The sequence below is a fragment of the Amblyomma maculatum genome, chromosome 1 (assembly GCF_055883805.1).
Source record: "Amblyomma maculatum isolate TAMU_Amacu chromosome 1, ASM5588380v1, whole genome shotgun sequence".
In the NCBI taxonomy this organism is placed as follows: Eukaryota; Metazoa; Arthropoda; class Arachnida; order Ixodida; family Ixodidae; genus Amblyomma; species Amblyomma maculatum.
The window spans coordinates 394,281,444-394,425,622 of NC_139344.1; the positions used below are offsets into that span (position 1 = coordinate 394,281,444).

General features: G+C 44.6%; 4 protein-coding genes, 2 long non-coding RNA genes and 1 other non-coding gene across 8 annotated transcripts; 4 read left to right on the top strand and 3 right to left on the bottom strand.

Annotated features, from left to right (window-relative positions):
- Positions 1–13,520: 13,520 nt before the first annotated feature.
- LOC146208603 (uncharacterized) lies at positions 13,521–37,569 on the top strand. 2 transcript variants are annotated; one of them, XM_084595295.1, is made up of 6 exons: positions 13,521–13,671; positions 25,667–27,924; positions 29,993–30,088; positions 33,244–33,348; positions 35,587–35,721; positions 36,893–37,543. In XM_084595295.1, the coding sequence occupies exons 2-5, from the start codon at positions 26,084–26,086 to the stop codon at positions 35,717–35,719; spliced, it is 2,175 nt and encodes a 724-aa protein (XP_084451421.1). In that variant the 5' UTR covers positions 13,521–13,671; positions 25,667–26,083; the 3' UTR covers positions 35,720–35,721; positions 36,893–37,543. The 2 variants fall into 2 exon arrangements, with proteins under 2 accessions (XP_084451421.1, XP_084451412.1); XM_084595286.1 differs by having other exon boundaries at positions 35,587–37,569.
- A 1,445-nt stretch (positions 37,570–39,014) lies between these two features.
- LOC146208604 (testis-expressed protein 264-like) lies at positions 39,015–49,416 on the top strand. The gene is made up of 3 exons (XM_084595304.1): positions 39,015–39,544; positions 42,954–43,178; positions 44,879–49,416. Exons 1-3 carry the CDS (start codon positions 39,284–39,286, stop codon positions 45,236–45,238), a joined length of 846 nt encoding a protein of 281 aa, XP_084451430.1. The 5' UTR covers positions 39,015–39,283; the 3' UTR covers positions 45,239–49,416.
- A 3,496-nt stretch (positions 49,417–52,912) lies between these two features.
- On the bottom strand, positions 52,913–72,770 carry LOC146208605 (uncharacterized). The gene is made up of 8 exons (XM_084595314.1): positions 72,330–72,770; positions 66,744–66,867; positions 64,145–64,204; positions 63,290–63,349; positions 62,767–62,835; positions 60,234–60,326; positions 57,786–57,860; positions 52,913–54,083 (listed from the first exon to the last, which is right to left on the bottom strand). Exons 1-8 carry the CDS (start codon positions 72,469–72,471, stop codon positions 53,915–53,917), a joined length of 792 nt encoding a protein of 263 aa, XP_084451440.1. The 5' UTR covers positions 72,472–72,770; the 3' UTR covers positions 52,913–53,914.
- A 6,058-nt stretch (positions 72,771–78,828) lies between these two features.
- On the top strand, positions 78,829–88,695 carry LOC146208606 (uncharacterized). Its single transcript, XR_014705149.1, has 3 exons — positions 78,829–78,931; positions 79,660–79,767; positions 88,510–88,695. It is a non-coding gene; the product is annotated as an uncharacterized LOC146208606 (long non-coding RNA).
- Positions 88,696–97,846: 9,151 nt separating this feature from the next.
- On the bottom strand, positions 97,847–104,156 carry LOC146208607 (uncharacterized). The gene is made up of 2 exons (XR_014705151.1): positions 103,626–104,156; positions 97,847–98,184 (listed from the first exon to the last, which is right to left on the bottom strand). It is a non-coding gene; the product is annotated as an uncharacterized LOC146208607 (long non-coding RNA).
- Positions 104,157–115,273: 11,117 nt separating this feature from the next.
- On the bottom strand, positions 115,274–115,345 carry TRNAE-CUC (transfer RNA glutamic acid (anticodon CUC)). The gene has a single exon. It is a non-coding gene; the product is annotated as a tRNA-Glu (tRNA).
- Positions 115,346–115,490: 145 nt separating this feature from the next.
- LOC146208609 (uncharacterized) lies at positions 115,491–131,425 on the top strand. Its single transcript, XM_084587302.1, has 4 exons — positions 115,491–115,740; positions 130,664–130,731; positions 130,952–131,128; positions 131,272–131,425. The coding sequence occupies exons 1-3, from the start codon at positions 115,492–115,494 to the stop codon at positions 130,998–131,000; spliced, it is 366 nt and encodes a 121-aa protein (XP_084443428.1). The 5' UTR covers position 115,491; the 3' UTR covers positions 131,001–131,128; positions 131,272–131,425.
- Positions 131,426–144,179: the final 12,754 nt, after the last annotated feature.

The window sequence follows — 144,179 nt, forward strand, 5'->3', positions numbered from 1 at the left end:
CTGCCGTAGCGCGCTTTTGTAGGGCCTCGGCTAGCTCTGCTGATTATTGTATGCTTATAATATTCTGGGTGCATGTTTTTTGGGGGGATTGGGGGGATTTTAGCCTTTTCCTGATGCCCATCGGCATGTCTGTTTTCGTGCCACTTTGACCCTCATAGGATATATTGAGGCTCTTTAGTATGTTTCTCCCTGTTTGTGTTCTCGTGAGTTTTTCGTGTTGAGAGATCCTGCTGGCTTTAGTTATTTCATCAAGGGCGTTTGATACGCCGAGCTTCATGAGTCATTCTGTGGGTGTGCAGTGGGGAAGTCCCAGAGCCACCTTGATACTTTCGCTAACGATTCCCTCTATTTTCTATTTTCCGCATTTAGTGAGACGCAGATATTGAGTCGCGTATGCTATTCCGCTTATCACGAAAGCCTGCACCAGGCTTGATAAGTTAGCCTCTTTCGTTAATGTTTTCCGGTTGGCGATGCGTCTAATTAGTCTTATATTTTACTGCGTGCTGTTTTCGAGTCTGCTGATGGCTTTACTATATGGTGTCCATTGCTTTGGAGTCATATGCCATGGTACTCTTATTTTATTTCTACTCTCGGTATATGGGTGTCCTTATAGTTCTTGCTTCTATTTGGGGTCGATCTTTTTGCATTATACTCCAAGGTGGTTAGTAAATGAAGAGTTCCCAGTCACGAAAGAGAGAACAAAAATTATGTACGACGCGATAGTGTAGGCTACCAGCCCACATATAAAGCTCGGTCTGAACAAACCGTATGAACGTGCCTGATAGGCCTAGGGGTGAAGTGAATGCTACGATCCTGGCAGGTTGATTCTGGTCCAGGGCCGGATTATCCAGGGTTCAAAGGGTTCAAATGAACTGGGCCCACCGTGCTCACGGGCCCCCAGAGCTGAAAAAAAAAATGGTGGGCCGCGATGTTTGCTTCAAAACTTAGTCAAATTATCATATTCCTGATTTCTCATGGTAAAACTTTAGAGCTTAGGTATTGCAACGTCGAATGCTTCAAAAGCTGTCCGTTGGATCGTAAGCTTAATTGCAAAGCCAGCCTCATATTTCGCCAGGGAAAATTCAAAACTTTGTCCTCGTCCAAATTGATTAAAAATACAAAATGGTGTTAAGTTTCAAACCCCTCGAGTAACGAGACGGTGGTGTCGAAATGGGCGTCCGTTGCTCCAAGACTTTACGCGACCACCTCGGAGTTCGCGGCACCAGGACGCAGCGGCGTGGTGTCGCATGTCGGTAGCAAAGGCAGCAGCTGCTTCAGTTTGTGTCCGGGGGCACTGTGCACAGAGGCGCTAACGAATTCGCCGAAGACCGCACGCGCCTGTGTTTGGAAACAGAGCGTCGCGGCGCCTGCGGGTTAGCACCGAGGAGAGAGGGGGTCATCTCGCCCCGTGAAGAAGAGCGGTCTCCGCATTCCTTTCCCGCGGTGTGCTCCCGCACTAACCGCGTCCGCGAGAGTAGCGCACGGTTCCGCCCTTGGGCAGCAGAGAGCCTCCTTTACGGACCCCCATGCCTATCATACCTGGCGGAGTCGCCATCGTGCCGCAAGAGTAAAAAGGGTGCTCTGAAAGGACGTCTCTGGTGGGCGGTTCCCCGAATGTGTGCGTGCGATTGGACTTTAAAAAATGAACTAAATTGTCTAACTATAGGTACGCGGGGAGAAGAAAGTTGTTAAAAACTAGAGCCCGAGTGCTCTCTTGTGTACACCCTCTCAGATGTTCACCATGTAAATAAACCTTCGTTAAGTTCTCTAACTCTTGACCTGCCTCTCCTTGGGTCACCGCCCAATGTTCAAATGCCTGCAGCCCGACGTCTGACTCGGCTATTCGCTACCCGTTGGTCCGCTACCGTAGCATGTCTCAACGCAACGATAGTCTTGGCTGGTTCTATTTTCAGATGGTTTCAGCTCACCCCAACTGGTACTCAACTCGCATTACCTGGTTGTCTGCAACCAGGTAATGCTGGTATAGACCTTTTTAGTTTCGATGCCTGGGTGCAGCTATCTTAGTTTGATGGTGGCGCCCCGTATGAGCCAAACTGAGAAAGTCCGCTCCTGCTCATCCTGACGCCATCTTGGGGTGTGCTGTTCGTGTCGATGCTGCGGTGCGGTAGTGTAAAAGTGCTGTTTCGCGGTGCTCGTGAAAGCTATCTGACACCTTGGTGCTATTTGTGATTTGTTTGAGCGCGCCAGCAAACAGTATACCATCCGTTTGGCATGGCGGCAGCTGTTGGAAACAGCACTAGCGGCCGGAGTGACTGCGAAGGACTGCGCTTGACTTCCGCAGTGAGGGTGTATCCGTTGTATCTTTCACGATACATGTTTTTTACATTATATTTTATAATCGTAATGGTAACTGTACATACAAACACGCAGCGAATGAACCGTACGGGCAGCTACCGAACGCGGAATGCAGATATTACGAAAGACGCCTTCCAGTTATCGCCGCATTAATTTAATGTGAAGTGCGACCCATTTCGATATACGATCGAGCTGTCGTGCTTCAACAATGTATACTTTCAAGTTAAACCACGGTTCGAGACCAGCACATAAAAGAAGTATATGTCCAAAGTACCATCCATCGACGTTTTTATGCAGCCTTATTGTTCGTCCTGCAGAGCAACAACATCGTATACCCCCGTCCCGTACGTCGTAGCAGCATCGTTCGCACGACGTATTGTTGAGCAAAACGTTGAAAAACTTGCACTCTCAGCTGCACCATGAACAAAGACGACAAATTCGCAGCACATACAGCTGCGCTTACGAAAGCGGCGCCGCCCGTTGGCGCGGCGGACTACGGCACTCTCGTCAAGCGCTACTCTCTATAGGGGAGAAAACCTGGGCCAGGGGGCGCTGCGCCGCTCTGTGCGTCAGCGCCCTCCATGAAGACCCCATCAAAACCTCCGCGCAGTGCGGCCGCATCGTTTGCTCCTCGCCTCATAGAAAAGCATGCTGTCGTCTGGTTGGGTTGGGTGGTTCACAGGAAGGGAAAGGCGCAGTATCTGTCGCACTTGGTCTGTGGACACCTGAACCGCACCGTAAGGAAGGGATGAAGGTGGGAATGAAAGTGGATGGAGAGAAAGGGGAGCCGTAGTGGAGGGCTACGGAGTAATTTCGACCACCTGGGGATATTTAACGTGCGCTGGCATCGCACAGCACACGGACGCCACTTCGTTTCGCCTCCATCGAAACGCAGCCGCCGTGGTCGGGTTCGAACCCGGGAACTCCGGACAGTAATCGGGCGTCTTACCACTGCAACACCCCGGCGGGGCTCTCGCACCTCTGTTTGTAACTGGCGGTGCCGCAGCAGCCATCGCGGAACCAAGTCGGCCTCAAGAAACAGATATATGTCATTAATGGCATCACTCGGCGCTTATAAAGGGAAAACACATACGTTAATCGTTCTATCCCCATACGCGATCCTGCTTCGGGAGCTCAAAACTGCGCATTCGCTAGAGGAGATAACTAACTAGGGATTGCGCAGCGTAGCTGTGGAATTAAGAAGACAAAGGTTTACTTGGAGAGATGTCCCCACCTGCATGAAAAGTCTTCAGGCATTTCCTCGCTCTTCGTCTCGCGGAGAGAGGAAACCGAAAAAATGGCATGCCTCTCATCGTTAAAGGTAGATAAGTCATTGATTTCGGATGGCAGCGCCACAGCCGCGAACTCCCCCTGACCGCTGTCATCAGGAACCAAAGGGTAAGGCGGCATGCTTTGTGCCTTTGTAGGGAACGCGTCCTAAACGCGCCGAAAGCAGGCACCACGGCGCCGGCAGCATCGCCTAAAACGTCTGTCCCCAAAGAGTTGAATAGGCCCCTTTCAAGTGAGCAGTCACAAATGGAAAGGAAGCTCCCCAACCAGCGCCCAGAGCACTCGTCGCTGTGTACACGCGTATCAATTCTCAACGAGAAGGCTGGACCCTTTATTCTCTGAACAACATGGAAGAGACATCAAGAGGTGCCGCCTCAAGTCCTTCAAAATACCTGTCGCTTGCCTCTGCCTTCGAGTACCGAATTCGCGTTCATGTTCTTTTTTTTTTTTTTTTTTTTTTTTTTTTTTGTCTGAGCCTGCCAACAAGCGCTCTTTGAAAACAATGTCCGCGGCGATCAATTAATCATAATTTCTCACTTTCGAAAGCACCGATAAAAAGCGTGCCTCCCGCCAGCCTCTATGTCAGCCGGGGCACAGAAAAAAGCAAAAATAAGAAACACCACTGGCAAAGCGCGCCGGCTTTGCGCGCACAGACGCACGACCATCCCCCCTCGTCCTCACTCTCCCGCTCCGCGTGCACGTGCGGCTGCCTGGAGCACGCGCTCCCGAGCGAGCGGGCTGCGCAGACTCCGCAGACAGCCGCGCGCAGCGCGGGCGGGTGCGGATGCGCGTAGGCACGGCCGGTCTCGAGGGAGAGCGCGTGAGCGCGCGCTCTCTCCCTCGAGACCGGCCGTGGCGTAGGTTTTGTAGTTCCTCTCCGCTCCGCTGGAAACCAAGCGCTGGCGTCGCGGAGCAAACTCCAGCTTTGGTTCCCTATCGTCGCTAGGCCTAAATTGTTCCGCATCGAAGGCACATCCGACGGCGCTTTGTAATTGCTCAGCGCTATAGTAAATGGTCGCTCATGGAACTGCCTTACTGCCGATCTCATAGTATCAGTAAAAGTAAGATGTAAATTTCGGTGACGCCTTAGCAGCGGAGCCAGTGTGCAGACGACCCGCGCGCTGCACTGCACCAGCGGCAATGTGTTGCGTAATTTATTTGTATTGCAATTATCAGTAACACGGTATGATGAGTCAGAAATCTGCATCAAAGTTTTTTTTTTTTTGCTGTTGGATTATTATTTAAGTGAAGAACGGATTTTAGCACGCTCTTCTTGCGCTGGCGGAAGAGATCCACCGTATCGTTGGCGCGGGGGGCTTGGGGGAGGCACGGCCTGCCCGGCGTGAGTGCTTACTACGGCGTAGGAAGTGAAATGGGCATCATATTCGTGAGTCCGTCATTGGTACCAAGTCTATCTGGCTGACATAAAATGTTCATAGGCGAAATTAATCAGGATAGACTGGAAAGCGGTGAAGCAGAAACGTATCACAGCTGAACTCGGACTGTCGATGCGTGCTTCCCGCATACGCTCTCGGCAATCATCTTGCGATTTTTTTCATTGTTTGTGCATTCTAGGATCACGCATTGCTGCCCTGATGCCATTAAAACTAAAATGGGCGCTATTAAAGCCATTTAAGTATCTCAAACGACAATATACCGAGATGCAAGGCCGCTCTGCTATGCATGAAGCGTGCGATTGCACAGCCCACTCGGTACTGGCAACAATGGGCCGGCGCAAGGAATCTGTTTAGAGAGTATTTTCCTCCTCCCCTGCTTGCTCTCGGTAAAACCAAAAACGGTCCATAGGCTTGTTCTGCGCCTACCAGCTGAATGCCATCTGGTCCCACATGGTGGTCAAGTGGAATCAACAGGTTTTCAGTTGGGAGTTAGCACATACCAGCTGGTAAAACAACTGACCTCTGTCATTACTGCTGTTGAGGTCAGTTGTGAGTTTTATTAATTTGAGCATAAGCAGTAGACTTTGTGACGAAATCAATAAACTATTTGTTAGGGTTTACGACTGCTCTTAGCTGACAGCGGCCTCAGTAATTTTTAGCTGCTGTGAGCAGAGGCACGAGATTCTCGGGCGGCTGAACGTTGAAGATCTCATCAAGAAACTCTCCCAGCAAAAGGCTCGAAAACCTCTGTAAAAACGTAAATACATTTATTCACTTGCTTAAATTTGGAATAAAAAATCAGACATGTTTTTCTAATACACACCAATTTTAAAAGATGAATTCTTGTGAAATATATATATTTCCATATTGAGTAAGTATGTAATGTGTCTGTAAAAAAAATAGAAGGACGCTTAAGCTCTCTTCTAGGCGTGATAGTAAGGCCTAATTTTTTTTTTGCCACATTTTAAAGGAAGATACATTTACGCGAAGGAGGATCGACATGGGAGGCGGCAAAGAGGTACCATTAACGCTGTCCCATGATACATTTAAAGGAGTGGTTTGGGCGTCCGTCTCGACTGCGGGAGGTGGTTCGTTCGAAACCCGCCGCCAAACCCCCCCACCGATAAAAATGGGTACAAGCGTCCTCCGGCCTGGCGCCCGGCTCTCACAGGGGTGTGCGCTTGGAAGAGGCGCCGCAAACCCCGCTGCGCTCCTTCTGGGGCAAAATAGTTTCGAACACTTCAGCCTGCAAAGGTGGTTCGAGTTACCGTGTTTCACGGGGTTCAAAACTGAAAACGAGTCGTGTCCTGCACACGCGAAAACTCAGAAAAGCCTTGAAGTTTCAAGTGCGAAACGCTCTAAGCCAGCGTGTCGAAAGACGTAAAGGTTCACTATCACTGATGAAGTTCACTTCTCAGAGATCACTGCAGTCCTGGATAAGTCAGGATTTCCGGCTGTCTGACTTTGCGACCGTCTCGTCCACTATATTTTCAGTGCACATCGTATTGTTTCGACCGCCGTCTATATATGGCGGCGGCGGCCTGTCGGTGGAACTAGCTGCATACAAGGTCAATGTACAACTGGTCGCGCAACTTGGAAGAAAACGCGTGTAGCTGCCTACTGCCAGCGGCATCAACTCGATGATGAGGGCTCCTGCGAACTGTGAGGCAAATTACTAGCGCACAGAAAATAAGATCTGCCAGAACTCCAAAGAACTAGAAAGTGAACATAATATTCGCGCTCAGGAATGAATGCAGTTTTTGTTTCTTGCGTAAGAAAAAAACGTGTCACATTTTTAATAATATTTTAACTTGTTTCTAACGGCCTCTCTCGGCCACTTATTATCCGCTGCGTAGTTGCCCAAAGCTCAGATATGGCTCAGACCAAAGCTTTTTTCATCCGCGGGATGGGTGCGTCGTCGGCCCCGGTTCAACGTTCATCGTTGCGTGCTGCGTACAGACTGGGTTATCTGTAACAAACAGTCAGTATTTCATTCTGCTGGTTGTGGTAGAGCTTTACAGCAAGGCGAAGACTGTCTGTGCTCGATGAGAAACTGATTGCCGCTGCATGTGCGCATTTCCGGACGATGGGACAATGCTGCGTCACAGCTCGGCGACTCGGCTCGGCCTCCCAGGCACGTCGCAAAAGTGGTGGCTTGTTTTACGGATACACATCTGCATGAGCGGCGTATCGCTGCATGTTTTAATTGAGTGGTGAAGGTGAGATTTTATTGCCCCCAAGACGCGTGTCGCATTGCTCAGAGCCTTCCGTTCCGCTCCCTTTGCTGCGTGTTTTGCTTACTGCGTCGTATTACCGCACCAACGTTCGCTGAACGTGCTTTAGCTGTTATTACAGTGATGTTCCTATTGTCAATGGGATCTTTCTCATGAACATGTTAAATGCTTAAGTTGTAAATTTGTAACCTCACATTGGCTCCTTTCAGTGGCAAATAAAGCGCAAGTAAAATATGGGAATCATGAACATGGCGAGATTAATTGGAGCGAAGCTATATCGTAGATACTTTCACTTCTCAGACGCATTAACTTTTAAATACTAGCAATCCCAATTTGAATTGCTTACCTAAGCTTTTACAGGTTGGCGTTCTAGCGCTAGCGTTAGTTATTCCGTTCGTTTGTTTTTGTTGTTCTTTGACGCTGATATGTACTTTGTTAGCAAGATCTTTCACCCTTTTATAATCTCACCGCATCTCGTTTGGAGACCTACGCTCAGGAAATTTTGTTATCACGAGGATTTCATGAAGACCATGACGAATTAGCGGTGGTCGCTCTCCTACACTTAGATTTCATTGTCGTGAAGCGTCTATGTAAGTAATCGTGAATTAATAAAGCCTGGCTTTCTATGCAGCACAGCTTCACTCATTTATGCCCTTAGTGAAATGCCTCAGGCCATGTGGTTCTATCCATGTGCTTGCCGAATTCACTTGAAGGCCCTTGTTCACAAACGTGCCCGAAGAAATAAGCCCCAGAATGCGTTTACATGACGCGCGACGAAAGACTAGGCTAACGACGACGGAGGCAGAACGATGCTATGATAAGGTGGTTAAAGATGCCGTAACATTTCAGTTAACGTAAAACTTGACAGTAGAAATCCATGTCAAGTAAAGTTGGCTGAACAGTTACGATGTCCATTTTTCTGCCTTATCCGAGCATCGTTCTGCCTCCGTCGTTGTTGGCCTTGTTTTTCGTTCAGATTGTAGGCACTATAGTTCAGACAATCAAATTCCCCGCAAAAAGTACGTTACTGTGACGTCACAAGCAACGTCACGTGTTTGATGTGCCTCACAGTTCGCAGGGGTATAGTGCTCTAGAATATTGGGCAGTGTGACGACCGGCGCCGGAGAGCGGGCCGCTTTTGCGATGACAAGAACCGACTCCCGCGAGAGGGCGCGACGTGCAACAGGGGTGCCACGTTCGCCGCTCGGCGTGTAGCGGCCGCGGGATAGCGGGGGTACATAGGAGGGGTGCGGTTCTCTTTGGAGCGATTTTCAGACGCTACGCAATTAGTGTGATAATTAATAAAGAGGCTGCTTAGTCCAGGTGCTTAAACTGATCCCTGCCCTTCTTTTACGTCTATCTGGAGACATCGTGCACGCTTGGGTAGTCCTTCGGAGCAGCGCGCGATGTTTCAATCGCTATCTGAAACTCTCAAGATTTCTTCCTGCGGACAGTTACAAATCGTACAGATGAGCAATTTGTACTTAATGTTTGCAACGAAGCGTGGTGTTTTGGAAGGTGAAAAACAGTGTACATGCGAATCAAAGCTTGTGCTTCGTAAGGCCTTTTTAGGAACAATTATTTTTTACAAACTTTATTTACGAACACCTGCTTACATTTTGCAGCTTGCGCTTATTAATACATAACAACGTTTATCTTAAATCGTCAGTAATCTGTGATATATCTCTTAAATCGGTGTTCCTAATTTGTGTGCCCTAATCCCCGCTTATAGGAATTACAAATACAGTGTGCGAGCAAAGCACATTTATTCACTACCGTACTAATTTAAAGCACTGTGGTATTTACCGGCAAAAAAAAAAAAATAAACAAGGTATACGCGACTCAAGCATTTATTCTTTATTCGTGATTAACATATACGTATAACGCGGACATTTGTTTGCGTCATCATCATCATCATCATCAGCCTGATTATACCCACTGCAGGGCGAAGGCCTCTCCCATATTTCTCCACTTAACCCGGTTCTGTGCTAGCTGCATCCACGTGACCCCTGCGAACTTCTTAATCTCATCCGCCCACCTAACTTTCTGCCGCCCCCTGCTACGCTTTCCTTGCCTTGGAATCCAGTTTGTTACCCTCAGCGACCGTCGGTTATCCTCTCTTCGCACTACATATCCTGCCCATGTCCATTTCTTCTTCTTAATTTCTACTAGAATGTCGGTAACTTGAGTTATTTCTCTGACCCACTCTGCACGCTTTCTATCTCTTAATGTTACCCCTACCATTTTTCGTTCCATAGCCCTCTGGGTTGTCCTCAACTTAAGTAGAACTCTCTTGGTTGGCCTCCACGTTTCAGCCCCATAGGTGAGTACAGGCAAGATGCAACTGTTGTACACTTTCCTTTTGAGCGATACCGGTAAGCTGCTAGTCATAATCTGCGAGTGCTTGCCAAATGCGCTCCATCCCAATCTTATTCTTCTTGTTATTTCCTTTTCATGGTGCGGATCTGCGGTTACTACCTGTCCTAAGTACACACATTCGCCTACTACTTCCAGTATTTCGCTACCTAATGTAAACTGCTGTTCCTTCCCGAGGCTGTTGAACATGACCTTAGTCTTCTGCATATTGATTTTCAAGCCTACCTTTCTACTTTTCCTGTCTAGGTCATCAATAATTATTTGCAGTTCATTCCCCGAGCTGCTTAGCAAGGCAATGTCATCAGCAAATCGCAGATTACTGAGGTATTCTCCATCTACCCTTATCCCTAACTGCTCCCATTCCAAGTCTCTGAATACCTCCTCTAAGCAAGCTGTGAATAGTACTGGGGAGATTGTGTCTCCTTGCCTAACACCTTTCTTTATGGGAATTTTGTTACTTTCTTTATGCAGAACTATGGTTGCTGTGCAGCCACTATATTTGTTTGTGTGCCACTAACCAAAGCAATAAAGTCTTGTACTCAATAAAGTCTTGTACTACTACTAACCAAAGGGTGAACCAGCTATTTAGATGAAAAAAAAAAAAAAAGTCTAGTAAAGTTAGGGCATTACTTCAAATAAAATGTGACAAATTAAACCTGTCACATACGTAATACGTTCATAGTAGGCACTACAGTGCGGACGCTTTACTGACATCAAATGGTACAGAGCAAACAAATAAAAGCACTGATAATTGCGCGTCGAATTGGCAGGTATAATGCAGTTCTTGGCGCGCACCGAGAGAAAGCGGAAAAATGCTAAAAAGATGACGAGCACCTAATACGCAAGCAATTAATATAATGCCAAAATCAAATGCGGACATAATGCGTTTTTATTCTTTGAGTGTGTGGTATGAAGAGGGGGGGGGGGGGGGGGGGTTAAGTAATCGACTGGATATACTTGCAACTACTACTGCTTACCGGACTATATATAATCGGGCTACTTGCCGCGGGTGCTCTTTGCAGTACTAACCAGACTATAATTGTTAACAAGGTTGATATTACACGTGAAATACTTCCAAGAGAATTTAATTATTTTCCTTTTGGGAACTCTTGTCGTGATTCGCTTACTTCGCAAAGAGCGAAGCCGCAAAAACACATTAAATTTCATTGCTTCAAGTGGGAGCTTTTCTGGTGCTCCAAGGCGGTAAACTTTTTGAACCTTCAAATTTTACAGGAAGTTTGCAAAATCTGAAGTGCAAAGCAGTCGGAAAGGACCGTGCATCCGAGCCAAATTTTTGAGTAAATTGCGACCTAGCTTCGAACCTATGACGTTATTTTTGTTCGTGGTGAGAAACCGTGCCGGCCTCACAACCTCTCTTTCGCAGAAGGATGATCTAGCGGAAGCGAATTAAGCGTACCCTATAGCCTCTGCGTCCTCTATTTTCCATCGTTATTTCTTTTTCAAAGCTATTATTATTTTTTTTTATGAACATAAAATAGGACTAGAGCGATCTTCTGGAGGCAATGACTTGCATATTACCGGTGGCTTGCGCTCCCTAGAATGGAAACATTTTCTGGAACAATTAGGTCATTGTTAAACTATAACGCATTGAGATTAAATCTTAAGTATAGCGCACATCTCTGGGTATTTATAAAGCTACCCGTTGCAACAATGTTTCAGCTTATGGAGAGAAAAGAAAATAGTGTGTTCTTAGATTAGTGTACAGTTTCACAAATTGTCTCTTAAATTTCGACGCTTCTATCTTTATACGCGTTCGATTGCAGCCTGTTTGTGCGCTGCTTTCCTCTTCCAGGGCCTTCATTTGGTTCTTATGCTGGGTTGTTTCCTCCTTTTTTATTGTTTTAATATATCTCCATTTTTCTTCGTCTTTATATGCCTGCATTCTTTGTCGTGCGTTTGCCGTGCCGCACGAAACTTCTGAACCTTTGTTCACATTCGCTCTTTTCACGACGCTGCGTGCCTTCCACCAACCCCTTTCTCCCTCCCTGGTATCCGACACGTTTCTTTTTATTTTCCTGTGCAACCTTTACCTCCCACTTCTTCCACCTTTCCTGACCCACTGTGTTCCGTTATTCAGTAGCCAGTTGGCGTGGTGTCGTTCGTTTTTCATGTCCTTACCTTACTATATCTCTACGTACTTCATGCGGGGTAGTCCACATTCAATTCATTCCAACTGAATGCCGACTTCTCTTGTGGCTTCAGTGACGTACTGTAGTCGGCATAGTTGGCGTGGGAAACAACGGATTATACCATTTTGGACTGTTTTGATAATGGGGGTTACTGTGACCAGTTTTAGTCAGCGCTGGAACGCACGTGTTGTATGTTTCACTTCTTCATACATCCTGCCTCCACACCGTCCTCGTTTCAAAACTACTACATTTCTGGACATGAATTAGGTGCTTTAGGAATGCTAAAGCAAGCTGTACGGCGAGTGAAGCGTGCTGTGCGAGTCGTACACCGGCCTTCTCCAAGCTGTTTTCTTGGGAGCCAACTCCTGTCATGTTACTTCCCCGAGGTGTTGCAGACGGCCTAAATGGAAAATAAATTAGGTTATTGCTAACAGCACTGAGCACCGTTAACCGGCATATTTGTAAAATCTTGTCGCGAACACCTCGAGACGACGCACAAGCAAACAAGAACGTACAGTAAGCGCGGTATCCGCCCCGCCGCATAGCGCGCATACGCGGGCGCCCAGACGGCTGACACACCAGTTGCTGGTGGCGCCCTCTGCGCTGCGGCGCCTCCGTCATCGCAAAAGCGGCCCCTCGCTCCCATGCATTTCGCGTCGCGGTCGACACACTGCCCAATCTTCTACAGGGTTTTGAATATTTGGGGGCTGGGATTTAAAACATTCCTATGCAAAATCTACTACACCATTCGAGCTGAAATAACGTTCACAAAGTAGCAAAATATCGTCTACGTTATCTGATAAGTGATTCAACATCGGTACTTGCCTAGATTTTCCGAAATCGAGAAAAAACTGCTCTCGGCGGCGTGCACAATTTTCGCAGAAGAGAGTCGAAAAGCTATTTTGACATGAGACGTCATCTGTCGACCAGTGAGACAAGCTCCATCCCGGCCGTTGGCGCGCTTGCCTTGCTGCCCGACAGATGACGCATCATGTCAAAGTAGCTTTTCGACTCTCTTCTGCGAAAATTGTGCACGCCGCCGAGAGCAGTTTTTTCTCGATTTCGGAAAATCTAGGCAAGTACCGATGTTGAATCACTTATGAGATAACATAGACGATATTTTGCTACTTTGTGAACGTTATTTTAGCTCGAATGGGGCAGTAGATTTTGCATAGGAATTTTTTAAATCCCAGCCCCCAAATATTCAAGACCCTATAGAGCACTATAGCAGGGGGCACTGAGAAACTAAAGCCTCTAGGGTGCCTCGATACCAGCGCCGCCGGCGCGCTACATCGAGGCACCCTAAAAGCCTCGCTCAGAGTCGACACGCAGGGGAGTTACGCTACCATTTGTTCTTCTACCATGCTGCATACGCTAGTAAAATGTGAATTTATTCCGCAAATTGAAAGCAAGAATGGTACTTGATAGATGCAAAAGTGATTCCTTCTGTTTTAAAAGTGGACGTTATGTGCAGAACATATATACACTTGCTTTGTAAATTATATTAATGTATATATGCTGTAGCCACGCTTGACAGCTGTTCGAAGCGATGTTCCGAAATCGAAACTATTAAAAAAAATTTATTTTGACTACTTATAAAAAACAAAAAAAAAACAAATTTATTTTACGCTAATTATTACCGACTTAGAAGCATTTATAAATAAGGTTTACACCTTTAGGGTGTTTTATTTTAACCTTTGGGCTAGTGTTAGCGGCTGCATTAAAGGCCAACGGCAACAATGAAACAGTTGTTCTTTTGTTTTTGCGTTTTTGCCATATTTCCAAATTTGTTGCCGTGTCGGTGGCGCGCGCCTTACAAGAAGGCGCTTTGCGATAGGTTTCGGTCTGTTTGTTTACTGTGTGTTTGCAGCCTTGTTATTCTTCTGGGATTCTCTCCAACTGTGTAAGGTGAGCCCAGTCAGGCCCGCTTCACAGCAAAAACTTTCGATATTTGGCTTTCGAAGCGTCGCTCTTAACCCTTAACCCTATGGTTTGTCTGCAATGCTCGGTAGTTCAGTTATTCTGGAGAGCAAAGGAAAAAAGAAAGATCGCACTGCTAGTCATGCTGTAATCCGAAAGTGCTGAAGCAGCTGCAGGTAATGCAGCTATTAGTGTACTAAGCTTAACCGAGAAATCTTTGGGGATTACCATACAGTAGTGTAGTCTGCTAGCTTTCGATAGCATCACGTCATCCGAGTAGCCAGCCGCATTCTTTCGATGGGACGGAATGGGGAGCAGCAGGCATAAAATATGAAACGTCCATTAGATTCGGTAGACTTTAAGATATGTATGTCCATTGCAAGTTGTCTGTGTAGGGCTGACTGCACTGCTGTCATTTTATGCAGCAAGCGAGAAGGATCTGCTGCTGTCACTGACCTCGTTTCAATTATTTCATTATTTCTTTTTGCGAACTAACATTGTGGGTAGCATACCGCAGTACTCGTTCGATTGCATAATAGGGGATCATTTTCAAGAAGGCTCCGGATATTAATATTATGCATTTTAGTTGGCATTGGTAGTATAGTACAGAAAGCCTGCGGAAACCACAATGCCATGCATAGCAGTCTCGTTTCGCCGACTAATCCCGGCACCGCGGCCAGTTATGCTCTTGATCAAGACCACCAAATGTGTTAGGTCACTGAAATGGCAGGTGTTGTGAAGTAAACATCTAGACAGTCTTTCTGGTTGAGTAACATTCTTGTTGGTCACCGGCTGCACCTACAGTACACACAGCATACAGCGCTGTCTGTAATTATATTTCTTGCACCAGTTTGTCGCTGTGACCACAAGAACTAAAGCTTCTGATAGCCCACTATGTGCGGTTTTAAATGTTTGCGGTTGGCTTAGAATACATGAAGAATGGGCTCAAAGCAGGGGAATGGTCGAAAAGTATTGCTGCTTAGCATGTAACTTTGTTAAAACAGTAAATGCATTAGAATGGCGCGTTGACGGCTTTGGCCATACTGTAGAGTGAGAGAGAAGGAGAGGCATTGCAATGAATGTAGGAGATGTTTGCCTGGTAGTGAGTCTGGCATGCTACTCCTGATGGGGGTGCAAACGAAATGAAGAAAAGAAAAGATGAAACAGAAGTCAGTTGTACTGCCTCTGCCCCCACATACAGACACACACACGCACAGATGAATTTCAAGGATGTATATCAGCCCAATGTCCTTGAGCTAAATAAAGCTTTGTGTCTCATGAAGTTAAAGTTCTGTTACAATAGAGACTGAGGATATGCTCAAGACTCGGAGCTCCGTCCTGAAATAATCCTAAATTAGTTTTTTGTGTCTTGTGATGTGCATTTACCTTTTGAAAACAGCAGATAAAGTCTTCAAGGCCGTCACACACATCATATGTGGAAGTGAAAGAGTAAAACTGCGCGATAAAGATGGGACTGTCTTTTTTTTTTTTATTATTATTATGCAATCTTGCTATAAGGCATATTATAATAACCCATGTAAATTATTTTCCATAAGGAACCGGAGAAGGCTTCTGCTCTTATCGTTGTCGATGAGCCATTTGGAGAAGTCTTCTTCCTTTGTTGTGGTTAGTTCCACTTCCTGCAGAATCTGTCCTTGTCCCTGCACAAGTCCACAGCAGGTGGTGAACATCCACTTCTGCAGCTGGTATGGAACACTTCAGGCATGTGGTGGCTCCGATGTCTTCTTGAGATTCCTATAGGCGTGCTGCCAACGGGGTAAGGGCTGCCCCAACTCTTATCCTTCTAAGGGAAACCTCCTTCAGTCTTGTTAAGTTATGAGGGAGGGGAATGTACACGGGGAATGAGGGCACGTGTACTTTTCCTTATAGAGGATGCTAAGATGGGAACAGCAGAGCGGGAATCAAAAGGGAGCCTGGTGAGGGGTGCATTAGTGTTTAGAACTTCGTGTGTGAGGAGGTCAACTTTTCTCTGCTCAGCGCTCTCAGCATTGTCTTGTGTTCAATGTATCTGGATGCGTATCTTTGTTTTTGTATTGAGTGCGGGGATTTCCTGGGTTACACATAGTGTCTTTGTCACTTTCTTCAGTTTTATGGCAGCTGAGGAGTCTGTATACATGTGGGCTTCTGTTATGGAATCTATTTTATTTATAACCTCCATAGTATCGCGGATTGCATAGATTTCCATCACAAGTGGGTCCGGGTTTTTGGAAACATATTCATTATGTACCTTTAGTTGACTGTGTGTTGGGCTAGTAGCTGCTGTTCTACTGCCATTTTCTATAATTGATGCGTCTGTATATGTAATACAGGTACCTGGAAATACACCAACCAGAGGTCGAGATGCCGGCTTTTCTTTTGTATCCGGCGCCTTCGCCGACAGTGGATGTGGTTGATAAAACAGGAATAACATCACCATTTTTCAAATTGGAGTTATTGGCTGCTGTAGAAAAAGCAAATGGTAAAACTGCATCTGGACATGACGATGTTTTTTATGAAGTCTTAAAGAATTTAAAAGAACCACAGTTGGCAGCTTGTTGGATGTGGTAAATGAGGTATGGCAAGGAGATTCCACTTGGCTGGACACATTCGGTGGTGGTCCCAATACCAAAGGCTGGGAAACCTCCCACAAGCCTAGAATCTTTGTGGCCTATCTTGCTAACATCCACAATTTGCAAGATTTATGAAAAGATGATAGCCACCCACCTGCCATGGTGGTTGGAAAGTAATAAAAAATACCATACTCGACAAATTAGGTTCCAAACAAACCTTGGCAGAAAATGGACTGGCTATGTTAGCTGAAGAGGTCATATACGAGTCTCCTTATAGCCACCTTGTGCGCACTGTAGTGGCTACCGACGTGGCAAAAGCATACGACGTGTTACATGCTAAGATTCTTAGCACCATGGGATGTATGGGCATTTCCTTGCAGGTCATAAAAGCAGTACACAATCTTCTTAAGGACAGGACGTTTTTCTGTCCGGATAAACTGAAAATAAATTGGGAATTACACCTCGAACAGAGGCGTGCCACAACGGTCAGTATTAGCATCTTTGCTATTTAATATCGCACTGATCCCATTGGTGTGGAAATTAGCTGAAATACCAGAAATGCGGTTCATGATATGCGCATATGATGTCACGATTTGATCTGCTCATAAAAAACTTGACAGAATAAGTATCTGCATGAGGCTTTATATACCATAGATGAATACATCCATGATGCAGGTCTGGAATTGTCACCTCAAAATTCCAGCTACATTCATGTTGCAAACGAGAATGGAAGAAAACAATTGGCAACGCAAAGAGTCACCCTAAAGATTGGAAATCAGGCATTGCAAGAGGTGGACGAGTTGAGAGTTCTTGGCCTAGAAGTTCACAAATCCGACAAAGGAACACAATGGCTTCATAAGGTGAAAAAAGTAGCTGCAACTTCCTTAAACTTGATAAAACGCGTTTCGTCTAGGGGAGGAGAAGCTCAAGCGGATATGACAAGACGTCTTATACAATCGGTGTTACAGCTGAGGATACTATACCAGGCCCGATTCCAAAGACTCACGAGGCGGCAGTGGGCGGAATCGGAAACAATAAATAGAAATCCAATGCGCACAATCACGGCCTTACCAAAACTTACCCCTATTCCTATTCTCCGATAATTTGCACAGCTGAACACGTCGACACAAATAATTGAACGAGAGGCAACAAGGAATATGAAGCGAAAGTATGTTATGCCCATAGCATCCTTGTATAACGAAGTGACAGTGCAAACACCATTAATGGCTGACCCCTCTCCGTGGGAATTCACGACTATTACGACTGTCTTTCAGTGCCGTCTTTTTCGTGCAGTTTTACTCTTTTGCTTCAAATGTACCAACTAGCCCATCAGAGCATCTTACTTCATATGTTGAGCACAGGGGGCTGCTAAGTATACCAACTTTATGGAGAAATTATTTTGTGTTTGATGCGTGCAGGCAATTATGGCAAATTGTGAGACACTAGAAAGTTATCAGGGGGATAATTCAGCCTAAAGGTCTGTTTCTATGCTCCAGATCATACCATAGAGAACACTGTGACCGTCAGGATTCAGCAGCCTAAGTCTGGTTGCATCTCTTCGCGAAAATGGAATGGGAATCTGCATTTATGCATCAGCGTGCATAGTTTTTGCTGCGTGGTCATCGTTGTTGCCGCCTGTGACGCATAGTGAGCGGGTAACCACTGTAGCACAACGCAGAGACTTAGCTCACAGGCCTCTGTTTGTTTTTTTATTATTATTGCATGGTTACTTTTTTTATTCCATGGTGCAGCATGACACTCAGTGGAGATAACCCATGCTGCACTGCTGCAGGGGGTTGTTTCAGAATATGTGCAGTAGCTGCTCGCAGGTGAGGCTGAGTGTAGCCAAGATTGTGGTGTGCGTTGATGATATCCAGATGCCAATATCTGGCGAGCAACGCATGAAAGAGCCATAAACCTATTATATGACAGCACATACTGTAGCATTCACGGATGTGCTCAAAGGATAAGTACTGTGGTTTCTTTGTGGGCATAGGCCATCAACCACCGCGGGTTCGAGCGTCGCGCGAGCCGAAGCCCCGATCAGCCGTCACCACGCGCACACTGAGCGCGCGAGGAGCAAGGCTCCCCTGCTGCACGAAGTGACACGGAATGCGCACCGCAAGCACGCAAGGGCGTGCTGTGATCTCTCTCTCGCAGTTACCAAAGGGTTCCTTTGAGAGAGAGTGGGCGACCACCGCAAGGTACGCCTGTTGCGGATCGTTGGATCACGATCGACAGGCTCGAGCTGTGCTCTCAGGTACGACCTGGAGCGGACGAACTCGAGTACACACTGGTCTGCGCGGACAAAGGCCGGCAGACAAGAACAGTAGCGTACGCACCTTGCGATGTCTCGGAGGAGTCTCCCTCTAAGCTCCGCTCAGACGGTCGCGCGAGCGCGACCGTCGAAGCGGTGCCGGGTTCTCGCCAAAAGGCGCCAATGAGAACAGCCACTGGGACGCCAGGACGGAGCTGTGGCCGAGCGACAGTGACAAGTCGTCCGGACATCTCTCCGCCGCCTCAGGCGGGAGAAAGGGAAAGAGGAGAACGAACAACAGGGAAGCGGGAGGCTGCCGCGCAAAGGGCAGCTGCAGCAATTCCGAATCCCACAGTACTTAAGTGCAAGTCCAGGGCTATGGGCTTCATTCCTGGCTTGCCATGAAGCAGACCTCCGGGGTGGTAAAGACTATGTGACTGCGCACTGGTATTGTGATGGGAAGAGATTGAAGACAGTGATCATACTACTGAATGCTGCACGTGGGTGGCTAGGTTCACACGTCACAATCCACACCTGGACACGCAGCATCTCTTCTGGTAACAGCACTGGTAAAGCTGGGTGTCTGCTCTCTATCAGAGTGCCCACTGTGAAGGTGTTTTTCAGAAGGCCGAGGAAGGCTCTCAAGGCTTTAGCTCGCATGGCTTCAAGCAGCCTTATGTTTGCTAGCAAAAGTCCATGAAAAACAGGGAAACTGTACGCCCCGTGCACTGCCTATAGGGGTGCCACTGAAAGCTGCCCAGCGTTCGTTTTCAAAGATCCTTCCGGGATATGAGTTGTGGCTGCTCATATTGCCGATGTTTGCGGCGCAGATATTTCTTTTTCAGCTCCTGCCAATTTTTTCTATGGTGGCATGAAGCATAATGTTAAGGTTGGCCTTTGTGTAGAAGCAAAAACGTGGGTGATGCTGCAGCCATCCGGGAGAAAGTAATGCGTGCATGCACCAGGTGCCTCCTACAACAAGCGCTAAATGAATAGCTGAGTTATTGAGCCCTGCTTTACTGTGGGTATGCTGCATTGACTGCTCAATTATTTGAACAGAATGATCGCTGTTTTTTTTATTTATGCTGCATTTGCTTTGCAAGTTCTTTTAATATGTGTTCATGGTGACATGCCTTGATGCAATATATTAGACATTCTGCCCCACTCGATGTTACATCATACCAGCACCGCTGTCTTATAGGCATATCGCTTCATCAGCCGAATTCACAAGACTAATGCGATGTCGCTAAGGGTCCCTTGTTTCAGAAAATTCAGCATTATCATCATTGCCGTTGCTCATGAACGAAAAACCTTGTGGGAAAATTTAGGAGCAGTTTGAAATGTTTATATGAAAGCTAAATTTCTCAAGGGAGTTGCATAACTAAAGGAAGGTAATTGAACGGAAATGAAAACTGGGTCAGCTTTCAGTAGGGGTGGAAGTCAAACCCAGGACTTTCGTATTGCATGACTAGCACACGCTCATAGGTCGCGAAGGCTCGCCGGTTCAAGCTGAATAAAAGTAGGCCTACCGAATTCGCTATCGGAGGGTGGTCCGATAACGCAATCGCATCCTAATCTTAATAGATGATGCTTTAAGGCCCCGATATTTAAAGCATCCTCCGCGGGCTTAGCCATAACAAAGCACTGAATCGTGGCGATGAACGTTTCATAGCATATACAGTTGGAAATAGGTGAAACTCGTATAAAGTGAGCGCTTATAATCTTCACTTCCTAAAGCTTATGCACTTAGTTCAAGGGACAAAATATTTAGAGATGCGACTTTTAACAACCACCGCTTATAGGCCATTAAATGCATGTACCATGCGCTTGGAACGCAGTATTTAATTCATTAAATTTCATACGGGATGCTCATCTTATCCGTCTTTACTTCGCACTCAGTACCAGTACTTCAAAAATTAAGCGGCACAAAAATATGCAGCACTGCACCTAAGTAAATTAACTATTGCAGGTTTATGCAGTAACCAACATTTTTTTTTCTCCTGTACCTAAATGTGAATGGTAGTGATCAGAAAATTCACGATGATGTGCCAATATTGTTTGATGTGCTTTCGTATCGAAATATAAGACAGGAATGACAAGCGCCTTGTTAACGCGAAGTGAACTTAAACAGTACGCTCTCGGTTGTATTGCTTGCCGAGCTGGAACGGGTAAATACAAAATCCAGTGCATTTTTCATAGCTTTTGAACATTTACCTGAGGAAAAACTATTGCTGGAGATACCCCGTAGTTTGTGCCACAGTGCATTGTCAACAGATGCTGTTTATGCCATGATGTAAACGCTGCAGGAAAGTGAATTGATGATGTGAGAACTGCATAAAAACGCATGGCTTGCAGACGATGCAGCTGGCTCCACTCCCGGATTTACTTTCAACTCTGCCACCAGCGGCATGGTCGTCGCTTTGCACGGGACGTATAGTGTAGAATTCCTTCACAAAGCTCTTTTATAATTGCAAAGATTCTCTAGAACACTCTCTTCTGGCAATCTAGAGCATACGAAAGGTAGAAGCATATGTGGACAGTTTTATTTTAGACTGCTGAGCATGGGTGGTGACCATGAGAGGGTCTGGTGAAAGGTCACACCTAGAAATTTTGGCTGGTAGCGTATGGTATTGAGGTTTCAGCAGCTTTCAGCGAGTGACAGGAAAGATCACACCATGAAAATAAAATTGCTGCACACTTCTTCGGAGATATTATGAGACTGCGCTTAATTAAAATAATGCAAAATATGCTGTTGTTCTCTGTAGTCATTCATACACATTGTGCGTTTCGCCCAAAGCACCACGAGCAAATGGTTATTTGCCTAGAGAGAGATTTCAGCAGTAGGTGGCAAGCATTTGTCCAAACCAACAAGAGAGATGTTGAACAGGCTAGGACCTAAAATCCCCCTTCCTTAAAGATGCCTCTAGATACATGATGCAAAGATCTGTCACGTTCAGTTGTTGACATGTAAATCGACTTCACATGGAGATAATCACAGAGCCAGTTGTACATTCGTCCACCAGTGCTATTTTATTGTAAGTCTGAATGAGTCGCTTCATTTATGACATTATCGAAAGCACTATTTACATCAAGAAAAACAGCAATGCTTGCCGACCGCCTACTTTTGATGCTCTTGACACAGTTGGCAAGCTACGGCCTTTTCGGAAACTAGACATCGTCGAGGAGTAAATTCACCTGCTTTTGAGGTCCCAGATAAGATACAAATGGACCATTTTCTCCTTGAGTCTTTCGTCATAACTTGGGTGTGCAATGGCACAGTAGATGTGAAGCTAGTTGATGGTTTGGCAGGTTTAAGTTAAGGTCAGGTATAACAACACCACTGTAGATATGCATGTAACCAAAGTGAAGCTACAGTTATTTGGTGGTCTGTCCAGTGGCCACAACCCCATGGCATAAGGAAGGTGGCTGAGTCCACATAGGTTCTGCAGAGAGTTTTACTATTTGGTATCGATTGTGGCATAAGGCCGCTTACATATTGTCAGCATTTGCATACTGAAAGTCCACAGAAGCTCCAAAAACAATTGCATCCCGGTTTCACATAAAACCTGCTCTGGACATTGTGAGCGGAAGTTTGTGTAGATGGACAGTGGAATGAGGGTATGCATGAGGATGAGAAAGAAATAGATAGATGCTTAAGTGCCACCTTTGAAATGCAGTGTTCGCATGTCCCATTACGCATTATTTAGTGCACTAACACTAGAGCCCCCCCATTTACCGATTTTGCCAGTGTTTGCCTGAGGCCAGGCCAACTTGGGCAGCACTTTTGAGATAGGAGTCAAGCCTGCGAACAGTGTCCCTTCTGGTGGTCTGTCTGACTGTGTAAAGCCGTTGGTAGCAGCTGCCAACTTGAGCAGCAGTTCTGAGATGGAATTTGAACCCACTGCGACCCTCGGATCTAGGATCACTCTACTCATGGGAGTGGAATTGACAGGTTTGGGCCCTAATTTAATGCGATAGCCTTTAATGGCTCATGCTAGCGGATCGTGTCCGTCCGTCCGTTCATCCGTAATGCTTTCGTTGCTTGGGAGGTGGTAGCTGGCAGCTGACATGGCTGAGCACTAATTGGAGCACTAATGTTTGGCTGGAGTTGCCAACTCCGCCCTCTCCTTTCATATGGGAGGATTATCTAAACATCGGCCTGCCAAGACGCATTCACTTTATCCCTAGGCCACGCAGGCATGTTCATACGACTCTGTTAAAGCGGGGTTTTATATGGTGGCTGGTAGCTTATGCTATCGCGTCATCGCGAAGGTGGGAGTGAAAACACAGAGAAGGAGGTGCCCTAGCGGAGGGCTTCAGATCACTCATCGCAGTTTTGTGGTCCAAAGTGCCCCCTGGAATTTTTATGGCCCGAAGACCTCCTCATCACTGCCACTATCACTGCCACTATCACTGCCACTGGCAGGTGCTATTAGAAGGTGATGGGGCCGGGCACTAAGTGGTGGGCAGTTTGCGTGACGTTATGAAACCACATGTTAACTTAGGCAGCACTTTTGAGATAGGAATTGAACACATCGGGACTTTTAGATCTTGAGTCACACGCCACTCCTAGGCCATGCAGGCACATTAGTGCGGTTTATTTATAGCGGCGCTTTGTATGTATGTTGGGTGGTTTTTCACATGCTGTGGTAGTTTACAACTGTATACTAATGAACATGTGTGACCCAAAAGAGAACGGTTAGCACACATAATTCGCATTTGGCCTACCACTTAAAATTGGCACTGTTTTTTTTGTATTCGTTTAATCAGTGTCTTCAAACTCTTCCTTCTAAAAGGGAAACAAATTCTGTTGATTTTTGTGCGATTTCAATTTTGAATTCTTTGTTTCTCGATGACTGCCCTGTTTTTAAGCCACCAGTATTTTCATAGCCTTTTTCCTGTCTTCCATAGATGCATTCACATTACGTTAGTTATCTCTAACCAAAGGACCTTAGGGAGGGGGGAGTTATTGTGCAATGTGCCACCATAGGATCGTCAGTTGCATTAACATTGCACAGCACATGGGGCTTTTTTGTGTTCGCCTCAATCAGTCGTGGAAACCGCGTTTGGATGAAAGTAGAATTCAAAGCCACTCATGTACTGGGCAATGTCGGTGGTGTTAAATATACCCAGTGGCAGAAAGAAATTGAGAGGAGATGCACAGCAGTAATGCCATAACCAAAGCGTACTGTGGGTGGATCAAACGAGAAAGAGGAATAGCTCCCTTTTTGGGGGTGCAAACAACTTGCTCTCGCAGCAGAACGAGCCGACTATTAGAAACTGAAAGGAAGAGGCACACAGTAGCACTTTTAGAAGTGTGCAATATCATAGGCTCATGTTAAAAGTGAACTTGAAAAAGACTAAAATTATAATTCTATGCCTAATGCAGAAATGCTGCACTACATTCACGTTCACCCATAATTTTTTCTTTGTCTGCATGCGTACTGCTGCTTAACCCTTGTAAATATGTAAGAAAGCAGCTACACACCGTGCACTGGCTTCTACATGAGTCTTACATGAGTCTTGCATACTTTTGATATGTTCAGTCACCACTGCCTTCCCGTTGAAATGTTTTGTGTGAATCTGAGAAGGCCGCATAAAGAAACAGGCCACAAAAAGTAGCTTTCGGCCATCATATATTAACTTCTTGTTTCTCATTTTCTGGTTACTTTTGCAAGAATAGGAAGGATTTTTTTTTTTTTTTTTTTTTCGCACACACAGAACAAAGTCTGCTGTCCAGGCATATTTGCGATGGTTCCAGGCCCACACCACTCCGTCTGCTACAAAATGGGACCAATTGTTTCAATTTCCCATCATGCTAGTTTAAACTGTATTGATGCTACTAAATTTTTGTACAAAATTTTTAATACAGTAACACCGGTTTAACATAATTTGGAGGTAATTTTAGTGTGCTACTTCTACAGTCCCTCACTTGCCGATTTTGCTGGTGTGCATGTCTCATGTCTCTCAGACCCTGGCTGGTGGAAGTTGGCAGGTGACATGGGTGTACACTGATTGGTCGGCAGTTTGTGTGACGTCACGAGACTACATGTCATGGTTAAATGTGCAGGCGCTGCCAACTTAGGCAGCACTTTTGAGATTAGAATCGAACCCTCCTGGATCCCGAGTCAGACATGCTACTCCTAAGCCATGCAGGCACATTTATATGGCTTTATTAAAGCGGAGCTTATCGACTTGGTGTAATCCTTGTCTTTGCGACAGTATCTATGTCTGGTGGCTTTTTGCATAATGTGGCAGAATAAGGCTGTGTGCTAATGAAGTATGTGTTACCCAAGACTGGAACCAGTGTGCTAGAGCACCTAATTTGCATTTTACTTAACCACACAAAATCGGCCATCATTTCTCTTCTTTTTGGTTTTGTTATTTGGTTGCCAAATGGTTAAGCAGGGCAATGGTACTCAAGACTGGGTGCATCGAACCTCAGATATACAATCACTCAGATATAATATGAACTCTCAAATTTTCACTAGCAAATCCTGTATGAAAGAGTAGGAAACCATTTAGTATATTGAGCTTCAATTTCACTGGTTGATCAATATATCAAATTGCACACCGTGGCTCTGCAAGCGGCACTTCCCGTAATAGCATTCAGAAACTGCTCAGCTGTGTTAGCTTTGGGCACCGGTTAGCAGCTCTGATTCTATGAAACATGCGATGTGGTTATTGCAGGGAGTGCTGGAGAGTGGCATTTGGTCCCATTATTTCCATGACACATTGTGTTGAGCAGTATAGCCAGCCTAACTGCAGTGAAGCCTCGCCACAGCCCTCGTGTGGCAGGCTTCTCTATAGCTTCACTGCTGAAGGCATTGTGGAAAACAAACTGTGCCATAATAGTAATGAGCTTATTCCGTTTACAGTAAACAGGTAACAGGATGCGACGTTACGATAGGCAATGGCGGTTCCGAAGCACTGTCCACTGCAACCTCAGTGAGAAAGAGCTGAAAATGTGCCGCTACCATTATAGCAGGAAGCACGTCTCTGACATGAGAGCAGTGTATTCTCGCTTCTAAGTTGTGGACGAGCTTATCTACCACCTTTTTTTATATACTGAACTATTTATCAGTTCTCTTTTAGGTTACCATATCCAGGCTAAAATGTAAAAATGACTAAACACATTTTTTTGTTCTTCTTGCAGGTTGTCGGCGTGACAAGTGTTGCAGGTGGCCAGCATGATTAGTTGGGCACCACTCAGCTCGTGTCTACTGCTGAGGTTTGATTGGAACTAAGCACTCATCTTCACTTGGCTCTGTTTCCTGCTTCCAAAGTGCGTTAGAGGTTTTTTTTATCCATCAGCAAAGCATCAGCCACTACACTGGTGCCATTATTTCATAGACGCAAAACTGACTTGGGAAGAGCTATATTTTTCTGAAGAAAAAGCAGTGAGCGACCCTTGTGATGAAAGCATATCACTTTTTCTGTGCACCCTTCAGTAAACTTGAGCTACATGCCAGCAGCAACAGGCAGTTGATCTGCTTCACCATTGCCAATGGCACTTCCTCATGTGGCTTGGTGCATTGCAACTAAGGGAGCAACTTGAGCCAGTTCTGGTTAAATGCACCGTACAGCATTCTGTTGGGTAAACGAAACTGCACTATATTTTATTCACAATATAGCCATGTCCTCGCGCTTTAGAAAGAAGGCCAGGGAGGTTGGCAAAGCAGAGGAGCCACCAGCGTCTCCTATGCCTCCACCTCCAAAACTTTCTGTCCATGCTGAACGTCTCAGGGTTATTCCCCTTCGACTTTCACCACCTTCTACCAGGTCGCGATCAGGCAGTAAAGCAAACTCAGTCCCTGGCCGCAGGAAGGTAACCAAGTCTACGTATGCGTTGGGGGAAGAAGAGCATCTTAGAATAGGCGATCAACCTGCGCAGTTGGCACAGACTGAAACGCAGACTGAAGCACAGACTGAAGCACAGACTGAAACACAGACTGAAGCACAGACTGAAGCGCAGACACGGACTCAAGCAGCGACTCAAGTGCAGACTAAAGCACCGACTCCTGAAGAACACACTGAAAAGCAAGCATGTGACCCTGTGGCTCCAAAGCCGCCTCTAGCTGCGAAACAGAATAAAAGAAAAAAGGCTCGGAAAGTGGCTCGTGCATACAAACGTCCTGGGGCAAATGTTTTCGTTAAAACGCCTGCTGCCAGAAAGAAAGATGAAAAGGCGCATACTTCAAGTCAGGTTCCTCCTGCACTTGCAAGTCAGTCGGGGGCAGGTACAACAGGTGCAGTTCAGTATCAAGGAATGCAGGTTCACACAACTTCGGGTTCTGAAATTAGGCCAGTTGATGGTAAACCCACCGCAGTGACACACTTGCGGTCCGTGAAAGAGCAGGGTGTGAAAAGTACCATACATGAGGAACCTCAACAGGATAAGCCAAGCAACAGCCCTGCTTCTAAACAGCAACGCCTGTCGGATGACTCGCCCGCTAAAAGTGCAAAGTCTAGACGCAAGCTACAGATAATAGATGTGGAGGCAGGAGAACCTGTCCTTGAAAGTGACAGAGGTGAAAAGGCAGCTACACAAAAGCAACTATCTGTGGTCACCGTTGTGGCGACAGAGAAATTCGAAAGCAGTTTACCCACGACAGGGTCAAGAAAAACTACTCCAAGGCGCGCTGTGGGTCAACAGCATAGTTCAAAAGACGGTAGGGTTGCTGGCGATTTTGAGGCTAAACGGCGTGTGACGGTGCCATTAAACATAGAGGGAGTGAGCCCTTTGCACCTGCCTGTCTTCGAGCTTAGTAGACTCACCAGGGCATCAAAAGCACTCTCGTCCCAGCAATCACCCCAGCTGATGACAACTTTGGCAAATGTGGAGGACACCAGTTCGCCACCTGCACTTATCCTCGAAAGCACCCGTATCAGTCAGGTGTGTGCAGGACGGTCACCTTGCGATCAGGCAGAAAAGAAGGAAAGAAATTCCAAATCTTTCCATCATCGTAAGCGGCCGTGGCCTGCACCTTGGGATGAATTGCTTGTCCTAGGCACTGCCTGCGAAAGAGAAAAGGAATCTTCTCATAGTATTAGGCCACCTAGTCTTGATCGGCAGAAAGGCCTTTCTACAGGACCTGCTGGGCCTGAGGGTTCAGATGACAGTGTAGCAGAAGGAGGAAACAAGGTCGATGATTCGGTCACACCTTGGTATGAGAATATGTTTGGCAAGTGTGGTGCCCCTGGCGAAGAGTCTGGCGAAGGTGACGACATTGAATCTCTGCACTGGAAATTGGATTATGAGGAACCTTCCTGTCACTCCAGTGACAGTTCACTGTCGCTACCATCATTAGAAAGCGACGATGACGTAGTGACTGCTTTTGAGAACGATTGCAAATTCAGAAAACTTGCAAGGCAGACTGATCAAAGTAGTCAGTCGCACGAAGACGCAAAGCGGTGAGTCCTTGTTCTTTGTCAACTTTTCGTATTTATACCCATACCTGAATGGAATGCTAACAGTGGCAATTTAATGTTCAGTAACTATTCCAAAATGTATGCTTATTTCCAATCAGTCCAGCCCACTGTGTGACCAGTAACAGTGCTGTGTGAAATAGGAAAGGGGAGAGCAGGAAAGCAGTGTGAATTGCGAAACAAATTTCAGCAAAATTAAGAGAATGCTGACATGGTCCAAGCACATAGTGCACTGAACATATAACTGATTCGTTTATCTCTGGTGACAAGTATATCAATACTAGGATGAGGGATCCAAAATGAGGCTAGCTGAGGATTGGATGTCGCAATAATTTTAGACAGGCACGGCGATCAGTTGGTCTCAGCTGGCTTGATGCTCGTTTGGTCTTATACTAGCCTTGCTATGTGCTGACAGCATGCTGGAAGCAGCACACAGGAAAAGCAGGTGGTTCATTAAGGTAGCATGTGCCAGAGAAACTAAGAAATAAGCTTTGCACTACTGCAGCATTCTGTTGGCTGCTGCGTTATGCACATATGCCCCCATACCTTCTAATGTAGTTCAGATGCCACTCTGAGAACTTTGTAATCGTCAGCATGAATGCACCAGCTGACGGCTCAAGTGCATTGTGCTGTGAAATGGAGTTGTGAAACTTGTGGGAGTTTTGATGACCCAGGAGATTGGACTAACCGTGCAGCATGGCTTGGTGGTGGTAGACGGCAATGGAAATAGACTGGCAGGTTGTGGAAAATGGGTTTTGTCTGTAGTCTAGTACTAGTCTCCTCAGTCAAAGCATAGCACATGATGAACCAGAGACATTTAGATGAGAGTTCCTGCATGACGAACTAATGCTAGCTGCGTGTCCTGTCTTCCATTTTGCAGCGTGCCTGATGGGCCTGCAGATCTCACCTGTTGGTTTTGGTTTTGTTGGTTTTGTGGGGTTTAATGTCCCAAAGTGACTCAGGCTATGAGATGCCGTAGTAGAGACCTCTGGGAATTTTGACCACTGGGGTTCTTTAACGTGCACTGACATTGCACAGCGCACAGGTGCCTTGCTTCTCGCCTCTATATAAAAGTGGCCACTGCTGCCGGGCTTCGATCCCGCATCCTTGGGCACAGCAGTCGAGCGCCCTAACCATTGCACCATCATGGCGGTGTGGACCTCACCTGTGATTACATTCTTATTGTCTTCTAAAACATGTCTTCCTTTGTCATGCGTAAATTGGCCACATTCGGCTGTGCTTTTGTGCAGTGAATTCTCTCTTCTGAACTTTGCAAGTGAGAGGTGTCGATTCACAAGTTTATCTGGTGGCTGTCCATGTTTGGCACGCACCTATTTATCATGTAGCTACTTGGCTCAAATGGATCCAGGCAGTTCATGCTTTCTTTGTTGTCAGCACAGCAGTGTGATTTTCTATAAGGATGGGGTGTGGTGAGAAAGGTTTCATTCTAACTGCGAGCAGAAGCTTTAATTGTTGTCATCATAGTAAACCCAGCCATGCTCAATGCGGGACAAAGACTTCTTCTGCTGATATTCAGTTAGCCCAGCCATACCCTATGCCAGCTTCACCTACTCTGCTTGTGAATTTCTAAATACCATTTTCCCCTGCACCTTACTTTCAATCAATCAATCAATCAATCAATCAATCAATTATTTCAATAAAATGTACAAGTTGCAAAAAATGTTGGGCCAGTAGCCGAAGCTAGTTTAGGCCCGTACATACATATACATACATATACACAGTAGTGGAGACCTGCCAAAGGACATGTAACAAATGTTTTCAGGCTTATACACACGCAAACGCAGCAATCAATGAGCACAGCCATTTTTTTTTTTTGTACTTTCCGCCCCGTCCCCCTACCGTCCCTCGTCATCAAGTTTCCCTTTCTCTTGGAATCCTTTTTGCTACCCTGAAAAATCTTTAGTAATGGTTTGTGCTTTATATGTTCTACCCATGTTCAGTTTCTGTTTCCTTCAGCTCGAATAACAAGTTGCCATGGAGGCTTTTCGCTGTCATAAAACAACTGACTTGCATTGCTTCTTCCTCCTGACAGCTTGGAGCGTCAGCGCAAGGATACTCGAAGGAGGGTGCAGCAATTCCTGCCTGGGATCACACTGACCAAGGGGGCGTACGAAGCCTTCGAGGAGTGGTGAGTACAACGGGTATTATGGGGCATTACAGGGACATTACGGGCACTCTGTCTCTGGAGGACAAGGCTGATTCTTGCGCCAGCCAAGCATTGCTAGCTTTTGCAAAATAAGTGTATGTCGAACCATTTTCTAACAGTGTGATTTTCAGTGCTCTTCTTGGAGGTGTCTATCTTCTTCAGGTTTTTCTGGTACTGATTGTTCTCTTTGTACTTTGTATGAGTATTGCACACCTGCCAACAAGAGTTCATGGAGTATGCTATCTAAGGAGAAATGTATTTATTTTAATTTTTTTTGCACCAAGGGATTATGGTTTAAACGTTAATGGCATGCTATACAAATTATTTGCTCAGAATTTCGCTACGCATACCTATTCCATTCTGCACAAGCAGTGATCAAATCGGATTTTCACCTGTACTGTGTTCTAGTATCTTTTCACCTACAACTCTACATTTGATATAAGCTGTGTACACTGCACACTTTTCACTGGTTTTCATAATATCAGTGCCATGCTGCAGTAGCACAGAGAATTAGTCAATAAAGGACCATTGCACACAACCACATTACTGGCTTCATTTCATGTGTGCTTCACCGGCAAATACTTAAGAGCGCTGTCACATGGCCACTTGTACAGTAGCACAATGAAGAGCCAGTAAATAGTGTGGAAACAAAGTTTCCACACTTTAGTGGAATGCTTGCAGAACAGCAATAGTACAGCTCTTTTTGGTATCATGACTAATTTATATACAATGGACTATTTGATAAAAATCACTCAGTACGCATGGAGCATATCGGGTGCAAACAACTTATGCTCGACTGTCTCCATAAAAGCAGGCTTTATGGAGTGGGGCTTTGTTACCCATAGGAGGGGCCAGTCAGTGTAATGATTTCTTTCTAATGCCATTTTACCATGCCGTCCGTGATGGTGCAGTGGTTAGGGTTATGTTCGGGGCGTGGGAGCCCCGTGAGCAAGGAACCTCTCAATTCGGTTGCTGGATAGAGACTGCATTTATTGTGCTTTTGGGAGAGAGGAAAAGAGAGGGAAAGAAAGAAACGCGAGCACTTGTAAAGGAAGCATTGCTTCTCATGCTTTGGTCGTGCACAGTCTCAGGACGGTTGAGTTCGAAGGAAACGTTTGGCTCAGGTTTCGTTGGCCCGCGCATCCTCGTCGTGGGCAGGGGGGACCCCTGCTGGTCTCTCCGAAGTGGCTGATTCGCGCGTGCAAGGAGGCATTGCAACTGGAGCTGCCGTGCGTCCATTTGCTGGGAGGCAGGGTGGCTGTACGTCGGTTGGTGTACACAACTGTTAGGGCGCTTGGCTGCTATGCCCAAGGACATGCGAGATCGAATCCCGGCCTCGGCGACTGCTTTTCGATGAAGGCAAAAAGCAAGGTACCCATGTGCTGTGCGATGTCAGTGCACGTTGAAGAACTCCAGGTGTTTGAAATTTCCAAAGCCCTCCACTGCGGCATCTCTCATAGCCTGAGTCACATTGGGTTGTTGAACCCGATAAACCAACACAAACTAAACTGAATGCCATTTTATTCTAATTTTTCTTGCACTTGATTGTTGCCCCTCCATACTTTCGCTGTCTATGAAATCATTCGGCCATATGACTGGACGCCTGAAGAATGGGGCAAAAAGACTTGTATCATAGAGGCTTTACATTCATTACATGCCTTCCATGGCCTGTAGGCAGACTGAGAGCTTGTGGTATGGCTAAGGAAAGGTCACCTTTCTTGTCACTTACCTCTGTGTGTGATGAAAAGTTTCCACTCTTATTTTAACTACAATGGGGATACATAATACATTCTATAAGCCGCCCCCCCCCCCCCCCCCCCTCCTCCTCTCCTCCCTTCCTATCAAGAAACTCGAGGAATCAGCTTTGTTGGTTAAAAGTCACACGGCAGTGAGTGGAAAACTTTTCTAGCCTATTCTTGTTGGAAATAGTGCCACACCTGCTGGATGCTGTGCATTTTGCATCACGGTTAATTAATCAGTTATTATTAATTAACTGGGCTGCAAAATGTAAAGAAGTGTGCCTAGATCGTCATTGATATAAAAGTGCCTCCAAAGATAGGGTCAACCACATCATTTTCATGACAGTCGTTTTCAAACACCAGAAAGCAATATTTTACTGTTCCTTTACTCTATGAAGAAATGAAGAGCTGGCTGGCACAGGACTGCCACCCACCAAAGGAAGTGGGAGTTCACAAACAACAACGATTCTACCCAGGCTACCAGAAGGAGTCTTCTGAACGCCACCGTATTAGATTATTTGACGTGCCCCTTCTAAGTCATGAAAATCATCAGTAGCGTGAACTGAGAGATTTTAGAAAAACTGTGGCTTTGCTACCATCCTGTTAGGAGGCAGTTGCAATATTCTTTTGCAACATTTGTCAGTTCACTGTATATGCATTGGCTCGTGGCAGTTTTTTTTTTTTTTTTTTAACGATTGTACAAGTATGTTGTACTCAGCTGTTGGCTGCTGTTTATTTGAACAGTCAATTCATCTGAACTGAAACTTTAGTTAAATCAAAATTGCCTGTGAAAAAGTCTACATCGGCCAAACAGGCTGGTGTATCAATGAAAGACTACGCGAGCACCACAACTCTCTGAGCCCCACTGACGGAGCAAACCTGCCTAGCCATTGCCGGGAATATGGCTGCTACCCGCTGTTTTCCAATGCTGCTATTCTTGGTAGAGGCAAGGAAAAGGTGAAACACGAAATTCTTAAAGCGTATCTCATCAGTATGCAAGCGGATAATTGTATCTGCACAGCTTCCATCTCCTTGATGCAGAAGGAACTTTGCTTCTTTTCGTAGCGGCGCTAGATTACTGGCTTATCTTCAGAACTTGGTGTGTTTGCTTGATGAGTGGCACATGCCCTGTTACCTTTCCTGGGAGACTGATCAAAATTAAGTGTGTTAATATGGTCGTCATTGCTTCTTACATTCCAAATAATTTGAATTGTCTTGAAGCGAATGTATCTGTGCATTTATTTTTCGAAAATCGGTTTCCAGCCAGTGTTTGTTCTGCGCACTTTTTTTTTTCTTCTCATGCTGTTTTTTCTCTCAGGTGGATGCCTACCCCAACCAAGTTTTTTTTTACTTGTTGGCAAGGGTGAACTGAGCATCTCTATTGTGCTTTTTATACAGCGAGGAGAGGTTCATGGAACACATGCAGAAGTCGGTGGAGGAACTGGCCCTCCATGCTGGTCGTAAAAAAGTGGAGGCCCAGGACTACATCACCTTCATACAGAGGTCTGGTTGAACCTTTATTTGCTTTTTTAAGGGGTCGTTTTAGGGCCAGAGCTGTGGCTATTCTTCTGAGACGCAGCGATGGTAAATGTTTCCATTACATTGGACAACGGAATTGCAGGCATACCAGGCATGACGATATGTTCAGCACCGCAAAAGGCCCAAGTAAAAAGCTTTTTTCTTCTGAACCTCTAACAAAAAAAAAAAGGGAGTCGGTAAGAATGCATTTTATAGTGAAAGTCAAAGAAAGCAAAGGGATATGTGTCTGTTTAATACAGACTTTCAAGCACTTTAAGCGCACAATGGCCTCGCAACTTGGTAACCGACACTCATATGTATGCATTGGTGTGAAGAGGGATTATGCTTTTCCTCTGTGCTTAGTAAATGTCACAAGTGTCTCGGAATGACTGTTTTTGGTGCACAGACCACAGTTCAAAACAGAGCATGGCAGAAAATATCTGTCATGTTTTGGAACCTAAGCTGTCATGTCCTAAATGTGCAAACAGAAACAGAACTGCAATATGCCCTCCTCATTTTGGAAAGATAGTGCACTACTTGAAAGGGTGCCAGCAGAGAACTCCAAAGGGAGGCCAACTTAGACACCCATTGCACTGGGGGCCAAAGAGCAGCTACACTGTGTTACTGACTCTTACAAAGACTGCTTTCGTTGGTTGCATGATCTGAAGTGCCCGCACGGACTGTGAAACGTCATGTGCCATCTTCTAAACTAAATGACTGGAGCACACCTTAATAACCGCATACCTGCAGAAGAATCGGGCTCCCAGACTTTAGGATGAATCAGCTTCCAGGTGTGGACCAAACAGTGGTTATATTACACAAATCGCAGTTTTCATGTGGAAATGATAGGTTTATTGTGCACTTTGCCCTGAATGCACTTTATGTGAATCCCGCTATCAAGTTTCCTCATTAGAGGCAAAAACAAGACTGTACAGGCCTGATTCTTTTTTGGTCGAGTTGGTCGAGTTTGCCAAAGTCAAGATATAATGGGAAAAAAGGTTTTTTAATAATTATTTGAAAGATGATGGTCCCATAGGGACACAAAAATATGGGCTTTGGATACGAGTTTAAATGAAATGAAATGACCCAAAACACTCTTTTGCGTTTGTGAAAAATTAGTTGAAGAGGAGAGTTGACCTTATGGTGTGGCCGAGGAAATCCGCTGAAAATATTTGAATTGAAAATTTTTGCACAGGCTTCACACATCATCTTGTGAGCAAAGAAAAACAACATCACTCAGTAAATTTTTGATCAGGGTCTGTAAGATTGGGGAAAACATAGCCCAGACATTAATTAACAGCATCCTTGGCCTCTTGCCTCGGTGTTATAAAGAGGGAATCAAGAAAAAGGCTTGCATGCAAAGTACTGATACTGTTGTGTAATGGTGACAAGCTATTTTTGAAATTGGTGCTCCACTTTATAAGAAGCAGGCATAAATTGCTGATGCTAAATGTGGGAAGAAATACAGTGCTCAGGCCAGACGTGAGATGCATGTGTATATGAATTGGCGCATGTGGCATTTGGACTGGCAGCAGTGTTGTATACAGTATCGTGGCCGCACAGCAAAATTTGAGTCATACTTTATGCCAATGGGAGGGAAGTGTTGAGACTTCAAAGCATGCTACGTGTAATTCCACGCGTGAGGCAGTTGGCATCATCTTTAATAATTGGACTGACCTAGTCAGGTCCCACTTTGTTGTTTATGCCATTCTTTATGAAATAATTGGAAGTTGGAAAGTACTAGCTGTACTGCCATGCAATCACCATTTTGAGAACTTTGTAGCAATGGAACCACGCTGAGCAGCCTCTGATTTGGTTGCTTTGTTTAAAACAGCTTCTCGTTTCCTCCATTCCAGAGCCAAATGTACCCCCCTGGCATCTCGCACTTCACGACTCTTATTTGCTATTGGGATTTATTTGCCCACTCTGCCACGTACATATAAAAGCAGCAGGAAAGCTGCATAGTAACATTCTGGTATTTCTTCTACTAGCACATTGCCTCAGATGTGGCAGCAATATTGTTTTTTTTTTTTTTTCTAGGGTTCGGGGAAAGGTATAGTGCCATTGTCTGTTCCGAGCTATAAATTGATCTAATTCGATTATGATCTGAGTTAAGTTGAGAGTATTTTTTTCTCTTGTTTGATTATTAACGAATGCTTGTCCAAGGATAACTGGGTTCCTAATTGGCAACCCATCTAGAGTTCTTGTGCTGTGCACCCGCAGGTACCTAGGCACATCAGACCCAACGAAGCTGATGGCCTTGGCCGAGGAGCTACTGCCTGCTGACCAACGTCGGCGCCTCTTTCCTCCCACCCCCAATGCCCTTCTCACTGGAAAGGCTGAAAAACCATTGTAGTGGTGAGCTTGATTGTGCACTGCACTGTGCCAAGGTACTACAGACCCAAACTACAGGTCCGTAAGGAGGGAGAAAGCAAGAACCTTGTGACACTGAAAATGAAACTTCGATTTAAACCACTTGCTGCAGTGGCTTTGGTTTTTGGCTGCTGAGCCCAAGAAGTTAAAATCAGATCTTAGCCATGGCAGCCACGTTTCAGTGGGGGCGAAATGCAAAGATGGTTGTTTGCCACACAGTGTCGGTGCACGTTAAAGAACCTCAAATGGCCGAAATTTATCCAGAGCTCTGCCTCCATTATCTTGTCTCACATAACCCACATGCAGCTTTGCCATTACCGTTAAATATGGATTTTTTTTTTGTTTCTTTTGAAGTTGCATTGTAAACGGGGGTGTGAAGTTTCAGTTGTTTTCTCCTGTGTCTTCTCTATTTGACCTCGTCGATCCCAGTTCCCATTTGTGTGAGAGGTTGGTAAACAGTATTAAAAAGAAGACTATGACAGGACATGGCCTTCAGTAGTGATTTTGAAGGATTTTGGATCAGCATAATGGTCACTTCAGGTTCCACCCTTGCACTGTTTCGAAGAGGGGGAGGGGGATGATGAATTATCGGGAAAATGATGAATTTTCTCATTTCAATCTTTTTTTTAGGCAGATACCGCAAATGTTGCCTTGTAGAGGACAATAGGAAATATAGCAAGCGCATGTGATGAGATGAGTAAGGGAGCATGGGAGAAGGGGGAAGTTTGGCATGAGGAAAAATGGGGGATATCCCCCATCTTTATCCTCCCAGGGAAGGAGCTGACATTTTCAGTGGAAAACGGGCATGTGTCTGAATAGATTCAAGTGTGTTCCTGAGGATCCTGACTTGTTTAACCTTGGAACATGCCTTATATCAGCAGGTATATGACGGACACCAAATTGCTCCTGGAATTAGGCCAAATCGCTTAGTTCATACCTGCTCCAATGTTCCTTTGCTCAGTTAATTTTTATTTTACCTGGAGTGCTTGTTGTGTGGTTGATAGGAAGGAAGCTGATAGGTTGGTCGCAGCTGTTACAGTGCATAAATGGACTGATGGCAAGGAAAAGGGCATCTGGGCTGTTTCTTTCATACACATTTTTGTTTATTTGTCTCAGTTAGTTCTTCTAACTTGAATCTTCTGCACTCTTCTTGCAGGTGATGCTGCACTGGTCGGCTCCTGTCATATATATATATATATATATATATATATATATATGTATGTATGTATGTATAGCATACGATGGGCACTCCTGTGTAGAATAGCTGGCTAGTGTAACGTTTATAAACCGGTGTCTTCTTGTTTAGCTCGGTGTCTGTCTCTGGTTGGCAGACGATGTGGCCACTAGTGTTTCGGTTGTTTCAGAGTTATACGTTGCGCCAACTAGAGTGGGCATTCTTAATTGTGGGGAGTTCAGAAGCATGTTTTTCTCCATTGTTTGCTGTGCAAATGCACACTAGATGCAGCCTACAGCATGATCATCAAAGTACAACGAGGCTTAAAAAACAGTTTTAAGAATTTAAAGCTTTTAAATGATAATTTCGGTGTTTCTTTCAAATGAATTTACGTTCATTTTGTGCTATATGTAATTTGTTTTTCTTTCTACTTTGTATTTGTGAAGTGCCTCCTGTAATGTCATCATATTTTTTGCCTCCATTGATTATCATCTGTCTTTCACTTCGACATTATCGCATTCCTTTTACCTTATTGTCTTTTCCTTTTTCACTTTTAAGGTTTTCTGTACTGTGGCTGCAATAAATGTTGAAAGAAAGATTTCTTCGCGGACCAAATTTGTTAATATTCCTGGCAGTGCGACAACAGCCCCTGACAATGCCGTGGATAGAAAGCAAGCTGGCACAGCACTCACTCTTCAATAAGCTAACTTGTGCCAAAGAACAGTTTAGCTACTCAGAGGGAGTCATAGCGGCAATCTGCGCTCGGCGGAATCGGCACTGCTAAGCATTTTTGGGCGCACGGAAATTTAAAGATAACAAATTTTAATGGTGGCTTCATAGCTTAAAAATGCACCAGAAAGACCAGTAGCCACCTCGAATATTCTAAGAACTACTTACTATGTATGATCATCTGTGCTCCCTGGTCACTTGTTATGCAAGTGAAGAAAACAAGGTAAGGATGTAAATTAAAAAAAATTAACATAATCAAGAACAAGAAGAAACCTTACAGCACATTGCCTGGCATGAAATAACATTGCAGGATCTTGTTTTTTGCAAAGTCAGCAACTATGGACTGCATGATTTCCATCCCTGCACATGATTACTGGTTCTTATGGCTCTATTGCAGGTGAATGTAGAGTCAGTTACAGGCCTTAGATGCATTTTAATGAGTGCGCTAGTGTGCTGCTGCTGTAGCTAAGCGGCAATGCAGACTGCTAATTTGCCAGCATCAACTTGTAACATTACGTCGAGGGAGGTTATATACTATCCATGTAAGAGTGAAGGCGTCATCGGCCTCCCATCCATGTTCAAACTTTGTCAAATGCTACCTCTCCGATTTCTATCTCTGTTCATTGCTGCAAAGATCATGTGCACGTAATATGTATAGAGGGATTTGCTGTGGAAGATTACAATGTTTTTCACAGAAGTGCATTGACAACTCTTGAAAACTTGAATTGATCATGCCAGGAACATGCTACACAGGCAATGGCTGGCTGAGCATAAAGCATGTTCAGAATTTGTTGTGGACTGTCCCATTCCAACCTCATATCAACCGAGGACATTCGGTATAGGTTTCACTCTTTTAATATGCAATATCAAAGAAGGAAATGATTGATGCAAATGAAGTTTAAAACAATTGCAGCAATCACGGAGAGCTAATTTGAATAATCTTGAAGGGGGGGGGGGGGGGGGGGAGGCTATCACAAAGCTGCCTGCATATGTGCGAGTTATGAGAGATACCGTAATGGAGAGCACATTAATTTTAACCACCTGCAATTTTTTACATGCAGACGTCGCACACTGCGCAGGACGTCTTTTGCGTTTCGGCTCCATCGAAACTAAGCCGCTGCGGCTAGTATTTGAACCCGCACTGCCCGCACCTTGGGGGTCGGCAAAAAAAGCCAAATTTGCGAAAGGCAGAAGCTGGAACTGCATGCGCACGTGTCATCAGCGAAGTTCAAACTCGCTAGATGGCTGCTGACGCGCTCTAACTGCTCTAACGTCATCAAAAAAACTGAAATCCAGATTTATCTGCCCATCATGTGTTTTCTGGAAGTAGACCGTACAGGAGCGCCACCTTTGCTTGTTTCGATGTTATCTGTATAGCTAAAACCTCCCTAGTTGTCCTACAGGGTTTTTTCGCCGTTTACGCGTTTACGTGCTCTTGAGGAAAGCAACAGCTGAGTACCCGAGAGGAGCTTTCCATTAGCAGAAAGCTCGTCGCGATGGTGCCGTTGGGAGCGTAGCCTTCAGTTTTCCCAGGCTGACCTTCGAAGTCGCTCAAGCAGCGCAAAATCTGCGAGAAAAGGCGTCTGACGGAAGCAAATTGCGCTGCACTTCCGGTAACGTCTAGCACCGTCTGCTCAGCTCAAGATGGAGACTGATGTTGCCTTGTTGTTGGGCATCATTGCTGTACTTATTGTTCTTTTGTTAACACTGCTGGGCTTCCTCGGCTACTGTGGCCTGTTTGTTCCGATAGACATTAAGGCTGAGAAGCCGCCCTTCCAGGAGTTACACGTTGCGTACAAGTTCGCGCGCGGCGCGTACAAATACGCGGGTGCTCTTTTCACTGAAGTTCACAGCATCGCTCCGACCCTAAAATGTATCGGCGTCTACTATGACGATCCGGACGAGGTAAGTTTACAGCACGTCAGTGTCCTTCATTGTTTCCCCCGACGCCAAGGATTGGCAGTATAGGCGTAGCCGCACGCGCCTCACAAGAGCCGCATCATAAGAAAACGAAAGCTTGCGATTTTGCATGTGCATCGCGCATCCTTTTTTGTGTTGTCTGCACCCAGTGAGTCACGACTGTCACGTCTCCTCCGCTGACGCCCGTTGGCGTGCGAACGTGGTGCGATCGTTTCGAAACGGGGCACGCGGTTTTAAATTTAAAATGGCTCGTGCATGGCCTGCTTTCAACGCGCGCTTGCAGTTTGCGCTGGGGTTCGCGCTTCTAGTTACGCCAGCCGGATCCCTGCCGCTTTTTCCGACCTTAGAGATAAGATGATCGCTCTATCTTAGCGCATATTTGAGGCGTGTAAGAACTTACTGCCTTCTTTTATCTCATTCAAGCTACGAATGACGCATGCTTTATGGCGGATTCTTGGCGTTTCGGACACAACGCCGAATGCGCATGTCACCTCCCACGTAGTGGCGCCTATTTCACCTGTCACTTTCTTTTCACTGCGGCACTTCCTGCCTGAGCGCTGGTTGTACTACTTTGTGAGCGTTCACTTCAGGCAGATTTTGTATGCCGCTGGTTTAATGGATAATAGGGTGGACAAAGAGCATCCTGCGCTACGTTGTGCGATCACTCATGTCCGTTGCGGCTGGCCCATGTGTTTTTAGGACAAAGCGCACACCAACTGTTCAGCGCGCAGCCGCTTGCAACGTCGAAAACACGATGTGCCTGTCCGAACAAATGTGCGTGTTTTTTAAAGGGAAAATAAGGCTTATGACACTGGTTAAGCTGATCTAGTAATTTATTTTTTATTTTTTTTTTTTGCGATTGAAAGAGCCATACTTGGCGATATAAATGGCCGTCGCTTCTTGCTCATCTAAGCTAATTTGCTGACAGTTATGTTTTTAATCTGTGTCCTTCTATTGGTGATACGAGTTGGGTGTACGTTTGCTGTGCTTCTGTTTCCGCAACTGCCGCGTCATGATTGATCATGATGAAATATTGACACCGTTTGCTCAGTCATATTATGTGGGATATTAAACAGCGGCACGTGTTTTTCACTGTAACTCGGCGTAACTTTCACTAACACTGTTTCTCTTCGGGAATAAAAAAAAAATTAGGCTTTTGTATACATCTTGTTATGTTTCATATGTGACAAATAACTACAGTGAATTAAGTGGAACCTTAGTTTTGACATTTCTTTTTTCGAGCATTGGGGAAGCTGTAAAACATGCAAAAATGCCTAACATAAACTCGCATTATGCTACTTCATCATGATAGGGACAAAGCGGGGAAGGGTGCTCATCACATTTGTTTTATTTGTTATTTAGACTGTGTTCGGCTTTGCAATATCCTGGATTCTACCATATTATAACTGCCTCCTACTAGAATTTAGGAGAAAACCAGTCATCGTACGGATACTGAGAACAAATTTTGTTGCTCCTGAATGGGGCTGCTGGTAAAGCTTGTTTCCACAAGCCATGCTGAGAATGTGTTAGGTATAAAGTGTATATTGCAGTTTGAGACAAAAGGAATGTAAATCAGCAACACATACAGTGTATGCAAAAAACTGTCTCGTGTCAAAACCACTATCCTAGTGCTACTATAACAAAAAAAAATGTTTTAATGATCGTTGCTAAAAATCTCTTGCTTAAAACAATCTAGAAATTTGAAACCTGTAGAATGTTTAATATTCTTGGCTATTGCAATGCATGTTCCTTATTTGGAAACCTTCCATTATAGGTAATTCCAGTTTTTAAGGGTACTCTACAGGCAACTTCATGTGCCGCCCATTTACACTCTCATAAGTTAAGAGCCTTGCAAACACGCTCACAGATCTTAATATTCGTCGAAAAGCAGTTTCTTTTTCAGTGGAGCCATTTTTTCTTCCTGTGCTCTAATATGACTTGTAAATGCATTATTGTTGAAATTCTTATCTCTTACTGTTGCAGTAGGAGACACATCTGCTTTGCATAACTTGGTCACACAGTTGTAATGAAATCGGCACATTGCTAGGCCGGCATAATCAAGCCAGAATACCCAAAACACGATGCAAGCCGTTGTTACTTCATATGTAGTATTCACATGAAAACTTGGTGTTTCCCACAATTAGTGGCGCTGCACTGCTACTCACATTCTCACAAAAACCGATTTCTCGATGTCTGAAGCCGATTTGACCTTCGACAGATACTGTGCCTTTTCTTGTAAACCAATTATAGAGCACTGGTGAACTTCGATGCCTTCAACGAAACATTGGGTGTGTTTGACAAGGGGCCCGTGTACAGTAGCAACGCTCAGGCTTTTGTATGAAGTGTGATTCATATACAGTGCTATCACTAATAAAAGCATTAATTTAAGAAGATCGTATCTGTGGCCTGGAAGCATGGCCGCCTGATTAATGCAGCAAAATAATGTTTAATAATTGAGACACAGCAAACACAATCCTGTCAAAATTCCCTGCTTCTGCACAATATTCCGTGATTAACTGAATTAAACCGTCTGTATTTTTTTTCCTCAGTCTCTGTTTTTGCACAAATGAAATCTTTCAAGTATAGCTGCCAAGCCAAATGCCACATATTGCTTATTCTACTACTTAGAGCCAGAGATAGAGCTATAACTGAAAGCCTAATATGCTGTTGTACGCCGGCAACATAGGTCAGGAAGGAAGCGTTGCTATTCCCAACTGCTGCATGCCTGGGTTACGGCCAGTCACGCACAAGCATGCCTTCGCGCAAGTATGTTCATGCGCACAGCGATCAGTGTTCACAAGGTATTAACATGCCTCGACCCTGCCCCGGCCTTCTTGGCTGTTCTTTATCCGGCTTCTAGGCATATAATCGTATTCTCACCTGCATACTATCCCTTTATCAGTTTGTTTTGCTGGAAGCACAATGGTTGCACAAAACAGCATATTTTCAAATGCATTCTGTGAGAATATGTTCTCGGCCCATGAGCACGGTGTGGTAGCGTTGCCATGAAGATGCTTTGTTGTGCCAACAAATCCCATGATTCTGTGCTCAAAACCATGTAACTTCCACCACACTTTTTGTAACATTGCTTGGACCTCTCCTGCTTTTTCCTTCCTCCATAGGGGTTATATAGGCATTGCACAAATTAAACTGCTAATTTCAATGTTTCACTTCGTTAAACAACTTAGAGGCATTAGAATACTTAACAATTGTAACTTTGTCTCTTGATCAGCGTTTTGTTTAAGTTGCAAGAAAAGTGTTAAATCTTCCTACTGGATTACCTGTTCTGGCTCATAACCTTCCATTTGATATATTTTACTCAAAATTGCATTACCACTCGCTCATGACTAGACTGTACAACACATGTTTTTTTGTCCTCACGTGCCACCTTTAGGTGGAAGTACCACGCCTGCGCTACCTAGTGGGCGTTGTGCTCAATGACACTGAGCGACCAGCCAACAAAGAGGTGAAAGAGCAGCTTGAGGCTAAGGGCTTCAAGACAGCCAGCTTCCCGGCTGTCGACCATGCCGTCACCACTGTGTTCCCATTCCATGGCGGCGCAGTGTCGGTCATGCTTGTCGTGGCCCGGGTCTATCCCAGGCTCAGAGAATACATCAAGGTAAGCGGCTCAGCTCATGAAATGTTCTCTGGCTTTTGCTTCTCATTTCTTAATGTGCTTTGGTGGCAGTGTGCAGTGCGCTGTCTGGGCACCATTGGGAATGGCTGTGCTACACATTTTATCCATCTAGATGTAACTGTTCTTGCCATGCAGTAATAGCTCATTGCAGTATCTAGCAATACCACCACAATTCACTTTGCAAGTTCCACAACTCTAAGCTCGACGACTAGCAAAGCATTAAACTTCCATTTAGTTGAGCTGAATGGGGATGAAAATTTTCACTGAACACCTATGAAATTAGTTATTTCTTCAATGTGCTTTGGTGTCTGTATGCAGCTCACTGTCTGGGCACCATTGGGAATGGCCGTGTACACATTTTGTCCACCTAGATATAACTTTGTTTTTTGCCATGCAGTAATAGCCCATTCCAGTACCTAGCAATACCGCTGGAATTCACTTTGCAAGTTGCATAACTGTAAGCTCAACTAGCAAGACATTAAGCTTCCATTTAGTTGAGTTGAATGGAGATGAAAATGTTTACTGAACATCTATAAAATGAGTTTTGTGGGATGAGAAGTAATTCACATCACCAGTTGCAGTATGTTAGGAATCGCCTAGAAGCATCGTTCTGCTTGTCAGGTTTTAAAAAGTAGATGAGTAGAGTTAATGAGGTAATGAAATGTTAGTTAGGTGATGGCATAAAATTAAAAGCTGCTTCTGCAAGCTACGTGAAGCGTGCGCTTTTTGATTTACTTTTTTGATTGTTTGAATCTATTGTGATAGGCACTAGTACCTAGGTGCGGTCTCTGAGGATCCAAAGTTAGAATCGAAACTTCATTAAGCCAGGTTTTTGTGTGCAGTCAGATTTTCCGCAGTGACTCAGTAGCTTCTATGTTTGGCTGCTGATTGGTTGGAAATTGATGGAGGCAAAATACAAAAGCATCCATATGCTATGCGAAATCTGTGGATATTTAAGAACACCAATTGTTCAAATTAATCCGGAACCGTTCATTATGCTGTACACACCTCCTAGACTGTGTGTCGCATTGGGACGTTGAACCCCGCAATTTAAAACTCAGGTGGAATTAGTACTTGCCAAATAGCTGTCAGATGATGTTACACAGTGGCAGCGGTGAGAATGTTGTGTGTTTTAGGCTCTTAACTGAACCACAGTGGAGAGCATGGAGGGATTTTCTTAGCACTTTGGGCATTTCTTTCTGAATTGCGCAATCACCCCATTGTGCCCTTGGCGATACGGACAGGGCGACTTTTATTTGGGCAGGGCAGCTTTTATTTTTTCTTCACCCACCTTAAAGTATTTATTCAGTTGAAACGAAGATGTGAGGGCTAAGCCTACAGCAGCCTGGCTAGGTATGAACTCTGAAAAATCAGGCACAGTGCACAGTTAGTGTAGTTATGATCACCTGTAGAGCTGTATACACCATTGTGTTCCTGAGCTTTATTAATCTGTCTTGAGTCAGAGTAGCATCATGCTTTATTTGCCATTTCCTTTTACTGTCCTATTAAGGAAGAAGATAAACTGAGAACTGCTGTGTTGTAAACGGGGTGGTGGGTACTTCAAGCTCCTCCATGAAGCTTCTCTTACCATTATTTCTTTTTTTTTTTTTTTTTTCCAGTAATTTATGGGCCAGAAAAGTTAAACTCATGGTTTCTCGTGGTTTCTGAACTTTGCCGTGCAGGAAAAGCTACTGTGTGCACGGCCCCTTATAGAGATCTACGAAGGAGAGCGCGTGCTCTTTGTCTGCCCGTTGGCGAAGCAAGACGAGTTTTACGTTGAGGAGGCCACCGAAGACCCCGAGGAGGGTGCCACCTCCGATCCTGGCACCACAACTGCCTCTGACGAAGAGCGTGCCGACGATGGTGAAGACGAGGACGAAGAAGAAGAAGAAGAAGCCAGGCCATCACCACCAGTCAGCCAACCGGTGTCGTCCAATGGTGGTGCCAATGGGAACACCGAGGAGAGCGACCACGAGCGCGGCTCTCGCAGCAGCACCACATCTTCCTTTGAAGAGCTGCGCCTTGAGACGGCATCTAATTAGGGGGATGCCACCCTTTTACCCCTCTGCTCCTTTCCCCCAACTTTCCCTGCCCACTTATATACTCGGGACTCGCTGGACTTCGCTGGACTCGGGTCTTCTGCAAGTGTACAATGCTGCCTCCACCTCGCTTTCTTTGCCCAGTCTGCCCCTTCAAGGATATGTGCTTATGTGTCGGTAGCAGAGCTGTCTCTTGCTGGGTGAATATTGGGGGACGGGACCCTGCAGTGGTGCTGGGTGTTGCCACAGAGCACGCCTGTCTGACGGGAGCATGTTGCCGCTGTCATCTAGGCCAGTACTTTGCACCTTTGAGGTTGCACAGCATTCGCAGTACTGTACAATTTGTGTATCCACGACAATATTGAGCTTTGGCAGCCTTTTTAATCAATATCAGTACACTGAAGTATGCACCTGCTGTGCAATGGAGTGATGACGAGCAGTTTTTGTGGTACCATCGATTGAAAATTGTGGAACATTGATGTTGCTGTCTGTGTGTGATGGTAATATCAAGTATAAGTCGTAACTGGAATAGTTCTTATTGGCCGCACGTTCTTCCTTCCTATGTGACGAGACCCCTGCGATTCTTTGCCAAGACACCATGGAAATCTTACAAAAATTCAAAATGCTGACGCAAACCGTAGCACAGTACTAGCAATGGTAAGACACTGCTCCACGTGCTTTTTGGCAATGCCCAGCCTTGCTGCTTTACCTGTGGGCTGCCTGAAGGAAACTCACTTGCTGGAGAACTTGCCCACTAGGACACCAGAACAAGGTGCTGATGGTAAGGAAATAAGACCAGCTCCCTGTCTATGGAAACCCTGCTCCTCATGTTGTGACAAGGTTGCACTTGCATCAGGAGCAAGTGAGATGGAAAAATTCTATTTCATCAGTTTGGCTCATCGTGCGCCCAACTTCATGGCCCCTGTACTTGAGCTCTCATCTACTGCTATCACTGTTTCCGGTTCTACTGTGATGTCATCAAGTTCAGAGATGTCTAAGTAAAGTTCAAGTTACTGAGGGGAGGATCAAGCAGCTGAACATCTCGGCATTTGCTCTGAACAGGTGTAGGCGCCATAGAACCTCACTTTCTAGTCCAACCCGTCTGTGGGAAACTTGTAAGGGCGGTTTGTCAGGCTCTGTGAAAGCTTTTGTCGTTCTCTTTATTGGCGACCAACTTGCAACTTTGTTCCTTTTTTTTCTCTCTATTTCACTTTTGTTTCTTTAAGCTCTTGGAAAAGCACAGATACATTTTTAGTGGGTATTCTTGCATTGGTATCTGCAGTCTTTCCAGCACCAAAGCAGTGTTGTGTGCTTGTAGAAGCCTGATTTTGTAGGTGGGTCGGCAAGAAGTTGTGAACATCTTTTAGCTGCCTCGCATTCTGGTTGTGTTTTCAGGGCATTTATTTGTTTCTGTGTGCACAGGGTTTCGCATTAATTCAAGTTTGCCTGTAAAGCTCCTTCCCGTTTTTCGCATTACTCTGGCGAGTACCACAGCAGCATCTGGCCAGCTGTTTGCAGAAGTCACATCTTGGGTTGTAGCCAGTTGCAGTACAAGAGTTGTGAAGCAGGAAGGAAACGGAGTGCTTAAATGAATAGCCTGCATTACTTTTTTTTTTTCTTTTTAGAAAACTTTTGTGTAAATTTGCGTAGGGGCAGTAATATAAGGAAAGTATATTGTGCAGCTCTTGACATACGGGCTGTAGTGTAGAGGACATTCTACAAATACTGTTAATTGGGGCCTTGCGGTAAGTTTTGAAATGGGGGGCATTCTCAACTGTTCCATTTGTTTGGTTCATAAAGCAAATCCAGAACCGGCTTGTTTGCGCAGTTTGCTTAAAATTCAAGTGTTGTAACACCCAATACTGCCTTTTAATGCAGCTTTATATCAAGACGTCATCACTAAAGCTACTTACACATTATTTCTTGCCTTCTGTACAGTTTTTCTACAACTGCATGCCCCTAAGTCTGCTGTTTAACATTTACAAATGCTCTGAGCAATCATAACTGTGTTGGTGCTATGTTTTGAAGCCTGGCAGTCTACCTGTGTTATTTTCGTTGTGTATCCTGGACAGTACTAGTAGTCAACTTGTCTGCTCCAGGCTGCTAGTAATTGTCAATAGGGGGCTTGCACATTGAGCTTTTGCATTATTTTTGAGCTATCTGGCACATTTTTCAACACTTGATGAGGCATGTAACCCCTGATAAACACATGTGCCCAGTATGTCTACAAGCTACTGATGAGGTCTCCTTTACAAATTTTGGTGAACCAATTCATACTGGTGTTGTACTCTATGTTAGGACTCTTTTAAGTGCTTCATCCCTTAAAAAGGAGTCTTATCCCTAGCCTTTTGAAATTTATCTTTGGTCATCAAGGGCGTGCTATGGTTATCTTATGGGCAATTTCCTGTAGCTGGAAATTCAAGCCCTCTGCATTGAACAGTAGTAATTTCCGATGTTTGACAGTCATGCTGCATTTGCTTGAAAGGGGCATGCAGGCTCTGCACACTTAGTGCGGCAACATCTTTTTTTTTCTTGGCTACACCCATTTAAGTCTTGTCGACGAAAGTTGTTGATACTGAAAGATGTTTGTTGCCTGGAGAAGTTGTTTTTTTTGCTGCCATGCGAGTGTAGTCTAGTGACTGTTGTCAAAACTTCAGAGATTTATTCTGCGAGAGCTCCATTTGCTCCATACTTTCCTGGGGTGGAGTGGCAGTTTGAATGCCATCGCAAACACAACCTACGTCCCTAAAAGTGTTGCAATGCTTTTTTTCTTCTTTTTCTTTTTTTTTTTTTTCAAAAGAGTTTTAGGCATTATCTTTTTTCCCTTCTTCCTCTTCGTGGCTTATCCCGGAATTATTTGCCTTTTGCAGTCGTTTCTATCATTAGTTGGTCACACAGTTCCTACAAAAAGTGTTTTTGAGTGAAACTTTCACTCGCATCAGTGCCAAGCTGCAGTTTCTTTTTTTTTCTCTTCTGTTGTGTAAAGCCATGTATCATGTTGTAAGGCTTATCTAGCATTATTATTGGAGACATGAGAACTAAGGAAACAGGAGGATGGCCAGCCTCTTGCTAGTTAAAGTATTAGTGAAAAGCCAAAGGCTTGAGTAAAGATAAGTCTGCATAGAGGAAGGCTCTGTGAAGGTTTGTGTAGCTGGCAAGCGCAATGCATGCGTTGCAGTATTTGGGTCAGCAGTGCATGTTTGTCCCACTTTTGATAGCTCTTCTGGTACCATCACATCTTGGAAAAATGTGTACTTGCCATGTTTCGAGAAGTGTCGAGTCACAGCAGACGTGTTCAGATGTGTATCCACTCAGATGTAGCGCTTAATATGCCTGCTGAATCGTCACTACTCTACTGGTAGACAATGTTCCTTTGCAATGAAGGGAAGGCTACAAGAGTGGAGTGTCCTTAACAACGTGCCTGAAGTTGGCGGAGGTGGTGCCATCTTTGGGAGCTCTTTTAATAAGATCGGCATGGGAAAAATTAGAACTTTCTTTTTTTCCTCGATCTAACACTGAAAGATAACAGTTGTTATAACATGCCTTAAATACCAGATATCAACAGCATACTGTGGCTTTTGAAAAGCTAATAACTGCAAGTACGAACTATATATACTACTGCGTAAGGAGGACATGTTTCGGCTCTGTAGCCTTCGCTCCATTGCCTGAGAAAGTTGTCGCGGAGTGTAGTCCCATCATAGGCCAGCAGACAGACATATGCTTGAACCTTGCGCAAGATTTCAAAGATCTTGGCACAGTGCACATGTACTGTTGTAGCATCAGTTCATGTTCATGCAGGGTTGTAGCGAATCTTTCTCGTAGTCGTTTAGCTTAGAACGCACTTATGAACCATCGCATCCGCCTTCAGCACTCTGTCTGCTTGTTCCGTGCTCGGACAGAGCGATAAACTGTGCCCTTAAAACATGCTCATTCCTGCACCTTTCAAGCGTTTCGCTGCAGACTGCCCTTGGGGCATCATTCATTTTGCTGTAATTAGCCCAATGTGGACGGCAGTAATTCTTCCTACATGAGAGAAATGGCAGCAGCACTGCGACCAAATGAGGAAATCGTATCGAGAGTTCTTTTTTTTGTACAGTGTCAGAAAAAAGACACTTGGCTGTATCACAATGTTATCTTTTCTTTTTTTGCATTAAAATAAAGCGTGGAGGACTTGAGATTTACAGCAGCATTCTGAATGAATATAAGAAAATATATATACAAAAATATTATGGCTGTGGTTGCATGCTAGTGAATACTAGCTCATGTAGAATGATGAATGTTGTGTTCACTCCTGAACTAAGCACAACATCTTGGAAGCGTGCACACCTCTTGCAAACCTGCAATTGGCGGCAATGTCTTTTGTTTAAGGTAACGGTTTGCTTTCATATTTTGAGCATTCGTTTAAATTTGTCTCTTTATTATCAGATTCAGCAAAAAAGAAATTCCACAAAGGGACTCAAAAATTCCAGGCTTGTAGAGATAGATAATATCAATTTCTTTTTTTGTTAGAAATTACTTTTTTTAATTAGTGTACGTTAGTGATCTAACAGTAGTTGCAATTTCGAACATAGATTTGAGGTTGTGTGAGAGACACAAACTGCATATACTATCTGATCACCTATGCAGTTTCCCACTTGGAGCAGACAAGCGTTAAAGTTGGAGCAAGTTAAGATGATAAATTCATAGATGGAAATATAGTTTTTGAATTCCCGACTTGTTAAGCACTGTTTCGCTGTCAACACAAAAACAAAGTATCTACTGAAAGTATGTAAATTCCAAGCAGTGATCGATGTTTGCAAACTGCCTTGTGCATGATTATAGAGAAAGGATGCACAATCTAAGCTTAAGCCTCTCCTTAATTTTAAGCCTAAACCTTTAAGGATTTTTTATTTCCTTTCCTGAGCAAATAATACTGAAAATGATAGTCACAAATATTTTAAGGCTGTTATGCTTAACCAGCTAAAATGGTGAGCAGCCTGGTTCTTACCCATATCAATTGAAAAGCCGAACAAGATTACACTGATGAAGTGCCAGCACAGGATGCTGATTAACTTGGGAGATTTTACATTGAAATTTATGGAAGTAACACAGCTGCTCATGCACAAAAGAAAACTGAAAAGATACGGCCGGACTAAAATCTTGTATAGACGTAAACATACACAAGTCTGTAATTGGCAGGGTTGACAAGGAAATTGATTTCACGGATAAATTTGCCTCACATTAAAAAGAATTTAAAATTTTCAGTTGATTTTTTCTGATCCCTTCTGCGAAAGTGCATATCCTGCTACACATTTCACAGGTTTTCAATAAAGCCATCAGCCTAGAGTTCGCACTGCACTCGTGAACCTCTTTCCTGTCTTCCTTTTTAGGCTTCTTTCCGATCAGCATTGTTTCCAACTACAAAAAATATATATTGTAAGCACAGATGGCTGCAGGCTTGTGAAACAATTTTGAAGCTGTATAAGTTGGAGATTCATCTTTTGGATCTGGAGAACATTATAGTGTTACACACTAGGTTTATTGCTGGAGCACTGAACTGGTGGACAATGCAGAGAGCCCAGCTTAATGTGCCTTTGGCATGAGTTGAGCCCAATGTCGTCCTTTCCCTCCATTTTTCTTAACTTCATCTTACTTCATCTTCACAACTACTACAGAAATGTATAAGGACAGCCAGCTCAGTAGTGTTTCTGAGAATCCGTATGAGTTTTATTTTTTGCCAAATTTTCTCTTACACTCTTAATCAAATTTTAATCGAACACATATCCGTTTACAGTGCTTTTTACAACACAAATTTTTAATATAGCATTTTCTACAGCAATAAATGAACACCAACTCTACATTTTAGTGTTCTTGAGTTGCTCTTAACGGCATTCAAAAATTTGGGGGGAACTCTTAAGCTCCGCCTTTAGGGGAAAACACAGTAGCATAATAGGCTCCAGTCTGTGACTCCAATTGTGGTGCATTGTTAGCGTACTTGTAGTGTAATTCTGCTTAATTGCCAGTCTTTTAACCTGTGCCTATATTATCACACATTCTTGTTAGTATACAGTCCTAAGCTACTACAAGATACTTTACTCCTCTTTAGCCATGCTATAGGAACATGCCTGCATAGCCTAGGAGTAGCGTGCCTGACTGGCACCCAGGAGTCCTGGAATGTTGATTCTTATTCCACCTTCCCACTTCGAATAACCAACTGGAGTTGGCAGTTCCTTCAAACGTTTTGAGATTGCAATAATGTACATCATGCAACCCATTGAATCAGTTCCTTGGCTATGTTACCTGTCTGCTAACACCTGCCAGAGCCGTGCCCATGTGTTTTCAATTTTAATGTCCGATTTTCTCCAGAACAGGGCCTTTAATGCTACTGCGTTAAAAATGGTGCAACACTTATTATCTCGTGCCATGTGCATTTTAATGCAAAAGCATTTTTTTGCCTCGTGAGTAGCGGAATCGGAGCATGTCACCATGAGCTCTGGACAGGATGCGTGGATGGAGCATGCCCACATTCTGTTGCCAATCGTTAATAAGAAAACAGCTCAGACCACCATCTTTCAGTAGAGAGATTTAGCTTACCGTGATCCGCCACCGCGCATTCCACTGCGCATGCCCAGACCCCCTTGACGCTGATAAATGGCGCCACATACTTGATGTCGGCACATAGACCTGTCGCGTCGGGACCAATCAGCTTGTGCGCTCTGCCCTGTCCACACGCGGTAGAAGGTCATGGTGGCGGGTCACGGATCACGGTAATCTAAATCTCTCTAATGTCTCAGCTGAGCACCGTAACCACTGCTCTACGCTGACTCAAGTCTGTAAGAAAACAAGGTATTCTGCATGTGGTTGATATGTGCAACTCAACACCAATAAAATGCAAGACCACATTCTGGAACAGTCACACTGAGCGTTTGCTCTAAACGACACCACCGCAAGTGGCTTGGTTGTTAGGGCACTTTGCTACTAAGCTTGAAAGCCCAGATTCATTCCCAGCAGCAGTGGACGTATTTCGATGAAGGCAAAATGGAAAAAGTCCCCATGTGCTGTGCATTGTTAGCATTTGTTAAAAATCCTCACCTAGTCGGCATTAATCTGGAACCCTCAGCTACGGCATCCCTCATAGCCCCACATATATCTCTCTCGGACCTCTAACCCCACAATTCATAATTTACAACATTTTGCAGTGACCCAATCGTTATAAATGGATGCTTTATTCAGGCTGCAGTGCAGGGCAAATATTGACTCGTACATAGTGAAACTGCCGACAAATGGGATTGTTGCAAATAAGACTTTCAAATGGAAGCCACAAACACACATTTATTTTTTTTCTTCGCCCAAACAATACTGCATGCTATGCGAAGGGATTGGAGTTTTCAGTTTTTATTTTCTGAGAATTCGGCTGACTTTTTTCGGTGTTTATTTGCAAGCACAACTTCAGGTTTTTTTCGGTTAATATTATTTTGTGCTGAAGAGAGATTGGGCACCAGTGTACATAGTGTAGTGTGGCGTAGTGTACATTTTGGCTTTTTTTTTCTTGCATGTTGATTTATGCACTTTTGTTTAATGTACAGTTGGTCATATATACAGCTAAGAACCTGGAAGAAAATGCTATTGTCATGATGAAAAGTAGCGTTAAGGCAAGACGCATGTATAAAAGATTAATTCACACGTCTGACAAAGGAGTAACTGAAATATTATTTATTACGAATAACTTTTCGCATAAACCAAATCGCTTAAACAAACACGCTTCTCTCGGCTTGTGTCTGAGAAGTGTCACACGACAAGAAACTGGTGGTCTTTGGTCTCCACGATTTCCTGGATACACTTGTGCTGCGAATTCTCTGGTCAGTTCTTCGCCCTTCAGAGTGCCTGCCTTGCCGCAGGTGACCCTTCTCGAACGCTTGACATCTCTATGAGGGTCGGGAAGCACAACTGCCACTCTTTCCCCATTCATGAGACCATGAACAATGCCTCAAAACCCTCAACCGCTGTACTTAAACCAACGATATCACTGTCTCACAGCATGCCTCACAACAGTGTTCACACTGTTGTAATTTTTCTCCCATCATCGAGAGTTCGCGGTGTGCATGAAAAGGTACTGACCTTTTTCGGTTTAAACCGAACCTTTTAAAATGCTTTCGGCGTACCTTTATCGGTGTTTTTCGGTTTAAACCGAAAAGTCCAACCCCAGCTATGCAGCAAGCTTTAGTGGAGGGTCCCGGGTCAATTTTGACCACCTGGGATTCTTCAGTATGCACTCCAGCCTCGGTACGTGAACATTTGTACATTCCTCTTCGAGGACCACACTCCAAAATCCTGTTTAGCTTCACAGCAGCATAAGTGCTGCCACGAAACAAAAGTAGATGGGAGACTTCCGTTCATCAAATGCAAGACTCTGAAGACACTTCATCAACCTGTCAAGGATCACTCACACATTTGTACCTTAACAAGAACCGAACTTCCAGCATGTTCCTATGCCGAATTCGTCACATCAGGTTTTCACTGAAATGACAGCATACCATCAATTTCATAGCCCTGTTGGTGCTTTCCTAATTTTTTACTCAAAACATGAGTATTTGTACCTAGAAGACACACTACACAATGTCTTGGCAAGCTGGACTGGTGTGCGAATATCGGCAGGAGCCGGGTCTCATCCGAGTAAAAGTAACGCAGTTGTGTGCTGTTTCACCGCTTTGCCGCTTCATCGAGCATTTTGAGAATGTTGGCCTTCATGGTCCAGCTGACTTCTGGCCTCAGTTTCGTGAACTTCTCTTCTAGCTGCCGAAGAAACCTCTGGTCGAGAACAGCACCGCACTCAGTAGCTTGGGACACTTGGCTCCCACTGCCTTCGGTTCTGAAAGTGCAGCCAGATCAGAGAAATGATCAAGGAGGGACGGTGGCACAAGCATGCGCGAACTTTGTCCAAAAAGAGTGTCGCATATGTGTAGCTGTGCACGTTCTTATATACTAATTTCTTTGTATCAGTGCCATTTTCTTCAGTCGATTGTTTTGCAGCTGCATAAGCATCTAGGGATATTGTGTGCCAAATGCATGATTCAAAACTGGACGCCTTTATGGCTACGAAACTTAAAGGGCCACTGAGAACAAGTAGAAGTTGGCCTGTATCGACTGGGAACCGCATTCTATATTCAATGGGACCATTTTTGCCAAAAATGGACCTTTCATAGGCCGGAAAAGAAAAAAATGAAATACAGGTGTCGCCAACACCAGAAAATTTTGTAAGAAAAATGCGAGCGTCGATACTAATTTCCAGGTGTGGACCTCGAAAAATCCACTACAGCATCAACGGTGATGACTAGGGTTTTTTTAGTAAAGACTGTGAGTTTAATTCACTGGTGGGAAAGTTTTTTTCAATCCAGTTGATTTCTCCCAGATAAATGTGACTTCTGCTGTCGAACAGACACCAAAATAGCCAGGAAGAGTCTGGATAATATGTTGCTTGGATAATGTTGTCTTCGATGCCCCTTTAACATCTTAAAGGTCAAAGGTGTTGCAGTTTGAAGTATTTGTGCTATCTGAAAAGACTCTTTAATGAACAAGGCACTTGCAGGTTACAAGCAAGCACGTGTAGCAGAAGAGAGCATAAAAGGATCTACCCGCACATATTTTGTCATTTTCATTATCCTTAGTGGTATTCTACTACTATTGGCCTACATATCATACATGCCTTTCTTGAGATGCTCAAAACAGGAAACTGTGCTTATGATAAACTTTCTGTATTTACTAGGAAGTCTGTGTGAAAACTCAGTGCACATTATAGGTTTATTATATAAACTTGCGCAGAACTCAGCCCCAACTGCAGACCTCTGTCTTCTGGATTTATGGCATTAAAAGTCGTATAAACAAAGATATTGGGCACTGCCTTGATACCAATGTGCACACACACATCAGATTAAGACTGGTGAAAGAAAACGAAAAGCAGTATTTTTGTGTCCCAGGAAGCAACATTTAAGCCACTGCAAAAAGGTGTCTGAAAACTATGTTTTTCGAGTGAAGCATCATAGGGCATTGAAGCAGCAGAAAAAGAAAAATGCAAGCCTCATATTACTGCGTCCTTACTCTGAAAATGTAAATGTGTATATTATATTATAACTGACGTAAAAGAAAAATGTGACAGTGTGTGTGTGCGTGCATGTGTGTTGCACATCTAAAGAAGTTTGGTAGAAAAATCCTACTTTAAAGGGATACGAAACACCTAGTCTTTATAATATCCTTTTTTTGTCAAAAAAATTTTAAAATATGAACCTTTTCTGGCTTTTTTGGCAGATGTTAGCACAATATGCATTTGTTGCAGAGAAATTCGAATTGAAAGCTGAGAAATTTTTTATTTATTCCCTTACAGCTCGCAGTGATTCAAACTTTTGGCATGCCGTGGTGTCGCTAGGGCCGCCGACGCCCGGTGCGGAGTCGCCCCCCCCCCTTCTTTCGCGCGTTTTATACATCGAATCGCAACTTTCTCTCTACCTCTTTTGTCCTCATGGCTTGCTTTGAAGTCAAGTTCGCTCTACACCCAACCGTGCAGTGCAAGTGAAGTGGCATTTGTTTTTTCTTTTGAACACTTAGAACCAGGGATCTTGCCCCACGACTGATAATTCAGCAAAACATCACATCGAAATCACATTTCCGAAAAAGGCAGAAACACTAGCACGTGTAAGTTGATAGGAAATTCACTAAGCAAGCGGCTTAAGACAGGTGTGTGCCCAATATGAGACCATACGTTGTAATTAGGTCCTAAGCCTTTCATATGCCACTTGCATAGGTGAAAGCCTTTTACTTTACATTTTCTACATTTAACTTTTCTCCTCTCCTTTCCTCCAAAAGGTTCAAGTTAACTTCTGCATCCAGACTGCAAAGTTACCAATGTGCACTGATGCCATACCCACAGACAATATTAAGCGCGAAACGGGACGATGGGCGTCTCCAGGCTCATTTTATTTAACGCTTTCAGTTGCGTTTCTCATTTTAACAATGACTCTGCCTTTTTCAGAGAAGAAAGGTAAGAACCGCATAATGCACTACATGAGCACACTTGGGCACATTCACTCTTAATTCTGCTTTTGCTAATGGCACCCTCCTTTTCATCATTATTTTTTTTTTCTAGTACGCGCGTATTGATCAGACTTGCCATTTCACTGAGAAATAGGCATTCCGTACCTTTTGGTGTTTTGAAAGTGTGAGGAGGATGTGTGACGAGGCCAAGGAGCAATAAAGGGATATATAGGCGATAAATAAACAAGACAAAAGACTGCCGGAGAGATACTGTCAGCCGTCCTCATTTAGGAAAGGAGAATGAACTGCACATACACTAAAGGAGGCGGTGCAGCGGCGTGTCCGCGGACGGGTGTAGTCTAGGGGTTTCCGAATACTGGTGTTTCCAGGGTACACGCACGTGCACAGTCCCGTTCCAACGTTAACTGGTGTGGAGTCTGGCATAAACCAAGGCAGGTGTTTTCAAGCACTCCTCACTACAGAATAATTAGTTCTACGGGATAATCACCAGTGTCTCAGCGGTGCCAATGCAAGCATTTTCGCGTCTTTACACAATAATTCATTTCGCCCCCGCCCCTTCCTCCCCCTCACTGCCCCTCTGCACCCGATGCTGACCACACCCCCCGCACCCCCCTCGCAACGCCACTGTAGACGTGGGTGGCAATGTCAAGTATATATTGGGAATTCTGTAATCACTGATGATAACACCTAGGAATAGATGATGAGGTTAAACTTCATTCACCCCCTCAACTGCACACGTCACTATGGTTTGCTTGAGAAAATGACCTGTGGCGGTAGTACCTGTTTTTAATTTCTGCCTTTTTTTCTAACTGAAAGAAGCTCTGCTTTCAGTCAACCAAGGCACAAGTAATCAACTGTGTGTGACAAGCCAACTTCGATGTTCCCTCAATGTTCCTTTAACAGAGAAGCGCATAAGCAGCACATATTTGTCGACATCTCACATATGGCCATTACGCCTGCAAAACACTGCAAAGACTGCGTGAAAAGGGGGGGCTCTAACAAGCAGACTTTGTATTCGTCTACTGCTAGCAATATACATATCATAACAAGTATATTTGTATTAGTGCATTTCTAACTCGATTGAATTAAGCTACAGTTTTGAAATGCCAGATACTTGTCTACAACACACAGAAACAGGAATAATGCCAGTGAGGGTGGTGATCACTCCCAAAATTTGCCAGGCCACAGAAAAGTCTCAAGAATTTTTTACTCAGACCCGGACAATTAAGAAGGGCATTTTATGCTAGCTAATTGCCTGAATGAGGCACCCTCATTGGAGGCTCACAACACTTTGTTCGCTTTTTTTATCATCATGTACCCAATATTCTAGTCCCCCATCAACTCCTGCTCACCTGTGCCACCCTCCATGAATGGCACCATCTTTGCACCTAGCTACTTGTGCCATCAACCACATATTGTTGACTAAATCATGGTTTGCACACTATCTGAATAAAACAATATGTGTAAAGCGACAGAAGTGCTTTACGGCATCTGTATCTGCAAATTTTACACAATATATAGTCACCTCTGTCGTTTGCATGGTGGTTCTGCAGCTTCTGAACTGCTTGCATACTTTTCAGGAAACATATCTTTGAGAGACCTGCAGAGTAAAAAGAAATATATTCAAAATTCTGGATAAAGCTCCAGAATGTGAGTAGTTCTGTGCAATACTTTTATTTCTGTCTGGTCTGATCCCAGTCAACAACCAATATCTTCAAAATGCGCAATGGACCAGAATTAGGACATAGATGCGACACTGCAACTACATATCATTCACTGCAAAATGATCACCTGGGAAACACCATGTTATGTGGAGGCTGGAAACTCTTTGCGCTATGAGTTAATGTTTTGTGCCAATGTTACAGTTTGCAGGTCATCAACTATTATGAAAACGTTCAAGCTAGAACGGGGCTGGCAAATTAGACCAAGGCTCTCTGATAGACCATAAAAACACTCTGTCTTCACTTCGATTTTGTCCTAAAATTGTAAGAAATCCTATAGTTAACTATTGTACAGTGACGTAGCCAGAAATATTTTTTATGGGGTGTTGTATGCTGCCAGATAAAAAAAAAAAGATGTGTTATCAATTTGAATGATATCATACGCTATTCAACTATATACCGTTTACATATAGAGTAGTTCCGTTCTCCCTAACAGGTGACGCTATTAGGATTGCCATCATTACTGGCCTTCAAAATGCATCCGCGCGCAGTGCGGATTGCTGCTGTGCAGCTTGTGTAAGCATGCCAGCTGACTTTTAAACACCGCTGCTTTGATGCAGGTGTCATCTGTCGTGTGTGCGGAAGTAATCTGCGGGGAAGTAGAGCTAATGACCCTGTTGTTTATTGGCGGAAGAACAGCCAATGCTTTCTACGTAAGGTGTACATCATGGCCTAGATCACCGTTTTTCTCGGAGGTGTATCACGATTTCATGTTTCTTTCTAGGAGAAGAAAGTGCCTGTGAGTTGTAGAAAAAGGCTGTACCTCACGAACCAGCTCATTTTAACGCTGGCAGTAGCTATGGGAATCCGAGAACGACCCTGACATTTTCACAGGAGTTATATATTGCGTCTTCGCACTGTTGCCGCATTATTTTCGCAGATTGTTAAGAAGTATCTCGACGTGGCCATTAATGTCTACGCATTCATAATACTGTGCAGAGAGGGAAAGTCAATGTGGGCAAGTCAGTGAACCTGCATACTTCAGACAAGCACTGCTGCAATACATGTAATAACTGCTGTTTTTTTAAACAAATGCACAGGTCAATGGTGAAATTTACCACAATAAGATTTTTATATCCCCACTTGCTCGGCCTGCCTACTGTGGGTTCTAAATTCCGGTACAGTTTCCAGTTGCTTTCACCCGAGCGCAGGCGAGCGCCGCTGAACGCCTAATGCGGCCTTCGAGCAGTGTAATAGTCTTTTGAAGCCAGGACGTTTACAGGAGGTAAAATTATATCTTATCAATTGTTGAACATTACACGCGCATCCATATTGAGCAGTAAATATTGTGCACAATGCTATATGAACATTCATAATGCTTCTCAATCGGCATGGTCTGAACATGCTTTTGCCCTTTGCTCAAGAAAATTGAAAGAAAAAAAAAAGTTTTAGGGGATAACCAGCCTGTAATCTATTCACTTTTACCATAAACCTCCACAAAAAGCGTTAGAGAGGGAATTGACAAAAAGAAAAAAACGCACTGACAACTGACAGGATTGTCGACACATTCGGGCCAATGCAGGCAGTCAGAAGGACGCAATAGAAGAACCACATGGTTAAATTAAACATTTTGTAGCACCTGCACACACTGTGTGCATTCACATGAAGATTTCGGGCTGTCTACAAGCTTTTTGTCCCCAGCGATAGCGGGTGTGCAGCATCGTGCAGCCAAGTGCCAGCGTGCCGGAAGCCGTCAAACCAGGCACCACAAGGTTCCTGAGCACCAACAAGAATTTCTCGTGTATATGTTCTATAAAAGAAGCATGGATGATAAAAAGTTACCGTCCTCTCAGGATACCACTTTTCTTCTTAACTCAACTGTACACCCCAGTGGCTGCCATGCTGCGAGTGAGTTCTACAACACTCTATGATGTGAGTGCATGCTAACTTCTAACCAAGCAACAACAACTACTGAACCAGCCTACTATTGAAGTAGCTATTGCTGACTTCAGCTTTGGTCAAATTTGCTGCTATGTGAAGTCCAAACTGATTCTGATAGAATTATCACTGGCAACTCATCATAAGCTCAAAATATATGACGCATTTACTATAATGTATTAGCGTGGAGATAGGCTTCCATCTGTGCAGCAATGTTCACATCATTGCCACTTTCACCTCCCCACTGATCGAACTGTGATTCACAGTCTTGTCTTGACAGGGCAAAGCCGACACACTGGGGGCCTGCAAGTCAGGTAAAACATTCCTTGTGGTGTGTACAAAAAAAAACACGGTGAATATATATCAATACATACGCTGTTGTAGATGGAACTGGTTTGCCATATATAGCTTTGTCTAATGCACTCCGGGTTAGAATGAAGACAGTGTCGTCAGACAGTGAAGGAAACCTGCAACGACAAAATGCCCCATGAACAACCGCTCATTCAAAGCAGTATTACTCTATGGTTTGAACTTGTTGGGAAACTCAAGGCACAAATTAATCAGGGAAAATTTCCTCACTGTTGCACAACATAGCGACACTGTACAATCCACTCTTCAGCAGCATGTAAAACACTCTCAGAATTCAGTGTCTGGTTAAATATTAAATCAGATATATATCCATATTTTGCATAGCATGCAGTATAAAAATGCAAGCACACAATGAGGAGAACACTGTGCTAATAAATGTTCCAGGCACGCATTTCAAGTCATATAGAGACTGATTAGAACTGGCCAAAGCATAGATGGAACCAAATAATTAAAATTGTGTTTTCACCAGTTACACTCGATTTTTTCTGACTCAGTTGATACAGTGTAGCACTATAATTCAAATACGCATATCATGTAATAACTGGTAGTGTCAAATTCTCTGCTGCGGGCAAAATGGTGCTGCTTTTCTTACCATGAAGGAAAAAACAGGCTATTTCAAGGTGGTGTGCAGAAAAACTTATTTTACCCATAAATTAAAAAATTTTCTTTTATTACAGCATTCAGAAACAATTATTTATTGTGACCTGCTCTTTGTGCTAAACATCCTGGTAAAAAAATTAATCAAATGCTCATGTACATGCGTCATTTCGAACTAATAATTTCTCTCCAAACTAAGATAGTACAAAGAGACATTCCCTTTTGCAAAATGTTGTCACTGTCGAGTCAAATGCTGATGCTGGGAAATTGCAAGAATACCTTTGTTGCCAATCACGGTCAATGCGAGATGACAACCCCATAATCTGGCCCCTCAGTGCTGACACGTTTCGTGTAAAGATTGAAAATGCTCTCTCACGAAGCTGATGAAAAGAAAAAAAATTCCAAAACTGAAGTACAGTATTCTGGTGACTGTCCAGAAGCAGCCTGAATTGCTCAACATGGGCACTTCATGCCATAGTTCAAAACTAACTATTTAAGCAATAAAGGAGTTAAGCACACTGGGAATTGGAAAAAATAAGTTTCTTCATTGCCACCAGCACTTGTAGATTCAACACTGCGAATGCGAAATATAAACTAGTGGTTCTGTTAATAATTTAATTGACACCAGAATGATACTGCATGCTTTGGTTGCTTATGCATTAGTGAGCACATATGCTAACACAGTCAAACAAATACTGTCTTCATGAAATAGAAAATACACCAGAGACTATATGGTCTGATTTTGGCTTGCTTAGATTCCTTGATACAACATATACACCAATGTAATTTCTTTGTTCACTTATTATACTTAAGTGGAAATATAAGACGCTGTACAGTGCTAAAACTTGGTATTGATTGCAGACAGCTGAACTTGACTGTGTTTTCTTGTCTTTTCTTTATGATCCAGCAATATCAGCCAACATGTAATAACTATCAAAGGAATTTTTACCGCTGTTTTTTGATTTCTGAAATTGTTCAACCTAATACAATTTCCACCTAGCAGGTGTAGAAATCCCATGTAGCATAAAGCGTGAATAATTAGTTGTCATGCATTCAGCCAGCATTTATAACTATTTATACGCTTGCATCTACACTGTTTTAGTTGTTACTGTCACAGTATGTTGTCTCCAATGAACCATTTGCAGAAACCTACAAGTCAGCTTCTCTGCAAGGCTTGTTTTCTAACCAAAAGGTCTTGTTCCCAGACGCCACTCTCGCATTATTTGAAGAAACGAACAGAGGCAAATTCCTCTTTCTAAGTAACCTCTGGAATGTCTCCACTTGACTTTGAAATGACTCAGGGAGAGGTGTCGAAAAGGTACAATGGTTGAATACCACCCCTTGTGTAAAAAAAGAGGGAGAAGGAGTAGGGATTGTCCAGCGCCTTGCTTATCAAGCACGACTGCTCTCGGCCCATTCGTCGCACACCCTGCCTGTCACACTTTCACGAATCGCCAGCGTGAATGCACCATAAAGCGGCGCCTGCCTCTTTTCGTTTCAACCGAGAGTGCTGTCTGGTAACAAAACTTTCTGGTTGGAAAAGAAGCTTTGCAGAGAAGTTGACTTACTGCTGCTTCGTGCCTGTTTTCTGCTATTGCAACCAGGGTGCAAAGAACTGCTTACTTAATTACTTTTACCAAAGTAAATTAAACATGGTTTTTCAGGCTCAGGAGGCAGAGACTAAACTGAACATGTATTGTAAAATAGAACTTTCTCTTTGCGTGCCCAACATAAAATGACTGCTAGTGCTGCAACCAACGAGTTGTGCTACAGAAAACCAAACCACTTGGCAGGAAACCTTGAAAGCAGATGATGACACATAAATTTGCCATCGTGTTTCACTGCTACATGACGTTGCAAAAAAATTTGTCATTCTAAGTAAAAAAAATGTTTACAATGAAATTCTGGTTGGAATATGCCCCAAGATTTGTAAACACTTGCCTTGATGAATCGACAGTCACGGTCTCAGCTTCACTCAATCTCCCTTTCCAAAAGCTTTTGCCTGAAATTCTATGTAGAAAAGAAAATCCAATTCACTAAATTGGAAGAAAAATTTTCATTTCTTAGCGATATTGCATCAGGTGCTCAAAAATTAAGGCAGAGATCATGTTTGTTACTCCCCCAATTTCACTGTAATAACCACCTAAGTGACATGTAACTGGAATATAAATAAAGTAGTGTGGACATTCAAGCTCGGAGAGCAGAGAAATGCATGGCAAAATAACATGTTCTTTGCATGCCTGACACAACATGCTTACTGCTGTTGTAACCAGTGAGTTACTGTACAGTATACCAATTCTGCTTGGCAAAGAAACTTAAAAGCAAATGATCAGACATAAATCCTGTGTACGTTCTTCTGATATATAATAATGAAAGTCAGGCATAGACAATCATCTTTAGAATGAAAAGTTTGGAGGCTTGGTTACAGGGTACCCTCAAAATTTACAAGAAAAGATACACTTGCCCGGTTGAGTCAACAATCTTGGAGCCAGCTTTCTCTTCTTTGGGGCTTTTGCTTGGAGTACTGCACGAAAAAAAATACAATAATTCCATTTAAGGAACAAAAGAACATGTATAGCTCCACTAGCAAATTATAACTTGGTTTACAGGTTTAATCTCTTTGCGACACTGCATCTAGTGCTCAGCAAGACAGTGGGTCTCTCTGTTACTCTTCTCAACACCAATGGTTCACAAACTTAGTTAGTGAACTGTTCGTAACCACCTTATATGTAAGCAACAGTTAGTAGATGGCAGCACTATTTATTGCACAGTTAATAACGGCATGGACTGTCTCGCTACTGACCGCGATGATTTTCCAAATGGTTCGCAATCAGTACTCAGCCAGCATTTGCTTATTGTGTCTACATATTGCTTTAGCTGTCACTGTCATAATAATACACCTCCAATGTGTGTTGCACTTCCCGGAGGCACCAGAAGTAACATACAAACCTAACACAACTCTCACAGACGTTCAATAACAAACTCAGTAACAAGCATCCAAATCAACCACATCCCTGTTCCCGACCCAAATGTGAGATGTGCAAACATTTACATAGCGACCATGCATGGTCAAAAGCACCGGAAGCAATTTTGGGTTTCACATTAAATCAAGCTTTAACTGCACATCATCAAATGTTATCAACCTTTTAGAATGCTTTCTTTGCTATTTTTTGCTTTTAATATTTTTTTTTATCCTTCAATTATTATCTTTTGATATTGTTTTCCCTACATGTGTGGTGTCACAATTTTGTTATGTTCTGACTCCCCTTTTCCCTCATTTTTCTAGAACCTAGAAATTTACAAAAAAGAAAACACTTTCCCAGTTGTGTCAGCAGGCTTGGTGCTAGCTTTCCTTTTCTTGGGGCTTTTTCCTGGAATGCTGAGGAAACAAATGCATTAACTCACTATTGGAAGAAAAGACCATTCATATCAACAAACTTACAACTTTTCTTTTAAAACTTTTGTCTCTTTGTGACATTGCATCTGGTGCTTAAAAAGGCAGTAAGTTCAGTCGTTATTCTTGCTGTGCGTGTAAAAGAAAATATTCACATTCAAAAAAAAAAAACAAAAAAAAAAACACTGCAGAACCTGCACCGGAGTAATGTGAAAGCACGGATGTTGCTGTTGGTTGCTTTTGGGTGCTTAATTAACTTCTTGTTTACCAATTTTAATATTTGGTACTTTCAAATTGCATGCAGTCCCTTCCTATGCCCTTTTTTGACTCTACTTCCGGTTGCGTGACGTCACATTAATTCACTTCTTGTTTACCCATTTTAGTCTTTGGTACTTTCAAATTGTGTGCCAATCTCTTCTTATGCCCTTTTTCGGCTCTACTTCAGGTTGTGACGTCACATCCTTGATGTCACCTTAATTGACTGATTTAATTAACTATTTAGTATTTGATACATCTTGACATCACCCTAATTAACTGACTTAATTAACTATTTTAGTATTTGATAAATTCAAATGTGGCACCAAGCCATTGGCTAATATGAGACCATTTTTGCCTTTACTTTTAAAACTTTTGCCTCTAATTCCTTAATTAACTTACTGGCCTAATTATTTTTCGGACAGAACATTACGTCACCCTCCATTGATGGACACCACTCATTAACCTCTACCCCTTCTCAATTACTCACAACTGCTACAGACACGATTTTGCGGACACATTCTGTGGACGCGGTGTGCGGACGCGGTCTGTGGGCAGAAATCTGTGAACATAGCGAAGTAATGCTTTCCCATTAATAACAAGCCAAAAATATAATGCAGCTGCAGGGCAAAAACTGGAGTGGAAACGACATTTAAAAGCTCGATTTCCATGGTTTCTAAACATTGTGCACGATTTTGCATCAGTCCTCATATGGAGTGCAGACGGCTAGCTAAGAAAGTGTTCTAAATGGGTAATCACAGTGAACAAGGCTACACTAGCAGACAACGCTTAGTGGGGTGTATGGTCTGCAGAGCCATGTAAAGCAGCGAAACAATACCCTAAAATGAACAAACTGTGCTACTTCATCTCATGGTACCACTACCTCCCCAAGCTGTCCTGCCTTCTGTAATCTGTTAATTTTTCTCTTTTATCTTACTGTAACTCAGATATTCTTTTCTCTTTCAAAAAATGAAAGAAGGAACTGCGACAAAAGGCGGTTAGGCCTGACGGGGTCACAATTCCCCATACAGTTCACAGCAGCACGCAACACGGAAAACAAATGATAACAGAGCATTACAGCAAACGTGGTAATTAAACATACTGGAGTAAAACCTAAAAAAAGAAACAGTGTACACTATACACTCAAAAAGAAACAACAGCATATAACACACAAAACACAGGAAAAAAAATTTGTACCGTAACATAACATGATAAAAATTTGCATTTGCCAAATACAAAACCAGACTAAAACAATTATTCCACTTCGGAGAGTATCAACTGCTTTTTTTATGTCTCTTTTAAATCTGCGTTTAGAGAGATGGAACATTGAACATAGGGATGGGTTTTTGAGAATAGTTGGAATCTGGTAATTAAGTAATTTGTCCTTGTTTTTGGGATGAGGTTTCTGTGTTGCCTGTGAGGGTATTTAGTAGGAAATCGGTTAGGAGAGACGGAGAAAAGTCTATTGCTATGGATATGTTGTAACAAGCGGTATGTGTAGACTCAGTTAGCTTGAAGTAGATTATGTCAATAGCCAGCTAGATGTAGCATGCGTGACCTACTGACCTTTTTTTTTTTTTCGGTAAAAACTAAATTTTTAACATTGCATTTCATGGATTTTTACTGGTTTTCTTCATTCAAACTAAAAAGTCCATACCACAGCTATCCACTGTACTCTGAAGGCTGAACTACAAGTCTGCACATCCAACAAATACATCTGTGTGTATGTATACATGAAACTCAGCATTACTAACTGCCGTACATGCATCATTGAAATAAAATCCGCAGTGCACTGTATGTTACAAAGAATTTATGCAGTTTCAACTGCACTATATTTACTGAAGTCTTCTTTTTCATATATATATATATATATATATATATATATATATATATATATATATATATATATATATATATATATATATATATATACCAGTTCGCTGGCACATGTTAAATAAACACAAGTTGGCTATGGTACCTGCCATGTGAATGGTGTTTTCATCGAAGTGGTTAAAATGTATATGATTACATTACATTGCCAGGCAATGTACAAATTAAGAAGCTCGAAGTTATATGCTCTGAAAACATCTGCAAATTTATTCATACAAGAATAAAAAATTTGATGTGTCACACTACAGTGTAGCAAATGCACATATTGAATATTAATTGCTAACATTTCTTCAAATTGCGCTCTGCAAGTGTTATACAGAACCCGCAGGTCCCATGATTATAGCGTATAGGTATAGTAAGGCGTCGTTGCCACCATTACCTCCTGGCTTCGGCTTCTTCAAGGAATCGAAGGTATGGCCACAGGTCCCACTTAGTGTTTTCTTCTTTTTTTGCTTTGACATACTGGTGTCTTATTTTCTTCCATTTGATCTCACATTCTGACTCTGTAAAATGAAATTTAAGTCACCTTAATTTGCTTGGTAATGAAACAGTGTTGCAACGGTATAAATTAATGCAAATTTCAGGGGGTAGATATAGCTTACAATGGAATATATATATATATATATATATATATATATATATATATATATATATATATATATATATATATATATAAGCTACAGTAAGCTTAAAAATAAAGTTAACCGAATTGAGCAATTGATATGCTTTTAAAGTGCATTGTTTCATTATGTGATTATGCCATATATAATCTTCATTTCGGACAGTTCAATTAAACTCTGTCACTGTAATGTATTCTATCTTGAGATAGAATATCTCAGTGACAGAGTTGCCACCATCACTTCTATTACAGCATAAAATGTTACTCGCCAAAATGTATATATTCAGCCATTGTCAAAAGTAAGGGAAAAGGTCGCAAAAACATTCAACAAAAGCTACTCGATCAGAGCAATCTCCTGTTTAAACAAAAACTCCCGTATCACCGGACCCAGCAGGCTTTCACACAGTCACACATATGTTGTTTAAGGCTTTGCACGTGTACCTTCTCTATAATTTATATCTTTTCAAGGGTCCAAAAACCAAAGCGTGGTTGGCGCAAGCACTGACAAATTTTTTCATCAGCTCAGTCAAGCTATTGTCCATGACATCTTGATGGACATGCACTATCACCATGGTACACAAACATTCCTCCTCCACTGCACTTCTAAGCCATGTTTTCGGCATTCTCAAGGCAACGAAAGACTCGTCACACAATGATATTGGCATCGCCTATAAAATCTAACGATGGTCTCCACCACTTAAAATACTGGCGGAATGATTTGTGAATTTTTCAAAGTATTTCCGCTATATCCTCCACAGACTACACACCTGGATGTTCTTTTAGCCACTACTCAGGCAGGGTTGACTTTGCTGTAGAAATGGACCATATCCATATAGGCGTTCCATGACTCCTTCTTCAAACTCACATGTTCAGTGCTTGGTACAATGCTTTCCAAGGTGGAGGTAAATCATATTTTGATGCCCGGCATGGACACATTGATCATTAATTGGTGAAAATGCGCTATAGTTTGAATCCCCCTCTGGGATCCGAGTCCGTTTCTAAGTTTGCATCATTTTCAGAAGTGTTTTTGCCGTTTTCATCCTAATATGATTAGTGCAGTGTCGGAACCAGACCGGTTCTGGTATTACCACCAGTCAGGGGACTCGAAAGTGCTCGAGGGCAAAAACGACATCTTTGAAAATGACTCAAACTCGAAGCATGAACCTTGGAAAGGGTTTTGGAGTTTTTGGGCTTTTTAAATATAGACCTTACACGAAGGAAAGCTCTCGCCTTATTTCAAAACTGCACGGTTCCATACATTTCTCACTGCTGTAAGAAGTCTCCTAGTCATGTAAATAAAGCTCTGTGCACCTTGAAGCCAAAAATGCTTGTTTATTGGCTACTCCCTTGAACCACTGGCACAGTACAGTTAAATACTAGCTGAGTCTGCAACAACGCATTCATAGTGTGCTTATGAGGGGAACAAGTTGTGCTTGTGCTAAAGCCACTGTATGTTTTTTTACAAATTCATCTCCTCGAGTGTTGCTTCATGAGCCACTGGAAAGGGTGGAATACAGTGCTCTTTTTAGTTACAAGATTTTTTTTTTTTTTTTTCGGTTCCAGCTTGAACAGGCACTCATTTCTGGTACAAGCCTGCGGTTGTGCTTCTTGCTTCCTGGAAATTTTTCAGCTGCTATACAACTGTTTGTTTGCTGCATGTTGCTTTTTACTTTTTTGCAAGAGAGAAGTTTCATCATGAAAAAATCTACTCCACCTAGGGGGAATCCCCTAGATATCCAACCAACACAGTTGCCATTTCTGGTTATTGATCAATTCACTCTCGCCCTACCATCTGATCTGCTGGGCATCCTGGTTAGCTCAGTTTGTAGACCACTGCCCCCTGGAAAGGCGATGGTGCTGCGTTCGATCCTCGGACCAGAACAAGTTTTTCTTTCTTTAGCTACGAAATTTCTGAGAAAGTTGTACAGCTTTACTTTGTAGCCTTATGGCTGTGATTGGATGGATGTCAATGAGTAATTACTCCCTTATTACAAAAGCAAATAAGCATGTATGAAGGGGCCGACCGAATTAGCACCGACCAGGCCGTTCATTGAAATTGATAGCGGGCTGTGGTTGGGTCTAAACTGAAATGGCAGTGAATAGGACCAGGCCTAGTCTAGATACTGGCTTCTGCAAGCCTCTAGTACGAAGTATAAGGTCATGTTTTGTAGCTTGTCTCAAATTTATGCCCTGTACTATGCTGCTTAAACTTTCCAGTTCAGCAGTTGTGCTATACTTTCTACAGAATTTAACCAGCATCGCTTTGCTGCTCGATATTTGTTGCCTTGATGTTCCTTCATTTTTAGCTTTTAGGTTGCGTAGGCCCAATTGAGATGACTGAAAGGAAGTTTGCAATTTTCTTAAAGGACCGGCAGTTTTAGGAAACGAATTTGTGACGGTGGTTAATATAGCTCAATGCGTCTTATTTCCTTTCATTTCTTTTTTTTTTTTTCAAGTAAAGAAGGCCAGTCTGAGATGAAGCAGTTTTATGCATGCCATGTGAGATTCATACCTGTCTCTGCTTCTCGCATAGCCTGTTGAAACGTTCGCCAGGCTAGAAAAGTGAAAGACACTAGAGAAGGTTTCAAGGGTGCGCATGGTGCAGATCGAAAGTGCAAACTATCCTTTAACATCTAAGTCGATCTAATCACAGATTGACTCAATGCCAGAAAGGCAGAGGCTTGACGTTTAATTAAATATTATTACGTACATGTATGGCATATGGCCCTCTGATTGCTGGCAGACTGCAATTATGATAGCACTTTTTTTTTTCTAATATCTGATTGTGTTCAGTTCAGTTCAATTAGTTTCATTCCTTAAAGGGCTCCTTTTTAGGGAGTGTTACATAAGGGGTGGGAATATACTTGAAATGCAAACAGCAATGACTACTTAACATTGAAGGTAATCTGTTACACGCACTTGAAAAGCAGATGCCAAAGTGATGATGACGATGTCATAGGAAAGATCATTCCAGTCTGAAGATGCTCGAAAAAAAGACTGAAGCAGTGAAAGTGTGCAATGGTGGGCGTGCAACTTGCAGTGGATTGCTGGTGCAGTGAGATATGCATGCTGTAGCTGTGATATACAGTGCTTGATTCAGAGAAGAATAAAAATACTTGTGAAAAAGAGCAGGGCTAGCAATGCAGTGATGAAATCAGAGGAGTGATAATCTGAATTTCACTTTCAAAGTTTGAACACTGGTGTCGGACCAATATGAAGAATGAGTGAACCGGACAGCGCGATTTTGAACAGATTCCAATGCAGGGATTAGATATGCCTGATGTGGACTCCAGATGGCAGATGCATATTCTAATTCCGGTCGTACCAGTGATTTGTACACAAGCAACTTTACCTGAGGTGGGGCAAGATGGAGACGACGCTTAAGGAAACCTAGTGTTTTATTTGATGCTGAAATGACGTTACTAATATGAGCGCACCATGAGAGATCAGGAAAGGCGGTGACTCCCAGATGTCTATACGATTCTTTTTGCTCATGTATTAGAAACTGAGCAATAAAAGCGATGGAGATTATGACGGCAAAAAAAAAAGACATTAGTTTGCATTTAGTAGGATTATGGGACATCAACCAATTACTGCACCAGTATAATACACTGTAAAGATCTGCCTGAAGGGTGTGTTGATCACAATCGTTAGCGGTACGGAAAATGACACTATCATCCCTGAACATTCTAATCTTGCAGGAAATATGCATGAACAAGTCTTTAATATATATTAAGAATAGAAGGGGATCAAGGACAAATCCTTGCGCAATGTCTGAATTTACTGGGAGGGATTTAGACAGGTGGCTGTTGACATAGACACTGAAAACTATTAGGAATTCTTCAATCCTTTTTAGTATATTAGGGTGTAAGTTGAGTTGCAAAAGTTTTAGTAACAGCCGGCGGTGAGGGATCTTGTCAAAGGCTTTCGGGAAATCTAGAAAAATGGCGTCGATCTGTAGTTAGTCGAGATTAGCATGCGAGTCATGAAGGCTTGTTTGATTTCACATGAGAGGCCTTTGCACAACCCGTGTTATAAAGGAAGGAAAAATTCATTTGAGTCTAGGGAACTGATGATTTTTGAGTACATGATGTGTTGTATTATTTTAAAGGGTACACTAGCTAAGGAAATGGGGTGCTAAATCAAGAATGAGCCTCTGTCACCTGATTTGTTGACTGGAACGACATTGCCTTGTTTCAGCTAGAATGATTCTTGAACAGAGTGACTGTGAAAAAAGGAGACATAAATATGCTGCATATATGGAGTTCACATTTTTCAAATGTTTTGAATTGATTAGGTCTGTACCAGCTGCATATGAAAGTTTCATATTATGAATTATGGATCTGACGCTTTCTTTCCGGAAGGTGATATTCCAAGTGAAAGGATGATAAAGTGAAGGCGCGTCAAGCTCGGTGATGAAGACAGATATGAATGCGCAGTCATCAGTAACTGGTTCATGCAAGACGCAAGTTAACGTAATATGGGAATGGTGCATAGGATTTATAAGACCTGCCAAAATTGGTTTAGGTTGCTCGGTTTAGCAAGTCATGGTAGTAAAATAAATGCTTGACATTACGAACGGAATGTAAGTATAATTTTTCGATTTCGTAGTATTTTTACCATGCGACAGGCACGTCGATGCGTTTGGCGGAGCGGAAAAACTGCTTCTTTTTGTTTTCTAGCGCTTTAAGTGCCGGGAAATACCAGGATTTATTCAGGTTAGTGTGAAAGGTAATTGCCGGGGCAAACTTATCAGCAAAATGGTTTAATCTGTTCTTGAAAATTAACCATTTTCATGAATTGAACGAATGCGAAATGCAGACTCATATACGGGAAAAAAAATGTCAAGATCTTCTGTTACTGCATTATAGTTGCCTTTATTGTATAGACGTTTTTTCAGATGTCTATGTTTGAGTAGAGTGAAATGAGAATAGAGCATGTATAACTTTGTGATCGCTGATTTCAGGATGATAACTGATATATGTTAGATTTTAGGATTTGATTAATATCAGGTCAAGTATGTTTGCTGATCCTTGCGAGACAAGGGTTGGCTGCGACACTAATTGGGTAAGGTTGAAATTTAGGCATGTTTCGATAATGTTATTTCCCTATGTTATTGCGCAGCTAGTTAAGTTTTGTCACTCATTGTTAGGGTAGTTAAAATCACTAAAAAGAAGGATGAGGCATTTGGGTATGCTGTGGGAGAATAGTGGCCTGCACCTCCTCGCTCGCGCGGCTTCCCTGTGTTGCTGCTCTCTCTCTCTCACAAACACACACACGCACACTATAGCGCAAGAACTGCAACTCGCCGAAGAATGCATCGCACGAAGCTCCCCTGATACTTACGTGGCACTTCCAGACACCATGCGATCTTTCTCCAAGCACTCTTTTTCGCCTCTTGGTCGTGAAATCGTTCGTTCAGTACGTCGTACAGTTCCGGATTCTGCTGCACAAGCACGCAAAGCCTCACACTAAACTTGTCTGCCATTGCTGGACACTTTTCTCCAAATCCGGAAGACGAGACACTTTGCGAGCGTGATTTACTTTCTAGCGCTGGAGCACATCACCATTGCTGTAGACACAGCCAACACAGTTGGAAGCTAGCTGCTTACCGCAGCACACCCATCGCCCTTCCTGCGTCCACTGTTGACGGCGTTGACGACGTCTCGGTGCAGACTTCCCGACCGTATGCTGCAGAGGTGGGGAGGGCACCGAGAGAGAGGGCATCGAGATTGGCACGCGGCTACGCTGTTTTCGTTCCACAGTACTCTGCTGGCGCCCTCTAGAACGTTACGTCAGCGCCGTCTCTGTTGCCGCCGCGTAGCCAAACGAACACGCAGTTGCGGCAGGTGGCGCCGGTACACTCACTCCATGAGATTTCACCGTTATTTAGAATACGAAACTATGCGATCTGATAGCAGTGGCGAAAGCTGCTTTCCGGGCTTAATGGTGTATTTTCGAAGAGAAAAGAAATAACCATTGCTTTCGAACCGCTGAATCAAGATAGAAGTGGGAACGCATTCTGCATCCCCGTTAATTTCCAGCCAGCAGCAGATTGTTGCTTTTTAACGAAAACACTGTGAAAGCACGCAACTTGCAATTTAATTATATCTGATAAATCTACGGGTAAGTTGATTTTTGCTCAAGGAAACACACACCCACACATATGTATATAATGTATAGTTTTCATTGAAGATCTGTGAATTTTTTCGCCCCGTAATATATTTGCCTGCTTTTCTATGAATTAGCGATTCTTCCTCTGCAGTATTTTCGAATAATATATAGTGCATATAACGTGAAGAGATATGAGAGAGAGATAGAGAGAGAAAATGGAATAGAAAGGGATGTTAACCAGGCGATGCCCAGTAGGTTACCCTACACATGGGAAGGGAACAAAAGGAAAAAAAAAAAAAAAAGGAAAGAAAGAACGCCAAGGGAAGAAGTCTATAACATGTCTAGAGATCGATAGTGAACGGCATATACATATACATGGCGAAGTACTTTCCTTGCAGTTTCTTTCTTTGCAGACTGCAGTTTCATTTTCCTTGTTATAATTATTATTCAGCAAAGTGTAAAAGATGAGTTGGTAGAGGAGGGGGCAGTAAATGCAAAGAGGCGGTATTACGCGTCCATTTAACTCGCTGCTATCAGATGGTATACCGGCGCTGACCGTGGAATTCGAGGAGCAATTGCTACAATGCGAATCGGTTGTCCATTTTTCGTTTTGTTTTTTCGAGCATAATCGGAAAAAGATGGACGCTTCCATGGTTTATAACTTCGCGTTACTATGCACGGTAATTTCTGATTTTCTGTCTGCGTTGTTCCATGCTTTTCATAGTTCTCCGTAGACAGCCAGACGGTGCATTATATCTGACGCGTGTTCACCGACAAGCTTGTTCAGCGGCATTTCACGTACAAATTGGTGGTGGCTCAGCTCGGTTAAGCCTGGACATCAGATGCGAAAAGCGTCGTCGGTGTCACTCTGCGGTACGCACGGTTGATAGCCGCTTTTGAGACTCGCCGTCGCCTTTCATGCCGCTGTTCCTTTCTGCGCAACGCCTGTTCTGCATCCTCGCGAAGTTCGGCCTCCCTCTGTCGCCGTTTAGCAAGGCGATCCTTCCGCTCTTCCGGCATTTTAGCAACTCGTTGAGTCCTGCGTTTTGCGTTCTTCTCAGCCAATTTCAAAGCCGCCACTTCAGCATCGTCTTCCATGTCGACTGCCTGCGTCGCCTGCGTTTCCTCTCAAAGCGCTCCTATATATATATGCGCAGTAGCGGAGAGCGGCAGCGGCGGCTCGACAGCCCGCGCTGCCCGCGCCTCTCCCGTGACGTCACTCGGTCGACACATGCGCAGAGCGCACGGCTCCGGCCAGTCAACCGGCGCGCGCACAGCACGGCACTATGAGGTGGCGCGACCGCTCATTCCGCCGCTTGGAGAAAACGCGCCTTCGATTCATGCCGCCGCCACTGGTCGCCGCTGTGGCGCTGCTGTCAGCTCTTCGATGCATTCTCTCCGGCACCGGCGCACGCCGGCGCGTTCGTTCTTGTTTGCCTGTAGATGCTGCCTGAGCTGTGGTGCTATTTTTCAACCGGCTTTGCCCTAGCTCAGGTTATCCTGTTTTGTTTGGTGCCTATGAAGTTTTTCTTGCCGAGGTTCTAGTGCGAGTATGTAGTACATGTGCGTACTTTTCTGTTTCTCTTGCGTTTAGAAACCCCCCGCTAAAAAAAAAAGAAAGAAAAAAGTGAAAGAATCGTTGTTAGGCAAAATTACCTTCAATTGCTAAACAAAAAAAAATAATGAAAGCATCGTTGTCAGGCAAACGGCCAGTCAATTGTTAAAAAAATTAATGAAAGCATTGTTGTCAGGCAAAAGGCCAGTCAACTGTTAAAAAAAAATTAATGAGAGCATCGTTGTCAGGCAAAATGCCAGTGAATTGCTAAAACAATTAATGAAAGCATTGTTGTCAGGCAAAAGGCCAGTCAATTGTTAAAAAAAGTTAATGAGAGCATCGTTGTCAGGCAAAAGGCCAGTGAATTGCTAAAAAAAATTAATGAAAGCATTGTTGACAGGCAAAAGGCCAGTCAATTGCTAAAACAAATTAATGAAAGCACGGTTGTCAGGCAAAATGCCAATCAATTACTAAAAAAAATGAAAGCATCATTGTCAGGCAAAAGGCTAGTCAATTGCTAAAAAAAATTAGTGACAGCATCATCCATGGCCAGCTTCTTATGTGGGAGACCTGAGTGAGGCAAATGAAGTTTTCAAAGACTGTGGCATCGAACACACATCTGTCATCACTCAGGCCAGTGATCCAAGGCTGAAATTTTATATCGCTGGATATGTGGCGAAGAAATGCATTGCTGGCACAAAATGTGAAGACTGATGCAGACAACTCCTCAGTCTCAAGAACGGAACTGAGCGTGTCTTAATTACCAGTTGAAAGTCAACGCTCGTTGTGTCGTCTTCTAATCTTGTACTCCCGTCCAGTTCCGCGCTGTTACCTCAAGATGCGTAACCAACATGCCAAAGCTGCTATTGTAGTTAATTACCAGTGCAGTTGACAGAGGCGGTCTTGTGTTTCCATCAACCAATCTAAACGCCCCTGTGACATCCCTTGAAAACACCTTTACGCGCTGTTTTAGTGCACGTGAAATCCGAAGAGACAGCCTTATTGACTTGGTATCCATTCTCCAAATGACCAAACTGGGCGCCGTCTGCTGCGACCCGGTTGCAGCAGCGGAATGCTTCCTGCAACCGGGTTGCAGGAGCAAAATGCTTGCTGCAACCCATGACGTCTTATCCGGTTTAAGAAAAACGTCACGTCCGGCTATTGTTTTGTGGGTTTTGTTATAGTGCCTAGAATATACTGGCTAGTGTGCCGTGCGGAGGGCTCTCTCAATGGGAGGAGGTGTCCGCGCCGGCGATGCCTTCCAACTTTGGCCGCCAGGGGCGCTGCTCATCGTAAAGGTGCCGTCGACGCCGTCGGCCGCCGGCGCGCCCTTGATTTGCCGCAGCTGCGCTGGCCGAGCCATCAGTGGGTTCGAGCGCTTTGGACGCGTCTACGCTGTTCTTTTGTTTTAGTCGTTCTGTTTCTTGCATTCATATGAGATAATTAAATTTGCAACGACTAATGATGCTAAAAATAAAGCATCAAGGCAGGGAAAAGACATGTTTCGTGTCGCTTTGTCGGAGTGGCTACCGCTCGAATCAGGACTAGGTTTCTATGTTCGGTGTGCCATCGGACCCTGCGCAGCTTGCGTAGTGGAAGCGGCTGATTAAAAGACAGGACCGCAAGTTGACTTCAACGTGTGTTGTCTGCGAAAAATATTTTGAGGAGAGCTACATCAAGAGAACGTTCAAAGTGACAGTAAACGGCATCGTCAACGAGCTCGCTATAGAGATAGACCACGAATTAATCCTGAAACCGTGCCAATGCTATTCGACCATTATCCGAACTATCTTCTGCCTAAGAAGACATCTAAAAGAAAGTTGAGGAACATCTGTGACCAACCGGCCGCTAAACGACAAAAAACGCAGTGCCGTAATGCCAGTGGTGCAGACGACAGCCATGCACGCACCGTCAAGGATGTTTGACAATGCTTCCAAGGAGCTGGCAGCAGCTAGAAGAGCCGAGCGAGAACTCATGCCCGCAGCAGCAGACGTGCAGCTTTCAGCATCGGGATCCGTTTGACTCAGTTTACATACCTGCAACTTGGACCAAATTAACCGAAGCACCTGCTGGATCTGTAGCCTACGCGCGTTATCGAGCCTTTAAAAAAAAAAAAAAAAAAAAAAAAAAAAAAAAGAACTTTGTCACTTTGTACATGGAAAAAGTGATAACTTTTGGAAGCCTGAACGCAGTTCTGTGGACACTACAGTGTATACTCTCGGAAAAGAAAAAAACAAGCGCGTACAATACAACAATATCTAAAGCTGAAGATAGAGCTATATAGGCAGAGTGCACTGGAGGGTCTTTGTTCCGAATGTGGCCTGCAACCAGCTGATTCAGGAAGCACATAACATTCATGGGAATATATTTTGCAGAAAAAGTGTCGCTTGACCGTCAACTCTGAAGGGGTTAGCTGCGCTTAATGCAAATACCAGCGGAGGCTTACACAAGATGCGCAGAAAGAAGGAAAAAGCATGCAACTAGCCAAATAAATGCTGCAACATTTCTCGCGCTCTGAGAAGAGCGAAGAGAAAACTGGCATGGAGCGCAAAACAAGTGGCTATATTGAAAGCGCAAAATGAGGAGCTAATAAGTGAGTCTGTGGTTAAAGCTTTTTTTTTTTTTTTTTTTTTTTTAAATCCCGCGCGTGACCTAGACAATTGTGACCGTACAACAACCGCTCGGCTGCTGAAACCGCGAAGCAGAAACTGGTGAAGAAAGTAAAATTAATTATAAATTACTTAGCGGTGGTAAGCGAGAAACCACGTGGAGAATTACAGGAATATCTAGCGCATCATTAGCAAGTGAAAAAAAAAAAAAAATACCACCAAAAATTGGTATCAGACTACTTTAAAATTATTGCGGTGTCATATGTGCGGCCTTTCTCCAAAACCTTTAGCGGTTCATTTCTATATTTTTACTTGTTTATTGTTGCTGCGACTTTTTGCTCAAATTTTACTATATTGTAGACTTTGTAAAAAAAAAAAAGAATCAGTGATACAATCACCACTTTTGTTTCTTGTCTTTCCTTCTGTTACAAAAAAAAGCGCACCGCATAATAATCATTTATGTATGAAGCAACAATTAAGTGACTTCCTAATAAAACAAATTAATAAAGAGTAAGAACAGATTCAGACTGCTTGTGTTTATTGTCGAATGCGATCTTTGAAAACATAAAAAGCGCCCTTCTTTTCTGTAGCATATATGTGACGCTATAAAACGTCACTAACCTATCACCTATATCACCTTAGCAATAAGCATGACTGAATTGCAGAAACGTCGACGTAAACTATCCGAAAGCATGAGGCCCGTATTGACGTTCGTAGCACTTGACTGCGGCATCGCGATATACCATGGACCATAAGAAAAGACCGAAGAGTAAATAAAATTCAAAGTTGGATTAATGAACAGTGTAAAATATTAAGGGCATTTTCTGATACCTGTGTCACACGGACAATAACGTCGTCGATCCGTTCCGGGTTAGATCGCGATTGAGAATATAGTTGCCATAATTCGGGACAACCACCTGGATATGAGCTGACTGAGCGCTCACTCAGAAGGAAGATAGATACGATACGCAACATCCGCGATCGCGATGCGTGGATCGCAATCGAGTGGCTCTAGATCAAATAAAATCGTCATCGGAATATTTCATAGCAATATATTGAATCCGGCCCGGACTCGATCGTTTAATCAAAGACTAACAAACTATTGCAACCAACGTGTCAACTTTAGGTGGTTTTCTCAAATTTCTTCTCTCGCTGGATATCAGGAAGTCAATATGTGTTCTGCTTAAGACCTTATCCGGTTCAGCTGAATAAATAAAACAGATATATAGCAGACATGGACCAGACAGTATTTGTTAAACGCTTCCTCGAGCGCTATTTGAGCGTATAATTTTCTCCGCACAGTACTAGGACGGTATGAATGTCTTCCACCAAGACTGTTTTTAGACACAAAGTGCGCTTAAACGGTCGAGAGACAGGTTTCATAGTGAAAAGCGCAGCGCGCTATCCGGACCTATATGCCGCCTATGCTGCCGAGGCCGCGAACGCGGAGCGATAGCACCTTAGCTATTGGTAGCGCCGCCCCGCGGTGGTAGCGGGAAGGCATCACCGCGGCGGACACGCCAGCGCGCGCCCTCGGCACACTAGCCAGTATATTCTAGGCACTATAGTTTTGTGTTGCTTTTAGTAGCAAAATGGCTGGTCGTCGTCTTTCATGGTGGGAGGCGTGAGAGCTGTGTCGCCGTGTCAGCCGTGTGCTCTCGTGTTGTACGGTACGTAAGCATTTTTTTCTATTCTTAAGATACTTCAGTATGCATTTATTGAGTCATTGCCCACTGTCTAGAGTTCTACATTTAGTTTTCAACGTCTGTGCGCCCGAATGTTCTGTTGACCATTGAGCCTGCTTGGCCGGCAGTGGGCCCGAACGCCCCAAAGGTGTATTATCGAAGGTTTCAATCGAAAGCTCAACGCAGTTCGACACTAAGGAACATGCGGTTAAATACCGTTTATTAGGCCAACCGCACGAAAATCTGTCATGTAAAGCACGCCTGACTATCAGTCTTGCGTGCGCTTGAAAAGGGCGGGAAACTTGGGTAAACTTTCCGCACCTGTCTGGGTGAATAGTTAATGATTGTAACGTCTCTGAGCTGATAGAGGGACTTTAGGAGGTACTAGGACATGACAAAACAACGCGTAGAAGCAGGAAAGGCGAGGATCACACAGGCCTGTGTGGGAAGCTTTTGTTTCGATGCACCACGACGCACTAACCATTTGTGCGACATACTATCATTTTGTGTGGCCCTCGTTGCTATGACGCGGTGTAATGATTTCATACCTCATTTTATGACTGCGCACGGTCAAATGTATGCAGGGCCGCTTTCTGATTACGGTGAGGTAAGCGATTTCGCTAAAGTGCATCAACATGTACTTGTTTTAAATTCAATTTGTTTTGTGTGTGTGAAGATCGCTTATAAGCTGACGTCTAATATTTGGTACGCAGGGACCTTCCTGGTATGTGTTTTGGAGTCTAGCATGTACTTGCTGGTTGCTGAGGCTGAACAAATGGGACTATGAAAGGCGGAGACAGCATATGCTCAAACGCCACAAGGTGAGCCCTGTACTTAATTTCAAAACAATTGCTGTGCCACCGCGACTGGTCATTTGTTTTACATGGGGAACATGCTTGGGCACAGGTCCCCAGTTTGCATAGAGTGCATGAATGAATCAAACAAGCAAGCATTCCTGCAGCTGCAGTGTCCAGCTTGTAGTTTGCAGCCTTTCTTTCTCAGTTGCAATTAATGCATTGCAAACAGTGTGCAATGTAACAGTTGATTCAGACTAAGAAAACCAGACTAGCTCCAAAAACAAACAAATGTTTGCGCAAGATGGAAGATCAAACTACGCTATATTGTCTTCTCAATTCGCTGTGAAAAACTGGCAAAGCTGCCTTCTTTAACGAATGATATTCCTGCACAGGTTGGTTGTGTTGCTTTTTTTTTTGTGTGTGTGTGTGTGTGACAAAGTTCCTGCAAGAACTTTATAGCTTTGGAAACCACTGTGAAAGATAAAATGAGGTTTGCAAGATTGGCATCAATGGCTTGCAAGGCAAGCAGCACAGAATATACACCCTGCCAATTCTTTAACAGTATCGCTCGAGCATCGACTGTCCGAGCAGAAACAAAGTGGAAATCAGGAGAGGTAACAAGCAGGGAGATGTAATCGTGCTGCTTCAGCGAGTATTGTCTGCTTGGCTGTTCTGCTCTGTTGGCAGCAACCCCTTGAATCGAGTTTCATATCGGAGTTCTGAGCGCGCTCTGCTATGTGCTTGTGGATTAAATCTGTGCAAGCTTGTAACGTTCCAAATTTTACACTTGTCCCTGGTTCTATTTGCAAATACTGTCTCAGTTTTTTTTTTTTTTTTTTTTTTTTTTTTTTTTTGTTATGGCAAGAGTTATGGGGAAAGTTGGATTTTTTATTGGAAATGTGTGTGCTTTGGAGATATCATTCGCATGATATGCAGATACTATTGCGGCTAAAAACAAACAATGACAGCTTCTCCGGGCACCGACATGCCTACCAGCCAATTGTGGCAGGGTTGCTTCACATTGATCAAAGCAGCGTAGCAAACGAGGTTCACTGCAGCATCAAGAATTGTGAGCACGCCCTCGCAGTCCTGCATCTTCCGGCGCAGCAGCGCCGGGCAGTCGACGGTCACGTGGTACTGTTAAAACATTGGCCAGGTGTACACTGCCTAGGGTGGTGCCCATTTCGTAGCAGAGGCAATGCCTGCCTAAAGTATATCCTCTTCACTTGACGAGCAAAGAAGCATTCTAGTTTCCCTTGCTGAGAATGGGGAATGCAGCCTCTCCACTCCATCCACTATCTTCTCGCCAACATCGAACACTTTCTTTCCGCTCATCAAAGATTATCCTTTTATGCCAGGGGCCTTGGCGCACGGCCCGCGGAGCTGCGTGATGCAGTCCGCCAGCTCAAACTTTTCAGCTGACATTTTTGAAAGCATTACCACCAGCCCTAATTTCCAACTAAAATGAACTCGGACTTTGTACCAGTTAGTATACATTCATTTTTTAAAAAGCGTTGACCACTTAATCTGCGTGAACTTTCATCTGACATCACTATGCCTTCAAAGCAAGGAGCCAGACATCCTTGCCTTCTCTTTTATTTCCAAGTTTTTTTTTTTTATTATTTATTTATTTTGAGGATTATAAGTGTGGTAGTATTTATTAACAGGTGTAGCATTTCAGTACCCTCTCAGAGCGATCCTGAAGCGGCTTTTCTTTTGCAGTAATAGGAGGGCCTGGTCTGACAAAACGAAGTTTTGCTTATTTTTGTTCATTTTATTGTTATTTATTGTACTTTGTTTCCTGTTGTTTTGTTGATTTCTGGCTCCTGGGTCATGAGAGAAAAAGCTTTCTTAATGCAACCCACATAGCAATATGAGTTTGAGACCCCCTGCTCTATGCCCATAATGGCGGGGGGGGGTCAATGGATAATTCATTATGAGTTTGTCTGAAAGGTAATTGTTTAGCAAAAAGCTACCATATGCCACTGGTCGGCCCGGACCCACAACGTCCGCATCATGGTGTTAGAAGTGTGTGAACGGGCCGCTCCGCAGCGAACAGTAAGTGACGATACTGATGCTCTGATTTCCGTAGGCTGTCGAGAGACTGCATTGACTGTTGGTGGCCGCGGGTTCGCTGGGTGCAGTTAAACTCTTCGGGCGAAGGCGTGGGGAATAGATGGGCTTCCCTATACAGCAGGTGCTTCTTGCTGTTTCTTCTGCCTTCGCTCGTACCGAGTGGTGTTGGTGACCACCGCTGCGTCCGTAGCTCAATAACACATTGCGGTGCGGAGATGAGGACTTCCCTTCTCGACTGCACACATTTATTTACACTTGTTTACAAACTATTTACAATAACGTCGTCAGATGTGATATCAAAACATAGAGGGCTAACTGCAACTGGGTGCACGATCGGAGGTCAGAGGCTAGCAGAATCAGACCTTGGCCTTCTGCTACACTTTAGGCCGGAGTCCCTTGAGACCTCCGTCAGCCTAGCCTCCCTCCTCGAACAACCCGTCTGCCCTCGTCTGAGCCCTACCGTCCTCCGAGCCCAACTGTCCCAACGCTCCTTCCTTAGCGCTCAAAATTCGAGTCTAGTCCGTTAACCAATCAACGACTAGTCACTCTGTGGCCAATAACATGCAGTCCTTCAAAATGGGCTGGCCAATCGCTGTGCCACATGTACCCCTCTCCTATGCATGTTAAGTAATACAAACACAAAGCATGCACTACGCGGCGAGTGGTTGCGCACACAAACACATACATCTGCGATTTCTCCCTCTCCAAAATCCTCCCACGCAAGAGGTGCCAAGCAGTCGCAAAGACAAACGGCGTCGACGGTTACACTTTTGAAAACACACACATAAACACACACACGCAAACCTCAGGCCCAAACATTCCGATCCCTGCCCTTGGTTGGTTGCACACGGGCGGCGGATTCAAAGGGACGTACAGGCGTCTTCCAATGAAGACATGTCAACAGCGCGTTCTCCCCAGGCCCGTGTTACGCCGCGTTTCGGGATTTATGGCCTCCGCGCCCTCTCCACTCGAACCGGGAGACACAGCAGTTAGCGCCGAACCCACAACCACTGCGCTTATGCTGTGCCTTCCACTTGCACTGATCTGCCTCTGTCGCGGGACGGACAGAGCCGGCAGCGTCGCCCGCTGCCGTGTGTTCTGGGCTCACTTCCGAGAAGCGGTCGCCTGCGTGACCGTCGTAAATCAGCCCGCGTCAAGCTGCCCCTTGACCTTGGCCGCCCCTTCGGAATCTCCTTCTGGGCGAAGCCCGCAAACTTATCTGGCACCGCAAGATTGCCAGTCAGTTCTCAACTTGCATCGGTGCGCATTTTGTTTTTTTCGCTGACGCCCCCGCTCCACGCCTTTCTTCGATCATGGTATATTCTAAGTTGTAATGTAATGTAATGTGGAAAAAAGTGCATTGTTCACCACTGCAATACAGGCTACATATTCTGCAATGAAAAATGTCAGCTTTCTTCGGTGCGAAAAGATGTCGAACGACTTCAGCTATGGTGGCCGGCATGCCAAGAAAGGGCCGAGCTGTACTGTCACTGTTTGTGAGGGGCACTTTGAGCCCAGGTTTGTGTCCAAAACATGGACGACAGAGTTAAATGGGCATATGCTGCAAAGCGTTGCTAGCAAAGTAAGCGGTCCCCACTATATTCTCTGCCTGCCTTGCCTACCTTTCAGACATCGAAAAGTAGAAAGCGAACCACTGAAAGGCAGCCCCAGGAACCGAAAAAATAGAAGATCGTCAAACCTTATGTAGAAGCGTCAGGTGAAGGTAGCACGCGCTTCACACGACACTGTGTGGGCATGGACAGGCCCAAAAGCTGGGTGCGGCTCAACCCACGGGCCGTCTGGGCCGACACATGGAAATTTTTGCTGGACTCGGGGTGGGCTTAAACGTACGGGTCTGAGCCGGATTCGGGCTTGTACACAGAGGGCCGATGTCCTTTATAGTCACTTTGTCGGAGTAAAATACACATTCGCGGCGTCGCTGCAGCGAAATGGATGAAATGACCATGATACGCTCCGAGAAAGAAGTTTAGTCTTCTTAGCTTATTTATTTACTTATTACGGCACCGCGGTGGCTTAGTCATTAAAGCTCTCGAGTACTGAGCTGGGATACCCTAGTCTGATCCTAATTGGGAGACGGCATTTTGGTCGAAGCTGAAAGCATGGCAGGCATATACTTGATGATGGCAGCTTCATTGAAGAATCCCAGGTGGCCGAAGTGATCCGGACGCCTCTGCTACGGCGTCCTCACACTTTGAGCCGGTTTAGGACCATTGCTCCAGAGACACAGCCCTTTTGTTGTTTTTTTGGCGTCATGTACACTTTTTTTTTTTCTCCACATGAGAAAATTCAAAACCAAATGTGGGTATGGTTTTCATTTTAATCTGTTGATTGGAACGTCTCATAACTGAAATAGCCGCAAAGGCTTGATAGAGTTTAGAAATCTCCTTGACGATGAAATAAGATAAATCTTTAATGAGCAATTTTTAAATAGTCAATCAGTGTCGTAAACAATTAGGCGCGCGCCGGCCACATTGAACGATACAAACAAATATATGAAATTACTCCCCTCGGTGACTAAAGAGCAGCAGTCAGACACCGCTCTTGCATGTTTTAAAGCGTAAAATGCCATGTGCGGGTTACGCTGGTGTGGTGCAGCGGGGAGTTCGCCTAATAAATTAGAGTAGCGCCAGATGAGGCTGTTTCAGCTATCAGCAAGCACAGGCAGTCTGGTCTGCGATAAGGCGCTTTCACATATGGTCAGTTTTATATACCACTGGAGGCTAGGAACTGGAAACCTCATACAAACCACTGGGAAGGGCCAACATTCGAACGCTTGGTAAGGTGCTATCTTTTTCAAGGTTGGTGTTCAACACTCATGACGCCTCAGCCACAGATACAGTCTTGCTGCCGCAGCGGCGCCATCTTTCTCGACAGAGGAAATTGAGGGCGGGGCCTTCTACATGCAGAATCAGTGAAGAGCATTGCAGCCAGAACACGTGCCGGCCCTGGCAGCGGTGCTGTTGTGAGCTATGATATAACAGCACCTCTCGCACACCACAGGGCGGGCACGCCGCCTGAGCTTCTTGTCTTTTGTCTACCGCCGTTGCCTCCAGTTCACAGATAAATTAAATCGAGAAGAATATTGGCTTTCTCTTTCTTTGACGGAGGTGGTACCTACGCTTGACGAACGGCAGTTTTGGCATGGCGTGCTACATACGCACGCTATTGGCTACTTTGCGTTTCCTCGAGATTTTAATCAGTTATATTTTGCTGCACACGGTGTCTAAATATTAAAGCATCCTCGCAAGAAGTCCTATGACAATTTTTTTTTTCATTCTAAATGAATTCGATTTCACGAATTGAAATCATGGCCAAACTGGTTGCTTTTAAAGGGGACATGGCTCTTCAAGCTATTTTTCCTACGTTTTTCAACAAATTTGATAAAACCTGGTATTCTGATTGGGCAGCTGGAAAAATGGTTACATGTTTGAAATCAGTGCAAGAAACTGAATCAGAATGCCAGGTTTTATCAAATTTGGTCAAAAATTGGAAAATAATTTTAAGAGCCATGTCCCCCCTTAAGCAGAAGCGAAATTCAATACAGCTGACATATTTCGTGGTGTGTTTGGAGACTGTAAACAGCCTAAACTAATACATTTTTTTTCAGCGAATTTCTAACAGTTTAGAGTTGTCGTGGGAAGACGAAAGAGTCACACTGGCCGTACTGCCCGAATCCGTGAGTCTCACTGCCTGTCGGAGGTTGGGCACACTACAAGCAGTGGCGCGCCGCGCCGGCGCTGCTCGTTCATACACAACCCTTCAGACACCACACTCCACATCATGTTCTACTTGGCACTTGCTGTATTTTATTTTAAACCAGCCGAAAAACGAGACAGGGAATAGAAGCTAACGAGATGAGGCTGGCTTCTCTGTGTCTAGTCTTTTGGCTGGCTTAAAATGAATGATTACCAACTCGCCCAGTTGTTAACCTTGTTGCTGTATTTACAGGGCATTCCCACGTCTGCTGCTGCGGTTTAGTTTAGCACTGATGAACGCTGTCTATGTTGGGATACATGCAACATAAATAGCTTGAAAGTAAGAGATTGCACAGCCATCATTGTAGCTAGTAGTTTGTATAGCATGGGATGCATAATGTGCAGGTCGCGGACCTCAACGGTGGCATGTTTCTTGTTTTTGTTTTTCTAGTTTGCAATGAGTTATTTTTCATTTGACAGTAGATACACTACTAATTACCGTTCATCACCAATGCAGATTTTTTTTTATTAATTATATGCTTCCTCAATTTCATTCTGTTGGTTTGCATACCTGTGCCGTAACAGAGCCTTTATATATTTTTCCTTTTCTGCTAAATAGAAGAGCATGAGCCTCTCATAGCCTGTGTTGCTTTGGGACATTAAATCCCATAAGCCAGACCAGCATGAGCCTCGTTTCTGGCAGTCATAGATCTATTTCATTGAACCTCTTTGTTAATAATAAGCTTGTCAAACATACGTCAGACAAAAACATACAGTATTATGGGCGTGACACCGTGAAGGTGTCAATCATTAGAAATGTCACAAGTGTTGGGCAGGCATGGAGGGCCCATCATTAACATGTTAAAATTAAGGAAGCTCCGGTGCCACTCAAGCGAAAACATGAGAAGCCACTGACAGAAAGCCGTGGAGTAGGGCATCTGGAAGAGGAAAGGGCTATCCTTGAGTGCAGTCTATCCTCACTGAAGTTATTACTGATCAGTGCCTTGGAAATTTTATCAGAACAGGCATGGATAAAAAAAAATTATATGCTCAAGATAGAGAGTGGAAATGTGCTGCTTATTGATGTGAACTCCGAACTAGTCTAGTGGTGCTTGAGCACATCATAGTGGTATAGTCCACATTTCTCAAGCTAAAAGAGTCATGTTTTTAGTCAAACTTATCGTTCGGGCATCAAGTATAGAAACAAGCATTGCATTTTCTGCTAGTTTGTTCCAAATTGTTTCTAAGGTCATTTGTGTTATTTTAAATATCTGTACATGTTTTGGCTGTTAGTCTTATATTTTCAGCAATGCATTGATCTTTGAATAAAAAGGAATCAAATAGGTTATTTTGGTATGTCAGGTATAAATTATTCAGCTAATAAAATCATTTGACTTTAGAAACGTGCTCCAAAACAATTTGAATGCTTCAAAACTTCAGTTTTAATAGCTTCAAAGTGCTCGAGCCTGCTTCTACCTCTCCAAGTTGGTTTGTGGTTCAGGTCATTATTGACAGTTCTGCATGACTGAATTGATGTCTTGAGTTTGGAGTTTTGGAGGGTTGCATCCATTGGGAAGAGTGAAAAATGCTGGCTGAAGATAAGGAACGCAGCATTATGAAAATTCCGATTGCTATTGGGCAACCATCTCATGGATGATGGCACTTGAAAGCGTTTTGACTGGAGGTACTCGCACTGCTTGGGCTAGGCGAGTGCAGTACTTCATCTTACAGGAGCATATGCACCTAATCTTGGTCGCATTTTGCTTGTTAACGACATGTCTGTACAGATCATCACCTGATTTTTATCTTCAACCGCTAAATAATTTATAATTGATTTTTTGTCTTATCTGTTTCAGGGTGTCTATACTCCATTAACACACTGAATGTTAGTAGTGCTGCTACTGCACTTAGTCAAGTGTTGGTCTCAGTTTGCAATACTTTCAGCTGCTTTGAGAAGTAAGATGCTCATGGACAGCCTCCTTAACAACATGAGCTGGTGTATTTGTGATGAGGACTATATATCAAAGACAGCCAGAGGTTTTATGATGCTGGCATTGTAGCAACTGTTGTGGTGCTGCAGTTCAGTGAGGGATTTGGCCATCTTGTGGTTGTTGCCTATTTGCTGTGGCCACCCTCAAAGTAAATAGCTATGATCCTGTCACATAGCTTGAGAACTTCTTGTTACTTGTATGGAAACTACTGTTTGGCACAAAATGATTTGTGGCTGCTTCATGTGCGAGCGACTAAATTTGGGTGGAACAGTTCCTCATTCTTTTTCACAGCCCATAGGAAGGATTTCGCAAGTTTAGAAAATGAAAAGTCCACAGCTGAATTAGTCGCGATTCTGGAATCATGCTGTGTAGTCGACAAACGCTACAATTCGAGAGCAACGCATGTCGTTTAATGAACAGTGCAAGTGAAACTTCTTGGATGCAGCAGCAAATGAAAATGTGCACACATGGTTTTCAAGATGTCTCAGCGTTTATTTATATGCTTCACAACCTACCAAAGTCCGCACGCTTGCGTTATACCAAAGCACAATCACCGGTCTGTTCTGATGTCTGCGGCCAGTGTTGATAACTTCATATCAGTTCTTTACCACCCACGGTGTACATTTCTGCTGTGCATGTGCACTGCAGTGATACATTGTCGCACGCATGCAGAGAGCACTAGTACTGGCCTTACTTAGGGTAACCTTTTTGCTGTTTTGGCTTTTCTCATTCTTGAGCTATGCTACATGGTGCGCGCTTTTCTTTTGGTCTGGTTCCTTTGACGAGTCATGAATTCAGCATTTGTGCTTTTCCTTTTTGAGGGTGTAGTGACCATATGCAAATCCACTATTAGAATATATGAGCTGCTGCATAGTCTGCAGGCCTGTTATCTTTTTATTTAAATTTAGTACGTCTCTGAATTTCTCTGAGTGTTTTGTTATTGTTCTGAGCTTGCATACTTTTGTTTTTTCTCCCCATGACAGCCGATCCTGCACGTGACTGATGCTAGTCGAGAGATCACAACAGCTGCCCACCTTTCAAAGCATGGCATTCCCTGGTCCAAGTTGACTGCTCCCTGTGCTACTGGCTCAACAGTGTACTCACAAGTCTGCACTTCACTTACACACGTTGGCCATAGCTTCTGTGTCAAAATAAAGTATTCCTACCTATGTGCCTTTTCATTCATTAATAATGCACATGATTGGAGTAATAAACACTCCAGTGCCAAAACACCATGTTGACACACACATTTATGTTTAGACTGCCTACCTTCTGCATTACTTCCCTTTTGTAGCCTACCTAGAAAGGTAAGTATTTACTATATGTGTCATAGAACCACATGTATTTCTGTTATTCCTTTTGAGACAGGAAATAATCTGCAAAACCAGTGAAGTAAGAAAAGTTCACAGATATGTTTCGTAGACAATATTTAGAGGTAAGCCCCAATGAAGATGCTTGGAACTGCAGACGGGGCCTGGTGATGGAAAGGCAAAGTGGGCGGTGTTTGTTGAATTGCAGAAGAGTGGTTTAATTGAACAACTTTAGTTTTTGCGTCACCAACCTTGAAGACAGTGTCAAAACAATATCTGCTAAAACAAATGTTATTGATAACATGTGTGCCTGTGTCACAAAAATTCAGGAACAAATAAAATGGCAGCATTCAAAATTAATAGATCTTGAGGACAGAAGCCGAAGAGCGAATCTTGTGGTTTTTGGAGTAAAGAAAACATCGGACGAAACTGAAGCTAGTCTCCGGGAAAAGGTGCTAAATGATGTCTTTCGTGATAAACTTGGCGTGAGCTGTTCATCTGTAGCACGTATTAATCGCCTCGGTAAACAGTCTACACATCAGCCAGTTATATTGTACTTCCAGGACTATTTAGAAAAGCAAGCGGTTTTGCGTAATACTTTTAAGCTGAAGGGTACGAATATATACATTAAAAATGATTTCTCGGCCGATACTTTAAGGAAACGAAAACTTCTTTGGGAATGCGCTAAGAAGGAAAAAGCGAATGGCAAAAAGGTAGCATTGATAAACAACAGGCTTAAAATTGACAATAGGTTCTTCATATGGGATGACGTTGTGAATAACCAAAGACCAGTCGAAGCGGTAGGAAGGGAGCTGTGTGATAAATAGCAATTACAGCATCCGACGCATGAGCTGCGCATGCTGTCACTAAACGCTAGAAGTATAGTGAACAAGGTTGATAAACTAGAAGCATTGCTTCTTTCTTACGATCCTGATATTTTAGCTATGACAGAAACTTGGCTACATGACGGGATTTGTGATGACGAAATAATCCCACCCGGTTACATCTTATTCAGGCGAGATCGTGGTTCACGTGGTGGGGGCGTTGCAGTTATCGTTAAATCTGACACCTGTGTGACCGTTCTGGACCAAATCCCTGAACATGAAAGCTTATTGTTGAAAGTTTCATTGCATGGATTTTCTTTCTTGTTATGCACTGTTTATCGTACACCCGATGCGTCCGAATTATTTCTTGAACAACTGAGTGAACATCTTTTAAATTTACGGAACAAAAATGTTATTCTAACCGGTGATTTTAATCTACCGCACATTAACTGGAAGCGCCCTGTGTATGGGAACTGCAAGAATGCTGACGCTTTACTGGACATTATGTATGGATTATGTATCGAACAAATCGTGACTGAATGTACCCGCGAAGATGCTGTGTTAGATCTTCTCTTTGTTAGCCAAATGCTGTGTAATAGTGTTATCAGCATCGAACCTGGTATTTCCGATCACCGTTTAGTGTATTTTTGCTGGAAAACAAAACAAATCACGAGGCCCGCCCAAAATTATAAGACCATAAAAAAAGATTTTTGCCGCGCAAATGACACGGCCATCATTGATTACTTGGCAGATAATCTAGATAATAATATTGAGCAAGATGTGCATGGCTTATGGAATCGATTCACTAGTGCTATTCGATATTGTATTGAACATTTCGTGCCCACAAGACATGTAAATAAAAATCGAAAAAACCCATGGATTGACAGGGACATGATACACACCAGCCGCAAACTGAAACGTATAAGAAAAAGGGGCGAAAGGCAATCACAAAAGTTCCACGATTTAAAGCGCAATTTAACTGAGAAGATTAAGATCGCAAGAAAGCGATACTTCAATACAACACTTCCTCAATTTTTAAAGAACGATTCATCTAAATTTTGGCGTTATCTCGCGCAAGGGAAGGACGATGTTAAGGAACTCAGGGTAAATGGTAAATTAGTAAAGGAAGGCAGAGAAATTGCGCAGGTTTTCAATGAGTACTTTCAAACTGTTTTTTCAACTCGCAGTGAGCAAAATTCCTTAAACTCAAAGATAAATTTTGAGGATGTACCTGTCATTTCGGCTGAAGGAGTCCTAACATTGTTACGCAACCTGGATGAAAAGAAAAGCCCAGGCCCAGATGCTCTTCATAATTCATTCTTAAAACGCTACGCTCCGCAGATTGCACCTTTTCTGGCAAAGATTTTTCAAGTTTCTATCAGTACTGGTAAAGTACCCTCTGATTGGAATCGGGCACGTGTTATACCATTGCACAAAAAGGGAGATAAATTCACAGTGTCTAACTACAGACCTGTATCTATAACGTCCACATGTTGCAAGCTACTAGAGCATATTCTGGCTGGTTATATTTGGGATTACCTATCAGAAAACCACCTTTTATCGCCACACCAGCACGGGTTCAGGAAAGGAATGTCCACTGTCACGCAATTGGTAACCACTGTACACGAATTCGCTACGACACTTGATAACTCCGGTCAAGTTGACGTGCTATTGTTAGATTTTTGCAAAGCGTTTGATAAAGTTGAGCACGGAAAATTGCTCTATAAGTTAAAATACATTGGCCTCCCGAGTTACCTTGTATACTGGATAAGTTCATACCTTAATAACAGAGATCAATTCGTAGAAATTAATGGAAATTTTTCTGATGTCCTCACTGTAAGCTCCGGAGTGCCTCAAGGCAGTGTGTTAGGCCCTCTGCTTTTTTTATTATATATTGATGATTTAACCCAAGTAATTCCTGACTCTGTCTCCATTCGACTGTTTGCAGATGACTGTATTATTTATAAAAGCATTACCTCAGATAACGACCACGCGCTATTGCAGCAATCTGTTTTTTCCATAGAACAGTGGTGTAAAGACTGGTGTATGGAACTTAACACGCAAAAGACGGTGCTTCTTAGAGTAACTCGTAAAAAGAATTTCAGTTCATTTCAGTATCGCTTACACAACTGTCTCATTTCCGAAGTTTCTAGTTATAAATATCTTGGCGTTACTATTACCAATAATCTCTCCTGGAGTGCTCACATTTCAAATATTTGTTCATCAGCTTTTAAGAAACTTTGTTTTATCAGACGTAAACTCAAAGATGCTCCATCCAATCTTAAACTACTGGCTTACACCACATACGTCAGGTCTACACTTGAGTATGCTTCGATCATCTGGGACCCTCACACTAAAAAAGACATTTATCGAATTGAACAAATACAGAGAAAAGCGGTGAGGTTCATTTTTAATAAATATCAAAGAACGGACTCTCCTACTAACCTCATGACCGCCAACAACATTCCGCTCCTAGAAACTCGCAGGAAAATGACTCGTTTACTCTTTTTGTATAAAATTTTAAACAACCAAATAAACCTCAGTCCTCCACCGTGTGTGAAAGTTCCCAACACTAGGCGGACACGTCATCACCATAGTCACTCACTGCAGCCAATTTATGCAAAATCTAAATCCTTTCTGCATAGTTTTTATCCAAGGACAATTTCTGAATGGAACACTCTCCCAGAAAGCTTAATTCAGTCTCCAGACTTTGACCAGGCTCTACAGCAACATCTGTTTGGTTGACTTCGATTGTATTGTATTGTTACTTTGATGTCGCACAAAGGTTTTTCATGTTTTCCCTTTTTTTTTCTCTCCGGCTGTTGGTCAACACATTTCATGTCATTACATTGCCTCTGTTTGTTAGTTTTGTGGGTGCTTCGTGTGATTTATTGCGTTTCTTGTGCGCTGTATATATGTATGCCACTCCTGCTAGGACCGGAATACTGGTCTGCAGTATCTTGAAATAAATAAATAAATAAATAATTCAATATTTTGCTAATGAGCAGCAACTTAATTGCAATGTCCTTGTCTGTGGGATACTTACACCCATACTGTCACCTCGTGTAATGCTCAAACATTTGGCAGTGCTAATCACTTTACTAAAATATTGTAATCTTGGCCCTTCAAAGTGAATTGTGTTCAATAGCGAGGTGACATGCTTGTAGCAATGAGATTCTAACCTTGGATACCCTCTCAATACGCTATTGCTGTGCCTCTATGCTACTGGGATGGTGAGGCAGCATACTAAAAGGGCATAAACAAAAGCGTGTGCAGTAATTCTTACCATATAACAATAGTTGAAGCCCTCACCTAATTTAATGTGATTTGATTAAAAGGCCATATTTACCAAAAAAGGCATTTTGAGCGACAAGGATGACTGGCAGATGGTATGACCGGATGGATTGGTCTGGGTGATGTGGGGACCATGGTATGGTCCAGCTGCCTACTCGAGCAGCTCTTTTGGCATGAGAAAAACTCATTGCCTTTCAGAATTCCAAGTCAGATGTGTGAGTTGCGAGTTCATTCACATCATGTGATAATTAGTAAACTTACAAATTGGTATGTGTGATAAAAGCGCAAACTAAGATTGGTGAGTCAACAAGTAGCCAACTAAATGTACAGGGATGAGGATACAGGAGTCGTAAATGCTGTGGCATGTTTTCCTTAACAGCGGTGCTGAAGTGCCCCCGAAATATTTGTTGCATTTGCTCAATTTAGGTGTATTTCAGTTTCTGGTATAACCTTTCCCACACCTTTAACCTTTAGGCACAGTAATTGTAAGTAAAATCAGCAGTTAAAAAAATAGCATTGTCAATATGAAAGCGTTCCAAAAGATTGAGAAATAGTATTAAGGTATGTATAGCAGCAAAAGTTGCAACTCTGTACCATCAGCATGCACGTGTGATCCCAGCCATTTTTGGAACCATAAATGCAGTATTAACTTCAGTAGTTTATCAATTCAGTTTCGGACTATCCTCATGTTTGACAAGATTTTAATGATGAAACCTTCAGCTTAATGCCTCTAGTAGCCTGAGTATTCTGAAGCATAGCATTGTTGCCTTACTTAATTGCTTGGTACACTTTCCAATTTTGCAGTGAGAAATTTCTTAGCCTAAAAAAGTGAAACATTTGGCAGTACTCTGTCAGGGACAAAGCAAGCTTTTGGAAAAGGAAAATAGAGTAGATGTCTCTGAGTGGACACCCCATGTGCACTGTGAATGAAACTAATGAGCAAAAAAAAAGCATATGCTTTCAAGCAAAGTATTGCAATGCTTAATATTACATAGAATTCCTCCTGGCACACATAGATTTCATATTTCAAGCTGCCAGTTTCCATCATGCAAGGACGACATCTGCTAGTTTCTATACAGCACCTTCGTGCTTTCGCACTGGCAAGCCACGTTTTGCGAGAGGGTACCTTTCTAAGTGGACTCAGCTAGGCTTAACCTGATTTCCATGAAATATATATGGAAGGGTGCTTAAACCAGATGCTATCAGGCTTTACGTATACCTGCAGGTAAGAGCCCTGCCAACTACTATTTTTAATAAAGAAAATTTGATATATCTAGTCGTCACTTAGAGTTTGTCATACATACTCCCTCAAGCACAATTAACAGTGTTCTGATCGAGCTGCTTGATTGATACTAAAAAGGAAAACGCAGCGCTGACACCAAACATGAACGGGCCACTGCTCAATTAAAACGCCTGGAGAGAGTGCAACGTAAGTCAACTTCATCCCTTTCACTTCTTCCTTGTCGACTGCGACGTAAAATATCGGCAGCACTTGTGCAGTGCTCAACCTCTACAGACCGAGCATGCTATCTGGTCATCGACTGGAAGCTGTCGGCCGGCGCATCGTCGCCGTCGGTTCTCCCAGCGACGCCACGCCCTCCGCGGCACGGATTCAACCCTCTTTCCAGTTTGGTTGCTAATGGACATCAATTTTCGCTGATTATTGTACTAAGCAGGTAAGCCCAGCTCTACTAATTGAGCACATAATTAAAATATTTTATCGAGTGCAGTTTACAGCGCAGCCCTATGGCAGTCGCGTAACCAGCGAAGCGAATAAAGAGCACATCAGAGGAAGAAAGTTCGGCGATGCACTCTGATGCATATCTTACGCATTGGATTTGTTAGAGACGACCATGGAATAATTTAAACAACACGGTCATTTGGCTGCTGGATGTACCATTGCTTGTAAATCCGGCCGCGCAAAATATATAGTAAAAAAATTTACTTCTTTTTCCATATTTTATGTTCACAACAAACATATGCATAACCACGCACTGAGATCAAGTGCCACATGAAAATTCGCGCTTCCACTTCAGTTCGAATAATAGCTCTCGAGGTCAAATGTTCGAATGAGTCGCGTTACATATGCTGTGTATGCGAGGTGGGTACGTGGGGGACGAATTAAACTGCACTGCAAAAGATGGTTTGGTTTGGTTTATGAGGTCCCGAAGCAACTCGATCAGGCTGTGAGATACGCCGTATATAGTGGAAGGCTCCGAGAATTTCGACCATCTGGCTGGGTTTTTACCGTACCGCGCAGTACACGCGGGCGCCTTGTTAGTATTCGCTCCCATCGAAAAGCAGTCACCCCAGTCAGGATTGAATCCCACACCCTTGGACACAGAAGTCGAGTACGTCAACTGCACCAGCACAGCGGGGGAGGGAGAAGACACTGTTGCGTTGTTGGGTGCTTGGTTTTGCCCGCGGCTGCTACGTTTTTGTGGCATGGCCATGCAGTCCCGTTCCACCTAGCTTCCACTGGGACATCGCAATTCAATCTCGACTTCCTATAAAATCGCAACCATGCAATTCCTGCCACGAAGTCGCCTCCTGGTCGAATTAGCATGGCTTACCCTGCTCGAGTCGCCAGACAGTTCGTTTATACACGCTGGCCAACAAAGACGTACAGGATCTGTTGGCTCTTAAATGATCACAACGGTGCACTGCAATGCCGATCGACGCCACGTACACGCTTACGGGCGGCATGCAATTCGTTGCAGCCTCCGCTGCTGCGGGTGCGAGTCGTGAAAAAAGAAACTATGCCGGGACTGCGGGCATTGCAGAATTAACATGCACTTTCACGGGTTGGTTTGGCTGGAGGCTTTTAATTGTGCCCGTGTATGCGGTGCGATAACAATTAATTAAGCAGGCGCTGGTATATAACTGACAATACTTTTTAACTAGTCATGCGCACTAGCGCCTCATTTACTAACAGCTATAGGTTTGCTGAGGTCGCAATTATAATATCTATATCAGTCTTTTAAATTTTGGAACCACCATTATCGTCCCCGCTTTTAGCACGCGAATTTAGGCCGCGTATGGCAGAAAACGAAACCTCTCGGTCGAGGAAAATTTAGTACGCGCGGCATATATATGTACGGGTGTACGTTGTACGATCGCTTCGCTAGCCATTCCTCCCGGGCGCTCCCGAACATTATGAAAGGAGTGACACCCGCGGCGGTGCGTGGCGCGTATTCAGCATGCATGACTAGCGTGGCGATTTGCGCTCACCCGCTGTATAGTTTCGGTTTCGCCTGTGTACGGCTGGAACTACCCGAGCAGGTAGCGTAGATGGCAGCGTACTGCTCCGAAGTTGTCACTTGCTCCTTCTTAGCGCACAGGAGGGACGGCAAGCTTCGAGAGCAAGGTATACCCGCACATATGAAACGGGCTCATAAGAGAGCCAGGTCGAAAAAATAGAGAAGGTTATGGCCAGGTACGCGCTCGATCATCACAGTGGTTTCAATTTAGCCCGCGCATAAAAATTTCTTGCGTTAAATACGCCAACAGAATTATGTTTTGGGAAAGTTTACACTGATATAGATACTGACATGGGCGTCGACATGACCCCCTGCATAATGCCAACAGATTCTTATTCACTGAAATTGCATTGTCAGAACACTTAGTGACATAATTTGTTCATTCTAGAAGGACAAACTCGTGGAAGTTTAAATTTTGAGTCTTGTGCTATTAAATTAAGGAAAAAAGTATGGGAGATGGAATAAACCCCACCCTTTACAACCCCCTTTACTGATACATTATCACCAGGTTTGATTTGGTTGTTTAATCTGATGCAAAAATTCATAAGAATAGCAATAAATGGACAGCAGAAGACAATTAAGTAGTTCAGTTTGGTAGTTAAAATCTTAAGGGTCACTGTATCAAATGCCTTTTGAAGATTAAGAAAAGGTAGCTAATTTTATTTGAGTTGAACATGCCCATGCTTCTCATTTAGTGAATCAGTATATATAAAACATTCCTCATCACCTGATGGGCCAGCTCATCAAGACACTTACAGTAATTGCTTAACTGTGGCTGCTTCCTCTTTGTATGAAATAAATAACTTGAATTTGAGGCAATAATTTCTAAGAAAGGAAAAGGCGCGAGTACTGAGTCATCAAAAGTGCCTTAAAATTGAGATACTCGCTTAAAATCAAGAGACTTAGCTGCAATATATGCAGCCAAAGAAGAAACAGAAAAAGGCTTTTGAAAATAAGTGATTTTAATAGCACCCTCAAAATTCAGCAAGAGTACTGGGCAATTTTAGAGTGTATGGTTAAAGCAGAATTCATTTTACCCAAATTTAATACTCAACTTGGCTGTTCTGCCAATGCCAAATTTTTCTAAAAAATTGCAACACTTAGAAGCACAAAAAAAGTCTAGCCCTGAAGGCTTTTGCTTTCTTTTCTAGAATGCATTCATACCTTCAGTTAGAAATGTTAAGGTATAGAAGCACGATCAAACGCGACCATTCAGAGCTTCTTTGGAACTATCCAAAATATAAGTTATGAACTGCAAAATAAAATGACCCACGTTTAAGGTCTAATTGTGTTTTTTAAGTTTCGCTTTCAGCCATGCTGGTCCCTGTAGACCTTTCCTCAACTCTTTAAAGTGTACTTCAAGACCTAGTAGAAGTAGTAGTAATAAACTTTATTTGGCTACAAAAATGAGTGCCAAAGAGGTCTGCAACTTGTAGAACCAGGGCCATCTGTCACTTCGACATGGAGGACTCCAGCCAGGTACACCAATTAAAAGGAGGAGAGTCAAGATAAATGGGGGACTGAATGGCAATGGTGCAAAGGAAAAGCAGTGTTCTAGGTTAATGCAAATGAGAGATATAGTTGGGACAAGATGCTTTAGGTGGAAACGGTAAAGAAAGAAATGCACTGGGAGAAGGAGAAAGAAACTTTAATGACACGGAGTATTAGGCACCGAGAATGTCCTGAGTACGGGTCACCAAGGCCAACCAGTCCGTCAGCTGATGCAAGACTAGTCAAGCCCACCAGGTCGGGAAACAAAAGTGAGGAAAATGAAATGTGCCGGGATTGTGAGAAAATTTGTTCCCATTTTACGTTTGACATGAGATTTAGTGACAGAAGAAAGGAAGAGGAGTCAAAAGAAGAATGAGATAATCTCGAAAATGCCTGGAAAGCAGCTTCATTCATCAAATTGACAGGTTGCAAGAAGCCGGCTATCCGGAACATGGTGTCATCTCAGTTGCTGAAGGAACCTATAAAAAAATGAAAACAAACAGCAAGGAAGCTATGCCTAACACAGTGGACAGAATACAACAACAAAATCTGGTTGCAATACCCTATCTGCACAGCACATTGCATGATTTGAAACGAATAGACAAAAAAGTAAATATCGAAGTAGTTCTTACAGCTTCGGAAAAGTTATCGAAGCTTTGTAGGATCACTCAAACTTGTGGTGTGCAGCGACGTGCATGCAGCATAGAACACCAGACTTTATTTGTACCCTGCAGCACAGGTGTGGTGTATGAGATCCCATTAGCTGTGGGAAACGTTAAATTGGACAAATGGGTAGATGCCTCAATGAACGGCTCTGAGAACACAATTATACCTATGAAAAACTTGCAAAAAAGAAACATCTGCGAAGGAAACGTTGCTTTGCACTGCAGCAGGTGCACAGGTTGTATGCCCCGGCTTCTACAGGGCTTAAAGCCAGGGGGTGTGTCAGAGACCCCCCCCCATAATATTTAAGAGGGGTCCGAGATCCCCACAAGCTTGAATTCAAGCATGAGGACTGTAAGAATACAAACCAGGTAACCATTGTTTTGTTCTTGTCAGTGGTGTAATTGGAAGATTTCTTCTCTATCGTTTCAACAGTTTCACATTGAGTATTAATAAAAACCAGAGATGGAGAAAAGTAATGGTTTCTCCCCTTTGTATAAAACGATTTGCAAAACAGGCAACCAGCCACTTTCTCTCTTTATTTCCCTTTCCACCAATGCTCGAATCACTACAGACCCCCTCCGATTGAGCCATACTTTAAGCACTGGGCTTCACAAAACAAAGATTATTGGTAGAAGCAACAAGCAGATTACAAGAGAGATTCTGGAGGCAAGAGTCATCAAACAGAAAAAGGGCTTGTGCGTCAGTGCACCTTCGATAATGCTCAGTGAAAAAGAACTTGAGATCCTGTAAGTAGCGTAGGCTTACTCAAAACGCTTAGTATGTTATATCTTTTCTTGTATGGCAGTTTTCGGTTCTATATCTGGTGGTTTTTAAGGCTAACGACACGACTTAATCCTGCTCATTCAAACTTTACATTTTGACAACAGAAGCCCATATACAGCTCGACCTGGCTTTTTCATTTGTCTTCATCGAATGTTTAGCGGTGAGGCATGTGCTTGCTCATGATGTATACTACTTCACTTGCGTTTTGGATTTTTGTGATTTCTTGTTTATTGTTACTTTTTTTTTTTTTTGTCAATGCTTTGTTAGGAGAGAAAACTGGTATACATGTATATGACGTTTTGACTTCGGCTGAGTCACATGTTATGAAAATGTGCATAAATTCCTCTGTTTTCCAATAAACCTCAGTTGACAGTCAGTGCTGTGTTCATCTCCCTACCTCTGACCACATCTATCTCAATCTCAAAGACCTCATTCCAAAAGTAACATGCACAAGTATTGATACAGCCATAAATTACAATGAATAAGACTTTGCTGTCAACCATGATGAACTTGACTTTCTGCAACATCTAATGTCAAAGTGAAAGTGATCGCTCCTTCTGCTTATATGCTTCGCTTATTATTAAGGAGATTATTAAATTGGTTTAGACCTTAAGGCAGAATATTAGTTTAAATAGTTTAGTCACACAAACAAAAAAACACGGAAAAGAAATTATAACTGAGCTTTTTCTTGGTTGAAGCGCCGTACAGAGGAAGAAAGTAATCATATTTACACAGGTGGAAGCAGGCTCAAGCATTTTAGAACAGCTCAGGGACCAGTAATAAAGTAACTTCGGAGCAGCTTTGAAGCAATAAAACTAGAGTTTCGGAGCAATCACATTGTCTTGGAGCAAGATTCTAGACTCTCTTTTAATAATAGAATTCTAGCTTCCTCACTTAACTCTTTGACTGTCGAATATTCCGGAAAAAAAAAAAAAAAAATCACCTCCAGTGTCGAACTATTTCAAACGCTATGCGTTTAGCGCAATACCCGTACTGCAAAAACGCCGCGGGACGGCATGCAGCCGCAGCACCTGTACGGCAAAACCAGCCAAAGGGTTCAATAGCAGCAAATGGAATGCTGCCTTCTACACTTCATAATTGAAGATTGTTTAACTAAGAGATTTATACTGTTTTGTAAGATTGAAAGGTGGACTTTGCAACATTGATGCGCTCAAGTATTACCACTAGTTTGAAGTTCACATCAATGAACAGTACATTTCTGCTTTCTATCTTGTGCATATTCTTTTTGATCCTGCGCCTGTGCCGATAAATTTCTGGGTACTGGCCAGTAACGCCTTCAGGGAAGATAGGTGGCACTTTGTATAGCCTTTTTCCCCTTCAAATTCATTACTTTATGGCCCTCTGTGGCTGCTCAAATTATTGCTTGAGCTATCTTAGTTTTAACACACTGGCGATAGACCCTGTATGACTTTCCAACACTTTTGAAAACACATTTAGTGACTGGCACCTAAGTGGCATCACCTCCATAAGAGTTCCAAGTGTGCTTTTGTCTGTCGTAGGCATGACAGGCTAGATGGTGAAGCACCTGCTTGTATTCACAGCAGAATCGCTACAAACAAATCGTGTAGTTTGTTGCAGCTGGACAAGTTTCCAATGGCTCGTAGTCATCATCGGCCAGACTATACCAACTGCAGGGTGAAGGCCTCTCCGATACTCCTCTACCTGTGCTAGCTGCATCCACTTTACTCCTGCAAACTTTTTAACCTCATCCGCTCACCTAACTTTCTGCTGTCCCCTGCGGCGATTTGCTTCCCTTGGAATCGTTTATTACCCTAAGCGAACATCGGTTGTCCTCTCTACGCATTACATGCCCTGCCCATTTCATCTTTTTGATTTCCACTAGAGTGTAATTAACTCAAGTTATTTCTCTAACTCGCTCTATGTGCTTCCTATTTTTTAACGTTACACCTACCATTTTTCATTCCATAGTCATCTGTGTTGTCCTCAACTTAAATAGAACCCTTTTCGTTAGCCTCCATGTTTCAGCTCCATAGGTGAGTAAGTGTAAGATGCAACTGCTGTATACCTTACTCTTGAGCAATACCGGTAAGATACTAGTCATAATCTGAGAATACTTACCAAATCCACTCCATCCCAATCTTATTCTTCTAGTTATTTCCCTTTCATGATCTAGATTTGCGGTTACTACCTGTCCTAAGTACACATATTCGTCTACCACTTCCAGTGCTTCGCTACCTCGTAGTAGTTTGGTGCACCTGCTTCACTCGCTGATCTCATTTCCCTCACCACAGGCGATTCAAAAGGCCGGGAGTAGGTGCCATATCAAGTGCACAGAACATTTTCCGTAACGAATTCCTCAAATTTGCTTATAAGCAAACATTATGCTGCATACTAAAAGTAATATTAAAATTTTGTACGTATTAGGCTCGGGTGAGATGCATTACACCTCTGCTACCGGTGTGCTGCCATTGTTTTGACTACACCAGCCACATACCCTGTATACAGAACTCATAACAGACCATTGCCCAGCTGCGCTTCTCATAGTCGCTTAACTTAATTGTCTCAGATTGCGGTTCTTGCTGTCAATACCAGTAATGGCCCACTGTGCGGCAAAACCGTGCTCCACTAAATTTAATGTCAGAACATTGATGCAGTCGAGTTGGAGCAATTTTGGAGGAGGGAAAGCAGGCTGGAGCAGAATGAAGCAGCACTTCCACCCCTGCATTTAGGATGAATGCAAAGAAAGGAATACTGCAATCAAATTCTAAATTCTAAGTTCATTCTAAGTTCAAAAGGCAAGCCACCATGTCAGTGTTATCACTCAGTATCCTAATTTCTAAGTTTAATATCACAGGAAAGACAATTGTGCCAAGCTCAAGCTTAACACCGTTCAACATGATCCAGTTACATATATATATATATTCCTGCCGAACATAATCACAGTTCCCATATTGTAAGGAATCTTTATTAACCATGCTTTTATTTATGTGTTTATTGATACCTCAGAGGTCCTAATGCAAGACATTACAGAAGGAATGGGCTTGTGCACAGTGATAAATGGCGACAGGCTAGTGGTATACATGGCTATGATTAGACAGGTTCTTCGATGGCAGTATTGAAGCTTACAGGATCGCTGATGAGGGATAATTGCAGTTGTGAACAGTGCTTGCGAAGAATGACTCATGAAATGTAGTTGTGCGGGCATGCGGTGAAATGCCACTTTTACGATGACCTGTGCAAGGTGTTCTATACACAGGTTAGCCGAGACGACTGCCATGAGGTCTTGTATGAAAAGCTTGTGATAAAGGCAGGGGCATGAAGTACAGTGACGAGAACAGAGACTGTAACAGAGATTTCATGGAAGAGATGCTGAAGGAGTATTCGAGGGAATGAAACTGGTGGCATGGTTTTGAACAGGCTCATAAGGTTCAGTAAAGTTACAGTAGTGTATATGATTGGTATATTAAAGTTGTGATCACACAAGGTTTTTGTAATCTAGTAATTTTACACAAGAAGGTGCCAGCCATGGGTAGGTTACGACAGAGGTATCCAACAGTTCTATTAGAGTAATTAGTTACATGGCTTACAAGGCAAGACAATGTTAAGCCATTAGTGAGGTGAACACCAAGGCACTTAAACGAATTCTTTGAAAAAGTAGTACTAGTGTTAATTTTGTAAGTAGGATGTGTTGTTTTGGCAGTGGTGAGAAGAAATCAACAGTTTAAAGCTTCTCAGGGACGGAGGCCACATAGCACATCACTATTTTATGCGAATTAGATATAGATATAAGGCAGAAGCGTCGGACGAGTTGGTTACAGAGCAGCAAAGTACACAGTCATCAACTAAAATGTGGATGGTAGAAGTTACTGAAGGGAGATCGTTAAGAATAAGGGACAGTGCTTTGTGGAACACATAGCTGAAAGAAAACTTTGAAAAAGAGGACTGGGTATTAGCAGTAACAAACAGCGAGCGGTCGGTCAGAAAGCCTTGGATCAAACTAGTGGATAGAGGTTTGTTCAATTCAGGCAGCTTCAGCAGAATGCGGGCAACGTGAAAAATGCGTGCACACAGGCGACGCAACTTGGGAAAAGCGGTAAAAGAAAATCGAGTACCGAACCTGCTGGATATTTTTTTCGAAGTTAATATTGGGATATATTGAAGGCGAAAGGCACCATTTCGGCTCCATCTTAGTGCCTATACCCTGTGCGATTTAGGGAACGTAGGAACGGGTGAATGCTAAATATTTTTTACACACTCTTGTACACTACGCGAACGCGCACACTTCGTGAATAACGCGAAATAGAAGTGTCCTTTCGCTAAGGCAGTTTTGGGAAAACTGCTCGCAGCTTCGAAAAGACTCGTTTTATCTGGAGTGCCCGGCATTGCAAAAGAAAGAGCACATAAACACCCTTCCAGAATCAGCCAAGCGATCACATACGGTGATTACATAAACACCGCAACCTTCAAAACGAAAGCCAAGACCACCTACACGTTGAGAATATTCTTCTTCCATGGCAGCACAAACCAAATCACGATCCCCATATACAGGCCTTTTACATACGCTCTTGGTTTCTAGTATGCCACACTGTGCACCACTCATGCTTCAAAAATAAATCCAAGACGCCCTGTTCGTGAAGCAACACGCAAATATGATTTGTTGCAGAATGAACGGAGAGACCGACGGGGTTCGCAGGTAGGAGCACTCTTTCAACTTCCGTGGATGCACGAAGCCTCTACTGCGTCTATCGCCTCTGTCGTTACTAACGTAATCCATGAAGAAACTGCAAGATGAGCACTGAGGCACGAAATGTGCACGACGCAAAAATCGCGATTCACACGACCACACATTCCAAACGTCGTTTACAAACACACGACACGTGATCTGCCTTTGGCTTTCCTGCAAAAACCCCAATCCGCAAATAATAAACAAAGCCAAGCCAATCCATGGGTTGCAATAACGGTTTGCTTATTTTCACCCGGTTGCACCAAGCTTCTAGCTTATTCCAACCGGGTCGCAGCAACGCCGGCCACCAAACTGCAGCTGGTTGGTTGTCACGGACATATTAAATTTGTGACAAACAAAGTGATCAAGTTTTATGTTCTTAGCAGACTACACCTGAAGACGCAGAATTCATTTTCAAAAGAAAGGCAAGGAAGAATGAAACTGTTGAAACTGAGGTGGGTTGTTTAATGTTGTGAGCAGTTATGTCTGGAAATTGTGTTTATTCTACCTGTATTACATGTATATTTGAGGCCCAGCAACCTCAACATTGTGAAATTTCACTTTTCTTTCCAGCATTCTTGCCCTTAAGTGCAATGAACAAAACTTTGCTTATCCATGAGAGTTTTTTGTGAAAACTGCAATTTGTTCCTTCTGTACTTAAATACCGTTTCACATCGCGTGTTGCACGTTCTGGCTATCATCTGGCTAAAAATTGCACTTTCTCACTTTAGACGCACCGGAAATTCGCAGACAACAAAGAATACAAATTAGCCTGGTGCCTGCGTACTGTGCGACGTAACCGCACGTTAAATAATCGCATGTCATCTGCATTCTCTGTAATCTTCGACTGCAACGCCCCTCAGCCCGAGTCGCTTTGGCTTTTTTAAAGCTCACAATACCAAACCAAAATAATTAGCTTTATAACTTCGACCACTGTGCACATCGGGAAATGGTATGTAATGCATCTTCAGACCAAAACTTCGTCATTTAAGCAGCATTTAGTAGCGCGACAAGCAAAACAACCGGCACAGCCGCATCGCCCGCTTTCACGGTGCCAAACAGCCAATGTCACTCCTGACTTGCTTATTTTGCTTACCTGGTTAAAATATTTCAAGTGGTAACAATAATTTTAACATTTTGTTGGTATGACTGCGCTGCAACCGCAGCAAAGTTTACCCCAGCCACGGCCGGTCTCGAGGGAGACCGGCCGTGCCCCAGCGCGAGCCGAGCACGCATCGAAGTGCTGAGAGCAGCGCCACCTACGAGAGGCATGAAATGTAGGAGCGGCGCTCGCGGCCCGCTCGCGTCACCTAACCTTTCTAGCCACCATAACGGCACATCGGAGTTGACTAGCCTAGTGAAGCTTTTCGCTCGAAAAGAAAAACCACGGCGCAGTTTAACGGTCTGCTGCAAAGGAGCAACAATTAAATGAGATGGATGATGGGCCACGATTTCACGACCCTCGGAGAAGCCGGTTTGACTGGGCCCAGTGTGCAAATATGGCAGTGCCCTTCACCACTATTCCAAGTGATCACAGAGTACCCGGACCACGAGAAGGATGGATGGATGGATAAAACTTTATTTGAGCAAAGGAGTTTGGGACTGGCAGATCCCTGGGCCCCCGCACGGCCCCACTGTACTCAAGCGTTCATGCCCCGAAGGTCCATTACGCTGGTAGCCCGGCTTGTGACAGAGATGTTAGAGTGGGCAGGAGAAACATGCTGGGGGTTTAAACATGGCTTCTACATATTTATAGGTGCGAAAGCTTTGTTCAGACGGTTTGATTTCGGGGGACGCTCAATAAACGCCTTCAATGCCCCCTTTTCATTCAGCGATTTTTGTTATATTTTTTTGCTGGTTTTGATCATAATAATTATTTTACAAAATGAAAGGCGCAGTGTCATCGCTCTTTTTCTGTGGACACTTGAACCGCGCCGTATGGGAAGGAGTAATGTGTGAGTAAAAGCGGGAAGAAGAGGTGTCGTATTGAAGGACTTCGGAGTATTTCGACCACCTGAGGCGACAGTGCGATATCGCACAGATATATACCTCCCCGCTTTGCCTCTGATGGAGCCGAAACGAAGAGGTGTCCGTGTGCTGTGCGATGTCAGCGTACGCTAAAGATCCCCAGGGGGTCGAAATTACTCTGTAGGCCGCACTACGGCTCCTCTTTCTCTCTTTCCACTTTCACTCCCACCTTCCCCCTTCCCTTACGGCGCGGTTGAGGTGTCCACAGAGAAGCAAGTGAGACAGCTACCGCGCCTTTCCCTTCCTATAAATCAATCAGTTCTATCGAAACGCAGCCGCCGAGGTCAGGTTCGAACACCGGTACTCCGGTTCAGTCGCCGAGCGTCTTAAACACTGAGCCACCGCGAGGGCCGCTTAATTTTCGGTAAAAAGAAGGCGCCTACACTTCATTATAATATTGTTTTCTTTCCGCGATATTGTTATTTGGTTTATAGGAAAAGCGAAGTGTCTGTCAAACTTTCTAAACGCCTGAACGGCCTTGGGCCGTAAAGGGAAGAGTGAAAGCGGAAAGAGAGGTGCGGTAGTGGAGTGCTGCGGAGTAATTTCGACCAGCTAGGATCGCTCAGAACAGGACACCTCTCCGTTTCGATGGAAGCGATACGGAGAGGCGTTCATGGACTAATTTTTGAGGAAAAGGCGCCGCATCTGTCTCACTTTCCGGTGGACACATGCACTCAATTATTTCATTGATTTCGTTTCGCTTGGTTATGGTTTGGTTTGGTTTGGTTTGTAGGGTTTAACGTCCCAAAGCGACTCCGGCTATGAGCGACGGCGTAGTGGAGGACTCCGGAAATTTCGAGCACCTGGGGTTCTTTGACGTGCGCTGACATCGCACAGCACACGGGCTTTAACGTCCCAAAGCAACTCTAGTCACGAGAGAGGCCGTACGTAGGGGGGAAGACGGAAGGGTGGTAGTTCCTGGCCCTACGGGGCTGAAACGGTAGGTCAACGCCGCTTGCGGTGGGGGCTAGGCAGCCACCGAATTTTATCTCTTGTAGGCCGTCATTGCACCCGCCACTGCTTCGGTGGTGGACGACAGCTGTTGTTGCGGCGCGCGTCTTTCTCTTTCGCTCTTATTTTTCCTTTCTTCTCTATTTTCTCTTCTGTCCGGACGAGGCAGCGAAGATGGTTCAGCTATATAGCCATTAGCAGGCCCGTCTATTTTCTTCTCCTTCTTCCTACAGCCACAGTAACAACAACAACGTATGTGGTGGAGGGCTCAGGGAAGTTGGACCACCTGGGGTGGTGGTGGTGAACTCTTTTATTACGCCCAAAAACAGCTAGGGGACCAGTCAAAGGACCGGTTGCGCTGGCCTAGAGGATGTCGGCGGGGATCCCAATTGGGATGTCGTGGCCTCCAAAGCACGCTCTTTGTGCTGATATCGCACAGCACACGGGTGCCTTGCTTTTCGCTTCCGTCGAGGAACGGCCGCCGCGGCCGTAATTCGATCCCGCATATCCTTGGGCACAGCAGTCGAGCGCCCTAATCACTGCACCACCGCGGCACTGAAGGTCATTCGATCACAGCCACTCAAGGTCACTCAAAGTCATTCGGTCCAGGTAAAATCCGAAGTTACACCCCCCAAGCCGCTACGACCCGAAACTATATCATTTGTGGCCACACTGTGACGAGCTCTGTTTTCTATCCCACATGGTGTGGGCCGGTCAACAGTCTTCACTGTGCCCTCCTCACCCCACCCTCACTAAAGAGGCTTGTGAGACCTAGCTTCCTCCTCGAGTGCGACGGTACAAATAAGCTGGCCACGCACGCTTTGCTCGTGAGGGGACGCGGACTGTGTAGGTGCCGGCATTCATCACTTGTTCCGGCGCATCCGAAACGGAGTGGCGTCCGTGTGCTATGCGATGCCGAGCGCACGTTAAAAAACTCCAGATGGTCAAAATTTCCAGAGCCCTGCGTCTCATAGTGCTCATAGCCTGAGTCACAAATCATTAAACCCTACAAACCAAACTTTTATGTTTTGCCTAATAGATGTTTCAGTTTTACGCTCTAAGAGAGAGAGAGAGAACAACTTTTATTTAAAATGCCTGCAGAATCGGTTAGGCTCCCTCCAAGCAGGGAGGACAAGCTTTTACCGTGACGCGGCCTCTACGTCAGTCTCGTGCGTTGTGCTCCTTGAGGTCTTGTTACGTCCCTCGCTACTTCCGCGGGTTCGAGAGGGCCGCCGCCCCCTTCTTGGGGGTGCTGCCCCCCCCCCCCCCCCTCTCCTCGGTTTCGCTCGGTCGCTGCCTCTCTAGAGCTGCCGAGACCTGCTGGACGGCCTTGAGTTGTGTCTCTTGATCACAGCTCCTCGTTGCAGCCTCTAGCTGCGGCGGGATCGTCGTCTTTTCGCTGGCTTCGCGCGGATTTACGCTACAGTCCCAAAGGATGTGAGCCGCGGTGGCTCTCTCCTTCGCGCACAGTCTACACATGTCGCTCGAGTGCACACTCGGACACATGTGCTTAGCTAGCACCGGGGTGAGCAGGGACCCCGTCTGTAACTGTCTGTATAACACTGCCTCCTTCCGGGTAAGCCCCGGGTGAGGTGGCGGCATAGTCTGTCTGTTCAGTCTGTACCATTTCACTATTTCGTTGAAGGTGGTCATCTTGTCCTTGGCACTGCGCCGCGACCAAGACTCCGAGTCGGCCGTGCTTGCAGCCGCGCGGTTGGTTAGTCCTCGCGCGGCCGAGTTGGCCGTCTCGTTGTGGTTCACGTTTCCGCGTTCCGACACGTCACTGCCCATGTGGGCCGGAAACCACTTGATCACCACAGGACTTTTGCGTCCGATGTCTTCGGCCTTGCGCAGTATGCGCGCGGCCTCACTACATACCCTACCCTTGGCGTAGTTCTTCACTGCCGTTCTAGAGTCACACAACACTGTAGTGCATCCGGGGTCGGAAACGGCCAAGGCGATGGCCACCTCCTCCGCCCGGTGCGCTTTTCGAGTCCGGACGCTCACCGCGGTCTTCGTTGCACCCGTCGATGCCCCGACAACCACCGCCGCGTATGCGTTGGTGTTCCCTCTATACTCCGCCGCGTCCACGTAGGCGGCGCCTTCTTCTCTGGTGTGGAGGTCTACGAGAGCCCTGGCCCTCGCTAACCTCCGCTCCCTGTTGTGCTCGGGGTTCACGTTCTTCGGGATCGGTAAGACCCTGAGCTTTCTGTTGATGCTATCTGGTATAGGTACGTCTTTCTGCTGCTTGCCTTTCCTCGGTTCGAGGCCAAGGTCCCGCAGTATCTGTCTTCCGGTTCTCGTTTCAGAGAGACGCTCGAGTTGCGCCGTTCTCTGTGCTTCGGCTATTTCGTCCAGCGTGTTGTGGACTCCCAGCGCCATGAATTTTTCGGTGCTCGTGCCCCCGAGGAGACCGAGTGCCGCCTTATACGTCTTGCGTATGGTGGCGTCTATCTTGTTACGTTCACTCGGCCTCCAGTTGTGGAAGGCGGCCACGTACGTTATGTGGCTAACTGCGAAGGATTGAACGAGCCTAGTCAGGCTCTCCTCCTTCATCCCCGCTTTTCTGTTGGACACCCTCTTGATGAGTTTCATTGCCGCAGCCGCTTTGCCCGCGAGCTTGTTGACCGTTTCACCGTTGGCTCGGTTTCGCTGGATGAGCAGCCCGAGTACTCGAATCTTCTCGACCTCCGGTATTACTTGTCCTCCCGCCGTCTTGACCGTGATCTTGGGACGCTCGTACTTGACTTCCATATTCTTTCTTTTCCTGCCCGATCCTTTCGGGGGAATCACCAGCAGTTCTGACTTGGCCGGAGAGCAAACGAGTCCAGACCCGTCCAGCTGCTCCTCGATGGCGTTGACCGCTTCTTGCAGCGTTGTCTCGATGTGTCCGTCGCTTCCTCCCGGTACCCATAGCGTAACGTCGTCGGCGTAGATGGTGTGCCGGACTCCCGCTACTCTTTCTAGCCGGGTGGCCACCCCGATCATCGCGAGGTTGAAGAGTAGCGGGGAGATTACCGACCCCTGCGGAGTTCCGACGCTGCCCAACTTCTTCTCTTCGAGCTGCAGGTCTCCCGCACAGATTTCGGTGGTCCGTTCCGTCAGGAAGTCTTTGATGTACTGGTATGTCCTCCTGCCCATGTTTAGCCTGGATACTTGGGCCAGGATAGCCGAGTGCCTCACTTTATCAAAGGCGCTCTGCAAGTCCAGCCCGAGTACGGCTCTGTTGCCCTTGGTGCCCGTCGTATCGTCGATGATCTCGTTCTTCAGTAAGATCATGGCGTCTTGCGTCCCGAGTTTGTTCCGAAACCCGATGATGGAATTTGGGTAAAACTCCGATTCTTCCAGGTAACGCTGCCACCTGTTCATGAGATCGTGCTCGAGGACCTTTCCCACGCACGAAGTGAGCGAGATCGGCCTGAGGTTCTCTATGTTGGGTGGCCTGCCAGGCTTGGGGATGAGGATCGTCTTGGCTGCTTTCCATTGCTTGGGTAGCCTTCCTTCTTGCCAGCACTTGTTGTAGAAGTTCGTGAGTGTTTCGATGGCCGCTTCGTTGAGGTTCTTGAGCGCTCTGTTGGTCACTCGATCGGGACCCGCGGCAGACCTTCCATTGAAATCCTGCAGGGCAACTCTGACTTCCCAGGTCTGGATGTCGCGATCTAGCGTCTCGTTCTCTTTGCCTTGGTAATCCGGGTGTCTTTCCGTGGGGGTGGTCGGCAGGTACTTGGCGTCCAAGCGCCGCTTGACCTCGTCTTCCCCGTGTTCGCAGATTGCCTTGTGTAGGATCCTGGCCAGGTTGTTGTGTTGGTGGCCCTTGGTCTTGGTTTCGTCGAGGAGGTGCCGCAGCATGTTCCACGTCTTGCCCTTGTGCATCTGTCCGTCGGCTTCGTTGCAGGCCTCGTTCCACTGTTGGGTGCATAGCACCCTGCAGTGGACCTCGATCTGCCTGTTGAGCTCGGCGATCTTCTTCCTTAGACTTCGGTTGGTTCGTCGCTTCTGCCACCTCGCCTTTATGGACTGCTTGGCTTCTATCAGGTGGGCCAGCCGACTGTCCATCTTGTCTATCCGTTCGTCCGTCTCTAGCTCTTTGGTGGCTCCTTCCGTCGTCTCAACGACGTTGGCCGCCCATTGCTCGATGTCCGTAATGTCCACTTGCACCGCGGATAGCGCCTTTCGAAAGGCGTCCCAGTCCGTAATGCGATGCTTCCTTATGCCGGTGTTGCCTTGGCCTTCGAGCGGTACGACGACCTCCACGATGTAGTGATCGCTGCCCAGCTCTTGGCCCGTGTTTCTCCATTTCGCTTCTCTTGATCCTCCGTCAGTTTTGACGAAGGTAAGGTCCGGAGTTGTGTCTCTCGTAACAGATGTGCCGATCCTGGTGGGAAAGGCCGGATTCGTGATTAGGTTCAGTCCGACGTCGGTAGCGTCTTGCATCAGCTCTCTCCCCTTGACCGTCGTTCTGATGTAGCCCCAGTCTTGGCTCGGAGCGTTAAAGTCTCCGCACACTACGAGCGTATTGCTCCCCGCGACTGAAGTTGCCTTGTGGAGCAGCGCCTTGAATTTCTGTTGTCCGTGGGACGGATTGCTGTAGACGTTCACCAGGAAAGTGCTCTCCTTCCTCTTCTTGCCCGTGATTACTTCCACCGTGCAGTGTTCGATGGCGCTTCTGCCGATCATTTCGTGTTCCACGAAGGTGATCCCTTTCCTAACGAAGGTGCAGACCCCTCTACCCTTGCCCTTGGACGTGTCCCTTTTGCTCGGCGGGCTGTCGTGCGATCGGTAGCCCGGCAGTCTCGGCGTCTCTTCGCTGTGTGTTTCTTGAATCATTATGACGTCTGGTTTCCTCGTTAGTTGGTGCAAGTGTTGCTGCAGCACCGCTCTCTTGCCGGTAAAGCCGTTGCAGTTCCAGTGCCAGACCAAGAGGTCTCTCACTGGTGGTGTGGATGTTGCTGTACGTGCTGTCCCGTCCATGATTGCTGCAGTTTGGCGATGATCTGTGCTTCCATACCTTGTATTTGTGCCTGTATCTGCGTCTGCAGCTGTGCTTGCGTTTGCGCCATCATGTTCCGGATCGTGCTCTGTATGTTCGTTGTCATCTGCTGAACCGTTTGCGTGAGCGCAGTAAGGCTTTCGTTGGTTACCTTGCTGATCGTCTCGAGACGGTCGAGTCTGTCGTCCTGTTTTTCGATTCTCTCCATTGTCTTTCGTTCCTTGGCGCCCTCTATGGCTCTCCTCTTGGGAGCCGGTCCCGCCGCTTTCGTGGCTCTCGGGTCCACCTCGACCTCTGGTTCGTCCTCGGTTATCTCTTCTTGTTTCCTCTCTTGTGCGGGCTTCGGCGGCAGCTGCTGCTTTTGCTGCATCGCAATTAATGTCGTTAGCTTCGCGTTGATTTCCTTGATGGTTGCGTCCTGTTCGGCGATTCTCTGCTTTAGCTTCTCGTTCTCGTCTCTTAGGGCTTTTATTACCACCCCGTTCTCTTCTTGGAATTTCTTCGTGGCGTTTTACGCCGGTGGTTGTCTCTTCTCTGCCATGTTTGTCTAGACTGTTTCGGCCCAGGCGACTCTTTCCCCCGATTGCGACGGTCTGTGGCGGCTGGCGCTCCTGCCTTCCTTGCTGTTGTCCCTCTTGCGGCTGCTATCGCGCTGCCTCGAATCTCCGCGGGGTCTCTCGGCAGATGGCTCTCGCAGCGGCGGAAAGCTTTTCGGATCCAGTTGTTGCTGCCTGGCTTCCATCTTGCGTTCCCATTGCCGTTTTTTGAGCACATACGGCATCTTGTACTTGTTCTTGCATTCCCTCTCGCCCGTTGGATGCTGTCCCCCGCAGAGCCTGCACTTGGGCTTGCATTCGCGTTTGTGATCCTCGCTGGGGTTCGCGATTCCGCAGCCGAAGCATACTCTGGTGTTAGGATTCGGGCATACGTCTCTTCTATGGCCGATCTTGCCGCATTGCCTGCACACGTCAAAGTGCTTGCGGTAAAGCCCGCACCTGACTAATATCGAGCCATACTTGACGTAGTTCGGTACTTTCTCTCCTGCGAAGAGTACTATCACCGTGGTTGTATTGCCGATTCTGTGCGCCTCCACCGCTAGGGGGTTGCACGGGTTCACGATGTTTTCGGCTATCTCCTCCGGGGTGTCGTCTACGGCTATGCCTCGGAAGACTCCCTTGACCGTGCCGTCCGGCGCCGTTCGGTAGGCGCTGACTTCGTATGTCCTGTCTCCTACGTTAAGGGTTTTGACCTTAGAGTACAGCGTGGCACGCCTCTCGTCCGGGGTGCTGACCACGATGATGTTTTGCTGCGCGTTCGTGCAGATGGTGTCTGCTTTGGCTTCTTCCTTCGTTACTCGAGCCGCCGTCATGACGGCCGACATAATTATTGAAACCTCAGTTCTCGCTACGTTGAGACCTCCCCGTGGTCTCATGGCTATCTTAGTGTCTTCCTTCGGCATGTCCATCGGCATCCTCGCCGCTTTCGTTACCGAAGCTGCAACTCTCTTAGCAAAGCTGGCCCTAGTCTTGGGTCTAGACTGGCGAGTAATGGCAGCGGACTCACCGTTTTCCTTGCCGGCCATGATCTGCTTGACGCGCTTGCCGGAGGCCGACCAGCCTTCGACTTTTTCCGGTGTAATGTCCTCTCCTTGAACTTCAATGCACGTACGCCCGCCGAGACTGCCGATGCTCGGTGCTGACGTCATGTTGTCTCCCATCGACGTGGCCACTTCCATTTCGGACGCCATCTTGGTCGTACTCGTCGCCGGGTTAGGCCTAGCGGCCGAGCCCGTCGCCACCGGTGACCGTACTCGTGGTAGGCCGACGTTAGGCTTAGAGAAAAGTCCGCACCGCACCAGAGAAAAGTCCTCGTAAATCGGGAGAATCACGTACCGCTTGGTCAAAACTGGTACCGGTCGATGCCCCGCACCTTCGCGCACACTTTGGTACCAAATATATCGCGGTAACTGTAAATTAACACTAATAATAATAATAATAAAGAGGCTCTAATAAAATGTGCCTAGACCACACCGCGTGCTGGAACAGCGGACTCTATGAGAATATTTGAGAGCAGGAAAAGGTTTTACAGCTTTTGGCTGGTAGAGCCGTTGTAAAAAGAATCTATCCCTTGAAGTGAAACTATTATGCCAATGTAACCTGTCAGTGTTCATGAGCCGAAGCTCAACCTCCTTAGGCTCGGAAAAGAGCATGAGAAACGGAGGTGGAACACTTTGTCCCACGTTAGCCAAGGTTACGTGAAGCCGCGGGTGCATGCTTTCACTAGCCTCGACTTACTCAGGGTATCTTTTATTTAATTTTCGCCTCATTAATGAGGCATAGCACAATTAAGCATATATGCTTAATTGTGCAATTAATTAAGCATATATGCTTAATTGTGTATTTTTTTTTTTTGCTCAACCTGTAGTCAATCAGGCCCCACGTGTGATTTGCAAAGTTGTATACCGCACAGGAATCTCCCAACAAAAAGCGTTTTCTATATACAAATAAACTGTGCTTGTTTGTTTTTACTAGACCCCACGTGTGGTTTGCAAAGTTGTATATATAGCCCAACAAAAATTGTTTTCTATATCTAAATAAACTGTAACTTGGTATTTTAGGAGAAGAACTTGGCGCAGTATCTGTCACACGTACACTTCTCGGTGCCGTAAGGGAAGAACTGAGAGAAAGAGGTGCCGTATTGAGGGGCTGTGGAATAATTTCAACTATACCTGGGGATATTTAACGCCCACTGACATCGCGTTCATAAAAAAAAAAAAGAAAAATAATGTTACAGAAGAAAAATCCCGCAGAATATGAAGAAAAGAAAGCCATGTAATGGGGAGCTGGTCTCAAGCATGCAATGGATGAACAAGGTTGTGCGCAGTGTGACAGGCCACGGGGAAGCGATAGGACGTTCTGCCAGATAACTGTAGGTATTTGGACCTCCACTTCATTGCGCACGATGGGGCAAATGCGTATTGTGTCGAGGATTATGAAAGCGGTAAAGCATCCAATTAAGACTGTAAAAATTAATAAAACTTTTTGATCCTACGTGAAACAAGGCACACTCTACCGAATAATTTGCGCTGTTTCGCGACGAAAGCCGTATGGGCACCTACGACTGTAACCTCTCACTGATTGAATCTATGGAGTCAATTGGTCAGCGGCCGTGCTTGTGGGACGGGGTTCATGAAAAAAGATTGATTAACTCATCATGCTTAGTGCATGGTCAGTCTCCCGCTCAATCGGTGGCACACCAAAGTAGTAAGGAAGAGAAAACAGTGACTGATTACGGAGGCATTCATCCGTAAACGTAGTACTGATAGAATGCTGGTCGCCAGTAGAGGCGTGCCCTTCTGCCACGTTGTTCGGCGCGCAATGTGGGTAAGTGAAACGGGAGCTTGCAAGAAAAAAAAAAAAAAAAAAAAGGAAAAAAAAAAAGTGCGTTCCGACACCGGGAATCGAACCCGGGCCTCCTGGGTGAGAGCCAGGTATCCTAACCACTAGACCATGCCGGAGATACGTGAGGAAGTTGTACAAATAATAGAAGTACTTAATTTTCACACGTTGCGTTATTTGCTTATGCTGTTTTTATAATGTTTTTTCTATTCTTAATAATCGCCGAGAATAAGGTCATTACAAAACAAACCGAATCAGCTTCGTCATGAGCACGTTACACTTCAGAAGCATGAACGTTCTTAACCTTGATATTTACGTTGGTCCAGAGGGGGTTAAAACTGGAGCACTTACAAAAAGCAGTCCTTGCCCTGCCGGGCGAGCGAGAAACCGCCATGGGTACCATGGGCCAGTCAATCACGACCGCCATAGAGAAAGAGATCTCTTTCTCTATGCGACCGCGACGCACCGCCCGGCGCTGGGCGTTCTCTCACTACACAGCACGCCGCCGACGAAGGTACGGAATCTTTCCTCTATAATATTCCTTCGCTTGCTGGCCATCGAGGACTACAATCGTGGCAATTTTTGACCCCTTAATGCAAGTAGAGTGCTAGAAGAAAGTGACGCAAGGCAATCGACGCGCCGCCACCGCACGCAGCCGCCGACGTTCTCTTTGCTTTATGGCGCTGAATTTAAATTGCGCGCGTGATATATCACGGCCGCTCAATGGAGGCGCCTCCATTGAGCGGCCGTGGTTATATTGTCAATTTCTGTGCCTGCTCCCGCATAGACAGCGGTTCTCTTTGGTACTTTGGTTATCTATGGCCGGTTTGGTCGGCGCGCATCGAATGTCGTGTACATGTGCGCATCCGGGCGACTCGATCGGCGCCGTCCGTGTGCCGCTTTTATTTTTCATGTTTCAGTGGCGACGACGTGAAAGATTTGGTTTATGGGGTTTAGTGTTCCAAACCAACTCAGGCTATGAGAGACGCCAATGTGAAAGCTAGCTATGACCATATATTATAGTGAGAGCTGAGCGTCTGTGCATCGGCGCAGTGAGCGAATGGCTATGGAAGTGTGCGATCCTTTCGACTCGGGTGCAGAGCGTGAATAAGCTCAGAATCATGATTATAAGCAGCAGTGGTCCGCGATTGAGCTATACAAAACAAACGAAAGCAAGCAGAGGAAAAAAAAAATGGCTGAGCGTCGTTTTTCTTGGCATTGCTTTGGTTAAACTTGGCTTTAGACATGAGCACACATAGTCGAGGACGCCATCAACTACGAGAGGAAACACGTGATGCTGTATATTCCGTCAAAGGTCAAGTGTTATAGGTCAAGTGGCTGATACACGGTACCATGGTTAATCTATATAACCACACTGTGACATCTGGCTGAGGACAGCACAGAGAGCTATAGAACGGAAAATGGTAGGAAGCGTGCAGAGTAAGCCAGGTGAAATAACTCGAGCTAATGACATTCTATAGTGGAAATCAAGAAAAAGAAAAGGGCAGGACATATCTTGCGAAGAGAGGATAATCGATGATCGCGAAGGGTAAGAGATTGGATTCTAAAGCGTAGCAGGGGGAAGGAGAAAGTTAGGGGGGTGGAAGAGGTTAAGAAGTTCGCAGAGGTCAAGTGAATGCGGCTTGCACAAGACCGGGTTAGTTGGAGTAATATGGGAGAGGTCTTCACCATGCAGTGGGCATAATCCGGCTGATGATGATGACGACCTCTGGCTTGTTGAAGGTCAAGCGGGTTACCAGGCTGACATTGGCTGATACATGGCTATAGTGAAGCTTTCGTTTCAAAAGCAATAAATTTGAACCATGTGTTAAAAATTTTGAACGGGACTGAAAGTAAACTACCATGTCTCTCATGTCGCGCGCGCGCGCGCGCGCGCGCACGCACGCACGCACGCACGCACGCACACACACACACACACACACACACACACACACACACACACACACACACACACACACACACACACACACACACACACACACACACACACACACACACACACACACACACACACACACAATATAGTTATCCCAGGAACGACCACCCAGTTCAAGTGAATGCTCTCGGCGGATTGTATTCTCCTTATCGACTTATACCTCTAAGAGGCAATTTGTACCCACTTACTGTACTAGGAGAATTATTGTTATTAGCGAGATTTATCATATAGCGGAGAGAAGGTGTAGTCACTGCGCGTGCGCTGGAGGCGTCCGGCAAACCAGTACACGTCTCTGTTATTATGGTCGACTTCAATGTGAGAGTCTTTTTTGTTGTTGATGTTGATTTCATTAAAAGAAACTTGGAACGGAAGTTAGGATCAATACTCGAAAGCCGGCAATTAGGTTTATGTTTTTCCTGCATTTCATGGGAACAGTGTTTAGTGTAGGCAAGTAAAAAAAAATATAGATTAAAAACAATGTTGCCTAGGCCGCACCTAATAAAAGCCCGACGGGCTAAATGTATGATAATAATGGTTCTGATAAAGGCTGTATCATTTGCAGCTTTCTGCAAAGCGTGATCAAAGTTACCATCTTATGTAGGCCATACAACAATGAGACCACGCGGATCGTTTTACAAAGCAAATTTTTATTGTCTCTGCAGCTTTCGGAAGATCAGTGTCTTAATTGGAGAAACTAACCTTAGTTACATCAGAGCGTTTTTTGCAGGGTTAATGAAAAGAACATTACCTGGGTTCAGATGACAAGGCTGCTTAAAAGGCAACTGCGGAGATTTTTTGACATTCTAATATTCTAGTAAAAATTTTACCATTGGTTCTTCTCTCCGTCTTGACGCATTCTACAAAATTTGGGTGCCGTACGATGATCCATTCACGCGCAACACGGCTTTAAAATATACCGTTTTCATGGCTTAAGTTGATAGTATTTCTGCGGGCAACACAGAGCTTCTGACGTCACAAACAGTATATCGGTGTTACTGTCCACTTCCCGCGTGGTTATGAAATTGAGAGGCTTATATTGAACTACCTCAGACATTTTATGCAGTGCGTCATGATTTCCATACTTTATTTTCACCATCCAACGCACGTACGAGTGTTTATCTAATACCGAGTGTGACGTCCCCACTTCATCAACCGGGACGTCGTGTCTGGCCATGAAAGCAGTTTCAGTTTCGATTTGCTGCTTTTCTTTTTTAAAAATACTTCTAATTGGAATTTAGAAAAAAACGTTTTTTTTGTGTTGGGGTCAGGACATGCCGAGGAATGTAATTCAACTAAACACACAAAATGATGAAAAACCCACCGGAGTTGCCCTATAAGCACATACTTTGGGAGGGCAAGGCACAACTGACAGGCGTTAATCCCGAAACTCTCTCGTCGAGGTGGTGGAAGAGGAGGTTTGCTTTTGAGAGCAATCTGTAGTGCCAATTATTCCAGTCCAGCGGAGAGAGCGCCTCTCTCACGACGCTCGCGTCCAGTTAATCACGCTGAAAATGTCTCACCTGGTTGGTGCACCTTGACTCTTCTTCGTTGAAGCTTCCGAGGCTTGTAACCTCAATCTGAGATCTTCTCTCATCGCGGAATCCTCAATGACAGACAGGATGGTGCGGTCTCACGCATTGGAAGCGTCGTCTTGAAAGTCAGCTGAGCTCCTCAGGATAAATTGCGGCTTGACTGGACAGCCATGACCACCGAAGAAATCGCGACCGGCCTGGTCATGCACGGAAGTGACATAAAGAGTGATAACTAGAAAATGTTACTCATTAGCTGAAGATTTATGTGCCGCAAAAAAGCCGACGTAGTTGGCCGGGAGCGAATAATTCTGATTGGTCAACATGTTGATGATGTCACAGCCGCACGAATTCGCGCGGGAATTTAAGCGCTCATTGGTAACGTGACGTCACGCATGGGGGAAAGTGAGTAAATCATCAAATGTAACGCGAATAAAAAGTGGTCCTATGCCTCATATGCTTGAACATCATAAGGATATTAATTGCGTTCAAAGCAAACTTCAAGAATTTTGCTGGTATTCCAACTCACGACCCTTTAGCGTTCTTGTACGCCCTAAACGACTCAAGGCACGCTTGCACCAGCTGTCAATAACATGTGGTGCTACGCGTAACATGACATCTTATAACGGCATGAAACTGGGCATGTAAGAAATCAGATAGATGACCATTGGGGCAATAGTAATCAAGCGAGTATAGCAATAGTCTATGTTGCCGTTTTATATCTTCTTTCTTGCAGTGGCATGGTAGAGTAGGCATCAGGCAGCCATTGAAAGCCCCTCTGCCCCAACAAATGGCGCGCGAGCATTATAAATTGCACAACACTCTCGCCTTTTTCATTACTTCCTCTCACATCTATTTTAACTCTCCTCTGTTCACACCATGCATCGGTGGTGGTTCGACCAGAGCCAGTGCGATCGAAAGCCAGATTATTACTTGAAGTAAAAACGGACGCAGTCCGTGAAAGAAAAAAACAAATGTAATCAAGAATTGAAGAGAAATGCAAAGCGGAAGATTGTTTAACTGATAACATCTTTAATGAAATAATCTTCATTGGTGAATCGTTCTTTTTTCTGGTGTCGCAGAGGTTGACATCGCAGATAGCGGCCCGGCTTACGACGCTGAAGGCATCCCCATCTTAACTTCGGAAGGGCCGGAGAGCTGCCACTTGGTGACGGGCTAGGTAGAGGAAGGGAAGGTCTGTGTGGGCCGCAAGTCCAAGGCTTCCGCTGCCGCTATTCAGGAATATTCGGGCCAAGTCGAGGGAGTATCAGGAGCCCGGAAGGCGCTCCGCAATTTCGTTGGCTCAACTGGAGGAACAGATGCGGGGTGAATTCCTCCTTGCAAGAGGGTAATCTGTGAGCTGCCGTCCAGGAGCACCCAGTACGAAGACGGACAAGGAGCCGTTTATATACATTGGGACATCTATTTATTTATTTTATTTAATTACACGTACATACATACTGCAGCCTCTTTATGGAGCTATTGCAGGAGTGGGTTAAACAAACGTATGTAAACTTCATACAAAAGCAAACAAACAATAAGAACTTAATTGACATGAAGTAAGTCAGAGGGCAAAAATGTAACTCAGAATATCACAACAGCAGCACAGAGATACAGTACCAAAAGGTGAATGCTGCAATACACTGTGACACCAATAAAATACATAATGACAGGTTGAATTGACTTCTAACTGGAAACAGTTTAATGGCAGTGACCAATAAATGTTCCACCGGTTGAGTTCCAGTATTGAGTAGTGCGTGAAAAGAAACTGTTTTTGAAATTATCAGTGCGAGCAAAGTAAGGCCTAATGTTAAGGTTATGGTGACTCTTATTTGAGCGAAGAAGTATTTGAAGGATACAGACGGGATGCGAGACACGAAAAGAAAAATTGACGATGCAGTGAAGAAACTTCAGTGACTAGTGACGGCATACGGATAGAAAGGTTAGGTTCATAGAAGACAAGGTACGAGAGGGTGAAAAATGTTGATTATAGCGATGATATATGAACCTCATTGATTTTCGTTGTATGCTCTCAATGAGGTTAATATGTCACAATGCTCATGACGATTCCAGAAAGGAGAAGCATAATTTAGTATTGGACGAATTAAATATTAAATTAATAACTTCGTCTCTTTGAGAGCACTGGTGAAAGCGTGCCTCGGTTACGAAATTGGTATGTTTCGACCAGGACATGTTGGTGGTAAATATGACGCCAAGATACCTATAGTCCGAAACCTTGCTCAAGGATAAGTCATTGAAAGTGTAATTAAACAATTAAGTAAATTCATTATTAGAAAATGACATTGTCACAGTCTTAGAAAAATTTATTTTAATTTGCCAGGTCTTACACCAGGTACAGGTTGTCGGGATGGACGCCAAGAGAAGGCATAGATGTTCAGGGACTTATGAGGCAGACAAGGATACTATGTCGCCGTTCGCGCCTGCTAGGATCCGTTGTCTAATGCTACTGACCCTCTGAAGGAATCTTCCCCAGAATAGATCTAAGTAAGCTTCCGGTCGTTCGGCAAGTAAAAGTACCTCATATACTCTCTCCATGGCAGGCTCACGACAAGTTGAATGTAAATATTCCGGAGCCGGCTCCCCTGGGGCGCGCAATGAGGTCGATGGAAGCCAGGTTAGCCTGTACACAAGAGACGTCATTCTGGAGGGCCCGTCTGGCTGTCTGAAGAAACTTGAGAGGGTCTCGCAGTAGCCACTCACATCGCCTGCATATCTTCTTTGCAGCCCACTGGGAGGGTAGTGCCTCGCAAAATAGATGAGTAACCTCTTCCAGAAACACACGTGATTATGCCACCTCAACTGGACTTATTTTCAGGGCAACTCATTCACTGACATTTGTATAGCTCTTCCGTTTCTGCGGCTGCCGTTCATAGCAACACTTCTTTCCGCAGTAATACCGACGCTGCTGCTACGTCGATTTAAATATGTTTGCGAAGCGCTTCGCTAAGAGGAAGGAAGCGTACAGACAGTGCCTCGGCGAGAGAAGCGAAGTGTATATGGAGAACAGCGCGAAACGCCGAGCGCGTGACTTCAGCCTAGCTTTATCAGTCTGTGTCAAATGAATTATGCCGATGGGTGCTATCGTTTCTCGTAGTTCAAGGTTCAGATCGCCTTATCGCGGGTCATAATCCTGCTCAACAGACTGTGTTCGTAGAATGATAAGATTACGCAAAAAGGAAGCGCGAATAAACTGTTTCGCTCCAGGTTGTCACCTTCACTGCGCGTTTATGAAAGACGACAGAATGGCTTGAAAGAAGAAGAAAGACAGGGTTGCATAACGTGGACGTAGTGCTTAAAACGTGAATGAATACAATCCACTCCTAGCCGAGGACATCGTATCACAACTTAAGCCAAGCCAGCTGGTTGAAAATGTCTTAATAATGATGGCATTATAAAGGGAGAGACGGGGTATAGCTGACACACACAAGGCGAAGGGCGTTCCGAGAAGGGACTAGACTCTCTAACGAACACTTCACAAACGTGATGGATTCAGCCCCCGTCTTGTTTGCGCTATGCAGCAAATTAAATAATGCCGAATTTTCAGCAAGGGAAGGAGATTCATAATTCACGAGACGAAATTTCGCAGCTTGTTCAACAGACTATATGCATCAACACCCTGGCAATGGCTTGCTATAGCATTTCTTTTGCCCGCTATGTTGGCAATGGTAATGCATCTACATTAATACCTCTGTCTTCTAGAAGAGCGTTAAAAGGAAGAAAATGTAAAAACGAGTGTGTTGGCTAGAGAGCGAGCGCCGACGTATAGAGCAGGTGAAAATGATAAGTGCGTGACGTTATCGACGCTATCGGGATGTGTCAAATGCGTTGGGGCATGCAGCGCTCCTGTACGTTTATCTAACTCCATGAGTAAAACCGTGTAATAGCGCTTCACACTGTGTGTGCTATTTGCTAAATGTGGAAGTCCCTGTTGCAGGTGTGCATGCATACTCGTATAACATGGATTGATAGGCCTACAAATAAGCGAAATACGCAATAATTGTCGCACTTTGAAGATCACCATTGACGGAAGTCGAATGCTCTGAAGGCGGGTATTGGTATGTACCGTTTGGGTCATGAAGTGAATCAGGTTTTTAGGGACGCTGTAGTGAGGTACTCCGAAATAATTTCGACCGACTGAAGATCTTTAACGCGCAATGATATCGTGTACATAGGCGCTTTCCGCAGTTCGCCTCTATATTTAAACGCAGAAAGCGGGAAGACAGAGGGGGAGGGTAGATGCATGCTCGCTCTGGTGAACGTATGGGCTGACACAATGCAGTGGCAAACTTATATAGTCGTGCTAAGGCTTGCAATATGCCTGCTCATCGTGTACGCCATTTGTAAATCTGTAACATGTATAGTGAAGCTTTAATGATATAGGCGAGTTAACCGTACACTCGGTCGACAGGAAGGCCGATTCGGTGTCGAAAGAATGATGTGTTTGAACGAATAAAGAACAGAAGAGCATGGGAATAATAATACGCATGGTGTGCTGCGTGCCTGATTAGGGCTAACAAGGTTTTGGCTGCTGTCATATGCCACGATCCGCTACATGATACGTTAATTATACCTTTTGGTAAAGCCGTCGCGAGAAAAATCGCCATTTAATGAAGGTGAATGTGGCGACCATTGACCCGTATTAAAATGGGTTACACAAGCCTTGTGAAACACTCCATTTCAATACCTGCTTTCTACAACGACACGGACTACGATTTTTGATCCGTATGCACTACTCTGCGGTGGAGGAGAACGCCGGCCCGTCGAGGAAAGACATGGTGCATCGACAGACATGCGGGGTACGCATGTACGAAAATAGAGGGAAGGGTAGGAGTGCATGCTGGGGCCGTCAGTACCTCTCTTTAACACGAAGCTTTGACTGGCAAGCTCTGAAATATATAGGCAGTGTTGAAAGTCCGGCAGAGGACTTGGCTTTTCAAGCTTTGCCGGCAACATCTGTTGCCGGTCTGGCGAGAAATATTGACGTTACTGGTCATAGATAAACATTTGTACTTACTTAGGAGACGAATAAGACTTATCCCAAAAGAGGATACCTACTTGTGCCCACATATGCACGTGAAAGAAATTTCGTAGCTTTCGAAATATTACTCACCACACCTTTGCTGGTTTTCGCGCGCGCGATATACGTGGAGGTAACCTCACTGTCTGCATGCCGGTGCTTTGTGGCATTCGGAGCTCTCCTATTCGAAGGACGAAGTAGGTATAGAAGCACGAAGGACGCTTGGTATGGCTTAGGAACATCTCTGAAAGATGTGACAAATTAGGCACTCTAGCCACTGAGACGTATACTTAATTAGAGTAACCGGTCGGCTAGGGCCAAGAAACAAAGCGCACATTTTTGAGTCATTTCTGACTGCACCGCGTCTCGCCCAGTTCAGTGCTGCGCACAACAACATGCAAAAGCAATTGCTTTTATACACTTTCCCCGGCGCCGGCGCGCGAGGATGCTGTAGTTTATTGGCTTATAACTGTCACGTGGCTTAAGATAGCAGAGGCATGCGGAGGGACGGGAAGTGACATTACCCTTTCCCTATCTTTCCTTCTCTGGGGGTGAAATAAAGATACGCAGAAAAGAATCATTGGCTGGTGATCGTGCAATGGGGCACGGCAAGACTTCATTTGCAGGCTGCCATTGGTTCTGCTGTTGATTCACATTCTATAGCTCTTATCGATCGATTGTGCTGCCACCTATACCTGTCACTGCGCTTGCCGAAAGCACCAAGCTGTCGCTAGTTCTTCGACGGTCGCTTGGGTTGGAGGAGTAATTAAGTATCCTACACATCCTAACACTTTCATTATAGGAGGAGCACTCAGCTAGCGAAAGCTGCCAATACATGACGGCGGATGCTACAGCTACTGTGACGCTTGTGGAGGGCTAGAGCTACTACTGACCTTGTGCGACAGAAAATTCTCAGTTTAGTTCATTGCTCAGTCTTCTTGTGCCACTGCAACCGCTCTCCAGTCCATGCCTGTGAAGAGCCAGCGGCAGCAGCCTGACGAACTCAGTCAGCGAAGAAACGGCGGATTAAACGCGAACGGGAAGAGCTATATGCGAAGGAGCAGCAGAAGCCTGCTGACCGTCTATGAGTGTATTTACCCATTTTGAAACTCACACACGGGGAGGATATAGACCTATCAATGCTGGACTATTGTGTCTTCCCCACGACCGGCATGGAGATGCTGTAACGGTTAAATCCGGCAACGATGTGCTTGAAGCTGGAAGGCGTGTTGCGGTGCCCAGAGCCATAACAACTAAGTAAGAAGTGCTGTGTAGTTTTAAAGATGATATAAGCTTAGCGCACATTAGCTAAGCCGCGCTTGCGGGGTAAAAAGCAGATCATTTCCTCCATGTACCTGTTACGCCTCCCATGCGTTGTCGTCCTATCTCGCTCGGTGCCGCTTCGGCGAAATGTATAGACAATAGAAAAGCCGTTGCCGTGATTGAGTATGTAGATCACCGGACGCATAATTCGGAGGTCGTGGGCTCGGAACCTACCAGCGATATCCGGTAGTTCTACTTTCTAACCGATTATAGCATGAATACAATATTATCTCACATTTAGCAAAACACAAACAAAACAATGATTTCCTTGATGTCTGTGGCCGTTGGTTCCCTTCGCATTTAATCTGCATGTTATGCGTGCCAGATTGTATTGTAACATAATCACTCCCCATTCGCTTTGCCTTTGATTCGCTTAAACTCTGACAGTGCGGAGTAGAAAACCCGATAGGAGGCTGCTCTCACTTATACCTCCGACTTTAAAGACACTAACCAGGGGAAAGAGTGAAGATATGTAGACGCGAAATTAGCGCGAATTAGCAACGATGATACAAATGACAAAGTGAAACATTGTGGTCGGCAAGCGTATACGCTTGTTATTTCCTGTTTCTAGCGCTCAGAGAGCTAGATCACCGTCGCCAGCGAGCTGACTGGTGCTGATAGAACACTGTAGCTATGCCTCTGCATTATTTTCCGGAGACGCTAGAGATAGCACATGCCCTCTTCGCATACCGCGTAATTCCGTCTCCTCAACGGTAGAGTCCCGCAACTTCTTTCTCCTCACTGGTTGCCTTTGAGAGGCTTAAACAGCGATTGTTACCGAGAGGTGTCTTTGAACGCAACCTAAAGGTAACATACACTCACTGAAGGCAGGAAATGATGACGGTGGAGCTAATTTAATAGTGTTACCGTAGTGATGCTATCAGCGCGTTGCTCTGTTCACGGCTGGTTTTTGCGGCTATTAAGAATGAAAAACATCACATAATGCAACCTAAAGGGGAACAGCCCCCTAGAAAGATCTTGGTAGATTATTTTAGCATTGCGCTTTAAAAAAATCTGAAAAAAAAAGTTACACCTGGAGGATTTGAACAGATGTTCTATTCGCTCAGCGCTAAGGTAGATATGTCAATTCATAGCGCCATTGAAGCAACGAGTACAGCCGGGTTTTAAATGCGCTGTTATTTATATTTACAATATTTCCTCAATCCGTCGCCAGCTGACGCTGCTCAGAAGACCCTACCGTTGAGAGAACGGAATCTCGCTCCCATACCGGCAGCTCGTTCGGCGCAGAGGCGCGCAGGGGTATGAAGCGCCCAATGATCCTGAACGGGACTGCCAAGCTGTGCGCCCTGCAGCGACTCCGGATGACGATGGGGAGAGCGTGAAAATACCGTTTTCGCTAGCACCTACAAAGCTTGCAGATCTGTTTTCTCTCTCTCTCTCTTTTTGCGCCTATAAACCACTTTAAAGCTCAAAGCAGAAAAAAAAATTAGTTTATTTTCCAAACATTCAGATTTTTTTTATTTTTGCAGACCCTCCATTACTACCCATATGATACATTGGAAGGCCGAATGCGACTAACAGACACTTCCGACAATATCCTGCTACATGCAAAGGTCTGTGCAGACCGCAACGGCACCCTGATAGCACAGCGATAAATGTGCGCGGCGCCGAAGTTCGAGGTTGCGCAGTCTGCATCACGTATATCTTGTCTTCAGGGCCATAGAGGGAGTCTTGCGATGCTGTGCGATCCTCTCGATTCCTGGCCGCGAGAGGAGAACTGACTCCGGCTGCCCTCGCAGCTTCAACTGTGAACAGAGGAGTCTACCTTCGTGTTGCTCATTTTGACATCGTACATAGGCCTTTGACAGCATAAGTTTGATAGGGACAGTAACAATGCCAATAAAAATGTGCAAAATGTAGCCCTTGTTCTTGATACATTTCCCCTCCGCTGAACTTAAAATTATAGATTATCAGCGCGACCGTTGCCACAGCTGCAAAGCAAAGAAACGGTGCATGAAACTACACGTATTTTGGGCACTCAGTTGGCGGACAGCGGTATACCGGCCCACTTCCTCTGGTCGACACGTTACCACCGTGGAAGAAAAAGAAAGAACAAAATTAGGAAGGAGTGTGACTTCACATTCTGTCTTCTCCCCACAAGTGTGCTGCATAACTGAACGATAACACTCCGTCAACAGAAGCGATTAGACCATAGTTCACGATAACGGCCGACGGCGCCCGTGAAAGCCTTAGTTGATCTCGTCGCAATATGGGAGGGTATCCGTGCACTGTTCTCCATTAAGAATGTCGCTAACATGAAAACAAGCACTGTCGTAGCTGTCACGGCTCCGAAAGCATCACATGAACGAACAGGGCGAAATAGACCGAGGTGGCACATCTGTCTGCAGGTAGCCGAGCTCGCTGCGCACAAAGCAACTAAAGGCGATAGGGCTGTATTCGATATGGTTGCAATGGCCGCACACGTCAACAGTTCAAAGGACTGCAGAGATAAGGACAACGGTTGAAGAATGATAAGAACCCTTTCTACTTGCACAAAAGGTGATAAAAACGCTGCAAATTGTCGGTATGGAAAATGCTTGCCCTTTCTAACCTAGGTCGTTTCAGGGGAGTGTGATTGAGCAGTGAGGTCTAGCGCATCAATCATATACAGTCATGGAGGAAGGAAAGAATTTAGGAGAGGCCCTTGCCATTCCCAATGCATTGGAGAAAGTGTGGCGGAAGTGACGTCAAAATTTAGGGTTAGCCAAGTCGGGCCATTAGCAACGGCGACGGTGTTGCTATGAGAACACGGGCCACTAGCAACGGCGTTGCTAAGGGCCCTAGGTACGTGAGCGTCGCGGAGAAAGAGAATACAGAGGGTAAAGGAGGAAGAGAGAAGTTGCAGCGTCCGGTCGCGGCGCGGCCGCGCCGGCTTAACAAAAATGACGTCAGGACCTCGTTCTTTCCGGTCGTCCTTGCTGATCAGCACGTGCGGGCAAAAAGTCGAGATTGAGTCAACTTTTCTGCGGACGAAGGATGCCAGACCAGTCGTCTCGGTGCGGCCGCATACGTGCGGAGCGGGTCTGAAAAGCAACCTGTTGTCTGTTGTCTGCCCGCACGACGCACCACCGTGCTTTTTCTTGGGTTCGCATGCACGGTTGGTTTGCTGACCTTCCTATGTGGGAATGATTTCTTTTAGCACCACCACACTGCAAACACTGCGGTAGTGCAAAGTGACGTTGTGTAAGCCTTGGGACGGAATGAAAGAGAACGCACGTCATCGTATACACCATGCTGCTGTCGGGCTATTCCAAAACATTTATTATTACTGGTCGAGTTAATTGTCAGCAGCACAAAAAGAACAGAAGGCACATTCTGTATATTTTTATTGACACAGTTTCCTTCGACAGGAAAGTTACCTTCATCTAAAAAGAGCTTTTTTCTTGAAACATATATGACATATTTATAATAACAGCATACGCACTACTCAGATATAAGCCTGTGTAGATTCACCAGACGTGCCACGCTTAGCAGTCTGGTGATATTTGAAGCACATAATCCTAGACATAATTGCCGCAAACAGTACAACGAAAGGATACCCCTTATATATCAAAAAACGAATTGACAATCACAGGGGCATGCATTTGTCGTTATTTCAATCGTATTCATTTGGTGAAAGCTGCTAGAATTCAGAAAGCAGAACAAAAGCTATTTCTGGGCCAATGACACAACAGCAAAATATTAATTTTTACGTACAGTTGCATAATCCGTTAATGCGATAAACCAACACTTCTGCGGTCCAAACGCGGTAACTGCTTCACCAACAATGGTGACGAAATAATAGTTCTGTCCAGTCCACCGGCACACCCGGCGGCTCGTCGAAAAGCGTGTAGCAGTGCTTGTCGCAATCCGTGAAGGTAGCACTGCGCTGTTCCAAATTCTTCGACGGCCATCAGCACAAAAAGAATCACCGACGCAAATATCCCTGCACCAACATCCCTGAAGCGCAGACGAACCGATGTTGAAGTGCCGAAGTGATGAAGACTGTAGAGCTCTGGACAGTTTTGACGGAAACTAGGCCGACACAACCGTGTCAAGAAACGGCGTAGATGGCGTGCGGCTTTCTGACTGCTTGTGTTTGTTAAAAATACAAAAGGGATTGAAAGAGTCAGAGGGACACTTTAATATAGCGTCCTGAAATGAAAGTAGCGCGGGAAACTAGACATGGTGGAAGGGTCTCGCTGCAGCATTCACCGACTGAAGTGCGCGGTACGCCGACTGGCCAGGCATGAACAGCGAAGTGAGCGCGGGCAGGTGGGGAGGCGAGGAGGCGGGAACGTTGTCTATCAGTTCCTCCATGCCGATAAATGTAGAAGGACGTGCTATTCACGCTAAAGCCCTCTTTCCTCCATTGTTTCACGCTTCACTAGGGCCATTGAAAGGAGGGGCAGGCAAATTGATACAGGTAGATGAGAAAGAAGAAAAAATCACTACGTCACACACACATATAATCTCTGTTATGAATATCAAAACGGTTATCTGCTCTATCTGATATGGCGTAGGTATAGACAAGTGAGGAAAGGGGAGGAGCCTGTAAGGTGGAAAACGTTGACGTGATAAAAAAATAATAGATTTTGGCGGGAATATAAATGGTGCGATCTGCACCCTCCTGTGTTACCGATATTTCTTGCTACTGAAACTTGACCGTTCGACATGGCTCAGACCAAGGCAACTTCAACACACCAGTATGGACGTTGGAACGTTGAAAAAGTGACCATCACACCTGGTGAGATGATCTGTGTGCAGACGAAATGAAACCATGGCTTAAGATGCTGATATTCCGTGGCGTCATGGCACGAACGGGATCGTTCGTGCAGAACGGGGTTGGTCAGTCGCTCAGCCTCCAACGAATTGACTAGCTATTAGGTGTTCTAAACTCATGTGGAGTCCGAAGGACTCACACACCGCTCCCTCATAAACTTCTCCTCGGTGACCATGGATACGTTCTTTCACGCTTATCGGTGGTGAGGGAACAAGGGAACCCAAGGCAGTTTGTTCCCTTCTTGTGCGCTGTGCGGTATTTTCGCTCAAGGCGCCCTTTGGTGGTCTCCGAACTGGACCTAGGGGGTAAATAATTGTGTTGCCTAAGTTGTGTGAGTGACGCAGTTAGCTACAACTGAAAGTCTGTTTCGGTAAAAGGTCTTTTCTGCTGTCGCGTCGAACGATCCACATTTTGATCATTTACCAGATCTACTTTGAGCTACATGTAATATACAAGGTGCTCAATTATTTGCACGGGTTTTCTCATCATTTCCTTAAGGAACCACAATAGAAGCAATGCGATGCAGTGTTCTTAGGTATATATCAGCCCTAACATATTATGCAGTTAAAAAGGGCGCTTCCAGATGTCCGCACCCTATCTCGCTCAACAGTGCTGAAGCCTAGCTTGATCATGAAGTTTTCAATTGATTGCGATCTAATTTGTAGAGCTATCTGCTCCGACTTTATAGACACTAATATGGAGCTATCCTGGCGCCCATTTGATGCATTATTTTTACTCAAATCATGTCTCCGCTGCTTTATTTTTTGTATGCGCGGATGGTAATGAATTCCATTTCTTCTTCCTTAGTGGACTTTCAACGTGAAAGTAGCGGACTGGAATCCTTTGGTTGCTCCCAAGCCCATGTCATTTTCCAGGTATTGCTATTTTATCAAGACAGTTGTCTTCTGAAGCGGCTTTGGAGTACCAGAAAGGGGCCTTGGAATGCTAGCACCTTAAGAAAGGAAAACTTTCATTGCGCTTGGCATGCTACATATGCACTAAATGATTCTGCCGTTTTTCTGTGCCATGGTCTCGGGTTTATTTAGGCTAGTGCGGTGTTTCATTAACAGTATTTTCACGTTTTGTCGAAAACAGGCTGTGGAAGCCACGTGGAAGGCACAGAGGCCAATCAGCATCAACATAACTGGTGGCAATTTTATTTACAACGTGAATTCTCCGGACACCCATAAGGAAAGGCTGCGAGATTTGTCAGGGGTCCATTGTGAGCCTGACTGTAGATCCTTCCCGGACAATCACCGACCGTGTACTCAGGTGGGTGCAGTCCACCGAAATAGCCTACGAAGCTTCCAAGCTTCTTGGGTGTTTGAAAATCTGGAGGACGAGACAACTTGTCCACATGGAAGTATAGTGTTTGTTGTACTTGAGATAATAGGCTCCCGTATTGTCTCTTTCAGCATACGGGATGCCCGGAACCCCATTGAAAATGCTGGTTCATGTGAAGAGGCGCTGAACGACACCAGGGCCATGATTCCACGTACTCACCTCGACAACCGTTCCATGATGCATCTCGAGTTTCAACTTCTTATGACGCTAATAAATTGACTAATATTTCCAACATTGTTGCGCATTTCTCTGAATTATAAGCATTCCAATGAACCTAAGTCCAGATAACAATAGAATTCTTCTAGAATGAAAGAAAAAAATTGTGCTGATGAAATTCGACCCTGTATCTCAAACAGAAATTTTTAAGCATGAGATGCTTTTCTGTTGTTGTCGGCGAGCTTGAAGTGACGTCCCAGACAACACACATACGTCCCAAAGACATCCCATGGATTCCGAATATGATAGAATCGGATGTCCTAGGGAAGTCCGGGAAGTCCCACAAAAATCCCGAAAACATCCTAAATGAAACAAGAAGTGACTTCCTCAGGATGTGCCAAACAATACCGAAAAGGGACATGTTTGGGGTACTTCAGGAGCTTATTGGGACATTATTTAGATTTTCCTCTGCTTGTTATTCTACGCCCTGTCTTGTAGAGGTCTCGTAAGAAGCATGCAATTATATGAATCTCACCTCATGGTGTTATGAGCACTCAAGTTGCCATCTTTAATTTGTATTGAGACAGGGCAGGAATGATTTGGAAAGAATTGGAGGCAGAGTTGAATTTCAACTGGAAAGACCACTATGCTGGAGGTGACCACTCCCAAATTTGTTATATTTTTGTGCTTAACGATTCAAAAATACAATAATATTTGGCTAAAAACATTTCACTTACTCAATGAACGCTCACGTGCAAAGCAATATTCGGGGCCATTGAACAGTGCATGCTCCAACCTGTACTATACACGTTTTCTGCATTTGCCTATATACTGGGTGTCGCATACTATGCACAAAAAACATACAGCGGAAACTTTGCGATCCTTGAGAAATTTCACACACAGAATTACGCGCATACTCACATATAACAGAGGAGTCACAATTTTGAGATTACCACACGCCTCAAGCACTTCTATAAATATTCCACAAGGGTGTCCTGATATATGTGCAAGCAATACACTGCATATGTGCAAAGATATATAAAATAATCCCTTGGATAGTTATATATTTTGTTAGCTGTACAGTTAACCAAGGTCCCATGCCACATTCTGTTAATTGAGCCACTTCATTTCTTCGTCGACAACAAAAATAAAGCCATTAGTTAGAGCTGGTTTGTGTTCTCGGAGAAGTTGGGCGCCACGACGTTGTACCCCGTGATAGTTGGGCGCCACGTCTAACTGTTGCAATTGGCATATGCCCTTTTTGCGAACACGATTCATATTGAACGTCATCTCTCATATCATGGTAGGCTGCATGTAATGCAGCATATTTCGTCACCACCTTTTATATATTTTCCAAAGGAACCAATTCCCATGCATCAGCTAATGTAGTTATGAGTTTACATTCGCTGTTCATATGCTCTGAAAAAAACAATGTACAATCAGTGGCAACCACCCAACATGGACTCTTGGAAAAGCACAACTGAAATTTAGTTAGCAACTGTTGAGTATTGTAGCAGGGATGGCGCCAATTTCTAGTTATAGTGATGATGCCTTTTGTTTTTGACATTTCAAGCGAATTTGTGTGGTTCTTGTTCACTCGTTTTCGTGTGACAGAGTGCATGATCCCTTACAACTGCCCTGGAATATCTTAGCATGGTCTTATAAAAGGAAAAGTAAATGGGACATCCCAAGGAGATCCTTCTTTGCAGGTTTGAACATAGCCCAGAAGGGAGCTCGCAGGGACGTCCTGCAGATTATCCTGTTAGGATGTGGGAGGTAGGGATTTAAACGGGACGTCCCTGGGAGTTGGTGTTGTCTGGGGAACTTGAGCCAAAGCCGAAAGCTCCTTCTGCCATGCCGCGATCCCTCATTCAGGCACCGCAACGGGAAAATCGGGGCATCGGACGAGACTGGAGGAGAACCAGCATGTGTCCTGTATAGTCTTTCCACATCCCCAAACTTCAACCATCTAGAATCCAACATTCAGCCTTGTCTGAAATTGACCACAACTGGGGTGAAAACAAATTTGTACTCGCCTAATTAAGCAGTGGCAACCAAATTTAGATGGAGAGCTCCAAAATTTGAACCTGCCAATTCCCGATTTTTGACCTCATGCGAATTTAACCAAAACTGAGGTCCAATCTTATTTGAGTATGGCCAACTCAGTCATCATTTCTAGATTTGGGTGGACCACCCAAAAATTTTGGTTCCTGGGCCCGCGAAGTTTGACCTGATCCGAATTCTACCGAAATTGGAGTCCAACCTAATTTGAGTACGGCCAACTCAGTCGTGACTTCCAACATTTACTGGGACACTCCCAAAATTTCGTTCCCGGAACCGGAAAATTTGACCTGATCCGAATTTGACCGAAATTGGAGTCCAACCTAATTTGAGTATGGCCAACTCAGTCGTGACTTCCAACATTTACTGGGACTCTCCCAAAATGTCGTTCCCGGACCCGCAAAATTTGACCTGATCCGAATTTGACCGAAATTGGAGTCCAGCCTAATTCGAGTACGGCCAACTGAGTCGTGACTTTCAATATTTACTGGGACGCTCCCAAAATTTCGTTCCCGGATCCGCAAAATTTGACCTGATCCGAATTTGACCGAAATTGTAGTCCAACCTAATTCGAGTACGGCGAGCTCAGTCGTGACTTTCAATATTTACTGGGACGCTCCCAAAATTTCGTTCCCGGATCCGCAAAATTTGACTTGATCCGAATTTGACCGAAATTGTAGTCCAACCTAATTTGAGTACGGCGAACTCAGTCGTGACTTCCAATATTTACTGGGACACTCCCAAAATTTCGTTCCCAGACACGCAAAATTTGACCTGATCCGAATTTGACCGAAATCGGAGTCCAACCTAATTTGAGTATGGCCAACTCAGTCGTGACTTCCAACATTTACTGGGACTCTCCCAAAATGTCGTTCCCGGACCCGCAAAATTTGACCTGATCCGAATTTGACCGAAATTGGAGCCCAGCCTAATTCGAGTACGGCCAACTCAGTCGTGACTTCCAATGTTTACTGGGACACTCCCAAAATTTCGTTCCCGGACCCGCAAAATTTGACCTGATCCAAATTTGACCGAAATTGGAGTCCAACCTAATTCGAGTACGGCGAGCTCAGTCGTGACTTTCAATATTTACTGGGACGCTCCCAAAATTTCGTTCCCGGATCCGCAAAATTTGACTTGATCCGAATTTGACCGAAATTGTAGTCCAACCGAATTTGGGTACGGCGTACTCAGTCGTGACTTCCAATATTTACTGGGACACTCCCAAAATTTCGTTCCCGGACACGCAAAATTTGACCTGATCCGAATTTGACCGAAATTGGAGTCCAATCTAATTTGAGTATGGCCAACTCAGTCGTGACTTCCAATATTTACTGGGACACTCCCAAAATTTCGTTCCCGGACACGCAAAATTTGACCTGATCCGAATTTGACCGAAATTGGAGTCCAATCTAGTTTTAGTATGGCCAACTCAGTCGTGACTTCCAACATTTACTGGGACACTCCTAAAATTTCGTTCCCGGACCCGCAAAATTTGTCCTGATCCGAATTTGACCGAAATTGGAGTCCAACCTAATTTGAGTACGGCCAACTCAGTCGTGACTTCCAATGTTTATGGGACACTCCCAAAATTTCGTTCCCGGACCCGCAAAATTTGACTTGATCCGAATTTGACCGAAATTGGAGTCCAACCTAATTCGAGTACGGCGAACTCAGTCGTGACTTTCAATATTTACTGGAACGCTCCCAAAATTTCGTTCCCGGATCCGCAAAATTTGACCTGATCCGAATTTGACCGAAATTGTAGTCCAACCTAATTTGAGTACGGCGAACTCAGTCGTGACTTCCAATATTTACTGGGACACTCCCAAAATTTCGTTCCCGGACCCGCAAAATTTGACCTGATCCGAATTTGACCAGAATTGGAGGCTAACCTAATTTGAGTATGGCCAACTCAGTCGTGACTTCCAATATTTACTGGGACACTCCCAAAATTTCGTTCCCGGACACGCAAATTTGACCTGATCCGAATTTGACCGAAATTGGAGTCCAACCTAATTTGAGTATGGCCAACTCAGTCGTGACTTCCAATATTTACTGGGACACTCCCAAAATTTCGTTCCCGGACCTGGAAAATTTGACCAAAATTGCGGTGCAATCTATTGAGCATGGCCAATGCAGTTGTATCTTCCAAGCCTTTAGCTAGGCTAGTCCCAAAATTTGCTTCCCGGGCACAGGAAATTTGTCTTCAACCGAATTTGACCAAAATTGCTGTCCACCCTAATTTGAGTACGGCCAACTCAGTCGTGACTGTCAAGATTTAGCTGGCCCCACTCCCAAAATTTGGTTCCCGGACCCGGAAAATTTGACCTGATCCGAATTTGACCAAAATTGCAGTCCAATCTATTGAGCATGACCAACACATTTGTGTCATCGAAGCCTTTAGCTGGGCTACTTCCAAAATTTGTTTCCCGGGCCCGCGAAATTTGTCCTCAAACGAATTTGACCAAAATTGCTGTCCAACCTATTTGAGTACGGCCAACTCAGTCGTGACTTCAAAGATTTAGCTGGGCCACTCCCAAAAATTTGTTTCCCGGACCCACAAAATTTGGCTGCTCGAATTTGACCAACATTGAAGTCAAACCTAATTTTAGTATGGCTAATCAATCGTAAGTTCCAAATTTATGTCGGCCATACCCAAAATTGGCTCCCGGACACCTAAACTTCGACTTTGTTTAAAAGTTACCAAAATTGAGGTCCAACCAAGCTTGAGAATGGCCAGCTCTGACATTATTTCCAAATTAAGGTGGGCCACCAGTAAAATATGATTCCCGGTCCCGCGAAATTTGACCTCGTTCGTATTTGCCCTAAATTAGTGTCAAACCTAATTTGACTATGGCAAAGAGACTTCCAATTTTATAAGCAACAATCAAAAAATCTGATTCTATATACCTTGGTTTGGCTTGGTCCCATTATGACCATAATTTTGTCTAACCTTATTAGGGTATTACAAACTCAACGGTCTTCGACATTTATGTGGGCCACCTCCAAATGTGTTCCTTGGACCCCTGAATTTGAGTTTGTCCGAATTTATCCAAAATTTGTTGTCCAACGTTATAGAACATGGTCAGTTCAATGCTAGGCTCCGAGTTTAGGTGGACCACCCGAAATTTGGCCAACTGGACCCCTTAGATTTGACTAAAATAGGTGTCTAACCTAGTTTTATCACGTTCAACTTGCGGTGCTTTCTAAATTTGTGTGGAACTCCCAGAATTTGGCCCGGACTCCCAAAATTTGAGTTCATCGATCAAAATTAGATCAAAATGAGTGTTCTAGCTAATTTCCCTATAAACAACTGAATGGCTCCTAAATTCAGGCGGGCTGCACCAGAAATGGGATTCCTGGACTCCTGGAATTTGACTGTTCGAATGCGACTAAAATAGGTGTCCAACCAAAATTGAATATGGTCAACTTATTGGTGATTTGCAAATTTAGGTGGAACATGACCAAAATTTGGCACGCTTACGCGTTTTGTGCGCGTGACAGCAGTAGATCTGGATGAGGTATGAAGCGTTTTGCGAAAAGCGATCGCTTTGCGAGTAGCGGTGGACGCAGCTTGGGGTTGAATAGGGTCTGTATCGCATATCTCTACTTTTCAGTGTCAATAAGATGTTATGTTGTCCCCTCGGTTTTCAGCTACGTGAGGAAAACACACACCACAAAACCTCTCTGTTTCAAATGCTGCTCAGCAGAGACTGATGATTATTGCGTAGCGTAATCAGGGCACTCCAAGCCATGCCCATAAATTTTATGAATCCGCCGTGTTTCGCTTGCACTGAGCAAACAGTCGCGGAGATATCGACGGCGTTTATCAGGCTGTGAGCGAAAGCATTTTTGGAGCAGCACTGAGGAAGAGTGAAGGAGCGCAGCTCGATTAATTCTACCCCTCGGCAACTAAAGAGAAGCTGACCGATCTCCATGCGTCGTGACTGCCCCGGGGCCGATAAGCCGTTTCACGAAACTCACTACTACCACATTAGAGCGACGAATGAGCAAATATGCTCAGAACTCGGTATCATATGTCTTTCGTGGGCGGCGGTTGTAAAGTTGGCATCTTTATACTTTCAAACGCCGCCAGCATGCTTGGACCAAACGACACGCGTCCCTCCCCACCGCCACAAAGCGATTCAGAGTACGGTAATGTTGGGACTCGCGAGACAAAGCAACGTCAAGTTTGACTGCAGAAATACGGCAGATAGAAGAGACTGGAGGAGGTACCAAACGAACAGACCTGCCTTCCGCACGTTTCATTCATTTGTTGGCATGAGTTTCGAAATGTGGGGGGTTCAGACGAAATGACCGGAGCGCGGACGGCCCGCGCGCCAGCACGGATCTGGTTCCACGTGACCATCCGTTCGCGTGTCCATCCAGCTGTCCAGCATTCACACGAAGCCAGCGTACCATCCGCCTGTACCCTCCTCCCCCGCTGTTCTCGCGCTGCCGAAAACCTCTCGAGTTTCAACATGAACGCCGAGCGAAACCATCGTTTTGCTTCCCTGGCTTTTCTACGATAAGTGTGCGTGGACGATGAGGAAGCAAAAAAGCGTTCATTTATTGCAAGCGTTCTTTATTGCAAGCATCTTCCATGTTCCATATTGATGGGCAGTTCTCTACGAGCGCTAAAAACGTGACTGTCGTTTTATCACTAAGCGCTTTTATCTCTACTTCGCCCATAATAAGCACTAGAAACCGAGTAAAGCTACAACTCTGGCGCACCCACAAGCACAAACACACAAAAAACGATACACTGCTGCGGACACAGAGCGAACGACGCAGCGCATGCACAACAAATCATACCTCGCTCGAACTGAATACGAGACGAAAAGCGCTGGCGTAGTAACGCGGAGGTAGCACCGATAAAGCAAAAAGAGCAAAAACAATCTCGCTCCGCGCGGACTGAAAAAGGCGCTTGCGCTTGGCATATTTATAGCATATTCACCCCGCTCCGCGATCCGGGGCCCCGGACGCGTATATCCGATCCCAACAAACTGATGCGGCGCGAGGGGGAAAACGAAGATGGAGAGGGAGAAGAGGCCGTCGGCTGGCTGTTACGAGCTGCGGCCGGCACCCCCATTCCACGCTAGCGACCCGTGGGCCTCGGCCAACACCCTTTCGGCGCCCGTGTTGTGGTGGCAGCAGTGGCAGTGCGCGATGCGCGTTGTTGCGTGGATGTGTGTGCGCGCTCTTGTGCTATACTTATGCCGCGCGTTTTCTCCAAAGACCGCATGAGGCTAGTCATCTTACCCCGGATGAACTAAATGCGATTTGTGCATTGATTCAATCGCTGGCGCAAGGCCGCTGCGACGCAGGTTTGTTACCGCTTACGTGCAAATCGGCCCCGAAATGCGATCTATTTTATGAGGTAACCCAAGCCTTGTATTTCGGCAAGATCCCCACTAAGGTACGACTGTATTACTTACGCCCTCCGGTGAAGAAAAGACCTGCATTTAAAAAAAAAGCAAACCGTCCGCAGCTGTGCTTTCTGAACGCCTCTACTGCGTGCAGACACGTTCCGCCGTGCATGCAGTGAGAGTGATTTGTGCATTTCGCAAGGCGACAATGAAATGAAAGTGCGGAGACCAAAAGCACTTGGCTGCTTTCGGGATGACGTGTTTTGTTCTACTGACAGTAATGTGCGGCTTCTGCAAGCTCTAAATGAAACAGCTGTGATTGAAGTTTGGTTATGTGTAAAGCACGAAGTTTGTTACTCGTCCGCTTTCATGAATGACATGCACGCCCTTTTTTATTTGATCTTGGAAACCAATTCCAAAATTTGAAGATCGCCCGCACTATCATCAGAGGAAGTGACCTTTACAGTATGAAACATTGTTTTTGTATGCTACTTTTTCGATAAATGACAGCCATGTGGCACTTTTCAGAACAATCTTGTTTGCGTTATGCCCCGTCGCCATCTGCTGCCTCTGACTGCACTCGCGAGTTTTGTTTCGTTAATTTGCATGGTTACTAAACAGCGTTTTGTTGCTCTTTTGGTGTGGTATAAGGCGTTCAACTTCTAAAAGCAAGTTTCTTTTTTTTTTTTTTTGCTAAGTAAGTGATGACAATTTGTTGCTACAATATATTAATCCATTTCTCTTCGCCACCAGCCCAAAGTGCCATGTCCGGTGAAGGTATATGTCTATACTGATCAGTTAAGCGAGACAGAATGCATGAAACAAAGTCAGTGACTGTTTTCACATAGAGGAATAGAGAAGAAGTAATTCATTTGTAGCCAATGTGCATGAAGCAAAAAAGGTACTATCATTGGCATGTTTTAATCTTTGCAGCATATCTGCGCTCTTGATGCCCATGCAGCCACTAGTTGCTACTGTTACGATATGGACAAACTGTCCCGATGAACTAGAATTCTGGCAGGGATTGTCCACAATCACTATAATATTTGGCTTCTGCTGTGCCTTGGTTGTATAGTCCTTCCCCCTAGCAATAGCAACACACTTTCACCACTAGTACATCAAGTGAAAGTTGCTGGTTTGCATCATGCACCTTGCAGCAGCAACCTTGTGCCACTCTTAGGATAAATTAAATTTGAAGGGAATAAACACTGCATGTGATGAATAAGACACCAGTGGAGTGCACATCAATAGAGTGCCCAGATGTACAGGCGCCCAAAACTTTAACTGGCGTGCGCGAGCGGCGACTTTTCTGTGCGTCAGCGCCCTATGACAGCGCGAAGTTGGAAACAGGATGAGGCTAAGCGCATGCTCACAAAGCACGCTCAGCTGGACGTGTCGTCTGCCAGGCTGTTCCGTCCAGCTGAGCGTGCTTTGTGAGCATGCGCCTAGCCTCATCCTGTTTCCAACTTCGCTCCGTCATATGGCGCTGACGCACAGAAAAGTCGCCGCTCGCGCACGCCAGTTAAAGATTTGGGCGCCTGTACCATTCACAGTAGCATACTGCACCAGTTAAAACTGTCAAAAAGTGTGAGAAGCTCATAGCCAACTTTATTATAAGCGGAACATATTTCAGCTCCATTATGTAATGAGTTGCAAGACGAGAAGCGAAACTTTTCCATAGACGTATCATCAATAGTGGTATTTAGTTAGAAATGTTGCAGTAAGGTGTTCACTTGGCACAAATGGTCTGAGGCTAAGGTTGATGGAAACTGCCTAGCCGGTGTCATCGTCCAGAAGAGCCAGACTTTTTCCATGGCCACAGTGGAAAATGTGAAGTGCTTCCGAGCTTCTCCTTTCCTACTTTTTTTACCCTCCGTCTTTGTTTATACATAACTTATTTTTCATTTTCAATTCAGTTTCATTGCTTCATTAACATAAACTTGTATTTTTCACATTGAGAAAAACATCCATGAGCAATTTCATTGCTTTAAAATATGGACCTCTGTTAAGAACTTATTCCTGCTTCATTTCTTCACATGCACCAAGCAAAAACCATTAAGCTCTGGTGTCGTAATTTCTGGATGCATAAACAATACTGCCCTACACTGTCACTATCTGCAAAAAAATCTGTTATTGTGTCCTGTAAAGCTGGAAAAAAGGTACAAAATTCTTGTGATGCTCAAGTTGGCAGACAATCCCTGCATATTGTCGATTTCAGTCGTACTCCATGTCTGTCATCTTAAAGTAGAAGGGTATGAAAAGTGAACCAGATATGATTAACGCAGCCTTTTTGATATATTTTGTTCTCAGTGACTTATGAATACACAGCATTCTAAATATATTTTCTGTCACATATGGCCCCTATAGCCAACATGATTAAATGGACTGAAAATAATAGTGCTAAGAAGTGACACAAGAGAGAATGACGCAGGACGAGCGCTAAATTCATCTGACCTTTATTCACTGCCAAGGCAGCAAATATATAGAAATTTTAAGGCATGTGCATGAACAACAACACGACGCATTAAACAAACCGTTCAAGATATGTCATCTCGGTCTTGAAAAGGTGAACCGATGTACCACTCACACGCTTTCCCTCTCTTTCTTATGTGAAACGCCTCCAAGACCTCGTGTGCCTTCAAATCTCTACTTCTGCCTAGAATCTTTATCTCATGAAGCCGTGGTTCACATATCTTTCAGTGCACGCATATTTTTTCCCCCGGTGCATGTTTTGCCGCTCGGTTGCACACGAAGCAATTTGCACAATGCTGTGAAAGATGTGCACCTACTGGTTCTTTTTGTGATAGTACATGCTCAGCTGCACGGTCATTCACACGGCGCCTCGATTGGCCCACATAGGCTTTTCCGCAGGCCAGTGGTATCTCATATACTACTCCTATGCAGCACTTCACGTACTGCTTGCCATGTTTTTTGCTGCAAGCGCCCTCCTTTTCATTGCTCGCAATGCACGCGCATAATTGTGCAAGCTTTCGTGGAACCTTTTTCACATTGTGCGGAACCCTGTGAACATAGGGTACCACTTCTGGTTTCACGCTTGACTTTCTTGTCTCGCACGACTTTTTGAACATTACATGTTTGGTTTTCCTTAGGAAGGCTTCAGCATCACCAGTGATTACCGAGCTTGGGAACCCCGCCATAGCAAATCAATCCACTTGCTTTTCAAAGCTCGCCTGCATAGTATGTTCACATGACTTCACAAGAGCAGACCCAAGGCAGAGGTTAGCAATAGCGCGTTTCACAGTCTTTGAATGAACCGAGGAATAAGGCAGCAGCTCCTTCCGTGCTCGAGGCGAGTATTGCCAACACACATGATGCTCGCCCAAGGTAATACTTAAATCTATACTTAAACTGAAAATATCCTCGCAAAGGGAGTTCACGGGTAAAACACAATCCCTGCCCCTCTTCTTGAAAGTTGGCTAAAACTGGGCTTACAGCATCTGTGTAGGTCAAATCTTTCTGTTCTTTAATAACTATTAGAAAATCATCAACATACCTGAAAACGTTTAGTACTTCCTTCTCAGTCAAACTGAGTTCTAGGGTGCGGTCATTAAAGGCTAAAAAAATGTTAGCACTGAGGCTACGCAGGATCTCATGCAAATCCTTCGTCTTTGTCGGTAAAAGCTGTTATCAAAAGATACAAACGTCACACTGAGATGAAATTATACCAGCTTCATAAAATTACTAATTGACACACCTGAGGAGTTCTGAAATCAACTGTGCCGCTACTCTCTATGGCATCCCTTACAGAAGTGAACAAGGAAGGCATCGTGGGGCTGTCACATGAATATGCATTCATGCACTTTGAACTCGGGTGACTACAGTTTCTGGACCAAAAAGGTGCATTTAACCTAGCAGCAATGAACAATTGTCAGTATCCTTCCTTTAACTGTGCTTTGTAGGCCATATCTGTTAGCAGCTTCCTAGCACCCTCTACAGACAAAAGCTTGTGGATGTGTGTTATCAAACAGCCTGGTAGGTACCATAGGTTTTGATGAAACCAATAAGCTTGAAATGGTTGTGAAAATGTTATGAACTCTGGGGACTATGGTTTCTGGGCCAAAAAGGTACATTTAACCTAGCAGCAACAAACAATTGTCAGCATCCTTCCTTGAACTGTGCTTTGTAGGCCATATCCTACCTGCAACTCAAGTCTGAAGAGGTCTGTACCCACATTATGGCAGTTGTCCAGCTGTCCCCTTTCTTAGCAACCGAACTCTCGTCTTCATTCATGCTGCATATACATTTAGTATGTTTCCTTTTTGTTGTGGCATGAAAGGATTGGATAACCATAATATTTAAGATGACTACTGGCAGAGCACTCCAGTATTAAATTTAACAAGGACTTTATGACGTCTTAAATTACACAGCAGAAGTCAAACTGATTGAAGCACTGTTGATTTTCTAATGTACCGGTGAAAAACACAAGAACACACAATTTCAACAAAGACAGGCAATTTCCTTCAATTTGTTTACTGCACGGCAATGACATCTGAACAGCACGCACGAGCTGTTATAATTTGGTTAAAAAAAAAAAGTTGCATGCATCTGCTCTGGTGTATGTATGTAGGGTATGCTGTATTGCTATTTCTAAAGAAAAAAACACTTTGACCAAAATGTGGCTTCACTGGCTTAGGGAGAGCGAACCACTTTGCGGCTCTTCATCTATTTACAAACAAACACTCTATTACCATCAAGCAAAAAGCCAGGCTTGCTATCCAAGTGTACATATGTTTTACAAAGCTAGAATTTGCATGTTTCGATTGTAGTTTGTACTGCCTTGCAGTGGATATCTAATGGGGGAGGCAGTAAGTTACAACTGGTCGGCCCCACAGCTACAAATAAATATAGCAACGACATACCAAACCCCCACAAAAATACTTATCATCGATGTGTGACCGCTTACAGAGTAAAGGATAAAAAATAATGATTTAGGCAACCAGCGCCAAGGCAACGACGAAATTGAGTCATGTGTGTTGTCCATTTTGGCCTTGAAGTCGAACCAACTTGCCCACCAGCACAAGTCTCAATCGAACAGTATGAAGCATGAGCGCTCAAATCTCGAAGCAGTAGTACAAGTTGAACAGTAGAAATTTCAATTAATGACGGTGGCACCACCAAAGAACTATATGGATCTAGCGCCAGTGCAGTCAAACCAGACAGGCAGACGCTTTAAAACTCGGATCAACATTATGCTACTAGCCAGAGCCAAGTACTTGCGGGCAACACATGCGGCAACAGCCGTAGACACCCTATGGTAACAGCGGACCGCGTCCGCGAAAACCGCATACATTCAGAACATAAATATCTGTAGTGTATTTCCATAAGCACAAGACAATTCACGAAAGCCAATAGTTTAAAATCCGGCTTAA

Excerpts from the sequence above, each read along its gene's own strand:
- LOC146208603 (XM_084595286.1), top strand. The coding sequence starts at position 26,084 with ATGCACCGTACAGCATTCTGTTGGGTAAACGAAACTGCACTATATTTT. Across the intron at positions 27,925-29,992 it reads TCGCACGAAGACGCAAAGCG|CTTGGAGCGTCAGCGCAAGG; the intron begins GTGAGTCCTTGT and ends TCCTCCTGACAG. Across the intron at positions 33,349-35,586 it reads TACATCACCTTCATACAGAG|GTACCTAGGCACATCAGACC; the intron begins GTCTGGTTGAAC and ends GTGCACCCGCAG.
- LOC146208604 (XM_084595304.1), top strand. The coding sequence starts at position 39,284 with ATGGAGACTGATGTTGCCTTGTTGTTGGGCATCATTGCTGTACTTATT. Across the intron at positions 39,545-42,953 it reads ACTATGACGATCCGGACGAG|GTGGAAGTACCACGCCTGCG; the intron begins GTAAGTTTACAG and ends TGCCACCTTTAG. Across the intron at positions 43,179-44,878 it reads GGCTCAGAGAATACATCAAG|GAAAAGCTACTGTGTGCACG; the intron begins GTAAGCGGCTCA and ends TTTGCCGTGCAG.
- LOC146208605 (XM_084595314.1), bottom strand. The coding sequence starts at position 72,471 with ATGGCAGACAAGTTTAGTGTGAGGCTTTGCGTGCTTGTGCAGCAGAAT. Across the intron at positions 66,868-72,329 it reads ATGGTGTCTGGAAGTGCCAC|AGTCAGAATGTGAGATCAAA; the intron begins GTAAGTATCAGG and ends TTCATTTTACAG. Across the intron at positions 63,350-64,144 it reads AAGCCTGCTGACACAACTGG|TACTCCAAGCAAAAGCCCCA; the intron begins GAAAGTGTTTTC and ends TTTTTCGTGCAG.
- LOC146208609 (XM_084587302.1), top strand. The coding sequence starts at position 115,492 with ATGAGCACGTTACACTTCAGAAGCATGAACGTTCTTAACCTTGATATT. Across the intron at positions 115,741-130,663 it reads ACAGCACGCCGCCGACGAAG|TGGACTTTCAACGTGAAAGT; the intron begins GTACGGAATCTT and ends CTTCTTCCTTAG. Across the intron at positions 130,732-130,951 it reads AAGCCCATGTCATTTTCCAG|GCTGTGGAAGCCACGTGGAA; the intron begins GTATTGCTATTT and ends TGTCGAAAACAG.